This window comes from Hyla sarda, chromosome 9 (assembly GCF_029499605.1).
Source record: "Hyla sarda isolate aHylSar1 chromosome 9, aHylSar1.hap1, whole genome shotgun sequence".
NCBI classification, from domain to species: Eukaryota; Metazoa; Chordata; class Amphibia; order Anura; family Hylidae; genus Hyla; species Hyla sarda.
The window spans coordinates 95,599,953-95,744,131 of NC_079197.1; positions in this window are offsets into that span (position 1 = coordinate 95,599,953).

The following is a 144,179-nucleotide window of genomic DNA, read 5'->3' on the forward strand; positions in this document are numbered from 1 at the left end:
CCCACGAAGGACAGCAGTACACTTGGACTGTCATGTCCCAAGCTGATCAAAACTCACCCAGCCAGTTTGCTAAAGCCATGACTCTCATTCTATCCACGTGGCAAGAACAGAAACCAGCTGTGGTATTTCTTAGCTATGTGGATTATCTTCTTTTATGTGCTGAGGATCTCCCATCTGAAGAAAAACATTCTGAAAGTTTCCTCTGTTACCTAGCTGACCAAGGCTGCAAAGTCTCAAAACAGAAATTTCAGTAGTGTTCCAACTCAGTTGTGTTCCTTGGCTACTGCATCTCACATTGCACAAGGCACCTTACTCAAGACAGAATTCAAGCCATGCAGGAAATCCCTGTACCAGCAAGACCCAAGAACTTACATGCCTTCCTTGGAAAGATCTCCTACTGTCGGTCATGGATCCCAGAAGCCTCTCTATTAAAGGGGTTCTCCGGTGCTTACACATCTTATCCCCTATCCAAAGGATACAGGATAAGATGCCTGATCGCGGGAGTCCCTCAGCTGGGGACGCCCGTGATCATGCACGCGGCACCCCGTTTGTAATCAGTCCCCGGAGCGTGTTCGCTCCGGGTCGGATTACGGGCGACTACAGGGCCGGTGGCGTGTGATGTCACGCCTCCGCCCCCGTGTGACATCACGCTCCGCCCCTCAATGCAAGCCTACGGGAGGGGGCATGATAGCTACCCCTCCCATAGAGGGAGAATTATCAAAACCTGCCCAGAGGAAAAGTTTCTGAGTTGCCCATAGCAACCAATCAGATTGCTTCTTTAATTTTTCAGAGGCCTTTTCAAAAATTAAGTAAGCACTCTGATTGGTTGCTATGGGCAACTGCACAACTCTTCCTCTACACTGGTTTTCCACATATGCGCATATTCGCGAATATTGAATATTTATAGCAACCAATCAGATCAAATTTTTCACAAGGCAGCTGCAAAATGAAGGAAGCGATCTGATTGGTTGCTATGGGCAACTCAGAAACTTTTCCTCTGGACAGGTTTTGATAAATCTCCTTCTATGCGGGAGATTCATCAAAACCAGTGTAGAGGAAGAGTTGTGCAGTTGCTCATAGCAACCAATCAGATTGCTTCTTTCATTTTTGAAAAGGCCTAAGGCCTTTGAAAAATGAAGGAAGCAATCTGGTTGCTATGGGCAACTCAGAAACTTTTCCAGGAAACGCTGCTGAGTTGCCCATAGAAACCAATCAGATCGCTTCTTTCATTTTGCAGAGGCCTTGTGAAAAATTAAAGAAGCGCTCTGATTGGTTGCTATGGGCAACTCAGAAACTTTTCCTCTGGACAGGTTTTGATCAATCTCCTTCTATGGGGGAGATTCATCAAAACCAATGTAGAGGAAGAGTTGTTCAGTTGCCCATAGCAACAAATCAGATTGCTTCTTTCATTTTTGAAAAGGCCTAAGGCCTTTGAAAAATGAAGGAAGCAATCTGGTTGCTATGGGCAACTCGGAAACTTTTCCAGGAAAAGTTTCTGAGTTGCCCATAGCAACCAATCAGATAGCTTGTTTCATTTTGCAGAGGCCTTGTGAAAAATGAAAGAAGCAATCTGATTGGTTGCTATGGGCAACTCAGCAGCTTTTCCAGGAAAGTAAAGTTAAACCACAAGACTGTAACACTCTATCCCACCCTGGAACTTGAACCAGTGGTGGTCTCCCATCCACTGTGTTGCCGAGAGGGACCTGCTTAGCTTACAGTTTTACATGCCATGAGATCCCCATAGACCACAATGGGCCTATTGGTTCTAATGTGCAAAAAATCACAGAGTTAATGCACTAGTCTAAGTCCCCCATACCATTAAATAAGGGAGGACTCAATATTCACGAATATGCGCATACATTTTTGCATTTGCAGAAAAAAAAGAATGTTCGTAATTACGAATATATAGTGTTATATTTGCAATATTCGTGAATTTGTGAATATGGGATATTCATGATTAAAATTTGAATTGCGAATATTCGCGAGCAACACTAATTGAAGATAGTTACATGATTACATACATATAAAACAAGAATTAGATATAAAGCACATATTGACATATACTTATATACAGCATATATTGAATGAATATATTGTAATATTTAAAATAATAAATAGTATGATAAAAACAAACATATGGATATTTTAGTTTCCTAAATGGTATGCCATGTGTTTTTTTTTTTTTTTGCGGTCCTGGCACCATAGGGGCTTCCTAAAGGTGACATGCCCCCCAAAAACCATTTGTCACTCCTTCCCTTCTGAGCCCTCTACTGCGCCCACTGAACAATTAACATAGACATATGAGGTATGTGCTTACTCGAGAGAAATTGTGTTTCAAATACAAGTAAAAATTTTCTCCTTTTTACCCCTTGCAAAAATTCAAAAATTGGGTCTACAAGAACATGCGAGTGTAAAAATTAAGATTTTGAATTTTCTCCTTCACTTTGCTGCTATTCCTGTGAAACACCTAAAGGGTTAATACACTTACTGAATGTAATTTTGAATACTTTGGGGGGTGTAGTTTTTATAATGGGGTCTTTTACGGGGTATTTCTAATATGAAGACCCTTCAAATCCACTTCAAACCTGAACTGGTCCATGAAAAATAGTGAGTTTGAAAATGTGAAAAATTTCAAAATTGCTGCTGAACTTTGAAGCCCACTGGTGTCTTCCAAAAGTAAAAACTCATAAATTTTATGATGCAAACATAAAGTAGACATATTGTATATGTGAACCCAAATTTTTTTTATTTTGAATATCCATTTTCCTTACAAGAAGAGAGCTTCAAAGTTAGAAAAATGCAAAATTTTCATTTTTTCATCAAATTTGGGGATTTTTCACCAAGAAAGGATGCAAGTTACCATAAAATTTTACCACAAAGTTAAAGTAGAATATGTCATGAAAAAACAATCACGGAATCAGAATGATAACTAAAAGCATTTTAAGAGTTATTAATGTTTAAAGTGAAAGTGGTCAGATTTGCAAAAAACGCTCTGGTCCTTAAGGTGTAAAATGGCCTGGTCCTTAAGGGGTTAAATTTCAAACTTCATCTTTTTTTTTTTAGGGATTGTGAAGTCCTGGGATCTCCTCATGCTTCAGCCAACTCATGGCTGTGTCATTCAGGCAAGATATGGTTTACTGATATTGCTGGGCCTGGGAATAAAAATGTTGTTATGGTAGCACTAGCTACCCAAAATCTTTGGTTTAAATTTCAGAATTCATTTTACAATCTTAGGGATTGTGAAGGCCTAGTGTCTACTTATGCTTCTGCCAACTCCTGGCTGTGCCATTCAGCCACTATATGGTCTCCCCATGCTGCCATTACCTCCACTCTGTGTCATTCAGCCACTATATGGTCTCCCCATGCTTCAGCCTCATCCAAGCTGTGCCATTCAGCCACTATATGGTCTCCTCATGCTGCCAGCACCTCCACGCTGTGTCATTCAGCCAGTATATGGTCTCCTCATGCTGGAGATCCACGTAAAGGAATAAAGGCTCTACGTAACCAAAAATACTTTTAAATATTGGATCAAACTAGTGAAACTAACAAGATAGGCGCCATAAAACTTAACCTTTATTGGTTATGATAAAACTACACCAGATATGAATAGAGTGTAAGTGTATAAATTATTGATACTATCACCAGGAATAGAGAAAAGGCAGAAAGATAAAAAAAAACATGTATACTGCCCCCTAATCAATCAGGATAATTTCATATAACATTATCACCTTATAAATGAAAATTAGTTATTAGAAACCCCTTTGCTATTTACCCAACACATTTCTGTTTAGTCAAAGTAACATCCAGACCAAATGTCATCAGGGGTTTGCAAAGCAGAAAGAGTAATTTATGATGAACTTAGCTCAAAAAGAGAGGATAGCAATGTAATATGATGAAATATCAAGCAGTGTATGGCCATGGCAGGAGATTTATAGCATTAACAATAAGGTGCGGTAACCAATAGCAACAGAGTTCTCAGTATCAGGTGTTAACAATTGGTACAACAACCAATAGCAAAAGCAGTTGCAGCTGGTCCTTAAGGGGTTACATTTCAAACTTCATCTTTTTTTCTTAGGGATTGTGAAGCCCTAAGATCTCCTCATGCTTCAGCCAACTCATGGCTGTGTCATTCAGGCAAGATATGGTTTACTGATATTGCTGGGCCTGGGAATAAAAATGTTATTATGGTAGCACTAGCTACCCAAAATCTTTGGTTTAAATTTCAGAATTCATTTTACAATCTTAGGGATTGTGAAGGCCTAGTGTCTACTTATGCTTCTGCCAACTCCTGGCTGTGCCATTCAGCCACTATATGGTCTCCCCATGCTGCCAACACCTCCACTCTGTGTCATTCAGCCACTATATGGTCTCCCCATGCTTCAGCCTCATCCAAGCTGTGCCATTCAGCCACTATATGGTCTCCTCTTGCTGCCAGCACCTCCACGCTGTGTCATTCAGCCAGTATATGGTCTCCTCATGCTGCCAGCACCTCCACGCTGTGTCATTCAGCCACTATATGGTCTCCTCATGCTGGAGATCCACGTAAAGGAATAAAGGCTCTACGTAACCAAAAATACTTTTAACTATTGGATCAAACTAGTGAAACTAACAAGATAGGCGCCATAAAACTTAACCTTTATTGGTTATGATAAAACTACACCAGATATGAATAGAGTGTAAGTGTATAAATTATTGATACTATCACCAGGAATAGAGAAAAGGCAGAAAGATAAAAAAAAAAACATGTATACTGCCCCCTAATCAATCAGGATAATTTCATATAACATTATCACCTTATAAATGAAAATTAGTTATTAGAAACCCCTTTGCTATTTACCCAACACATTTCTGTTTAGTCAAAGTAACATCCAGACCAAATGTCATCAGGGGTTTGCAAAGCAGAAAGAGTAATTTATAATGAACCTAGCTCAAAAAGAGAGGATAGCAAGGTAATATGATGAAATATCAAGCAGCGTATGGCCATGGTAGGAGATTTATAGCATTAACAATAAGGTGCGGTAACCAATAGCAACAGAGTTCTCAGTATCAGGTGTTAACAATTGGTACAACAACCAATAGCAAAAGCAGTTGCAGCAAACAAGCAAAGGTGAAAAAGAGGAACCCTGGCAGGAATGATAACCTGCTGCATAGGTCAGTGCCCAATATGGGGGGTAACTATGTTACTATTAGAGATGTCGCGAATTGTTCGCCGAAGAACAGTTCCCATCGAACTTAGCATGTCCGCGTTCGCATCGCCAGGCAAACATATGTGAAGTTCGATTAGCCCCCTATACTTTAACATTGCGGTAAACTTTGACCCTGTGAGTCAAAGTCAGCAGAACCATTACAGCAAATCAGCAACAGTCCCTCCCTTCCAGATCCTCCTACCTCCGGCACGGATGCCATTTTACCTTCATTCGGCAAGCTGCAGGCTTAGAAAGTGGAGGGACAGAGAAGCTGCTCCTGCTGTAATAGGGAAAGCGATAGCTAGGTTGCTGCTAGGTGATGTATTCAGGGTCCACTTTACTCCTAAAGCACTAGTCTAACATCTGCTTTAAGGACAGCACCCAAAAAAGCCCTTTTTAGGGCTCAAATATCAGTCTGTGTGTCTTGCAACAGCCGGGGGCACGCTGGTTGGGAGGGAACCGCTGGTTAAAAGGGGTCCTCCAGTGTAAAACTTAAGTTCCTTCAAGCAACTAACTACAGCATTAAAAGGGCTATAAGTTCAGTCCGTGTGTCTTGCAACTGCTGGAGGCACCCTGGTTGGGGACCTCTGCTTAAAAGTGGAACTCCGCTGGCAACCTTTTTTGCTCATTGTCACACTAGTGCAAATCACATTTGGTGTGATAGTTGTTCAAATAAAAAAAATACCTTTTTTGGCTGTGAAATAAAACCAGTGCTCCCTAAAGGGGGGGCTCTAACTATGTGCTGCCTAATATGGGGGAATCTATGTGCTGCCTAAAGGGGGGGGGGATCTAAATATGTGCTGCCTAAAGGGGGCTCTATGTGCTGCCTAAAGGGAGGCTCTAACTACGTGCTGCCTAATACAGAGGGAATCTATGTGCTGCCTAAAGGGGGGCTCTATGTGCTGCCTAAAGGTGGGCTCTAACTATGTGATGCCTAACATGGTTGAATCTATGTGCTGCTTAAAGGGGGGATCTAACTATGTGATTCCTAAAGGGGGATCTAACTATGTGCTGCCTAAAGGGGGCTCTATGTGCTGCCTAAAGGGAGGCTCTACCTATGTGCTGCCTAAAGGTGGGCTCTATGTGCTGCCTAATATGGGGGAATCTATGTGCTGCTTAAAGGGGGGATCTAACTATGTGATTCCTAAAGGGGGATCTAACTATGTGCTGCCTAAAGGGGGCTCTATGTGCTGCCTAAAGGGAGGCTCTACCTATGTGCTGCCTAAAGGGGGGCTCTATGTGCTGCCTAATATGGGGGAATCTATGTGCTGCCTAAAGGGGGATCTAACTATGTGATGCCTAAAGGGGGCTCTATGTACTGCCTAAAGGGGGCTAAAGCACGTTATTCCAAAGAATTTAGGAATAATAAGTGATTTATGCCCTTTATGGATTAAAACCAGACTCTGCATCAACTATGTAATTTTCCATGGGAGTTTTTCCATGGATCCCCCTCCAGCAGTCCCCTTGAAACAACTTTTAAATTACTATTGTGGCCAGAAAGAGTCCCTGCGGGTTTTAAAATTCGCCTGCCCATTGAAGTCAATGGCGGTTAGCCGGTTCTCGAACATTTGCGGAAGTTTTATGTTCGCGACATCACTAGTTACTATCTCCTCCTGCATAATCCACTGAAGTCAGATTCCAACCTATAGGGGAAAGAAACAAAATTCACCCCTAGCATTCCCACTGTGAGTATTTCTTTATCGGTCATTCCACTAGGAAAAAAGGGGGTAAGCCAATTTATTTCTATTATTTTTTGTTGGTGTATTTTGTGTTAAACACTGCCAATATAGAGAGGACCAAGGGGCAGATTACTATAATGGAGGTAAAATGACCATTTCCAGACAGAATAAAGAAGCTGTCTGGTATGATAAGCTAGTAAGTAAATTCTTACTGAGGGGTTTAGATGCCAAGCTTGATCCTGCAGTGGCAGGGGAGCCCATCCTGTGTTGGGAAGTGCACGCTTGTTTGTGCGCGCCGGGGTCTTAAATGCACAGGCAGCACTTCCGGGTACCGTCACGTGACGTGGGTGTGTCTCTGAGCCGGAGTTACCCGATTAGTGACGGGGCGCGCTGCCTGTGAAGAGAAGCACTGGTTTATTGGCAAGGATAGAAAAGGGACTAATTAACCATTCTGAATCGAAAGGCTGATAAAAAAAAAAAAAAAGAAGTCAGATCAGACATAGTATATTAATAGTAATAATTATGCAATAGTAATGGAAGACTTAATAAGGGTTAATACTAATAATAATTATGCAATAATAATGGTAGACAAAAATAAAGTAATGAGTAGATAAAAATTATATATATATATAATTATAGAGGTATACATAAAATGGGCTTGCTAACTGAGGAATGGGGAATTGGATTGTGGACATTGATGGTGAGATAAGTATATAGTATAATACTTATTAAAAAATATTAAGATTGTGGAGATATATTAAGAGATATGTTCTGTGAAAATCAGGTGTATTGCCCCTAGAGGGCCACGATGGTATACATTTGGGATAATGTGAGGTAAAAAGATAGATATAATTAATTAAAAAAAAAAATGGCAATAGGATGGCAAATAAATGGCAAAAAATGGCAGTAAAAACTCCCCCCGAGCATCCCTACTAAAAAAAAATGCTGACAACACCTCCACACGGTGTCATTCAGCCACTATATGGCCTCCTCATACTGATGCCACCTCCAGGCTCTGTCTTTGTGCGGCTCTGCGGCAGTGATTCTAAAAGCGTTGCCGGTAATTTGCATGTCACACTGAATAACAGTATTATTTCACTACGCCAGCACACTCCATATGCGTGTTAGAACACAGCAGAGTGTTCTACACCCCTATTGTAGGCCAGAAATAGCCGTTTTAATATAGATTTGCTGCAAAAAAATTTGGATCAAAACTAATTTTTTCAAAAAATTTGGCGATTTGGCCGAATCTAATTTTTCAAAAGTTCGCTCATCTCTAATTGTGAGTCACTGGTAATGAACCCCCCCCCCCCCTCCCCCCCCAAGGGAAAAAAATATATATATGTGTACAAATTACATTTTTTGGGGAAAATTTGCAGCAAAATCTTTTCAGAATTATTTGATTTGCTCATCGCTATTAAAAGAACTGACTCGCCAAATGGGGTCCAGCTTAGTTGACAGAACTATACACAATATAAATGACATAAATTTAACTGTTCTGATTTGTGTTGCCTACTGACACTGTATAGAAGTATTTTATTAGAAGTTTAACATGCCGGGGACTAGTTTGAGAACATGGTATACCTAATACTAAAATGGGAGGAAAAAATTAATAAACAGACATTTCAAAATAAATAGTGTGAGGTAGATGCTTGACATAAACTCTTCTCCTGTAAAGGGTTTTACTTCAAGGCCTTTTGTTCTTTAAATGTACTTGGAAACTTATTTTGATTAGTCTTCTGAACAAGGATCATTGTGTAGAGAATAATGGATGTTAACATCACAATTTACAATTTTACCAGGAGCAATCAGCAAGATACTTTTTGTTTCTTTGTCCTACGGTAGTTATTGTACTCTTTGTGTTTGAATACTAAAGTTGCAACTACCTAAATGGATGCAAATTTCCCCTGTCAAATAAAACAATATTTAATCATACGCTAAAACTTCTGGAATAATACACTCAGTGATTCAGTATTAAGTGAGCTCCATTATCAAACTGTATTTTTAAAGAGGATCTGTCAGATTTCCTCTGATTTATGCTTATGATATTGTAAGAATATTTTTATTTTTTAACCCCTTAAGGACACAGCCAATTTTACATAGTTACATAGTTAGTATGGTTGAAAAGACATACGTCCATTGCCCTTGAGGACACATAAAATTTTTATTTTTGCATTTTTGTCCTCACATTCTAAAAGCCAAAACTCTTTTATTTTTCCATCCCTAGACCCATATGAGGGCTTGTTTTTTGTGCAACCAATTGTTCTCTGTAATGTCGCCTTTCATTTTCCCATAAAATGTCCTCTTTATTCTGTGAGTCAACTCATTATGATTAAAATGATACCCATCTTTCCACACTTTTATATTATTATACTACTATTCTGATCCCCCAAAACTTAAACATTTTTGGTAGACAGGGCTTTATGAGGGCTAATTTTTTTGCACCGTGATCTGCAAATTTTTATTGCACCTTAGTATTTTTTTTTTTTTTACATTTATGCCATTCACCGTAAAGGCAGTGAGTGCAGCGTCCCCGAATCCCGTCCCGTCCCTTACCTCGCTCCACTCCTGCTGCTTCCTCTCAGCCCTGGCGTGCACGTCCCCATCCCTCTGTCACCATGTTATAAGTTTTTACACCTCCCACGCCCCCCTGCCGGATCTTCAGTGCTCATTGCCTAAGAGAAAGTGTTCCCATTGCCAGTTTTGCATACCCATGTTTCCAGACCTTCCTGCTACGTTTTTTGACTCTGAACCTTTGCCGCCTGCCTAGACCTTCTGCTACGTTGACTACGCCTCTGCCTCGTCCTCCGGTACTTCACTTTGCCCAGTTACCTGTGTGGTCGAGCCGTATTGGGGGTAGTGTCCTGGGTGTCGCCTGTCACAGCAAGTCCATCCTGTCTTGCGGCGGGCTCTGGTGAAGACCAGTGGCACCTTAGACTCCGCTCCCTGATATGGTCCGAGTCATCAGCCACACAGGTAGAGGATCCACATCCAGTTTCTTGACAGCCTGCATTCAGGTGCGTGACAGCATAGATCTGACATTTCCGCATGTGACAATGCAAAGTATGTTGATGTATTTTTTTTTTTTTATATTTTTCTGTTAAATTGTTAAAGAGAGGAATTTTATTTTTAATTGGGGAGGGGATTATTCACTTCTATTAACCCCTTAGGGACTCAGCCCATTTTCACCTTAAAGGGGTACTCCGCCCCTAGAAATCTTATCCCCTATCCTTTGGATAAGATGTCAGATCACCGGGGTTCCGCTGCTGCGGCACCCCGCAATCATTACTGCACAGAGCAGACTCGCTCTGTGCGTAATGACCAGCAATATAGGGGCTGGAGCATCATGACATCATGGCTCTGCCCCTTGTGACATCACAGCCCACCCCCTTAATGCAAGTCTATGGGAGGGGGCGTGATGGCCACCCCGCCCCCTCCCATAGACTTGTATTGAGGGGGCGGGCTGTTACATCACAAGGGGGCGGCCCCTGTATTGCCTGTCATTACGCACGGAGCGAGTCTGCTCTGTGCAGTAATGATAGCGGGGTGCTGAAGTGGAGATTCCAGGGGTGCCCAGCAGCGGGACCCCTATGATCTGAAATCTTATCCCCTATCCTTTGAATGGGGATAAGATGTCTAGGGGCGGAGTACCCCTTTAACCCCTTAGCAAGGCCGGACGTAAATGGACGTCCTGGTGAGGAGTATTTAATGCACAATGACATACATTTACATCCTATACATAACCGCGAGCATCGGAGCAATGCTCGGGTCATGCCGGTAATGGCCAACATTCGCAATCGTGCGGGTGTCCGCCGTTAAACCCTCAGATGCCCTGATCAATACAGATCACGGCATCTGCAGAAGTGCGGCACTTAATGTGGTCTTCGTCCATCTTCGTCCATCTCCCGGCGTCTAATGTGGCCAATAACACTGATAAGCGCTGTACCCTATGCACAGCACTGAACAGTATTAGCAATCAAATGATTGCTACACATAGTCCCCTATGGGGACTATTAAAGTTACATAGTTACATAGTTACATAGTTAGTATGGTTGAAAAAAGACATACGTCCATCAAGTCCAACCAGGGAATTGAAGGGAAGGGTGTAAGGGGATAAGGGAAAGTGTAAAAATAAAAGTAGAAAAAGTAAAAAATAAACGCAAAAAAATTTCAAAAATCCCGTCCCCCAATAAATTGTCAGTTTTTCCCCATTTTACCCCCCCCCCCAATTTTTTTTTTTAAATAAACATATTTGGTATTGCCACGTGCGTAAATATCCGAACTATTTAAATATAATGTTAAAGGAAAACTGTCAGATATCTTCTCCCGCACTATCCACAGTACTGGTGGATAGTGCTGGAGACGCTGATTAAATCGAGCGCTACCTTACCCGGATCTGCGTACCTTACCCAGATTGTGGTTTTATTCTATGTGTATATCTTGCTGTAACTGGCACAGGCGGGGCTTCTGCACTGACATCAGCGCTGCTTATGAATATTCATCCCCCCTCCCTTCAGTTAGGAGTGGCGAAGAGAGGGAGAACTGGAGGGAGGGGGGATGAATATTCATAAGTGGCGCTGACGTCACTGCCAGTTAACCTGCAGAAGCCCCGCCCGTGCCAGTTACAGTAAGATATACACATAGAATAAAACCACAATAGCGGGCGAACGACCGGGCGGATCCAGGTAAGGTAGGGATCGTTTTAATCAGTGTCTCCCGCACTATCCACCAGTACTGTGGATAGTGCGGGAGAAAATATCTGACAGTTTTCCTTTAATTATCCCATACGGTGAAGGACGTGAACCTAAAAAAAAAAAAGTCCAAAATTTATGCTTTTTTTTTTTTTATAACATTTTATTCAAAAAAAAAATTATTTATATATAATGAGCCCTCATACTGCCGCTTATATGGAAAAATGAAAAAGTTATAGGTCAGCAAATTAGAGGGATTTTAAACGCACTAATTTGGTTTAAAAGTTTGAGATTTTTTTTTAAAGCAGTATAATAATAGAAAATTATGTAATCATGGGTACCATTTTAATCGTATTGACCCACAGAATAAAGAAAACATGTCTATTTTACTGTAAAGTGTACAGCATGAAAACAAAACCTTCCAAACTTTGCTAAACTGCGGTTTTCTTATCAATTTCCCCACACAAATAGTATTTTTTTGGTTGTGCAATACCTTTTATGGTAAATGTAATTACAAAGGACAACTGGTTGCACAAAAAACAAGCCCTAATACTAGTCTGTGGATGAAAATATAAGAGTTATGATTTTTAGAAGGCAAGGAGGAAAAAACTAAAATGTAAAAATAAAAGGCCCAAATGGGCTGAGTCCTTACTTCTTTTAAAAAATCTTAATCCTTCCAGTAATTATTAGCTGCTGCATAAAACAGAGAAATTTGTGAATTTATTTTCTGTCTGACAACAGTGCTCTCTGCTGACACCCCTATCTGTGTCAGGAACTTTACAAATTAGAATCAAATCCTCATAGAAAACCTCTCCTGCTCTGGACAGTTCCTGACAGGGACAGAGGTGTCAGCAGAGAGCACTGTTGTCAGACAGAACTTCACAAATTTCTCTGTAGTATATCTGTAGTATACAGCAGCTGATAAGTACTAGAAGGGTTAAGATTTTTAAATAGAAGGGAATTAAAAATCTGTTTAACTTTCTTGCATTAGCTGATTTGAAAACATTTCTTTCAACCTGAGTTCCCCTTTAAGGACTCAGCCCTTTTTTTTTTTTTTGCAATTCTGACAACTTTATGCATTAATAACTTGGAGATGCTTTTACTTTTTATTCTGATTTCGAGAATGTTTTTTCATGACATATTCTACTTTTCTCGGTGAAAAATCCCAAACTTTAATGAAAATGTAGAAATTTTAGCATTTTTCTAACTTTGAAACTCTCTGCTTGTAAGGAAAATGGACATTCCAAAGAAATCATATATCGATTCACAAATACAATTTGTCTACTTTATGTTGGCATCATAAAGTTGACATGAAGTTTTTACTTTTTGAAGACATTAGAGGGCTTCAAAGTATAGCACCAATTTTCTGAATTTTCTCGAAAAATCAAAAATCAGAATTTTTCTGGGACCAGTTAAAGGGGTATTCCAGGAAAAAACTTTTTTATATATATATATATATCAACAGGCTTCAGAAAGTTAAACAGATTTTTAAATTACTTCTATTAAAAAATCTTAATCCTTTCAGTACTTATGAGCTTCTGAAGTTAAGGTTGTTCTTTTCTGTCTAAGTAATCTCTGATGACACGTGTCTCGGGAAACACCCAGTTTAGAAGATGTTTGCTATGGGGATTTGCTTCTAAACTGGGCGTTTCCCGATACACGTGTCATCAGAGATCACTTAGACAGAAAAGAACAACCTTAACTTCAGAAGCTCATAAGTACTGAAAGGATTAAGATTTTTTAATAGAAGTAATTTACAAATCTGTTTAACTTTCTGGAGCCAGTTGATATATATAAAAAAGTTTTTTCCTGGATAACCCCTTTAAGTTTAAAGTGAAGCCAAAAACTTGTAAAGGTAGCTGCAACCCGGCAATAGGGACAATAGTATTACTGCCAGACCAGTACTAATGTAAAAAAGGTTGTGTATCCCATTCAACCTGCGAACAATGTATAAAGTGTGGGTACACTTTCCTCAAGTCTGGGCTTGATTATCACCAATAAATGGGGGTATTTAAAATATAAAATATATGTAAAAATGATGTAGATCCAGTGAATTAATTTAAAACAATTTATTATTACAATTATGGTGCTTGTGGTGTCCTTTGTAGGGCCCTTACATCGGACTCACCACGATAAGCAAGGTAGTGATTATATAAAATATTCATACAATAAAATAAAATAGACATATACAGGGTAAAAAAGTGCTGTATCCCAGTGTGGCAAATAGTCTGTAGGGCTTATAGATGTATGCAAGGAGATTGTGCCTTGTATGGTTGATTACAAATAGTCTGAGTAGCAATGTCTCTGTAAAGCTCGTTTCTGGTCAGGATACTGCATGCGGCAGCGTGTTGGTAATGGGTTAAAATGAATGCGCTCTGCGGCACTTGGGTTTCCTTGTGTGCATCCCACTCTACCCTGGCGGCACAGTGAGTGGGATATAGATAGTCTCTTCATTGTAATCCTGTGGATGCATGAGGCTGCGCTCTGAAGTGCTGGAGGCCCCTCAGATGTGGACCACTCTACCCCCGTGGCACAGGGAAAGTTTTGAGTGGATTTGGGGATATGGCACACTGTGCCTCTTACCAGCAATGTCCTAGAGCCTGGTTGCCAGAAAAAGGTTTTCGCTGGGGAGACATTCGCTGGCAGGCGGGATGCGTACAACTCCAGAAGTGTGCTCCGTAAATTTCTTGCGTTCTGGTGAATGATGGTAAAGATCATCGGGTTTGCCAATACTGGAGTACAGGTGATAGAGGCTAAACGCGTTTTTGAGGTACTCATCTACCTCCTTTTGAATAGCAATGGCTGACTGGTTGTGGAGAGGTACTATTTATACCTGCATCAGCCCTGTAATTGGATAGTTCTCATCGTTATATACAAATTGTGTAATGGATCGATGTGCAGGTGATGCTGATTGTCTGGTGTTGTGATGTAAAACCTGGATGTGGAAAATGTGTTGTCAACTTCTTCTTGAGTGTAAAGATTTGATTGCAAAAAAAAATTATGTAAGGATGGCAAAAAAATAATAAATATATATTGTAATCATGCGCATGTAGAAATGTTTGTGATAATAAGATAATAGGTTGATATGATATCTATTGATTCATAATTGAACTGGTGATTTATTATACTGAGTTGGAGTTACATTGTATTGAGACTATAAACTGCAGACACGTATGTTGTGATGTTTGAGCTATGTGTCCTACTGATAATGGGAGTAATCCGGATATCACAATGCATTTATGAGTATATGAGTAGAAAAAACAATATATGTGGTCTCTATCTAGATGAATCCGAAAATTTCCAGTTCGGTGTTTAAGCCTTTAGGGGCCAAAGTTTCCATCTTGTATATGTATCTGGACTCTATAGTTGACATCTTTGAAATAAAATTGCCACCTCTCCAGTCGGGTTGAACCGACTGTAGGATTGCAAAATGTGTGCCTCTAATGTGACAGTTGTGCGTTTCCTTGTAGTGGGCAGAGAAAGTGTGTGTTTCTTGTATCCTCTTTTTATATTATAAAAATGTTCAGCTATCCTCTTTTTAAGTGTACATGATGTGCGACCTATATATTGTTTATTGCAGGGGCATTTGAAAATATAAATGATGTTTTTATTGTTGCAAGTTAGAAGTTCTTTTATTGGATGTGTTTTATGGTTCGTGGTAGATGTTATTATGTCAGTTTTTTGGGGGGAACTCTGTAACTTTGCAATTGTTTCACTGATTGTATCTATTAAATCCTGTTAGTCCAGAAAGGGTCGGTTGTATTGTTTTATGTGATAATGGTTTGGTCTGTTTAGTAGTGGGTGCAATTTTTAATCCTAAATTTGGTGCTTTTGTAAATATGACTAGAGCTTTTGACGGTAGTCATGGGCCAATGGGTGCCAGTGTTTGTTTGCAGTCTTTTTAAACTGTTGATGTGATGTATTGAATGGTATTATTAGTTTAGCTTGGTGTGTAGTGTCTTCTTGTTTTATAGGGGTGTTGTTGAAAATTGTGTTCTGTCTTGTGTTCTAGCTTTGTGTAATGAGTCTTGTAGGAGTGTATTAGGGTATTGTTTTTGTTGGAACTGTTTAGTTAGGGACTGTGCTTCCTCCTCAAATTTATATACCCTATGGACAATATCAACGGATAAGACGAAATTGCACAAACATCAATAAATTTGAGGAGAAAGCACAGACCCTAACTAAACAGTTCCAACAAAAACAATACCCTAATACACTCCTACAAGACTCATTACACAAAGCTAGAACACAAGACAGAACACAATTTTTCAACAACACCCCTATAAATTAAGAAGACACTAGACACCAAGCTAAACTAATAATACTATTCAATACATCACATCAACAGATTAAAAAGATTGTCAACAAACACTGGCACCCATTACAGTTAGACAAAACCATTGGCCCATCACTACCGTCAAAAGCTCCAGTCATATATACAAAAGCACCAAATTTAGGATTAAAAATTGCACCCACCACTAAACAGACCAGACCACTACCACATAAAACAATACAACCGACCATTTCTGGACTAACAGGATTTTACAGATGAAATCAGAGCAACAATTGCAAAGTTACAGAGTTCCCAAAAAACTGACATAATAACATCTACCACGAACCATAAAACACATCCAATAAAATAACTTCCAACTTGCAACACTAAAAACATCATTTAAATGCCCCTGTACTAAACAATATATAGGTCACACATCACATACACTTAAAAAGAGGATAGCTTAACATTTTTATAATATAAAAAGAGGGTACAAGAAACACACTCTCTGTCCACTACAAGGAAAAACACAAATGTCACATTAGAGGCACACAGTTCGCAGCCCTACAGTTGGCTCAACCCAACTAAATAGGTGGCAATTTTATTTCAAAGATGTCAAGGATAGAGTCCACATATATATATATATATATATATATATATATATATATATACGAGATGGAAACTTTGGCCGCTAAAGGATTAAACATTGAACTGGAAATTTGTGGATTCATCTAGATAGAGACCACATATATAGTTTTTTCTACTCATAAATGCATTGTGATATCCGGATTACTCCCATTATCAGTAGGACACATAGCTCAAACATCACAACATACGTGTCTGCAGTTTATAGTCTCAATGCAACGTAACACCAACTCAGTATAATAAATCACCATTCAAATTATGAATCAATATACATGATATCAACCTATTATCTTATTATCACAAACATTTCTACATACACATGATTATAATATATATTTATTATTTTTTTGACATCCTTACATAATTTATTACTAGACAACCAAGAAGAAGAGAGCCGGCACATACAAGATTAAGCGTGAAGCGCAGCACAAGGAAGCACAAATACTGACTCACGAAAGCCTGCAACGGAGGTGCTCAGCCCAGCACAAGCATGCGATTTCAACGGAGCACGGAAAAATAGACAGGCGGCACTCACCAAGCAGGTGTGTTTATTGCAGTCTCTCAAGACAAGGTACAGGTCACAGGTGGGGGAGTGACGGTGGAGGATGGGGCTTGACTGGAACAAGTTGTTTTGTGTGGCTTGCACAATTCCTCTAGCCGGAACGGCGTATGCGTGCGTAACCTCCACTTTTGTAGAGGGTACACACTGCAGTCACCAAGCAACCTGGCTGACGTGGATATCACGTGAGTTGGTCAGCGGTCATGTGACATACAGAAAGGGTTCAAAAACATGAACAATAACAAATAACAAACTAGTTTCAGAATATAAAAGGTGCATAGATATTCATTCCGGTCATTGAGACGAATATTCCCGGTTGCATTTAACCGCACAATCCAGGGGACTTTCTTCTGAAGCAGGACTCTGCCACAATCCCCTCCATTATGAAGGGGTGGGATTCTTTCCAAGCCTAAGAACTTCAGTTCACTGTGACTGCCCTCCTGTGTCTGATTAATGTTGGCAATAAACCTCGGGGCTCCAGTACCAGTCCGGATAGAACGAACATGTTCCCGGAACCAGATCTGGAGTTGCCTGATGGTCTTGCCCACGTAGAATCTGCCACAAGGGCAAATCAAAGCGTATACAACAAAGCAAGATCTGCAAGTTATCAGTTCTGTGATTTGATGGCAAATACGTCCTAACTGCATAGTGCTTCCTGTCTGCATATGCGTGCAGTGTGGGCAAGATCTAGAAGGGTAGTTGTCCTTTAAAGAAAGTTAAGTTAGCCAGTTGGTACCTGCTGACTGATGATCTATCTTATTCCGTAGTTTCTTCAGTTTCTCACCTATGGTCATATTCTTCCAAAATGTAATAAGAGGAGGGTGCCCGGTCAATTAGTGGAGGTCAGGGTCTGCTTCCAACATGTACCAGTGGCGGCGTATTGCATTAACCACGTTCTGGTTCTTGTTGGAATTGGCAGGGGAGAACGTAAACCTTTTGGGGGTGGTCACGCACCTTCTCTTTGGGTTAAGTAATTGCGACCTATCTAACGATTTTGCTCGTAAAAGACTAGACTCGATGATGTTGGTAGGATATTGCCTTGCTTTTAACCTCTTTTTTAGATCTTGGGCTTAGGAACCAAAGATCTGGTCTGTACTATTAATTCTCCGTAAATGGAGAAACTGAAAATACGGTATACTCTGCTTGACATGGTGGGGGTGAGAGCTATGAAAATGGAGTTCTGCATTCCGAGCTGTAGTCTTTCTGAAATCCTCAGTAGTTAGTGTGTTCTCGACCACCATTAGTGTAACATCAAAAAAATCAAGCTCATCGCCCCAAACAGCAGTGAACAGCATATTCTCTTTGTCAGTCTGGTTAAGATAAGTGACAAATTCAAAGTACTCTGTTTCTGATGCATCCCAGACGACCAATATGTCATCAACACACCTTAGAAACAGTTTAATGTTTCTGGAGAAGGGATTCATGTGAGAAAAGACATATCTGCGTTCAAAGATGGCGAGGAATAAATTATCATAAGTGCAGGAGAATGGCGTGCCCATGGCAGTGCCGATCTCCTGCCTATACCAATCCTCGCCATCTCTGGGGTACGGTAAACAAACTCTCGGCACACAGTTTGCGGACCTACAGTCGGTTCAAAGATGTCAAGGATAGATAGATGTCAATGTCCAGATATATATAGGCTTGAGGACGGCCACGTGAGGTGGTTGAAACGTCGCTATTGCATCTTAGTGATAAATAAAAGTCACTATTTTCACTACGCTGGAGTGCTGCTGCGTCTACTTGGTTGCTGTATCTAATTGGGGCTCGAGGACCAGGGCCCATCCACAGCCTGCACCCACTGCACCTATTTCTATTCGAGAGTGCTGCTCCACCTGCTTTTCTATATATATATATATATATATATATATATATATATATACATATATATATATATATATATATATATATATATATATATATATATGTGAGAGGGAAACTTTGGCTTAAACACCGAACTGGAAATTTTCGGATTCATCTAGATAGAGACCACATATATAAATTTTTCTACTCATAAATGCATTGTGATATCTGGATTACTCCCATTATCAGTAGGACACATAGCTCAAACATCACAACATACGTGTCTATAGTTTATAGTCTCAATACAACATAACACCAACTCAGTATACTAAATCACCATTCCGATTATGAATCAATATATATCATATCAACCAATTATCTTATTATCACAAACATTTCTACATACGCATGATTATAACATATATTTATTATATTTTTGCCATCCTTACATCATTTATTACTATCTTGATCACCATATATATATATATATATATATATATATATATATATATATATGTATATATATATATATACAAATAATATTTCAACATATTTCCACATAATAAACATTCATGAACATATCCACGATATGCCATCTCTATAACAATTTTTTTTAATTTTGTTTGCAATCAAATCCTTACACTCAAGAAGAAGTTGACAACAAATTTTCCACATCCAGGTTTTACACCACAACACCAGACAATCAGTATTAACTGCACAACGATCCATTACACAATTTGTATATAACGAAGAGAACTATCCAATTACAGGACTGCTGCAGGTATAAATAGTACCTCTCCACAACCAATCAGCCATTGCTATTAAAAAAGAGGTAGATGAGTACCTCAAAACGTGTCTAGCCTCTATCACCTTTATCCCAGTATTGGCCAACCCGACGATCTTTACCATCATTCACCGGATCGCACGAAATTTACAGAGTACAGTTCGTGGGTTGTACGCATCCCGCCTGCCAACGGACGTCTCCCCGGCAAAAACCTTTTTCTGGCAACCAGGCTCCAGGACATTGCTGGTAAGAGGCACAATGTGCCAAATCCCCTCAAAACTTTCCCTGTGCTGCCGGGGTAGAGTGTTCCACATTTGAGGGTCCTTCAGTGCTGCAGAACGCAGCCTCATGCACCCAAAGGATTAGAATTAAGAGACTATCTATATCCCACTCACCAATCTCTCTCCCTGTGCCGCCAAGGTAGAGTATGATACACACAAGGAAATTCCAGCGCCGCAGAATGCATTGATTTTAACCACTTACCAACACGCTGCCACATGCAGTATCCTGATCAGATACGAGCTATACAGAGACATTGCTACTCAGACTATTTGTAGTCAACCATACAAGGCACAATCTCCGTGCATTCATCTATAAGCCCAACAGACTATTTGCCACACTGGGATACCAGCACTTTTTTACCCTGTATATTATATGTCTATTTTATTTTATTTCATTGTATGAATATTTTATACATTCACTACCTTGCTTATCATGTTGAGTCCGATGTGAGGGCCCTACAAAGGACACCGCAAGCACTATCATTGTAATAATAAATAATTTTAAATTGATTCACTGGATCTAAATAATTTTTTACATATATTTTATATTTTATATACACCCATTTATTGGTGACAATCAAGCCCAGACTTGAGGAAAGTGTACCCCACTTTATAAGTTTTAAGTGGATTTGAGGGGCCTTTCCATTAGAAATACTCCATAAATGACCCTATTATATAAACTGCACCATTCAAAGTATTCAAAATGGCATTCAGGAAGTTTGTTAACACCCCACTGGCGTTTGACAGATCTTTGGAATAGTGGGCTGTGCAAATGAAAAATTACATTTTTCATTTTCACAGACCACTCTTCCAAAGATCTGTCAGACACCTATGGGGGGGCAAATGCTCACTGTATCCCTTATTACATTACGTGAGGGGTGTAGTTTCCAAAATGAGGTCCCATGTGGGGGGGGGGGGGCATTGTTCTGGCACCATGGGGGCTTTGAAAACTCACGTGGCCTTCAATTCCAGACTAATTTTCTTTCCAAAAGCCCAATGGTGCTCCTTCTTTTCTGAGCATTGTAGTGCGCCCACAGAGCATTTTACATCCACATATGGGGTATGTTCATACTCAGAAAAAATGGGGTTACACATTTTTGGAGGATTTTATCCTATTTTCTCTTGTGAAAATGAAAGTTTTTGGGTAACATCAGTATTTCAGTGAAAACATTTTTTTTTTCATTTTACCATCCAACTTTAATAAAAATTTATCAAACACCTGTGGGTTGTTAAAGGAGAAGTCCCATGTAGAAAAAGTATTGTGTTTTAAATGCAGAAGCAAAAGTTATACCACTTTGTAAATCACTGACTTCACCCATCTTGTAAGTAAAACCTGTTTTTCTAGCTTCTTTGTTCAGAGAGGAAGTTCAGCAGCTCCCTGTTCTGATGACTTGCGACCCCCCATTGAGCTGCATTATGCTGGGGGCCGTGATGTCACAATTTCCCATAGTTCTGCAGCTTAGCCAGCTCTGTGCACGGCAAGGGAACCTCCCATGTGCAGCTTCAGCCAATCATAGAAGCCCCAGTTAGCTGAGCTCACTTGTCTTCATCTCCTCGGCAGGGAATTATCTGACAGCCAGCTCAGTGTTTATAAAAGCAAGAACGATGTCCCAATGTCCCGAGAAGAAGCAGAGGGGGAGGGGGAGATCCCTGCTTTCCCCTGCACTGATTACAATCTGACATCAGGTCAGTCTGAAAGAACGATGTCCTGAGAATAGAAGCAGGGGGAGGGGAAACACTGAGCCTGCTGTTAGGAAAGTGATCAGTGTCTAGGTCAGTGTATCCCAACCAGGGTGCCTTCAGCTGTTGCAAAACTAAAACTCCCAGGCATGCTGGGAGTTGTAGTTTCACAACAGCTGGAGGCACCATGGTTAGGAAGCACTGGTCTAGGCTGGGCTACTTCTGTGATGAACTGAAAGGCATTATGGGAGACAGGAAGTCAGGGACCTCCATGGACCAGGAAGTAGCGATCTTTCAGAGGGGATTGCAGGAGAAGGGAGAGGGTGAGATACATGAGGAGCAGATTGTCAGAATGGTGAGCTGATGCACTTTCACATGATATAAAATTTTTTTTTTTTACTTGGTCCATGATACTTCTTCTTTAAGGCTCACTATACCCCTTGTTATGTTCCAAGGGGGGTGTAGTTTCCAAAATTGGCACACATGTTCATGTCAGAACCGCTGTAAAATCAGCCATCCCTGTGCAAATCACAAATTTAGGCCTCAAATGTATACAGTACGCTCTCACTCCTGAGCCCTGTTGTGCGCTGCAGAGCCTTTTACGCCCACAAAATGGATGTTTTCGTACTCAGGATAAATTGTGTTACAAATTTTGGTGGTCTTTTTTTCCTTTTGCTCAGTGTTTCACAACCAGTGTGTCTCCAGCTTTTGCAAAACTACAACTCCCAGCATGTACGGTATATCAGCGCTTGCTGGGAGTTGTAGTTTGCAACAGCTGTAGGCACACTGGTTGCAAAACACTGAGTTAGGTAACTAACTCAGTGTTTTGCAACCAGTGTGCCTCCAGCTGTTGAAAAAGCTACAACTCTCAGCATGCAATGACAGCCAAAGGGCATGCTGGGACTTGCAGTTATGCAACAGTAGGAGGCACACTACTAAAACTACCAGCATGCCCTTTGGCTGCCCGTGCATGCTGGAGGTTGTAGTTATGCAACAGCTGGAGGCACACTTTTTCATAGAAAAAATGGTACTCCAGCTGATGCATAACTACAACCCCCAGCATGCACAGACTACCAAAGAGCATGCTGGGAGTTGTAGTTTTGCCTTCTGCTGTTGCATAACAATAACTCCCAGCATGCCCTTTTGTGTATGCTGGTAGTTTTTGCTAAGCAACAGCAGGAGGTCAGCAATTCTACCTGCTGCTGCGCACGCCAGATTCTCCTGCCTGCCGCCGCCGCTCCCCTTCCTGGGATACATTGTGTCCAGTCAAGGTCTTTAAATGAACCCTGATAAGCTATCGGCGGTAGTAGATTGGCCTCGTCCCACTGGCCTACGAGCTATCCAAAGATTTCTCGGATTTGCAAATTATTATCGTGAATTTATTCCCCACTTCTCCACCATCGTTGCTCCTATTGTAGCACTGACTAAGAAAAATGCTAATCCAAAATCCAAGCCGCCACAGGCAGAGGAAGCCTTTAACCACCTCAAAGCCACCTTCTGCTCTGCTCCAGTCTTGTCCAGACCAGATCCTCTGAAGCCCTTCTTCCTCGAGGTTGACGCCTCCTCAGTTGGAGCCGGAGCTGTTCTCCTACAAAAATCCGCTAAAGGAAAAAATAAAACCTTTTCTCCTCCTGAAAAAAACTATTTCATAGGAGACCGTGAACTATTGGCTATTAAGTTGGCACTTGAGGAGTGGAGACATCTTCTGGAAGGATCCCTTCATCCCATCACCATCTATGCAGATCCCAAAAATTTGTCTTATCTTCAATCCGCCCAGCGGCTAAATCCTCGCCAGGCAAGATGGTCGTTGTTTTTTGCCCGTTTCTACTTTCAAATCCATTTTCGTCCCGCAGACAAGAATTTCAGGGCTGATGCTCTATCACGTACCACCGATGCCTCAGAAGCCGAGACCCTTCCTCAGCACATCATCCCCCCTGAGTGTCTGATCTCTTCTGCTCCTGCTTCTTTGGAGTCTATCCCTCCCGGAAAAACTTATGTTCCTCCATGTCTTCGGCTCCGGATCCTCAAATGGGGCCATTCCTCCCTTCTGGCTGGTCACGTTGGAATAAAAAAATCTATACACTTGATCTAGACACTATTGGTGGTCCTCCCTGGAAAAGGATGTGACCGATTTTGTACGAGCCTGTACAGTGTGTGCACGTGACAAGACCCCAGGCCAGAAGCCTGCAGGTCTTCTCCTTCCTCTGCCGGTGCCTGAACAACCTTGGTCCCACATAGCCATGGACTTCATCACTGACCTTCCTTTATCCCATGGCAACACTGTCATCTGGGTGGTCGTTGATCATTTTTCCAAAATGGCTCATTTTATTCCGCTTCCTGGCCTTCCTTCTGCTCCACAGTTGGCAAAGCAATTTTTTCTGCAGATTTTTCGTCTTCACGGGCTTCCCACGCATATCGTCTAGGATAGAGGCGTTCAATTTGTGTCAAAATTTTGGAGAGCTCTCTGTAATCAATTAAAGATCAAATTAAATGTCTCTTCCTCCTATCACCCCCAATCCAATGGACAAGTGGAAAGAGTGAACCTAACTCTTGGTGACTACTTTGTCTCCTCCCGCCAAGATGATTGGGTCGACCTTCTACCCTGAGCTGAATTCTCATACAATTTAAAAAATTCTGAATCTTCCGCCAAGTCTCAATTTTTTGTGGTGTACGGCCATCACCCTCTGCCCCCCCTCCCCATTCCCACTTCTTCTGGAGTCCCTGCCGGGGATGAATTAACCCGGGACTCTCCTCTATCTGGAAGGAGACTCATAAGTAGCTCTTACTGGCCTCTTCTCGTATGAAGAGACATGCGGATAAAAAGAGAAGAACTCCTCCTGTCTTTGTCCCTGGTGACAAAGTGTGGCTCTCTGCCAAATACATACGGTTTTGTGTCCCTAGCTACAAGTTGGGTCCCCGTTACTTCGGGCCATTTAAAATCAAAAACCAAATCAATTCTGTCTCCTACAAGCTCCACCTTCCTTCTTTTCTTTGTATTCCTAACTCTTTCCATGTATCTCTTCTCAAACCTCTTAAACTTAACCGTTATTCTCCCAAGGCTGACCGGGAGCGCTGCTCTGTTATCACCGGTGGGGATGCGATCCGCGTGGCAGGACGCGCCCACCCGCTGGTCGCATCCCAGTCCTCTCACCTGCCCCGTTCCCCTGCTGTGACGACCCTGCGCGCGCGGCCCTGCTCTCTAGGGCGCGCGCGCGCGCCGGCTCTCTGAAATTTATAGGGCCAGTGCACCACTAATTGGTGCCTGGCCCAATCAGTGCTAATCACTCCCAAACACATAAAAACCCACTTCCTCTTCCTGTCCTTGCCGGATCTTGTTGCCTAGTGCCCTGAGAAAGCGTTCTGTGTGTTCCCAAGTCTGTGTATCCAGACCCTTGCCGTTGCCCCTGACTACGAACCATTGCCCCCTGCCTTGGACTTTTGCTACATCTGACCTTGCCTTCGCCTTGTCCTTGTGTACTACGCCTATCTTAGCTGTTAGTGAGGTTGAGTCGCTATCGGGTGATACAACCTGGGAGTTACCGCCGCAGCAAGTCCATCCCGCCTTGCGGCGGGCTCTGGTAAAAACCAGTAACTTCTTAGAACCGGTCCCCTGGTACGGCCCATGCCATTGCCTCACTAACACAGAGGATCCACTACCCGCTTCCAGTCCGGCTCCTGACACTACCTACCATAACAATATGTTTATTCCCAGACCCAGGCCCAGCAGCAGTATCAGTAAACCATATATTGCCTGAATGACACAGCCTGGAGTTGGCTGAAGCATGAGGAAACCCCAGGGCTTCACAACCCCCAAGAAAAAACTGAAGAATTTTTTGAAATTTAAAATGAAGATTTTGGATAGCTAGTGCTATGTACCATAACATAATTTTTATTCCCAGGCCCAGCAACAGCATCAGTAAACCATACATTGCCTAAATGAAACAGCCTGGAGTTGGCTGAAGAATGAGTACACACCAGGGATTCACAATCCCCCCCAAAAAACACAAGAATTTTTTTAATTTAAAATGAAGATTTTGGATAGCTAGTACAACCTACCATAACAATTTTCTTATTCCCAGTCCCAGGCCCAGCAGCCGCATCAGTAAACCATATCTTGCCTAAATGACACAGCCTGGAGTTGGCTGAAGCATGAGGAGACCCCAGGGCTTCACAATCCCCAACAAAAAAACACAAGAATTTTTGAAATTTAAAATGAAGATTTTGGATAGCTAGTGCTACCTACCATATCAAAATGTTTATTCCCAGACCTAGGCCCAGCAGCAGCATCAGTAAACCATTGATTGCCTGCATGACACAGCTTGGAGTTGGCTGAAGCATGAGGAGACCCCAGGGCGTTACAATCCCCAAGAAAAAATACAAGATTTTTTTGTATTTAAAATGAAGATTTGGGATAGCTTGTGCTACCTACCATACCAACATTTTCAGTCCCAGACCCAGGCCCAGCAGCAGTATCAGTAAATCATATATTGCCTGAATGACACAGCGTGGAGTTGGCTGAAGCATGAGGAGACCATTGAAATGTATGATTTTTTTATTTAAATTTAAGATTTTGAAATTTAAATTAATGATTTTGAAATTGAACTCCCAAGTTTTAGTATCCCAGACCATGGCGTGTGGCTACAAAGGGCCAAATCTAACAAGCCCCCACAGGGCTCATGTGGCCGTGAGATGTAGGCGCAGAATCTCCATTGCCTTGACCAGCCATTGTTCCATACACTTTTTGCCAAGGCAAACCATGTGAAGAACAGCGTGACACTGCTGTGTCCTGCACACTTGGTATGCTGAAGGGCCACTAAGACTTTTCCGGGCAGTGGAGGCTGAGGACACAGTGGAGGATGAGGAGGCGGAGTCGCACACTGTCACAGGACCAACAGGCTGACAGAGTGGAGCAGGAAGCAGCATGAGTACACAAGAGGGGTTCACAACCCCTAAAATTAGAAGGTGAATGTTGAAATCTCTATTGAAGATGCATGTTAGGTAGTGCTGCCATCCAAAAATGTAAGGCCCAAGCCCAGTAAGCCAAGTAGTAAACCCAAGCATCAGTAAGCCAAGTAGTTCCTGAAAGACACAAGAGCAGTCAGGAGCAGGCATCAGCAGGACCCAAGAGGATTTTCATAACCCCTTTACATTGAAAGATCAATGTTGAAATTTCTATTAAGCATGTATTTAGCTTGTGCTAAACATCCAAAAATGTAAGGCCCAAGCCCAGAAGCATCAGTAAGCCAAATAATTCCTGAAAGACACAGGGGCAGTCAAGAGCAGGCATCAGCAGTACACCAGAGGGTTTCATAACCTTTACATTTGAAAGATCAATGTTGAAATTTCTATTAAGCATGTATTTACCTCGTGATAAACATCCAAAAATTTAAGGCCCAAGCCCAGAAGCATCAATAAGCCAATGAGTTCCTGAAACACACAGTCAGGAGCAAGCATCAGCAGTACACCAGAGGGTTTCATAACCCCTTACATTGAAAGATCAATCTTGAAATCTCAATTAAGCATTTATGTTAGCTAGTGCTACCAGAACATATTTGGAGCTAATATCCCAGTCCCAGTAGCATCTGAAAATGATAAAGTGGCTGACTTACACAGCCTGGAGGTGGGGAAAGCATAAGGAGCCCATGTAGTGTCTGAATGGTACAGCCTGAAGGTGGCCGAAGCATGAGGAGACCATTGAAATACAAGAATTTTAAATAGAAATCTAAGATTTTGAAATTGAAATTGAGGATTTTGAAATGGAACTTTTAACTCCCAAGTTTTAGTGGCCCGGGCTCTGGCGTGAGGGTACAAAGGACCTAATCTAACAAGGAGTCCTATGTCACATGTCAGCACAATGACAGAGCCTGAAGGTGGCATCAGTAGGAGGAGACCATCTAGTGTCTGAATGGCACAGCCTGGAGTTAACTGAAGCATGAGGAGACCCAGGGCTTCACAAAAATTGTCAGAATACCACCTGACATCCAAAATAATAAAATGATAGATACGTTCTCTGAAGAAAATGATCCTTCATTAGATGGCAATATGAGTATTGAATGTTCCAGTGACATTAGCTCATTGGAGGAACAGGAAAACATGATACAACTTAATTCTGCAACTGAAGAACCACAACAAAGAATAAACGACTTAACCCCTTAAGGACTGAGCCCTTTTTCACCTTAAGGACTCGGCCATTTTTTGCAAATCTGACCACTGTCACTTTAAACATTAATAACTCTGGAATGCTTTTAGTTATCATTCTGATTCCGAGATTGTTTTTTCGTGACATATTCTACTTTAACATAGTGGTAACATTTTGTGGTAACTTGTATCCTTTCTTGGTGAAAAATCCCAAAATTTGATGACAAATTTGAAAATTTTGCATTTTTCTAACTTTGAAGCTCTCTGCTTGTAAGGAAAATGGATATTCCAAATATTTTTTTTTTATTCACATATACAATATGTCTACTTTATGTTTGCATCATAAAATTGATGAGTTTTTACTTTTGGAAGACACCAGAGGGCTTCAAAGTTCTGCAGCAATTTTCCTATTTTTCACAAAATTTTGAAACTCGCTTTTTTTCAGGCACCAGTTCAGGTTTGAAGTGGATTTGAAGGGTCTTCATATTAGAAATACCCCATAAATGACCCATTATAAAAACTGCACACCCCAAAGTATTCAAAATGGCATTCAGTAAGCGTTTTAACCCTTTAGGGGTTTCACAGGAATAGCAGCAAAGTGAAGGAGAAAATTCACAATCTTCATTTTTTATACTCGCATGTTCTTGTAGACCCAATTTTTTAATTTTTGCAAGGGGTAAAAAGGAGAAAATTTTTACTTGTATTTGAAACCCAATTTCTCTCGAGTAAGCACATACCTCATATGTCTATGTTAATTGTTCGGCGGGCGCAGTAGAGGGCTCAGAAGGGAAGGAGCGTCAAATGGTTTTTGGGGGGCATATCACCTTTAGGAAGCCCCTATGGTGCCAGAACAGCAAAAAAACCCACATGGCATACCATTTTGTAAACTAGACCCCTCGGGGAATGTAACAAGGGGTAATGTGAACCTTAATACCCCACAGGTGATTCATGACTTTTGCATATGTAAAAAAAAAATAATAATTACGTAAAATGCTTGGTTTCCCAAAAGTTTTACATTTTTAAAAAGGGTAATAGCAGAAAATACCCCCCGAAATTTGAAGCCCAATTTCTCCCGATTCAGAAAACACCCCATATGGGGGTGAAAAGTGCTCTGCTGGCGCACTACAGGTCTCAGAAGAGAAGGAGTCACATTTGGCTTTTTTGAAGGAAATTTTGCTCTGGCGGCATGCCACATTTAGGAAGCCCCTATGGTGCCAGGACAGCAAAAAAAAAAACACATGGCATACCATTTTGGAAACTAGACCCCTCGGGGAACGTAACAAGGGGTAAAGTGAACCTTAATACCCCACAGGTGTTTCACGACTTTTGCATATGTAAAAAAAAAAAAAAATTTACCTAAAATGCTTGGTTTCCCAAAAAATTTACATTTTTAGAAAGGGTTAAAGCAGAAAATACCCCCCAAAATTTGAAGCCCAATTTCTCCCAATTCAGAAAACACCCCATATGGGGGTGAAAAGTGCTCTGCTGGCGCACTACAGGTCTCAGAAGAGAAGGCGTCGCATTTGGCTTTTTGAAAACAAATTTTGCTCTGGCGGCATGCCACATTTAGGAAGCCCCTATGGTGCCAGGACAGCAAAAAAAAAACACATGGCATACTATTTTGGAAACTAGAGCCCTCGGGGAATGTAACAAGGGGTTAAGTGAACCTTAATACCCCACAGGCGTTTCACGACTATTGCATATGTAAAAAAAAAAAAAAAAGCAGGGCCAAAGCAGAAAATACCCCCCAAAATTTGTTACACAATTTCTCCCGAGTGCGGCGATACCCCATATGTGACCCTAAACTGTTGCCTTGAAATACGACAGGGCTCCAAAGTGAGAGCGCCATGCGCATTTGAGGCCTAAATTAGGGATTGCATAGGGGTGGACATAGGGGAATTCTACGCCAGTGATTCCCAAACAGGGTGCCTCCAGCTGTTGTAAAACTCCCAGCATGCCTGGACAGTCAGTGGCTGTCTGGCAATACTGGGAGTAGTTGTTTTGCAACAGCTGGAGGCTCCGTTTTGAAAACCGTGGAGTACCAGATGTTTTTCATTTTTATTGGGGAGGGGAGGGAGGCTGTGTAGGGGTATGTGTATATGTAGTGTTTTTTACTTTTTATTTTATTTTTTGTGGTAGTGTAGTATAGTGTTTTTAAGGTACAGTCGCACGGGCGGGGGTTCACAATAGTTTCTTGCTGGAAGTTTGAGCTGTTGCAGAAAATTTGCCGTAGCTCAAACTTGCAGCCCGATACTTACTGTAAGCCTCCGCCCATGTGAGTGTACCCTGTACATTCACATTGGGGGGGGGGGGGGACATCCAGCTGTTGCAAAACTACAACTCCCAGCATGCGCTGACAGACTGTACATGCTGAGAGTTTTAGTTTTGCAACAGCTGTAGGCACACTGGTTATGTATCACTGAGTTTGTGACCTTACTCAGTGTTTCAAAACCAGTGTGCCTCCAGCTGTTGCAAAACTTCAACTCCCAGCATGTACGATGCATGGTGTAAGGTGACTGCTGGGAGTTGTAGTTTGCAACAGCTGGAGGCACACCAGTCGTGAAACACTGAGTTAGGTAAAAACTCTGAGTTTCACAACCAGTGTGCCTTCAGCTGTTGCAAAACTACAACTCTCAGCAATCACCGACAGCCAACGGGCATGCTGGGAGTTGTAGTTATGCAACCAGCAGATGCACCACTACAACTCCCAGCATGCACTATAGCTGTTTGTGCAAGCTGGGAGTTATAGTTATACAACAGCTGAAGGTACACTTTTCCATAGAAAAAATGTGCCTCCAGCTGTTGCAAAACCATAAGTCCCAGCATGCCCATAAGGGAATGCTGGGAGTTGTGGTGGTCTGCCTCCTGCTGTTGCATAACTACAGCTCCCAGCATGCCCTTTTTGCATGCTGGGAGCTGTTGCTAAGCAACAGCAGGAGGCTGTAACTCACCTCCTGCTGCTGCTCCATCGCAGGACAGTCCCTCGCCGCCGCCATCGCTCCTGGGGCCCCGATCCCAACATGGACGCCAGGTCTCTGGGTCCCCAGCACCCGGGGTCGTCTTCCCGCACCCGCTCACGTCCTCTGGAAGAGGGGCGGAGCGGGTGCGGGAGTGACACCCGCAGCAGGTGCCCTGATTGGTCGGCCGATAATCTGGCCGACGAATCAGGGCGATCGTGAGGTGGCACCAGTGCCACCTCACCCCTGCAGGCTCTGGCTGTTCGGGGCCGTCAGAGATCAGCCAGTATCAGCCCCGATCAGCCAGTAATTCCGGGTCACCGGGTCACTGGAGACTCGATTGACCCGGAATCGCCGCAGATCGCTGGACTGAATTATCCAGCGATCTGCGGCCATCGCCGACATGGGGGGGCATAATGACCCCCCTGGGCGATATGCCGGGATGCCTGCTGAACGATTTCAGCAGGCATCCGGCTCCGGTCCCCAACCGGCTAGCAATGGGGACCGGAATTCCCACGGGCGTATGGATACATGTTTCCTACAATACACAGTCAATATATGGAGACCATATAGGGGCTGAATTACACAACCTGGAGGTGGCTGAAGCATGAGGATACCATATAGTGGCTGAATGGCACAGCCTGGAGGTGGCATCAGAAGTCCTGAAAGTGACCCTAATGCAAGAAATTTCAGAAACTGGGGACCAGCACCTTAATTATGTTTTGGAGTATCCATGGCAGCACAATGAGAGAGCCTGGAGGTGGTAGCATCAGCGTGAGGAGACCATAGACCAGCACAATTATAGAGCCTGGAGAAGGCAGCATCAGCATGAGGAGACCATAGAGCGGCACAATTAGAGAGCCTGGAATTGGCAGCATTAGCATGAGGAGACCATATGGAGGCACAATAACAGTGCCTGGAGGTGGTAGCATCAGCATGAGGAGACCATATGGTGGCACAATGACAGAGCCTGGAGGTGGCAGCATTAGCATGAGGAGACCATGGAGCAGCAGAATGAGAGAGCCGCGAGGGGGCAGCATCAGCATGAGGAGACCATATTACGGCACAATGACAGAGCCTAGAGGTGGTAGCAGCAGCATGAGGACCATGCCAACTGAGGGTTGAGTGTGAGGAACCCACCGACTGTTGACTGGGGGTGTGGGATGTCACTTGGGATGAAGTAGATGATCGAGTGAACCGATCAATCATGGCTGCTGGGTTGCTGGTGGCGACATGACTGCTAGCTGACACTGCGAGCTTAGACCTCTCGCTTTGACTCCGGCTGGCACACACCCCTACTCTGCTGTGACCTCTGCCTGCGCCTTATGAATTTAGGCCTCTGCCCCTTCCCTGTGCATGTCCTGGCAATACTCTTCCTGACATACTTATTGCCTATATGAGGGGAGTACAATATGCTTCACTACACTTAAAACAGTATTTGTCTAGAACAGCAGCAGGTGAGTACTATTGGCTGTCCTTTCACAGTATCTAGGCCCTTGACAGATTAACAAGTACAAAATAGTACACTACTTAGATGTACATAAGCCGGATCTACTGATGAGGGCAGAAAAATGTGCTACAATACGCATTAAAAACTCTGTATTTTTTTTAAACACCAGCCGGTGAGTACTATTGCTTGGACTTTCACAGTATGTAGGCCCTTGACAGATTAACAGGTACAATATGGTACACTACGTAGATGTAGGTGTGTGGTATGCACGTATGAGGGCAAAAAATGCGCTACAGTACACTTGGAAAACATTTTTTCATAAAACAGCCAGTGATTATTTTCCCTGGCATTTCACTGTATGTAGGCTTGTGACAGATTAACAGGTGAAAAAAAGTGCACTACTTAGATGTAGGTATGTGGTATGCACGTATGAGGGCAGAAAAAGGCACTACAGTCCGCTGAAAAAAAGCATTATTGCACAGCAGCAGGACACAACAGTGCACCACAAAAAAAAAAAAAATTGCTCTCTGTCACAGAGTATTAAGAATGGTGTGAACTGCTGGTTATTATACTGTCTAGAGACTAGTATAAGGAGCAGATGATTTCTTGTGGAAAAAACACACTGAATTGTGCTGAAAAATTCATTCATGCCTCCTGTGATATGGTTCATGAAGTTAAAGGAGTACTCCGGCACTTAGACATCTTATCCCCCATCCAAAGGATAGGGGATAAGATGCCTGATCGTGGGGGTCCCGCCGCTGGGGACCCCCGTGATCTTGCACGCCTCACCCTGTTAAAATCAGGCTCCAGGTCTGATTACTGTCGATCAAGAGGCTGAAGCATTGTGACGTCACGGCTCCGCCCCTGTGTGCCATCACGCTCCGCCCCCTCAATGCAAGCCTATGGGAGGGGGCGTGACAGTTGTCCCCAGAGGCGGGAACCCCGCAATCAGGCATCTTATCCCCTATCCTTTGGATAGGGGATAAGATGTCTAAGCGCCGGAGTACCCCCGCAAAATGGCTGCCAATTATATAGGGCCGAGACATCACAGGGGTGAACAAATGCTGATAGGCTGCATCCTGCATGTGATTCAGGGTCATCCCACCTACCTCCCTTCTCGTCTTAACTTCCCGCCTTCCCAGCATCCCCTGTCTCATGTACTGACTTGTGGATCCGCCATTGTAGGTGTCCTGGAGCCTGGAACGCTGTAAAATGGAGTTTAATGAAGCAATTTGAGTGATAGAATCGTGACGATTTTCGCCTTCGTCGCAAATCGAAAAAATTTGCTCATCTCCCGTCTTAACTGTGCTAAAAGTTTCACCTTGAACCTAGGGCAGCAGTTAGTTTTGGCCTAACATGCCAATGGGGAAATTGAGAAAGGAGAAAGGATCACCTTGCAAACAATCAAGCAAATCATGAGACAGTATGGGGTAATGTGAGAGCTACTATAAAATCTTATGCAGGTAGCTTCAGCAGCCATTTTTGAGATACAAGGTGTTAGGTGAAGATCTCTGTGAGGGACACTAAGCAGTGTTCAACACAGATAAATGTAGAACCACACATACGGTATGTAATATTTGTAGTAATGCAGCACCTCAGAGAGCCTTCTGCATTTGTTCTGTCAATGCTAAATTAATTTTGTTTAGTCATTTTCATATTGTGGTACACTAATTGTTGCAAAAAAGAAACACACTGAATTGTTTTATTCACAGTTGTGTAGTTTGTTTAAAGTTAAATTTAAATATGACAGTTTTTTTTTTTTTTGTACACTATTTGTTATGCAAAAGCAATGCATAGAGGGTTTTGTGTCACTTTTGCACACCGTTTAATCACAAATTGAAGTCTGTCAGTTACTGCCACCACAATTTCACTAAGTTTTCTGTCAACTGGCACAGCTATTTCTTGTTGCTGCTAATCACAGGCCTAAACAACTACAAATTAACCAGATTATCCCAAAAAATTGTTTTGATGGCTTGTAAAAAGCCATTTCTTCTTTACATTCAAGGCACAAAACCTGTTTCTACTTCAAAAAGGGATATTTGTTTGTCTGTTAGTGTAGAATGTTTTTAAACATGCTTTTAGTTACTACTGGGTACAATCTGTCACCTAGCTTTATTAACCCCTTGCCGCATATGGACGTTTATAAACATCCATAAGCGACTCCCGAGATATGACTCGTGCTCAGCAGGTGAGCACTAGTGTTGAGCGGCATAGGCCATATTCGAATTCGCGAATATTCGCGAATATATGGACGAATATTCGTCATATATTCGCGAATATTCGCATATTCGTAATATTCTCGCTTTATTTTCGCATATGCGAAAATGCGCACATGCGAATATTTTCACATGCGAAAATTAGCATATACGAAAATTCGCACACCAGTCTCATACAGTAGTATTAGAGCCTTCTTTACACCACACAAGCTGGAAGCAGAGTGGGATGATCACTGTGATGTGTACTGTAAAAAAAAAAAAAAAAACGAATATTCGTAATTACGAATATATAGCGCTATATTCGCGAATATGCGATATTCTCGAATAAAATTCGTATTGCGAATATTCGCGAGCAACACTAGTGAGCACGCATCATACCCGGTGGGTCCCGGTTGTTATAAGCAACCAGGACCCACGGCTAATGCCGGACATCCCCGATCGGGCTGATGTCTGGCATTAACTCTGTAGACTAAAGTTGATCGCCGCGTCTAAAGTGAAATTAAAAGCTTCCCGCCAGCTCATTCGGGCTGATCGGGACCATCGCGGTAAAATCGTAATGTCCTGATCAGCTACGCCACATCAGGAGGGTCCCTTACCTGCCTCCTGCACGTTCGATCGGTGAGTGATTACTCCAAGCCTGAAATCCAGGCTTGAGAAATCAACCACCGATAACACTGATCAATGCGATGCAATGGCAGGGATCAGTGTATTGAATCAATGTACTGCATGTTATAGTCCCTTATGTGGGCTATAACATAAAAAAAAAAGTGAAAAAAAAAAAATTAAGTTTAAAAGATGATTTAGCCCCTTCACAAAAGTTTGAATCACCCCCCTTTTCCCATAAAAAAAACTGTGTAAATAAAATAAATATAAATATATGTGGTATCACCACGTGCATAAATGTCTGAACTATAAACATATATTAATTAAACCACACAGTCAATGGCGCAAAATTCCAATGTCCAAAATAGCATGTTTTTGGTCACTTTTTATACCATAAAAAATGAATAAAAAGTGATCAAAAAGTCCAATCAAAACAAAATTTGTACCGATAAAAACTTTAGATCACGGCACAAACAATGGGCGTTCATATTGCCCTGTACATGAAAAAATAATAAATTTGTAGAGGTCAGAAGAGGACAATTTTAAACATCTGAATTTTCCTGCATGCAGTTATAATTTTTTTCAGAAGTATGACAAAATCAAACCTTTATAAGTAGGGTATCATTTTAATCCTATGGACCTACAGAATAAAGATAAGGTGTCATTTTTACCCAAAAATTTATTGCGTAGAAATGGTAGCCCCCAAAAGTTACACAATAGCGTTTTTTCTTCCATTTTGTCGCACAATGGAAGAAATGGATGAAAAGAAACAAAATTGTAAAAACTGAAAAATGCTTGGTCCTTCATGGGTTAAGCTTAAAGGGGTACTCTAATGGGAAAAAAAATTCCCAAAGCAGCTGGTGGCAGAAAGTTATACAGCTTTGTAAATTACTTCTGTTTAAAAAATCTTAATCCGTCCAGTACTTATCAGCTGCTGTATGCCCCACAGGAAGTTTTGTGGTTCTTTCCAGTCTGACCACAGTGCTCTCTGCTGACACCTCTGTCCATGTCAGGAACTGTCCAGAGCAGGACCAAATCCCCAAAGCAAACATATACTGCTCTGGACAGTTCCTGACATGGACAGATGTGTCAGCAGAGAGCACTGTCGTCAGACTGAAAAAAAACTTCAAAAAGAAAAGAACTTCCTGTGGAGCATACAGCAGCAGATAAGTACTGGAAGGATTAAGATTTTTAAATAGAAGTAATTTACAAATCTGTTTAACTTTCTGCAACCAGTTGATACATTTTTTTCCACTGGAGCACCCCTTTAAGGAGAGATACCCAGAATATGTTAAGAGGAATCCTAAGTAGATGGTCAGAAATAGCCGGACAAACATTGTTCATTGTCCAGACCCAGAGATTCTGCCAGCCCATTCAGAGCTCAGGGGTTACCTGGCCTTTCACTTACCTCATTCTCTAGAACAATGTTTGTTCAGCTATTTATGATCATCTACTTAGGATTCTTCTTGATATTTTCTTGATATCCCTTCTTATGTTTAATACAGCCAGGTAGCTATATTCATGTTGTGTTGCCATTTGCTTTGGTAACTATAATGTAGTTTTTATTCCTACCAATGTATTTAGAAACTTTATCACAGGAAACAAGTCCCAAGACTGAAACTAAAGTCCTTGGGAAAGGCATCCAAACAGACAATGGTACAAACTGTCAAGATTTTTCTTTTCATATCCAAAGAGTAGAGAGTGTTACAAAGCGTAAGATTTACCGTCCAAAAATCAACATACAATACTAGTTCTATTAATACATTTACACTACCATCCAACACCTGAGCTGGAAACAGGTTTATTGTACATGAGCTCTGAGAGTGGGCCAGAAATTATTCTACCTGCAAAGAGCAAGATTTTTAAATGTAACAGATGGTTTTAAGCCACACAAAGCAGTAAAAGTTTACTTTCAGTTAAAAATACAAAATCATATGATGCAATACATACGATAAGTTTTAACTAAGCAATGTAGTTCATAACAAAGTTCATCTAATTTCTGAATGTCAGAAGCACAGACTCTAGTAACCAACAGAAAGACTAGGGTCACACAACGGAATTTCAGATCAGAATTATGCTTAGGAATTTCAGTCAGAAATTCTGATGCAGCAGCTGTCAATGGGATTCTGCAGCACAGCGTACATTACGGAATTTCAGTGATGGATGTTCCGCAGCTGAATTCCACCACAAAATGAATGGTCTTGTTAATTCTTTAGGTGGAATCCACTTTGACAAAATAATGGTCTGGCCCCACTTGAAATCTCCATTGTGTAAACCTATCCTTAAAGGGGTACTCCGCCCCTAGACATCTTATCCCCTATCCTGCCACACCACGACCACCCATTCATGTTTATAGATGGGGGCATGATGGCAGCCATGTCCCCTCCCATAGACATAAATGGAGGAAGATTGGCATGATGTTAAGACCACAACCACCCTCACCAAGCGTTCTGAACATAGTGTTCAGAATGCTGAGTGCCGCATGAGGATCACGGGGGTTCCAGAGGCTGGACACTTGCGATCAGACATCTTTCTGTCTCTTAGGTATCTTTCAATTGGGAGAAAATAAAACACACTGAATAAAATATTCTAAAATTTCATGATAAAACACCATACCCTCAGCATGCTGCAATTTTGAAAATAAAAATTTCTGCTTGATCCTTACAGAATTGAACAGTTAAAAAATTGCCATAGGTATCTGGCTGAAATCAGTGGCAAATGTACATCTAGGCCACATACAACTCTATAGCCTATTTTCATTCTATATAACACAGAGTTGAAATACCACTATTTGCATAAGCCCTAATAATCAAAGTCATTACAATTTAAATTAAGGAAACTAACATTATAACAATAACTGAGCTACTTATATAAATATATGTGTAATTGTATGCTAATAAAACGAAGACATTAGTTTGTTATTCTGAAATTCTCTTCTAAGCTCATTACTGTACAGTAAGAATGCACCGCTTGTAATTTGCACTCCTTTAAGGTTTTTTATTTTATTTCTGCCTCTTAGGAGGATTCACAAATAATAGTTTGTAAAGTATTACTGAAGTTTTTCTCATTACTGTACATATTCAGATTACAGCAATCGGAAGCTTAATAACACATCACTTAAATACACGCAGTATTTATTCCATAAGCTGATTATTCACATTTTTTATAACATTTCTCTAATTCAATGCATTAAATGAAAGCAGAATTAGATGATGACATATTATTATAGACGTGCCCATTAGTAAATCCTTGAACCTTGTAATATGGAACCTTAATATTGTCCTATTTTGAATGAATATTGACTAGATAACTTGTTTTGTTCAGCTTCTTCCTGTGTTTATTCACTTTAGAATTTTAATTAATATGTTAAAATAAACCTGGATTCTGCAGTACAGTTCTAAGAAATATTCAATGAGCAGCAATGCTGTGCATAAATTATATAAGGACCCAGGTGCACATTGGCCTCTTGTTTGCACAGAAAAGTGCAGGAAATACAATTGAATATAAGGAAATATGTGTTTGAAGTTTTAACTCTTTTACTTTCACGTACATTCATGAACATTTTACATTTGATGACAATGCTATTTTACTTTAAAACTAAAAGTATGTTTTAATGGAAAACTCCAGTTAATGGCCAATACCATCATATGTCACCAGCAATTCCAAATAGAAGCATAGTTATTGGTTCAGCACAAGGAATGTTCACCAGAGAGGCAGCGGGAGATCAGGGAGGTAAACAAGTGGCTCAGAAGCTGGTGTAGGAAGGGGGGGGGGGGGGGTTTGGGTTCATGGAAAACTGGGCCGAATTCGCTGTCGGATGCCGGCTCTACCGTAGGGACGGGCTGAACCTCAGAGGGGAGGGTGCAGCTATGCTTGGGGAGAAGATTGCTAGAAGGGTGGAGGAGTGTTTAAACTAGGGACTGGGGGGAGGAAACCTACAACATAGAGGAGGAAGATGGTGTAGATAGAGAGGTGGGACTTAATAATGTACCTGGGGTGGAGCGGAGAGGGGGTTAGAATAGTTAATAGGGATAGGCATCATAGGGAAAAAAAAACACACCATTGAATTGCATGCTGACTAATGCCAGAAGTCTGACCAATAAAACTGACAAACTGGAGTTGAAAATTTCTGAGTGGGTATAACAGAGACTTGGTTGGACCATAGCTGTGACTGGGCGGTCAACATATAGGGTTATAGTCTATTCAGGAAGGATTGGACAAAACAGAAAGGAGGAGGAGTTTGTCTTTATGTAAAGTCCAGTCTGAAGGCCGCACTGCGGGAGGATATTTGGGAGGGAAATGATAATGTGGAGTCATTATGGGTAGAAATATATGGAGATAAGAATAAAAAAATTCTTATAGGGGTTTGCTATAAGTCACCAAACATAATGGAAGAGGCAGAAGATCAATTACTGAGACAAATAAACAAGGCAGCACATAAAAATAATGTGATAATAATGGGGGACTTTAACTATCCTGATATAAACTGGGAGACTGACTCCTGTGGGACTCCTATGGGACCTATAACACTGCAAAAAAAAAGTTTTTAAAAAAGTTAATAAATGTGATTTAACCCTTTCCTTAATAAAAGTTCAAATCATCCCCCTTTTCCCATAAAAAAAACATCATGTAAATAAAAAAATATATAAACATATGTGGTATCGCCGCGTGTGCAAATGTCCAAACTATAAAAATATATAATTAATTAAACCGCGCGGTCAGTGGCGTACGCGCAAAAAAATTCCAAAGTCCAAAATAACGTATTTTTGGTCGCTTTTATATCATGAAAAAATGAATAAAAAGCGATCAAAAAGTCTGATTAATACAAAAATGGTACTGATAAAAACTTCAGATCACGGCGCAAAAAATGAGCTCTCATACCGCCCCATATGTGGAAAAAGAAAAAAGTTATAGGCAAAAGTTATGACAATTTTAAACATATACATTTTTCTGCATGTAGTTATGATTTTTTACAGAAGTATGACAAAATCAAACCTATATAAGTAGGGTATCATTTTATCCGTATGGACCTACAGAATAAAGATAAGGTGTCATTTTTACCGAAAAATGTACTGCGTAGAAACGGACGCCCCCAAAAATTACAAAATGGCATTTTTCTTCAATTTCGTCGCACAATGATTTTTTTTTCCGTTTCGTCGTAGATTTTTGGGTAAAATGACTGATGTCACTGCAAAGTAGAATTGGTGGCGCAAAAAATAAGCCATCATATAGATTTTTTGGTGCAAAATTGAAAGGGTTTCGATTTTTAAAAGGTGAGGAGGAAAAAACAAAAGTGCAAAAACTGAAAAACCTGTGGTCCTTAAGGGATTAAGGTTAAAATGGGCTTGGTCCTTAAGGGGTTAAATGGGAGAACACTTGGGACAACTGACATGGAAAAGGACTTGGGAGTCTTAATTAACAGTAAATTTAGCTGTAGTGACCAGTGTCAGGCAGCTGCTGCCAAGGCCAAAAAAAATAAATCATGGGGTGCATCAATAGGCGCATAGATGTCCACAACAAGGAAATAATTCTAAAGCTGTACAAATCACTAGTCAGACCACACATAGAATACTGTGTACAGTACTGAGCACCAGTGTACAAGAAAGATATAGTGGAGCTGGAGAGGGTTCAAAGATAGGCAACCAGGGTAATACAGGGAATGGGAGGACTACAGTATCCAGAAAGATTATCAGAATTGTTCAGTTTAGAAAAATTAAGACTTAGGGGCAACCTAATAACTATGTATAAATATATCAGGGGACCCTACAGAGATCTCTCCCATGATCTATTTACACATTGGACTGTATCTTTAACCGCTTCAGGACCAAGCCCATTTTGGCCTTAAGGACCGGAGCGTTTTTTGCACATCTGACCACTGTCACTTTAAACATTAATAACTCTGGAATGCTTTTAGTTATCATTCTGATTCCGAGATTGTTTTTTCGTGACATATTCTACTTTAACATAGTGGTAATTTTTTGTGGTAACTTGCATCCTTTCTTGGTGAAAAATCCCCAAATTTGATGAAAAAATTGAAAATATTCTATTTTTCTAACTTTGAAGCTTTCTGCTTGTAAGGAAAATGAATATTACAAATATTTTTTTTAATTCACATATACAATATGTCTACTTTATGTTTGCATCATAAAATTGACAAGTTTTTACTTTGGAAGACACCAGAGGGCTTCAAAGTTCATCAGCAATTTTCCAATTTTTCACAAAATTTTCAAACTCGATATTTTTCAGGGACCAGTTCAGTTTTGAAGTGGATTTGAAGGGTCTTCATATTAGAAATACCCCATAAATGACCCCATTATAAAAACTGCACCCCCAAAGTATTAGAAATGATATTCAGTCAGTGTTTTAACCCTTTAGGTGTTTCACAGGAATAGCAGCAAAGTGAAGGAGAAAATTCAAAATCTTCATTTTTTACACTCGCATGTTCTTGGAGAACCAATTTTTGAATTTTTGCAAGGGGTAAAAGGAGAAAATTTTTACTTGTATTTGTAGCCCAATTTCTCTCGAGTAAGCACATACATCATATGTCTATGTAAAGTGTTCGGCGGGCGCAGTAGAGGGCTCAGAAGGGAAGGAGCGACAAGGGGATTTTGGAGAGTACGTTTTTTTCTGAAATGGTTTTTGGGGGGCATGTTGCATTTAGGAAGCCCCTATGGTGCCAGAACAGCAAAACCCCCCCACATGGCATACCATTTTGGAAACTAGACCCCTCGGGGAATGTAGCATGGGATAAAGTGAGCCTTAATACCCCACAGGTGTTTCATGACTTTTGCAAATGTAAAAATATAATAATAATTTTTACCTAAAATGCTTGTTTTCCCAAAAATTGTACATTTTTAAAAAGGGTAATAGCAGAAAATACCCCTCAAAATTTGAAGCCCAATTTCTCCCGATTCAGAAAACACCCCATAGGGGGGTGAAAAGTGCTCTGCTGGCGCACTACAGGTCTCAGAAGAGGAGTAGTCACATTTGGCTTTTTGGAAGCAAATTTTGCTCTGGGGGCATGCCGCATTTAGGAAGCCCCTATGGTGCCAGGACAGCAAAAAAAAAAAAAACACATGGCATACCATTTTGGAAACTAGACCCCTCGGGGAACGTAACAAGGGGTTAAGTGAACCTTTATACCCCACAGGTGTTTCACGACTTTTGCATATGTAAAAAAAACATTTTTTTTTTACCTAAAATGCTTGTTTTCCCAATAATTTAACATTTTTAAAAAGGATAAAAGCAGAAAATACCCCCCAAAATTTGTAACACAATTTCTCCCGAGTACGGTGATACCCCATATGTGACCCTAAACTGTTGCCTTGAAATACGACAGGGCTCCAAAGTGAGAGCGCCATTTGAGGCCTAAATTAGGGACTTGCATAGGGGTGGACATAGGGGAATTCTACTCCAGTGATTCCCAAACAGGGTGCCTCCAGCTGTTGTAAAACTCCCAGCATGCCTGGACAGTCAACGGCTGTCCGACAATACTGGGAGTTGTTGTTTTGCAACAGCTGGAGGCTCCGTTTTGGAAACAGTGGCATACCAGACGTTTTTCATTTTTATTGGGGAGGGGAGGGGGGCTGTGTAGGGGTATGTGTATATGTAGTGTTTTTTTTACTTTTTCTTTTATTTTGCGGTAGTGTAGTGTAGTGTTTTTAGGATACAGTCGCATGGGCAGTAGTTTCTCGCTGGCTAGTTTCTCGCTGGCAGTTTGAGCTGCGGCAGAAAATTTGCCGCAGCTCAAACTTGCAGCCGGATACTTACTGTAAACCTCCGCCCATGTGAGTGTACCCTGTACGTTCACATTGGGGGGGGAGGGGGGGAACATCCAGCTGTTGCAAAACTACAACTCCCAGCATGCGCTGACAGACTGTACATGCTGAGAGTTTTAGTTTTGCAACAGCTGTAGGCACACTGGTTATGTATCACTGAGTTTGTGACCTAACTCAGTGTTTCACAACCAGTGTGCCTCCAGCTGTTGCAAAACTACAACTTCCAGCATGTACGGTGCATGGTGTACGGTGACTGCTGAGAGTTGTGGTTTGCAACAGCTGGAGGCACACCGGTCGTGAAACACTGTGTTAGGTAAAAAAAAACTCTGAGTTTCACAGCCATTGTGCCTTCAGCTGTTGCAAAACTAGTTGTAGTTATGCAACCAGCAGATGCACCACTACAACTCCCAGCATGCACTTTAGCTGTTTGTGCAAGCTGGGAGTTATAGTTATACAACAGCTGAAGGTACACTTTTCCATAGAAAAAATGTGCCTCCAGCTGTTGCAAAACCATAAGTCCCAGCATGCCCATAAGGGAATGCTGGGAGTTGTGGTGGTCTTCCTCTTGTTGTTGCATAACTACAGCTCCCAGCATGCCCTTTTTGCATGCTGGGAGCTGTTGCTAAGCAACAGCAGGAGGCTGTAACTCACCTCCTGCTGCTGCTCCGGGACACAGGTAAGTCCCTAGCCTCCGCTTCTGGGGCCCCGATCCCAACCGCTCACGTGCTCCGGAAGAGGGGTGGAGCGGGTTGCGGGAGTGACACCCGCAGCAGGCGCCCTGATTGGTCGGCAGGTAAACCGGCCGACGAATCAGGGCGATCGTGAGGTGCCACCAGTGCCACCTCACCCCTGCAGGGTTCCGGGCCGTCACTGGAGACCCGATTGACCCGGAATCGCCGCAGATCGCTGGACTGAATTGTCCAGCGATCTGCGGCCATCGCCGACATGGGGGGGCATAATGACCCCCCTGGGCGATATGCCGAGATGCCTGCTGAACGATTTCAGCAGGCATCTGGCTCTGGTCCCCAACCGGCTAGCGGTGGGGACCGGAATTCCCACGGGCGTATGGATACGCCCTCGGTCCTTAAGGACTCGGAATGCAGGGCGTATCCATACGCCCTATGTCCTGAAGAGGTTAAAGGGGTACTCCGGTGCTTACATATCTTATCCCCTATCCAAAGGATAGGGGATAAGATGCCTGATCGTGGGAATCCCGCAGCTGGGGACTCCCGTGATCATGCACGAGGCCCCCCGTTTGTAATCACTCCCCCTCCCGTAGGCTTGCATTGAGGGGCGGAGCGTGACGTCACACGGGGGCGGAGGCGTGACGTCACACGCCGCCGGCCCTGCGGTCGACCGTAATCAGTCCCTACGGGAGGGGGACTGATTTACAAACAGGGTGCCGCGTGCATGATCACGGGCGTCCCCAGCTGCTGGACTCCCGCAATCAGGCATGTTATCCCCTATCCTTTGGATAGGGGATAAGATGTGTAAGCACCGGAGTACCCCTTTAACAAGGGAGCATTCTCTACGTCTAGAGGAAAGAAGGTTTCTACACCAGCACAGATGAGGGTTCTTTACTGTAAGAGCAGTGAGACTGTGGAATTCTCTGCCTGAGGAGGTGGCCATGGTGAACTCTGTATTTTTGGATGTGGTTATCTCTGGTTATGTATACAAGATTTATAGGGACAGAACATTGATCCAGGGATTTATTCTGACTGCCATGTTTGGAGTCGGGAAGGAATTTTTACGTCTAGTATGAGGTTTTTTTGCCTTCCTCTGGATCAACTCAACTCAGTAGAGACCCATTAGGGTTATAGGTTGTACTTGATGGACTCTGGTCTTTTTTTAACTTTATGAACAATGTTACTATACCTTTTGGAGGCCTTAACCCCTTTACAAGACATGACGTAAATGTACGTCTATCAGCAGCCAGGAACCCTCCTGTAATAGCGGACATCTGCAATCGCCCTGATGTCCGCCATTAACCCCTCAGATGCTGTGACCAATACTGATCAAGGTCCCTGGGGTCTTCTTCTCTGGTCTAATATTGATCAGTGCTATACCTGTGCTTAGTAGTGAACAGTATTAGCAATCTAGTGATTGCTAAAAATAGTGCTAAAATTTTAAATGGCTCCTTTTTCCCATTTTACCCTAAAAAGCGTAAAAAAAGAATTAACAAACTTATTTGATATTGGCACGTGTGTAAATGTCTGAACTATTAAAATATAATGTTCATGATCCTGTACAGTGAATGATGTAAACATTTTTTTTTTTAAAGTCCCAAATTGCTGCATTTTTGTCACATCACATTCCCCCAAAAATTTATGAAAAGCGATTAAAAAGTCACATATAAACAAAAGAGATTCCAATAAAAACTAAAGATCACCGCACAAGTAATGAGCCCTTATACAGCTCTGTATACGGAAACATTTTAAAAATATATGTGGTCAAAATTGGGCAATTTTAAACATACTTATTTAGCAAAAAAAGTTTCTTTAAAAGCAGTATGAAGGGACATGCAGATAAAAAGATGGGGAGACTTAAGCGGGGGTACTGTTACGCCGAGCGCTCCGGGTCCCTGCTCCTCCCCGGAGCGCTCGCGGCGTTCTCCTCTCTGCAGCGCCCCGGTCAGACCCGCTGACCGGGAGTGCTGCACTGTCACTGCCGACGGGGATGCGATCCGCGTAGCGGGACGCGCCCACCCGCGGGTCGCATTCCAATCTACTCACCTGTCCCGTTCCTCGGCTGTCACATCCTGGCGCGCGCGGCTCCGCTCTCTAGGGCGATCGCACGCCAGCTCCATAAGATTTAAAGGGCCAGTGCACCACTAATTGGTGCCTGGCCCAATCAGTGTCTATTAGCTTCCTGCTCCATGTGTACATAAACTCACTCCCCCTTCCTGTCCTTGCCGGATCTTGTTGCCTCTGTGCCTAGTGAAATCGTTTTGTGAGTGCCCTTACCAGTGTTACCAGACCTTCTGCCGTTGCCCTTGACTACGAACCTTGCCGCCTGTCCTGACCTTCTGCTATGTCTGACCTCGCCTCTGTCTAGTCCTCCTGTACCACGCCAGTCTCAGCAGTCAGTGAGGTTGAGCCGCTACCGGTGGACACGACCTGGTTGCTACCGCCGCAGCAAGACCATCCCACTTTGCGGCGGACTCTGGTGAAAACCAGTAGCAACTTAGAACTGGTCCACCGGTACGGTCCACGCCAATCCCTCTCTGAAACAGAGGATCCACCACCAGCCTGCCGAATCCTGACAGATGCATCTAGAGTCTATGGCAGCAATTACAACTGTGGGACAACCTGTGGGCATGCAACTATGTACGGATGCAGTCTCGAAGGATGACCATGACGGGGGTAGAGGACAGTGGCGACCCTCACCCCATGGACATGCGGATTGAGAGTCGCCAGTTGGTCCCCCTCCACCCCCGTCACAGACGTGGAGTAGCGGGAAGACCGAATCCGTCCCCCACTTACCAATCACTTGCGGGCCCGATTCTGTATGATGTGGAGACAGGTTCTGTGCCCATGGTTTTTCGGATGGCAGACTCTTATTGTAGTGAGGCAAATACGTGCTGCAGACTTGTGCAAGGGGTTGCAGTGTTGCAGTATGTCGCCTCCTCTGTTTCTTGCGTATATCCGTAATCTAAAAGAATAAAAAACAAGAGTTAAGCTGTTATGTATGATAAACATATCACAGTGTTATTCATATCACATGTTGTCTGATGCCTGAAGGGGTAGGGTATACCTATGAAATTTGGAGTATACCCGGTGTTACTACGAATTCTACATTTAAACCCGTCATTTTGGCCACACTGGCCGTAGCCAGTTTGTACACGTCCATACCGCACAACGATGGGATCCAAGCCGTCAATAACATGATTATACCAGACTTTCCCCCAGCACAGACATTTTTGATCATTGAATTGCTCAGGATTGTCATTGAATGCAATTATTTCGCATTTAATGACAAGTTCAACGCCCAGACAGCAGGGACCGTGATGGGTAAGAACGTCGCGCCCACCTACACGAATATCTTTGTCGCCACATTGGAGGAAACGTCAGTCTATGTATCGCGCCACTTCAGCCTAGTGCTGGGAGGGTGGCGGTACATTGACAACGTTTTCCTCCTGTGGAAAGGCTCCCAGACAGAGCTTGAGGAATTCCATCCATTCCTCAATAGAATCAATCCCCACATACAGTTCACCCTAAATTCCTCCCGCAAATCTATCCAATTTTTGGACACAGTTGTCACCATACAAAATCAACAGATCCACACAGACCTATACACGAAAAAAACAGACGGTAACTCCATCTTTGAGAGTAACCACCCCAAACATGTTCTCAAATCTCTCCCTGCTGGCCAAATGATGAGGGCCCGCAGAATTGTCAGCAGGGAAGAGAATGTGGAGAAAGCTCTGGAAGGCATGGTCCAGAGCTTCATCCAAAGGGGATACCCCCAAGAACTAGTCCAACAGAGCAAAACCAAGGTACTACACATGGATAGAAATACCCTCATGCACACCAACAGACAGAAAAAAAAGAAATGACCCGTGTACCTTTTGTCTCTACATACAACCCCAGTTCCCTAAAAGTGGCCCAATCCATAAAAAAATATTGGCATATACTGCAAGACAGCTATCCGGATATAACTGAGTTCCAAACACCACCCCTGATGTCATATCGTAGACCCCCCAGCCTAAGGAACTCCTTAGTTAGAGCTGACATTTCCACCAAAAGAGGCTCACAACAAACTTTCCTCACAGTCAAGAATAAGGGCTCATATCCTTGTCGGAATTGCGTCAACTGTGCTTACATGATCAAAGGACCCACATTTAAACACCCTGGTACAGGGAAGGAGTACAAAATGTAATCATACCTTACCTGCACCATGGACCATGTCATCTATGTCCTCAGCTGCCCGTGCAACCTCATTTACGTAGGTGAGACTAAACTGGAGTTCAAAAACAGAATTAACCAACACTGGTATTCTATCCGCAAAAAATGTTTGGATCTACCTGTATCCAAACATTTTTCAGACATTGGCCACTGTGAAAAAGACTTACATTTCACATCCCCCAACTTAAATATGGGGGTGACCGTACCAGCATCCTAAAAAAACGTGAACTGAAGTGGGTACATACCTTGAGATCATTACGTCCCCATGGTTTAAATGTAGAATTCGTAGTAACACCGGGTATACTCCAAATTTCATAGGTATACCCTACCACATCAGGTATCGGACAACATGTGATACGAATAACACTGTGATATGTTTATCATACATAACAGCTGTCACGAACCGGCTGGACTGGTAGTGGATCCTCTGGACCAGAGAGGCGATGGCGCGGGTTTTCGCCAGAGCCTGCCGCAAGGCGGGATGGTCTTGCTGCTGCAGTAACCACCATGTCGTATCCTCCAGTAGCAACTCAACCTCTCTGGCAGCTGATATGGTGTGGTACACAGGGAGCAGGCAGGAGCGTAGTCAGACGTAGCAGAGGTCAGGGCAGGCGGCAAGGGTTCACAGGCGAGTAGGCGGTAGCAACGGGTTCGGCAACAGGCAAGGCAATACACACAATAGGAACGCTTTCTCAGAGGCACTAGGGCACAAAGATCCGGCAAGAGCAGGAAGGGGCAGGTGCCTTTTATAGGGAAGGCAGGGGAAGTGGGGAACAAGGGCACCAATTACCGATGCGCTGGCCCTTTAAATTTACTGAAGGCGGCGTGCGCACGCCCTAGAGAGCGGGGCCGCACGCGCCGGGAGGCAGAGAAGGACGGCACAAGGAGCTAGGAGCAGGGTGAGTGGAGCTGGGACACGGCGCGTGAACGGGGGCCAACCGTCACGGCAGCCACGTCCCCGACACAAGGGAACCCGGGAGATGCCAGGATCCCAGGGCAGAAGGCCGAGGGGGTGGACGCTCTGGTCTGGGGACCGGAGAGCACGCTTTAACAGTACCCCCTCCCCCTTAGGTCTCCCCCTCTTTTTGGTGCCCAGAAAAGAGAGAATGAGACTGCGGTCCAAGATATTCTCATCAGACTCCCAAGACCTCTCCTCAGGACCGCAACCCTCCCAATCCACCAGAAAAAATATTTTCCCCCTAGAGATCTTGGTCGCCAAGATCTCCTTAACAGAAAAAATATTGTACCGGCAACAGGGGTGGGAGAAAAAAGCTTGGGAGAGAAATGGCTGAAGACAGCAGGTTTAAGAAGGGAGACATGGAAAGAGTTATGGATTCAGAGGGAGGAAGATGGAGCTGGTAGGAGACCTGATTAATCCGACTCTTGATTTTGTAGGGTCCCAAGTAGAGAGGAACCAACTTGTAGCTAGGAACCTTGAATCGGATGTATTTCGAGGAGAGCCAAACCTTGTCACCTGGGCGGAATTCCGGAGGAGCTCTGCGTCTCTTGTCGGCTTGGGCCTTCATACGAGCAGATGTCCTGAGGAGAGCCGTTTGAGTTTCATGCCAGATGGTGGATAAGTCCAGCACTAGATTGTCAACAGCAGGTACAGAAGAAGGAGTGGAAGACTGCGGCAGAGATGGAAGAGGATGTTGGCCAAAAACTACAAAAAAAGGAGATTTGTTAGTAGCAGAGGATTGTTTGTAATTGTAAGAAAATTCCACCCAGGGAAGGAGATCCACCCAATTGTCATGGCGGGAGGATACAAAGTGGCGCACATAGTCGCCCAAAATTTGATTCACCCGTTCTACTTGGCCGTTGGACTGAGGGTGGTAGGAAGAAGAGAAGTCCAATTTGATCCCAAATTGTCCACAAAGGGCCCTCCAGAACTTGGAGACAAATTGTACCCCACGATCCGAGACAATATGTTCGGGGAGGCCATGGAGACGGAAGATGTGTTGGAAGAATAGTTTGGCTAACATGGGTGCAGAAGGTAGACTGGAGAGAGGTACAACGTTAGCCATTTTGCAGAAGCGATCTACCACAACCCAGATAACAGCCATGCCATGGGAGGAGGGAAGGTCTGTAACAAAGTCCATGGCAATGTGAGACCAGGGCCTTGCAGGAACGGGCAGAGGCAAGAGAAGACCCGCTGGTTTCTGACGGGGCGATTTATCCCGGGCGCAAATCACACAGGGGTGGACAAAGTCCGAGACATCCTTCTCCAGAGATGGCCACCAGTATCTTTGGGAGATCAGCTGAAGGGATTTTTGTATCCCTGGATGCCTGGCAAAAAGAGAAGAGCGGCCCCACTTGACAGGAGGAAGAAGACTCAGGTCCATGGGAGCTATGGCAATCAGCCGTTCAGGTGGGATAATATGTTGAGGTGTTAGCTCATCGCCCACTACATCAGAAGCGTGAGACAGAGCATCTGCTCTAATGTTCTTATATGCAGGACGGAAATGGATTTCAAAATTAAAGCGGGCGAAGAACAAGGACCATCGAGCTTGGCGGGGATTTAGTCGCTGGGCGGACTGGAGAAAAGCCAAGTTCTTGTGATCAGTGAAGATGTTCACAGGGTGTGAGGCGCCCTCGAGTAAATGCCTCCATTAGAGATGAGCGAACTTTTCAAAAATTTGATTTGGCCGATTCACCGAATTTTCCCGAAAAGTTAGTTTCGATCCGAATTTATTCAAGGCGAATCGATGTTAAAAAAGGCTATTTCTAGCCTACATACAGCCTCTACAGGGGTATAGAACACTTTGCTGTGTCGTAAAACGCATATGGAGTGTGCTGGGGTAGTGAAATAATACTGTTATTCAGAATAGCATGCAGATTACCGGCATCGCTCTTAGAATCAATGCCGCACAGCAGCACAATGACAGAGCCTGGTGGTGGCATCAGTGTAAGGAGACCATATAGTGACTGAATGACATAGCGTGGACATAGCGTGGCAAGAGGAGACCATTTAGTGGCTGAATGGCACAGCGTGGAGTTGGCTGATGCACTAGTACACTACACACCAGGGCTTCACAATCCCCCCCCCCCAAAAAAAAACAACACAATATATGAAATTTTTGTCAAAGATTTCTCATTGGTAGCACCTGCTATCCAAAAATTTGAAATTTCCAGAACCAGGCCCCACCTCTGTGGCATCAGTAACCCATATATTGCCTGCATGACACAGCCTGGAGTTGGCTGATGCAAGAGTACACACCAGGGCTTCACAATCCCCCCCAAAAACCAACACAATATATTACATTTTTGTCAAAGATTTCTCATTGGTAGCACCCGATTTCCGGGGCCGCAGGCGCGCTCCACTGAACGGATTAGCGTGTCTCTATCTTTCATCGACCGGTGCTGGTAACCCGCTAATTCCCGGAAAGGTAAGCTGCCGCGAAGCAGGTGGTCTCCCCCGGGCATGTTTGGCTCCAGAATTTCCACTACTGCCACACCACGCTGACTGCCAACCGTGCTACCACCTTGCTGACTCAAGGGCAACCTGCAACTCTTTTCTCCCGATGATGAACCCCCTTCTACTGAGATCGAGCAATAACAGGTGTGTTATGCCCTCAGATGTCCGGGGCCGCAGGCGCGCTCCACTGAACGGATTAGGGTGTGTCCATCTTTTTTTGTAGCACCCGCAATCCAAAAATTTTTAATTCCCAGACCCAGGCCCCACCTCTGCGGCATGAGGAACCCATTTATTGCCTGAAGGACAAAGCCTGGAGTTGGCTGATGCACCAGTACACACAGGGCTTCACAATCCGCCCCAAAATCAACAAAATTGTATATATTTTTTTTTTATTTACAACTTTGTGTAAGCACAAGCGCATATCCAACATTTCAGAAGACTCTGTAAGGCAAGACGGTGGACCACCCAAAGACTTTGTTCTCAAAAATAATGAACCACATAATTGTTGATTTTTTTTTTAATTGAAATTCCTAGACCCAGGCCCCACCTCAGCTGCATCAGTAACCCATAGATTGCCTGAAAGACACAGCCTGAAGTTGGCTGATGCACGAGTGCACACCCGGGCTTCATAATCCACCCAAAAAAAACGCATTTTTTTTTAAAAATTGTCTGACAAAATACCTTTTTGTTAAAACAAGCGCATTTACATTTACAGAAGACTCTATAATGCAGGATGGGGGACCACCGAAAGACATTCTTCTATAATATAAGAAACCGCACAATATGTTCATTTTTTTTAAATAATTGAAATTCCAAGACAAAGGCCCCACCTCTGCTGCATCAGTAACCCATATATTGCCTAACGGACACAGACTGGAGTTGACTGATGCACGTGTACACACTACACACCCGTCACCCGGGCTTCACAATCCACCCAAAAAAAACGCAAAATTTTATCGAAATTGTCGGACAAAATACCTTTTTTTTTTTTTAAGTGCATATACAGCAGTTCAGAAGACTCTATAATGCAGGATGGTGGACAACCCAAAGACATTCTTCTCAAAAGTAATAAACCACACAATGTTTGAAATTTTGTTAAAAAAATTATTACATGTGTGTAAGTGCATCTGTCTCCAAAAAATCAGATGGCAAAAGGATTCTATTCGCCAAAAATGATTAAGCAGAGTTAATCCCTGTCCATCTATTTTTTTTTCATTAAAAAATCACACACAACAAGCGTTCCATTGTGTAACGGTTAGCATTCTGCAAAATTAAATTTTATTGCTGACAAAATTACCAGTAAATTTAACAATAACACTACTCAAGAGTGTTTAATTACCCCATACATTGCACCAGGAGCAGTCAGGAGTAGACCTCAGCAGTACCCAAGAGGCTTTAATAACCCCTTACCTTGCCCGATCAATTGCGAGATCGAGCAATAACAGGTGTGTTATGGCCTCAGATGTCCTGGGTCGCACTAGCGCACCATTGAACAGATTAGCGTATCTCTATCTTTCAAGGACAGGTGCGTGTTGCACGCTGAAACCAGTTCGTGATAGGGATCTGTGATTGCAATTATTTAATCTTAAAATGAGGAATTACCAGTAAGTGAGGGTCATAAACTGGCGTTTATTAAGTCCCTGCCCTTTGTACACACAGCCCGTCGCTATAAGCAATTGGAATAGTTAGTGAGTTGGTTAGTGAGGTCCTCGGATCAGCCCAGGCGGGGTAGGAGAAGGCCCTGGCAGAGCGCCGAGAATTTAACGATCATTGTTGAAATTTGCATTAAGCATGTATTTAGCTACTGCTAAACATCCAAAAATTTAAAGCCCAAGGCCAGAGGCACCAGGGAGGCAAGTAGTTCCTGAAAGACACAGAATGAGCCTGGAGCATGCATTTGCAGCACCCAAGAGGTTTTCATAACCCCTTACATTTAAAGATCAATGTTTACATTTGCATTAAGCATGTATTTAGCTACTGCTTAACTTCAAAAAATTATAGGCCCAAGGCCTGAGGCACCAGGGAGGCAAGTAGTTTGTGAAAGACACAGAATGAGTCTGGAGCAGTCATTCGCAGTACCCAAGAGGGTTTCATAACCCCTTACATTTAAAGATCAATGTTGACATTTGCATTAAGCATGTATTTAGCTACTGCTAAACTTCAAAAAATTATAGGCCCAAAGCCAGAAGCTTCAGTTTTCCCCATATTAGGAGCATAGTTGTCCCCCAGATTAGGAGCATACTTGTCCCTCATCTTAGGCAGCATAGATGTCCCCCAGATTAGGCAGCATAGTTGTCCCCCAATCAGCGCGGGCCGGTCAGAGCCAATCAAAGGGCTGTATGTGTCAAGCGGGCCGTACAATCCCCAGGTCTGCCCAAGAGGGTTTCATAACCAACCACAATAGAGAAAATTTTGTTGTAGGAGCATGGTCAATCTACTCAGACCCATCTGTCATTGGTGGCTGGAAATCCTGTCTGATCCATCCCTGATTAATCTTGTCAAACGTCAGTCTCTCCACATTTTTAGTGGACAGACGAGTTCGCCTTGGGGTGACTATGGCCCCGGCCGCACTAAACACCCGCTCTGATGGCACACTACTGGCCGTGCAGGACAGCTTTTCCAGGGCAAACACCGCTAGTTGCGGCCATAAATCGAGTTTGGCTGCCCAGAAGTCCAGCGGATCTTCAAATGTTGTTGGCAGGGTCATGTTGAGGTAAGCCATCACCTGCTGGTTCAGGTCCTGCTCCATGTCCACCTGCTGCTGATGAGTAGCTTCACTATGCGGCTGAAGGAAGCTATTCATCAGCGACTGTAGACTCAGGCTGCTGCTGATTGAGATGGTACTGCTCCTGCCACCCATCCCCTCCCCAGCAGCCGTGGCAGTGGAAGGTGAGCGCAGAGGGCCCCCCAAGTCAGACCTGCGAGTAGATGGACCATGTGGCCGATAGGCATCGGCCAACCGACTACGTAGAAGCTCCCTGAAGTAGGTCAGTTTGTTCTCCCTCTCATTGGGTGTAAAAAAGGCCCCCATTCTGGGCCGGTAGCGAGTGTCTAATAAGGTGGAGATCCAGAAGTCATCGCGCTGACGAATTTTGACAATTCGGGGGTCACTACGCAAGCAACTCAGCATGCATCGTGCCATTTTTGACAGTGACTCACTGGGACTACCTGCCTCCATCTCCACTTCATACTGCCACGGTGTGTCTGGGTCCTCTGTCCCGCCTCCCTCATAATAACCCTACAGCTCCTCTGGCTTCTCCTGCTCCTCCCCTCCTGTCCAATGACCAGAAACACCGGCCATCTCATCCACCGTAAACTGTGCTCCGCTCTGCCCCTCATCATCCTCCTCCAGTTCATCCCCCACAGGACTCATGTAGCCTTCTGATGTAGGCGCAATATTTCCATTGCCGTTACCAGCCATGTTTTCAATCATTTTTTGGAGTAAATGTAGGAGTGGAAATACGTCATTCATGGCGTAATTCGAGCGACTAACAAAAAATGTGGCTTCCTCAAAGGGCCTCAGCAAACGGCAGGTGTCACGTATGAGCTGCCACTCGTTCAAATTGAAGTTACACAGGGGAGTACTCCTATCTGCTTGTATCATCAAAAAATCTGTGATGGCTTTTCTTTGTTCGTATAGTCTGTCCAACATATGGAGGGTGGAATTCCAACGTGTGGCAACGTCACAAATGAGACTATGTTGTGGGATACCGTTCTGACGCTGCAGCTCAAGCAAAGTGTGCTTGACGGTGTACGAGTGGCTGAAGTGCATGCACAGTTTCCTTGCCATTGTCAGGACGTCTTGCAAATGGGGTGAAGACTTGATGAACTTCTTGACAACCAGATTCAACACGTGTGCCATGCAAGGCGAATGGTTCACACTTCCTTGTCGCATCGCAGCCACAATGTTCTTCCCATTGTCGGTCAACATGGTTCCCATTTCCAGATTTCGTGAAGTAAGCCATACTCGGATTTCTTCCCTAATGAACTTCAGCAGTAACTGCTCTGTGTGACTCCGTTCGCCAAGGCAAACCATGTGAAGGACAGCTTGACACCGCTGTGCCCTACACACATGGTACGATGAAGGGCCACCGAGATTTGGACGTGCAGTGGAGGCCGAGGACACAGGGGAGGAGGTGCACACTGTGAAAGGACCAACTGCCTGGGAGCGAGAGCGTGGAGGAGGAAGCGGTGTGACCTGTCCAAGTTGCTGTTGTGGCTGTGCAGGAACAACATTTACCCAGTGGGCCGTAAAAGACATGTATTGTCCCTGCCCGTAGTTATAGCTCCACACGTTGGCGCTGCCGTGCACTTTTGAACACACCGACAGGCTCAAGGACTGGCCCACCTTCTCTTGTACAAACTTATGCAGGGCTGGTACTGCCTTCTTCGCAAATAAATTACGGCTTGGGACTTTCCACCTTGGCTCGGCACAAGTCATCAATTCCCTGAAAGCTGCAGAGTCCACCAGTTGGAAAGGGAGGGACTGCAACACCAGCAACATGGACAGTGGACAGGAGCACATTCAACTTCTGCACCTTTGGATGAGGGGGCACATACTGTTGTCTCTTGGACATGGCTTCGCCTATCGATTATTTGCGGAATGGCTGACTAAAAGCGGAAGAAGCAGGAGCGCCAGAAGGAGGGTTTGACACAATGCTCTCTTCGGCTGAGGTGGTGGAGCCTTAGCTGGATGACTGAGGGAGCGGATAGCCACTGGGTGATGCGGCAGGCTGGACCACTACATCGGAGCCACGGTTATCCCAGGCCGCTTTATGGTGGCGAAGCATGTGTTGACGCAGGGCCGTGGTGCCGAGATTGGGACCCTGGCCACGCTTCACTTTCTGCCAACAGATTTAGCATGTGGCTACGCTAAGGTCCTCCAGATTCTTTATGAAGAACAACCACACCGCAGAGTAGCTGATTTTCCCACCCGCAGTCCACACTATTTGACTGCTATTGGCGCCGTCTTCAGCAACCCCTGTTCCACTACCTCCCAGAATGGTAGCTTGCCGCGAAGCAGGTGGTCTCCCCCTGGCACGTTTGGCTCCTGAATTTCCACTACTGCCACCACCACGCTGATTGCCAACCGTGCTACCGCCTTGCTGCCTCATAGACAAAGAGCAAATTTCTTCTCCTGATGATGATGAAGCCCCCGCTCCCAATTGCGATCGGCTTCATCATCATCAAAAGATGTGGGCACGTCACTGATGTCCTCCTCGTGTTCCACAACAGTGTCTGCTTCAGGACCCTGAACAATTGCAACACCGCCTCCCACGTCACTCTCCGCATCACTACTTGGCCGCCTTGCGGAGCAAGCGACGCATGTCTCCTCACATTCTATGCTGCCCATTAGCTGCTGACTGTCCTCTATTACATCGTCCTCACTAAATAGTGGAGCTGAAGCCAAAGCATGAGATACTTCTTTGGGAGAGGGAACAGCATAGGACAAAGGCAAGGGGATTAAGGGGACTGCTCCCGGGCCATGCCAACTGAGGGTTGTGTCTGAGGAAACCACTGACTCTTGACTGGGGTTGTCAAATGTTGCTTGTGATGATGGGGATGAGTGTGCAAACCAATTGACGAGGAGAGATGGGTCTACGACACGACCGCTGGGTGTTACCGGGAGCTCAGGCCTATTGCTGCGACTCCTGCTGCCACTCACCCCAAGTCTGCTGCCAACTCTGCCTGACGTATGTAGGCCTCTGCCCCTTCTCTGTGCACGTCCTGGCACTTCCCTGAATGACATACTTAGTGCGTTTATGAGGGTATTACAATACGCCACACTACTCTTTAAACGGTATTTGTCTAGAACAGCAGAAGGCGATTACTTACTGCTGTCCTTTCACAGTATGTAGGCCCTAGACAGAATAACAGTTACTAAATAGTACACTCCTTTGTTGTATGTATGCCCTTTGCAATGATGAGCGCACTGGTTTGCGTATTTCTACGCAGAAAAAAACACTTTTTTTTTGTTTAACCCCTTAAGGACTCAGCCCATTTTGGCCTTAAGGACTCTTAAGGACAATTAAATTTTTACATTTTCATTTTTTCCTCCTCGCCTTCTAAAAATCATAACTCTTTTATATTTTCATTCACAGACTAGTATGAGGGCTTGTTTTCTGCGCGACCAGTTGTCCTTTGTAATGACAAATCTCATTATATCATAAAATGTATGGCGCAAGCAAAAAACACTATTTTTGTGGGGAAATTAAAACGAAAAACGCAATTTTGCTAATTTTGGAAGGTTTCGTTTTCACGCCGTACAATTTGTGGTAAAAATGACGTGTGTTCTTTATTCTGAGGGTCAATACGATTAAAATGATACCCATTATTACATACTTTTATATTATTGTTGCGCTTAAAAAAAATCACAAACTTTTTAACCAAATTAGTACGTTTATAATCCTTTTATTTTGATGACCTCTAACTTTTTTATTTTTCCGTATAAGCGGCGGTATGGGGGCTCATTTTTTGCGCCATGATCTGTAATTTTTTTTGATACCACATTTGCATATAAAAAACTTTTAATACATTTTTTATAATTTTTTTAAATAAAATGTATTAAAAAAGTAGGAATTTTGGACTTTTTTTTTTTTTCGTTCACGCCGTTCACCGTACGGGATCAATAACATTTTATTTTAATAGTTCGGACATTTACGCACGTGGCGATACCAAATATGTCTATAAAAAAAAAATGTTTACTGACGTTTTACTTTTTTATTGGGGAGGGGATTTTCACTTTTTTTTTTACTTTAACTTTTACATTTTTTTACATTTTTTTTTACACTTGAATAGTTCCCATAGGGGACTATTCATAGCAATACTATGATTGCTAACACTGATCTGTTCATACATCTGTTCAGGACATAGAACAGATCAGTGTTATCGGCGATCTTCTGCTCTGGTCTGCTCGATCACAGACCAGGGCAGGAGACGCCGGGAGCCGGACGGAGGAAGGAGAGGGGACCTCCGTGCGGCGTTATGAATGATCGGATCCCTGCAGCAGCACTGCGGGCGTTCCGATCATTCATTCAAATCGCGTACTGCCGCAGATGCCGGGATCTGTTTTGATCCCGGCACCTGAGGGGTTAATGGCGGACGCCCGCGAGATCAGCAGCCGGGATCAGCCGCGCATGACACGGGCATCGCTCCGATGCCCGCGGTTATGCACAGGACGTAAATGTACGTCCTGGTGCGTTAAGTACCACCTCACCAGGACGTACATTTACGTCCTGCGTCCTTAAGGGGTTAATACACCAGCAGGTGTATACTAATGTGTGGAATAGCACTGAATTTAGCACAGAGACAGAAATACAGGTACTAAATAGTACACTACTTGGTTGTATGTATGCCCTTTGCAATGATGAGCGCACTGTTAAGCGTATTTATACGCAGAATTTTTTTTTTTTCTTTAATACACCGGCAGGTGTATACTGTGTGGTATAGCACTGAATTTAGCACAGAGACAGAAAAAAAGGTAGTATATAGTACACTATTTGGTTGTATGTACACCCTTTGCAATGATGAGGGCACTGTTAAGTGCATTTATATGCAGGAAAAACTTTTTTTTTTTCTTTCATACACCGGCAGGTGTATAACGTGTGGTATAACACTGAATTTAGCACAGAGCCAGAAAAAAAGGTAGTATATGATACAATATTTGCTTGTATGTAGGCCCTTTGCAATGATAAGGCCACTGTTAAGCGTATTTCTACACAGGAAAAACTTTTTTTTTTCTTTCATACACCAGCAGGTGTATAACGTGTGGTATAACACTGAATTTAGCACAGAGACAGAGTAACAGGTGAAAAATGGTAAAAAGGCACTAAAGTCCACACTTATATGACTTATTTCTGAACAGCAGCAGGACCCAACTGGGCAGCACCACAGACATTTTTTTTTTTTTTTACAGGGATTAAACCCTAAACTGCACTCTGTCACACAATTGTGAGAATCAGATTTGTGGAGCAACAGAAAAAACTCAATTGGGCTGAAAAAAGAGGAGATTAGATGCTCCATACAGGTAAAACAGCTGTGAGATCTATGACGCAGGTGACTGCTATGCAGCACCTCTATGCCTGCTATATGGAGTAAGGAGAATACGAGGTTTTGCTAGAATCGTTCTCGGTCAGAACAGCAGAAACACTGTGCCCTGTGTCTTTCCCTAATGCTGATGTCACCGCTACTCGTAGCGGTCGGATGCTTTATAACGCCGTTGTATGCGATCAGCACACAGACGTGCAGTCACTTCCTTTCCCTATCTCGTGCATAGAAAAAATGACCAGAGGGAAGATGGCCGCCGATTATATAGGGCTGTGACATCACAGGGGTCAGTGAAAACTGATCGGCTGCATCTGACATGTGATTCAGGGTCAGCCCGCCTACCTTGATTCCCGCGCCAGCTTCCCGCCCTCCCATGGTGCCTTGCCCCATGTACTGACATGTGGAGCCGCCATCTTAGGTCTAAAACAGCCTAGAATGCAGGAAAATGGAGTTTAATAAAGCCATTTGTGCGATTGAATCGCGGCGAAGTTCATTTTCGATCAGAATCAAATTTTTCCTGAAATTCTTAACGAATTCGGGTTCGTCAGATTTGATTCGCTCATCTCTAGTATTCATCTGTGCTCTCTCCTGTCTGATAGTACTCCTCTGTGCTCTCTCCTGACTAATAGTACTCCTCTTTGCTCTCTCCTGTGCTCTCTCCATGATTTTATAAGCCATGATTTCTATAAGTTAAGAAATAAAGACATTTTTGTATGAAGTATATTAGAAAGGCTAATGTTTTGCCAAGATGTACAACATATAAAAAAGGTTTTTGTATTTGACAGTGTCCATTTAAGGATATACTTTATAGTACAATGCTTGTTGGATATTTTCTTGAAATATAACACAATTTTCATCTAAAATCGAGCTTTGCAGTGGAATTATTGATTCCAAATCTTGACATTTACCATCCATGCTGGTCCATGCTCCTGAAACGCATATATCCACTTGATTTTGTATGAGAATGCTGGCTGGGAAGTGGCATTGCTAGTAGTAATCTATTACTATATTTGTAGGAAGGAAATCACAGTTACTTCTCCTGCACATAATTACCCTGATAGGGTTCAGGAATTTAGATTATGCACAACAATCCAGTTATTGTGGTAATTTGAAAGGAAAAATAAAGCAGATGATTAGAATTATGCAGGATACATGGAGAGACATCTCTCAATATGAACTCTCCCTTTGTTGATTGAAATTAAGTGTATTCACAATCACTCACCTTCCTTTGTTCCCCTGTTGTGCCTGTGATGTCCCAGTACGGGATATAGTCCCATACAGTACTTAGGCCCTGTCAGGTTCAGTCCCTCTGTGTCCTAGAGGCTCTCCTGCAGTGTCTCCCCCATAGTAATATATATTATGTATAATGTTATGTGTGTTATGTATAAAGGACCTTTGAGTTAGTCACATGATAATGTGTTCACCTGATCAAGGGCGTAGCCAGAAACCACAGGGCCCCGGTGCGAAAAATTGCCCTGGGCCCCCCTACCTCCTGACGACCCTCTTTCCCAATCCCGGACGACCCCTTACTCAGCTGCACAAAGATATCAGTGACTGCAGCACTGATGGGACACATATAGTTGTGTATTCTCCTGACTGTGTCCCATCAGTGCTGTTGTCACTGATATCTTTGTCCCTTTGGCCCTGCCTGTTAGTCACTTATATAGTTGTGTATTCTCCTGACTAAGTGACTAACAGGCAGGGCCAGACAGACAAAACAGGCATTGAAGAATAATACGCCCATTTTTCTGGTGGGGGTCCAACTGCTGGGACCCCCACCAATCACCAATCAGCTGTTGTAAAGCTATAACTCCCACCATGTCTAGAGAGCCTCAGGCATTATAGGAGTTGTAGTTTTTCAACAGCTGGGGAGCCATAGATTAGGGTACAGTGTCACCCATCATCCCTGCAGTACTTACAAATGACTCCAGCTCTGATGGGACAGTCAGGAGAAACACAATGATATCACTGACCTGAGTGACGTCTTCTCTGTTGTCTTTTCTTTCCTTCTCCATCTGGTCCAGACGTCAGGACATCTTCCATCTCCATCTTCTCTGCAGAGCCTGACACCCGGACATCGTAGGTTCTCACTTTATCAGTAGATCCTCATTCTCTGTATGAAGACAATAATCATTATTATTCTGCTAAATACTGTACCCCCTGAATATAATCCTGCCACACACTGTATCCCCTGAATATAATACTGCCACACACTGTGCCCCTGAATATAATACTGCCACACATTGTACCCACTGAATATAATCCTGCCACACACTGTAACCCTGAATATAATCCTGCCACACTCTTTACCCCTGAATATAATCCTGCCACACACTGCACCCCTGAATATAATCCTGCCAAACACTGTACCCCTGAATATAATACTGCCCCACATCGTGCCCCAGAATATAATACTGCCACACACTGTGCCCCTGAATATAATCCTGCCACACACTGTGCCCCTGAATATAATCCTGCCACATACTGTACCCCTGAATGTAATCCTGCCACACACTGTACCCCTGAATATAATCCTGCCACAGACTGTACCCCTGAATATAATCCTGCCACAGACTGTACCCCTGAATATAATACTGCCACACACTGTACCCCTGAATATAATCCTGCCACACACTGTACCCCTGAATATAATCCTGCCACACACTGTACCCCTGAATATAATACTGCAACACACTGTACCCCTGAATATAATACTGCCACACACTGTGCCCCTGAATATAAACCCTCAAAAATAACCATGCCATACACTGTACCCTCCCACACATCATACATACATACATATATCTTGCTTACACACATCTATCTTTCATACACACACATCATTCATACACACATCATACATACAGTACATAATTGCATCATTCATACACATGCCACCTCCGGACCCCCCCCCCAACAGATGCATAATACATACATACACACATCTTACATACACATACATCATACATATACCCGCCGCCTGCAGATCCCTCTGCATAATTCATCTCCACACATCATACATACATCCTTCTAGCTTACACACTTCTCCACACATCATACATATACATCTTGCTTACACACATCTATCATTTATACACACATCATTCATACATCATACATACAGTACATACACATACATCATTTATACACACGCTGCCTCTGGACCCCCCACACATACATAATACATACACATAAATAAACACATCATACATACACCTGCCGCCTCCAGATCCCCCCAACATAGTACATGTCCACACATCATACATATACATCTTGCTTACACACATCTATCATTTATACACACACATCATACATACGGTACACATACATCATTCATACACACGCAGCCTCTGGACCCCACACACATGCATAATACATACACATCATACATATACATACACCCGCCGCCTCCAGTTCCCCCAACAAAATACATGTCCACACATCATACATATATCCTTCTAGCTTACACACAACATTTATCATTCATACAACATAAATACAGTATATACACACACATCATCCATACACACGCTGCCTCCAGACCCCAAATCCTCCCCCCTCCTCTGTACCCCATATCTCATATCATCCCTCCCCCCTCCTCTGGACCCCATATCTCATATCATCCCTCCCCCCCTCCTCTGGACCCCATATCTCATATCACCCCCCCTTCTCTGGACCCCATATCTCATATCAACCCCCCCCCCTCCTCTGGACCCCATATCTCATGTCATCCCTCCCCCCCTCCTCTGAACCCCATATCTCATATCACCCCCCCCCCCCTCCTCTGGACCCCATATCTCATATCACCCCCCTCCTCTGGGCCCCATATCTCATATCACCCCCCCTCCTCTGGACCCCATATCTCATATCACCCCCCCCTCCTCTGGACCCCATATCTCATATCACCCCCCCTCCTCTGGACCCCATATCTCATATCACCCCCCTCCTCTGGACCCCATATCTCATATCATACCCCCCTCCCTCCTCTGGACCCCATATCTCATATCATACCCCCCTCCTCTGGACCCCATATCTCATATCACCCCCCCTCCCTCCTCTGGACACCATATCTCATATCATCCCTCCCCCCCTCCTCTGGATACCATATCTCATATCACCCCCCCCCCCCCAAGTAGTCAGGTAGTCTCCTCAGATTTTTATATTAGGAAGGACACCCCCCCTCTCCCTCCCTCCCCTCCAGCAGACCATTGTTTCCCAACCATGGTGCCTCCGCCTGTTACAAAACTACAAATCCCAGCATGCCCGGACAGCCAACAGCTGTCCGGGCATGCTGGGAGTTGTAGTTTTGGTACAGCTGGAGGCACCCTGGTTGGGAAACACTACAGTAGACAGTCCCCTTCACTTACCAGGTGGCTGCATCCAGCAGTGCACCACATTAGTGCACCACATTTCATCGACGATGCTGCTTCTGTAGGAGTCGGAGGCAAAAGACACCGCCTCTGGTCATTCATTGCTCCTCGGTGTCCCGGGTCCATTCGCATCAGAGTTGAGATAACTTACGCAGCTCCACCAGATGACGAGCGGTGCGCGGCCATACAGAACCGGCGGCCGCGTAATGACGTAGAGCTTAGTGACGCCCCCTTGCTGTGATTTTGGGAACGTCATTACGCAGCCACCGTGTCTGTACGGCCGCGCACTGCTTGCAAGCTGGGGGAGGAGCCTCTGCGCAGCAGTGAAAGGTATTTCATGCTCTGTCTGATGCAATCAATCTGGGGAAGCCAGGTCGGCACAATGAATGAAAGTCGGAGGCAGAGCGGCTTGCAGCGGTGGGCCCGGGCGACTTGCTGGCAGTGGCGGGCCCGGGACCTGTTGCTGTAGCATAGCAAAGCATAGTATAGTGAAGTGGCAGGGGGGCCGCGCCCCCCCCCCCCCGGGCTACGGGCCCAGTCGCAATTGCGACCCTTCGCCACTGCACCTGATGTGTTTGTTACCCAGAGAGCACCAGCTAACCAGGTGACCTGTAGCTTGACCTATGGGCTTCTGGCTCAGCCCTCCTTTAAAAGAGGGGGACCCATTACAATCTCTCTCTTCCACCACACTCCTGCTGAGGCACATTTCAGTCCAGACATCTCAGAGCCAGTGTCCAGCACAACTGTAACAGCTGGAAGCACCCTGGTTGGGAAACACTGGTATAGAGGAACGTGTATACAATAGACTGTGCCATATGGTATAACAGACAGGGCACAGCGCATAGTACATAGACCAGGGTGCATGACCCGCACAGAACCAATACACTCTCTTAACTTCTTTCCACCCGCGTAGGACGCCGATTAATGTCAGAGTGGTGTACAACATCTTGTGCCCCCGCTCACAGCGCCTCTTCTCTACCCCACTGCCCCTAGTCAGTGTCCGCACCCGCCACGCACAGCCCTCGCTACCCACCATCATACTCTGCCAGAAGGCTCATTTTTACCTGGCTCATCAACGTGATTCATTTACCAGCTTCCATTCGAATCAAGTCGATTCCGATTCCTCAGCGATCCTCTCTCCGCCATCTTGGCTCTTGGTTTTGAAATGATCCCCGCCTGCCCTGCACACCAAGTCTCCACAGTCTGAGAGGTGCTCCTGGCTCCCCCCTCTTTGGGTTTGCGCATGCATGGCAGGTGTGCGCTGACAGCTAGGGCTCATGCTGTTGGATACATATATCTATGCATAACAGCATTTCCCAACCAGGGTCCCTCCAGCTGCAGCAAAACTACAACTCCCAGCATGCCCAGATAGCCAAAGGCTGTTCGGGCATGCTGGGAGTTGTAGTTTTGCAACAGCTGGAGGCACCCTGGTTGGTAAACACTGATGTATAAACTGGTTCCAGCACAGTCTACACTTAGCGCCACTTAGGCGATTCTGTTGATGTTATGGGTGATGGAGAGCGGTGTGAGGACAGCATTGTCTCACTGGCTGTGTTATTGCTGGAGGGTGATGTACTTTCAAGGACACGGCCTGTCACTTGGTGTACATTCAGATCATCCTATGACACTTATTGGCTTCATCGTGAGAGATAACCTGTGTCCCTGAATAGCAAAAAAATAGATGTGTCTGTATCTCCTAAATTTAAAGAGCAATTCCCCAATTTTATGGCTTAAAGGGGTACTCAGGGATAGAAAAATGTATTCCGGATAGGGGATAAGTGTCAGATTGTGGGGGTTTGATGGCTAAGACCCCCTGCGATCTCCCGCCTGGCTATCGGCTTTCCTCCTAAATTGAGCATGTCGACCACCACATGAGGCTGTGCCCAAAATGCCCCTTCTATGCAGCTATATGGGAAAGCAGGAGATACCCGAGTGCAGTGCTCCAGCTCTCCCATAGAGATGCATGGAGGGGGCATGTCAGCCAGTGTGGTGATTGTCACGCCACGTTTAGGAGGAGATCCGGGGCGAGAAATCGTAGTGGGTTCCAGCAGTCGAAGCCCCAGCGATCTGACACTTATCCTCTATCCTTAGGATAAGGGATTCATTTCTATATTCTGGAGTACCCCTTTCAAAGGGGTATTCTGCCCCTATACATCTTATCTGGTGGAAACATCTCCTATTCCATTGTTACTAGTGCCCAGACAAGCGATAACTGTATAAATAAAACATTTCTGAGCTTAAATTTGAGCAGGTGCAGTGACCAAGAAAAAAATAAAAAAATATATATTTTTTTTTTTCATAACATTTTTCAATAATAATTTTTTTTTTTTTTTATGATTGCTTACATAACACCTTCCCCCCCACTTTTACATATATATATATATATATATATATATATATATATATATATATATATATATTTTTTTTTTTTTTTTTTTTTTGAGAATCTCCCCCTCTGCATACTTTATAAAGATTTATGATTTTACTATTGTGCAGAGTTTTGTTCGGCACACACTGCTGCTCCAGGACTTCTAGCTATGTGAGCATTGTACAGCGCAGCTCTGTGAAGTGCACGGTAGAGCGAGGGGGGGTGTTTCTATATTTGCACAAAATGTGCAAAGGAATGCAGAACTTAAGGAGTGCAGAACTTAAGGAGTGCAGAACTTAAATAAATCTTGAGCAAGAGTGTAAATTAGACAAGCAGTGTAAAGGGGTAGATCTGTTTCTACAATAGACACCTAATGATACATGTCCCCCATTGAGATATATATATATATATATATACATATATATATATATATATATATATATATATATATATATAGACAGATGCACTGCTCAAAAAAATAAAGGGAACACTTAAAAAAACAATGTAACTCCAAGTCAATCACACTTCTGTGACATCACACTGTCCACTTATGAAGCAACGCTGATTGACAATCAATTTCACATGCTGTTTTGCAAAGGGAACAGACAACAGGTGGAAATTATAGGCAATTAGCAAGACAACCTCAATAAAGGAGAGGTTCTGCAGGTGGTGACCACAGACCACTTCTCAGTTCCTATTCTTCCTGGCTGATGTTTTGGTCACTTTTGAATGCTAGCGGTGCTTTCACTCTAGTGGTAGCATGAGTCTACAACCCACACAAGTGGCTCAGGTAGTGCAGCTCATCCAGGATGGGACATCAATGTGGACTGTGACAAGAAGGTTTTGCTGTGTCTGTCAGCGTAGTGTCCAGAGCAGGCCAGTACATCAGGAGACGTGGAGGAGGCCATAAGAGGGCAACAACCCTGCAGCAGGACCGCTACCTCCATCTTTGTGCATGGAAGAGCACTGCCAGAGCCCTCCAGCAGGCCACAAATGTGCATGTGTCCACTCAAACAGTCAGAAACAGACTCCATCAGGGTGGTATGAGGGCCAGACGTCCACAGGTGGGGGTTGTACTTACAGCCTAACACTGTGCAGGACGTTTGACATTTGCCAGAGAACACCAAGATTGGCAAGTTCCCCACTGGTGCCCTGTGCTCTTTGTAGATGATAGCAGGTTCACAATGAGCACATGTGACAGATGTTCCAGAGTCTGGAGACGCCATGGAGAACATTCTGCTGCCTTCAACATCCTCCAGCATGACTGGTTTGGTGGTGGGTCAGTAATTGTGTGGGGTGGCCTTTTTTTGGGGGTGGCACATGATGGGAGTAGTAGTACCTGTACTAATAGACATATCGCCCGATGTGATCAGCCATAATATAGCAGAGATGTGAAGCTGCTCTATACAGTGCTCACATCTCTGCACTATACTCCAGCCCTCCAGTGATGTGAATAGAACATTATTCATTCATATTTTCCGCCTGGTTGGATGTTTGCAGCCAATCACCACTCTCACAGGGAAATATGAATGAGTGATGTTCTATTCATATCACTGGCTGGAGTATAGTGCAGAGATGCGGAGCACAGGAGAAAGCCGCTCCGCATCTCTGCAATAGATAGGACGATCACAGAGCACACTCTGCTCCATGCTGGGAGCTGTAGTACCTGCATTAATAGACAAATCACAGCAACTTCTGACACCTGATGCAATCTGTCTATTAATGCAGGTACTACAGCTCCCAGCATTGAGCAGAGTGTGCTCCATGTTGGGAGCTGTAGTACCTGCAGTTAAGGAAAGATCACAGTGAATGTCACTCCTGACACCCGCTGTGATCCTCCTGTATCATGTATAGATGCGGGCGGCCGCTCTTCTATGGTCCCCTGCACTGACGTATATGTATACCTATTCATATTTCCCACAGAGAGTTGTGATTGGCTGGATCCATCTGACCAATCACAGCTCTCTGCAGGAAATATGAATAGGTGTATATATACAGCAGTGCAGGGGACCACAGAAGAGCAGGCCGCATCTATAGATTATACAGAAGGATTGCAACGGACCTGGGGTGATCTGTCAATTAGTACAGGTACTACTTCTCCCATCATGGAACCGTGTGTAGTAGAACTACCTAAAAAACGTAAACAATAAAGAATAAAAAGTAAAAACACACACACGCTACATTTTTATTATTGTCGGCTACATTTTTAGAGCCCTGCCCACACATTTAAATTGATCCCTGTTTAAAAATTATTAAAAATGTTGTTATAAAAAAGATCAATTTCGTTGAATAGCATTTTTTCCATCACTACTGTATATTATTATATATATTTTTTTTTAATGGTACCCTACAAAATGTAATATCTATGAAAGTCAACAGACGGGGCCGTCGCCGCTCCTCCCGCAGCTCTCCTGAGATGCGTTTTCTTCGTTTCCCCCATCTGATGTTTGCACTGTGATGTCCAAATAAAGTCCCTTGACGTTTGCTGTATACAGGGTGAGTACGTCTTTTTTCCATTTCTACTGCATGTTGTACACTACGAAATTTTATAACCGGTTGCCGACGAAGGACGAGCCGGCTCATCCTTAGCCGGCAACCGTTGTATGACGCGGGCTCCTGACTCGAGCCCGCATCATACCTCGCGGCCCCAGCTGATTCCTGTAGCTGGGGGACGGCGTTAATAGCCAACATTCAGCGATTGCCGTGGCTGGCTATTAACCCTTCAGATCGCCGCTGTCAACTTTGTCTAAAGCAGTGCTTATCAATTATTTTTTGTCATGTCCCCCCTAGGAGGAAGAAAACATTTTGCGCCCCCTGCGCGACTGTAAATAGTGTCATTTGTGCATAAAATTGTTATAAGTACACCTCTGCATAACACTGTATCCTTATTAACGTATATGAGGCTCTTTACACCCCAAACAATTGGATTTTGTATTGCATTTAATTCATTTATTTATATTTTTCACTTACTATCAATCCACCTATTTTGTGCATTCCACATTTTTTACTGATCAGTACATATCACTTTTTTCATGCGCATTTTTGTATATATGTATGTGTATAAATGTGTACATATGTGTATACTTATATATATGTATATATATATATATATATATATATATATATATATATATATTTACTTCTTTCACTTTCATAATAAATCAAATTATTTTTGTACATACTTCACGTATGAATATATATGAGGACACATTTTTTTATAAAAATTTTCGTTAATAAGTACATACTTTTTCTTTTCTTTTATTGGGTATCTCACCATTAACTGTATCACATTCACTGTTATTATGTGTATATTTTTATATATTTCTGTCCCTCATCTTAACAACACATTGGTATGAATTTATTTATTCTTCCTATGTGGTTTTATATATTTTTATAACTGTATATTCTATGTACTTTATGCCTATTATATGCACTCCTGCACCTTAATCCTCCTTACAAATTCTGCTGCTATATATATATAAAAATTATATAGTAATTGTATCAGCATATATGTATGGGACGCTCATATTTATGTAGTCCCTTCTTTTGCATGGGAGCAGCCATGTTTCTGTGGTCTATTGTGTAGATACAGGACCTTACAAACTGCACATGCGTGGCGGCCATGTTTGAGGAGCTGTCGAGTAGTTTTTTTTTCTAGGGTTTACAATCGGCCATTTTGCCGTGGCCCTCTCAACACTTTACATAGTATGCCCGGAAGTGGCGTAGTACAGCGGCGGTGGAGGACAGTAATGGTGCCGGAGTGCATACTGGCATACAGGTAACAACCTTAATTTGGCAATTACTGTGATTGGCTGGCTGCTCATATATAATGTACCCCACCCCAGTTGACCACCACTTCTAGACAAAGCCCCGTTGGGTAGCGCATTGATTCATGCCACCATTACTTGTGGTTTCCTTCTTTGTGATCCGGCTAGTGTGCTAACATAGTCATTCTCACCATAATTCACCTTGTACACCTTGGCACTCTATTTATGAGACTTGCATTATAAACATGTACGTTTGACAGGCGCATGCGCGCAGCTCACTGGTGAAGACGTGCTCCATGTGAGCTCCGTGCCACCTGCCGTGATTAAGCCTCATTAAGCGCTGTTAATTCAGCTCCCTATCAGTGAGTACCTCAGACCACCCTCCTAAGATGTCCAAGCAGCAGCAGCCTTCACCTGGGCCCGCGACCCAGTCGCTTTCACAGACCATTCCGGACATGTTCCGTTCTGGGCCGAAGACCAAGATGGCGCTGGCAACTCCTGGCGCGCTTCTCCCGGACACCCAGGAGGAGGAGGACATTACTGACACGGCTCCTACCCCTGTCGTACAGGCTGACCCGCCGGACCAGAGCGACCTATTCCGCAACATCCAGGCCATGTTTAAGGCCGAGCTGGCCTCAGCGATAGCTGAATTTACCAGGCAAGTGGGAGAGTTGGGCCACAGAGTGGCGGACCTGGAGGTCCGAGCGGACGAGATTGCTGACGCGGTGGAGGCTGACCGCACTTCCATTGCCGAACATTCTGAGAGACTGGACCTCCTGGAACTTAAGATTGAGGACCTGGAGAACAGGTCCAGAAGAGCCAATATACGCATCAGAGGCTTACCTGAGTCGTTCACTGATCTACCCGGTCCGGTGACCGCATTGTTTCAGGCTCTCCTACCTCAGGCGGACACATCACTCCTGCGGATGGACAGGATCCACAGAGCTCTGACTAAACCCAAAAACGCAGAGGTACCCAGAGATGTTGTGCTTCGACTCCATTACCCTGAGGCGAGAGATCGCATACTTCAAGCAGCTAGGAACGTATCTCCACTACCGGGCATGCCGCCCTCTGTCCATTTGTATGCGGACTTAGCTCCCTCCACCTTGGAACGCCGCCGCAACATGCGACCTGTCACCCTGGCACTTCAAAAAGCTCAGGTCCGTTACAAATGGGGGTTCCCCTTTAGCCTGCAGTTTGTGCTTAACTCTTCCACTTACACTGTACGCACTCCGCAAGAGGCAATGGAGCTCCTCCGCAAAGAACGGGTCCCTTACGAGGACCCACCGCCGTTACCCAGGAGACAACCCCAGCTTAAAAGAATGTGGAACCGAGTAGATTCGTCACACAAGAGACATCGCACTCAATCCCAGAAACCGGGCTGACTTGATGCTGTGCGAGTATTTGGTTCCTGATTGCTCTGTTCATACCTGGGACATGAGGCCTTGTTTGATTCCCTGACTCCCATTACTCCTGATTACGCAAAGGAACTTTGCTGTTCTTCTCCTGTGGTTCCTGTTCTTCGAGGATTTACATCTACACTCGGAAGCCGGACAAGTTCGGGTCTGCCGGATTTCAGGTTCTTATTGTTGACTCTCTGTTCCTTGACTGTTTGTTTGAATATAGCCTCTTACTCTCGGATCCCAAGAGTTTTAGCCATTATGGCTGATATTCATTTTGTTCTCTCGGGGACTGTTGCTTGGTTTGGGGGGTGGGCAGGGGGTTAATTTACCTGTCTCATTGTTTTACTTAGTGACCATGATGTTCACCCTCATATCACTCTCGCTCCTATCACTATGGCGAGGCTGTTTGGCAGAGTGGATTATCATGTTGCCTCGCTTACCGGTATGTGATCGACCGACGGGGGAGAGCAGTGGAGGTGGTGTACCCCTGTCGGCGACTGCTGGTGCATGTTATATTTATGTTGAATTATTGTTTACCCTTTTTTCTATGTACTTACCTTTGAATTCGCCCTTTTCCCCTTCTCCTATTCCATACCCTTACCTGTTTTGTGACGTCAAGGTAACCATCCGCTCATCAATAACTATTAAGTCACTGGTTATACTATTTGACTGCCCCCTACTTGTAGAGGGTTTATTGCATCGTCTTAGTTCACACTCATCTGATTACACCCCATTCCCCTTCACTTAGTATGTGTAGAGTGCTCTCACATAATATTAGGGGATTCAACTCTCCAATTAAGCGCAAAAAAGCGTTTCTAGACTACCAGAGGCATCACCCGGAAATAATTTGTCTGCAGGAAACACACTTCACCCAGACCTCATTTCCTAAATATATCAACCCCCACTACTCTAGAGTTCATTTGTCCTCTTTTACTTCCAAATCCAGGGGTGTAGCTACTCTCCTACACAATTCCTTCCCCTTTGTTCTCCACACAACACACACGGACCCGGAGGGTAGATTCCTGATACTGGAGGGCTCCTTACAGGAAACTAAACTCTGTATAGTGAATTCGTATGCTCCCAATGAGGACCCTCTGCAATTTCTAGTTCAGATGGTGCGTCGACTGGGCTCCCTCACCTTTGACCACTTGATATGGTGCGGTGATTTTAATTTGGTATACAACGGTGTCTTGGACCGCTCCAGCACTAGTTTATTCAGACGCACAGGCCCTCAGCAGAGGCTCCTCATTGGAACCTTACAATCACTTCACCTAGCTGACACTTGGAGGGAACATAACTTGGGAACGCGTGGATATACATACTACTCACCCGCACACAATCTTTACACTAGAATAGATTGGATCCTGGCTACCTCCGCCACTCTATCCTATTTACTTTACTCGAGACACATCCACTGTGCATGGTCGGACTACGACATAGTCTTTTCACATTTTCAGTTTGCCACCAAATGCCTCACCCCCTTTTCATGGCGACTTAATGAGTCGCTTCTGACTCGTCCTACTGTCCGAGACCAGTTAGAGCAGGAAATCTCGACATACTTTTCTAACAACCTTTCTCCTGATTCCGATGTGGGATGGGTCTGGACTGCCCACAAAGCTGTCATTAGAGGGAAGCTTATTGCTTTAGCATCCAAACTTAAACGCGACAGACTCCAGGCCCAGACCACACTGGAAGCTCGATTGACCCGTTTAACTACGGCCCACCAGCTTAACCCCACTACATACTTATATAGAGCCATCCAAACGACTAGGCTACAGCTTGATGCTATTTTATTGAATGCCACGGAAAAAGCCCTGAGGTGGACTAAAGCTACATACTACAAATGGGCCAACAAACCCGATAAACTACTTGCTTCCATGTTGAAGCAGAAACAAGAGTCTACTAAGGTGCATAGCATCCAAATAAGACCCGGTGTCACCACTTCCCATCCCTCACGGATCTACGACACCTTTCACTCTTTCTACACCTCTCTCTATTCTAAACGCTCTTCTCCTCCCTCTGTTGAGGAGGTGGATGCCTTTCTACACTCTATATCTCTACCTCATCTTTCTTCTAATGCTAGGGACTCTCTGAATGCTGCTATCACACTTGAGGAAGTGTCCGACGTTATCTCCGGCTTGAAACTAGGCAAAGCACCAGGCCCTGATGGTCTCTCTGCTATGTACTATAAAAAATTTAGTCCCCTACTTGCCCCACATATTACCAATTTATGTAATTCTATAATGTCCGGTACCCCTCTACCCCAAGAATTTTTGCAAGCATCAATTGTGGTTATCCCCAAGCCCCGCAGGGACCCCTTACTCCCCTCTAATTATCGTCCCATTTCTTTAATCAATCTAGACGCTAAAATATTTACTTCAATCTTGGCCAGGAGACTCAATAGACTTCTCCCTGACCTAGTGCATAACGATCAAGTAGGATTCATTCCGGGGAGGCAAGCACCTGACAACATCCGCAAGGTTCTCAATATTGTTCAATGGGCATCACAGACGGACACACCGCTAGCGCTCTTAGGGCTGGATATAGAAAAGGCGTTTGATTCTGTCTCTTGGGACTATATGTTTGGAGTCTTGAAAGCTATGAGATTTGCGGGTCCTTTTGTGGAGGCCTTGCGGATGTTGTACTCTTCTCCCCTGGCATACCTTAAACTTCCCTCTACATCCCCATCTCCAATTCCCATACAAAGGGGTACTCGTCAGGGATGTCCATTGTCCCCAGCGTTATTTGCTTTGATCATGGAGCCCCTGGCGAACCTCATACATCACCACCCGGACATTAAGGGGGCGCGGATTGGGAACTCGGAATACAAAGTTAACTTGTTCGCAGATGACTTATTACTTACTATCACGAATCCCATTATTTCCATCCCCAACCTTTTTCCCCTATTAGACAAATTTGCAACTATCTCAGGCCTGGTGGTTAATAGAACCAAGTCGGAGGTTATGCTATGTAACACTCCCTCAGGTATTCGGACACTTCTCTCCTCTAACTTCCCTCTCAAAATTCTTACCTCTCATCTACCATATCTTGGCATCTCTCTCCCTACTTCTCTATCTGCTCTATATAGGCTTAATTACCTACCTTTGTACAGATCGATCAGAGCAGACCTCGCCAGATGGAATCTACCACACATATCGTGGCTGGGCCGCTTACATTCTATAAAAATGGTAGTCCTGCCAAAGCTTCTCTATTTGTTTCGGACTCTCCCGATCCCGATACGTGTGGCTGATCTGAAATTGCTACAGGCTGAGGTCTTCAAATTCCTCTGGAGAGGTCTCCATCCACGCATTTCTAGATCCATTATGTTTTACCACAAACGCCTAGGGGGTCTCTCAGTTCCCAACTTCACCTTATACTACAAGGCAGCACGGCTCTCCCAGCTGTTGCTGTGCAATGCTACCTCCTCCTCCCCTAGGTGGGTACAGTTGGAGAATGAATTACTACATCCATACACTCTCTCATCCCTGATGTGGCAATCGGGTCCGATCATGGCACATGTACCTGTAAAGGCTTCTATTTCTTTATACTCTTTACTATTGTGGAGGGCGGTCAGGTTTAAGCTCTTGCTTCAATCACGAATATCCCCTGTAGTATCCATCCTAGCGAACCCATATTTCCCACCTGGAGTTAATACTCCTGAATTCGCATGGTGGAAAGATAATAATCTTACGCTACTCAACCACTTTTTGGTGGCTAACAAACTCATGTCCTCGGAAATGTTTATATCCCGCTTCCACCCTCCTCCATCAGAACACTTTAGAATGACGCAAGTTTTCTCCTTTTTACGCCTCATATCTCCCCCTCATATGATACATAACCCCACCTCATATGAATTGACAGCGTTGTACTCACCTATGAGAACAGGCTCACTCTCCCTGATCTACTCTTCCTTAAACCGACCACCACCTGACGGTAAACTGCCTTTCATGACACAGTGGGAGGAGGACATTGGGGAATCACTCACTACTCAAGAGTGGCACTCCTGCTGTGAGACTCTCAGTAGGGGGAGTTGGCAAGTCTCTCTGGTGGAAACCTCACTCAAACTATTGCATAGGACTTACTACGTTCCCGCTAGACTGAATGCCATCTACCCGGAAGTCTCCCCATTGTGTTTCAGGGGATGTGGAGAGAGGGGATCCATGTACCATACATGGTGGTCTTGTCCACACGTCGCCCTCATATGGCAACAGGTGGTTGATCTTATTTCAAAAATCACGGATAGGGAATGCCCCCTATGCTTTAATAATCCCACATTTCGCTTGGCACAACTCATACTTCTTGCAACGCAAATCCATATTGCAGCACAGTGGCGCTCTATGACCCTATCTCTTAATATGATCATCACCAGGATCAATAACATACTCCTCTCGGAAAAATTGAACGCTATCAGAGCTGATACTATGGACAGCTTCCTAAAGGTCTGGGACCCTTGGATCTCCTCTTCTCACGCTCCTGACATTTCTTATTATTTAACGATATAATAGTCAGATGCTTACCTGCTGTTCTACTGTCCATATTGTTTGACTCGTGAAGTGTGAACCCTGACTGGCTTACCTGGATAACCCTTGACGTCTCTGTATTCCCACCCCTATCCTACCCTGTTTCCCTTGTACATTTTCATGTTAGCGAATGTCGGCCTTCTCTCTTCCATTCATACTGCTGGATTGAGGAAGGATCGCATTGACTACATTGTATTACATGATGTGTTATAGTTGTTGGCAATCATAGCCCTTTATACGATTGTTGATATTGTATTGTCTTTTTATCCATTGCTACCAATAAATTTCTCATTTTGACACTAAACATGTACGTTTACCAATGAGGCGATGTTGCCCTTGTGTGTGCCCTGTGTGTATATGATCATCTATTTAATTATATTGTGACATATTTGTCTTCTTGTATCATAGACTAGTGCACCTTGGACAATTCTTCATTTTTTCCATTGTCTCTCCCTGCTCCCTGGTTCCCACTTTAAGTTTGTCCACGCTGTGTTTGTTTTTTTTACATATGTTTGGAATTACCAATAAATAAAATTCATTTTATTGTACACATGGTCCGCCTTTAAGTGTTTTTTTTTCTCTTTTTTCGGTTCTATAGTTAGTGTGTATACCACAGGACCTTACATACCTAGTATAGGTAACTTGAGTACATCCCCTTTTTTTTTGGGTGGGTATATGAGGCTCTGTACACTGACAACAAGCAGGGCTCTGTACACTGACAACAAGCAGGGCTCTGTACACTGAGGACAAGCAGGGCTCTGTACACTGACAACAAGCAGGGCTCTGTACACTTACAACAAGCGGGGCTCTGTACACTGACAACAAGCGGGGCTCTGTACACTGACAACAAGCAGGGCTCTGTACACTGACAACAAGCAGGGTTCTGTACACTGACAACAAGCGGGGCTCTGTACACTGACAACAAGCGGGGCTCTGTACACTGACAACAAGTGGGGCTCTGTACACTGACAACAAGCGGGGCTCTGTACACTGACAACAAGTGGGGCTCTGTACACTAACAACAAGCGGGGCTCTGTAAACTGACAACAAGCAGGGCTCTGTACACTGACAACAAGCGGGGCTCTGTACACTGACAACAAGCGGGGCTCTGTACACTGACGACAAACGGGGCTCTGTACACTGACAACAAGCAGGGCTCTGTACACTGACAACATGCAGGGCTCTTTACATGGAGGACAAGCAGGGATCTGTACCTGAGGACAAGCAGGGCCTGTACGAGAGAGAGCAGGGCGGTGGGCGCACTGCTCGGTGGCACAGTGAACTCCGACATGGTGGGCTGCTGCGCTTTGACGTGACCTCACGTCTGAACGTAGCAGCGTGCCACGCCGGAGTTCAAGGCGCCTCTCCCAGGCAGCCACACTGACAACCCAGGGCCGTAAGTAAGATCCAGCCGTAGAGTTGATAGGCAACCGGCGCCGTGTGGGACGTAGGGTGACCACATTTCCTAACTGCCATTCAGAGACACTTACTTTCGCAAGTGCATTTCATCAAACTTATACTTGAGACTGGCATTGGGCATTATATGTGGAGGCACAGGACAGCCCCCCCCCCCTGACATATGTCCCTGACGTATAATGCCCCCTGTCCTCTGCCCCTCACATATAATGCCCTGTGTCATGTGCCCCTCACATATAATGCCCCCTGAGGGGGCAGGACAGGGGGCATTATATGTAAGGGGCACAGGACATGGGGTATTATATATGAGGGGCACATGACAGAGGGGCATTATATATGAGGGGCACAGGACATGGGGCATTATATGAGAGGGGCATTATATGTGAGGGGCACATGTCAGGGGGCATTATATGTGGGGGGCACATGACAGGGGGGCTTTATATGTGAGGGGCACATGACGGGGGCATTATATGTGAGGGGCACATGACACGGGGCATTATATGTGAGGGGCACATGACAGGGGGCATTATATGTGAGGGGCACAGGACAGGGGGTATTACAAGTGATGGGCACATGACTTTGGGTATTATAAGTAAGTGGCAGATGTCAGGGGGGCATTATTTGTGCATTATATAGGCCCATGACAGGGGGGCCCCTGTCATGTGCCCCTCACATATAATGCCCCCGGACATGTGCCCCTCACATATAATGCCCCCCTGACATGTGATCCTGATTTATAATGTCCCCCTGTCATGTGCTCCTCACAAATAATGCCCCATGGCCTGTACCCCTCACATATAATGGCCCCTGACATGTGCCCCTCACATATAATGCCCCCCTGACATGTGACCCTGACTTATAATGCCCCCTGTCCTGTGCCCCTCACATATAATGCCCCATGGCCTGTGCCCCTCACATATGTCCCCCTGACATGTGCCCCTCACATATAATGCCCCCTGAGGGGGCAGGACAGGGGGCATTATATGTGAGGGGCACATGTCAGGGGGGCATTATATGTGAGGGGTACAGGACATGGGGTATTATACATGAGGGGCACATGACAGTGGGGGGGTCCTGTCATGTGCCCCCACATATAATGCCCCCCTGACATGTGCCCCTCACTTATATTTTGCCCCTCTCACTTATAATTTGCTCCCCCCCTCCCCTTTCTCATGCCCCTCACTTTCTCACACACTGCGACTGCTCCATTCCTGCAGTCAGTGAGAGCAGCGGGGACGTGATCTCCGGGCGCCGGCACGATGATGTGATGTCATCGCGCCGGCCTGCCGTGATTGGCTCTCACTGACTGCAGGAATGGAGCAGCCGCGGCTTGTAATAGAAAGGTGACAGGTGTGAGAAAGGGGAAGGGGGAGCATGCTATAGTACACTAAGTACAGGAGGAGGGACAACAATCTCGGGGGGGGGGCAATTGCCCTGTTGCCCCCCCCCCCCCCCCCCCGGAGCCGCCGACCACTGCTGTGCTGTGACTCACAGCACAGCAGCGTTCGGCGGCTCTTGGGCTCAGATCATTCCGGGACACTGCATTGAGGGTGACCGGGACCCGGGACAGACTCTCCAAATGCGGGACTGTCCCGAGCGATCCGGGACACGTGGTCACCTTAGTGGGACGCCGCTTGCGAGTGAGTCGGGCCCCCCTTTACAGAGCCTCCCCACTATTTGAGAAGCACTGGTCTAAAGGGACATTTAAACGCTCCCTGCTGATGCAGTGGGGTGGATCACTGTGTGATCGCGGGGGGGCGATCCACTGTGGAGGTAGCCAGAGGGCTTACCTCTCCTTCTGCAGTGGCTCCTGCGCTCAGAATGATAAACCAGGCTTTATCAATCGAGCGCAGATCACACAGATCAATGATTCTTCCTAAAAGTCCCCTAAGGGGACTAAAAGTGTAAAAAAAAAAACAAAGTTTAAAAACACACACATTAGGGGCGGCATGGCGTGACGCCGATGAAGATGGCCGCATGTTGTTAGTGCTCCGCCACCACGAGGTCCTCTGTCCGCTACATTTGCCCGACCGCTGGGCTATTTATGGAGAAATCCCTGGGGAGGACCCCCAGGAGACCCCCCGCTGCTGCTCACTTACCTCCGACCTCCGGCGGCATCAGGAAGTTCCTGGGCCCGGCACTTCCCCCGAGTTCAGCAGGCCCACGCGCCGGTGAGAGCCCTGCCTACTGCCTCCGCTCCTGGCCTGGTCCTCCGGAGCCTCCTGCATCGCTGGCCGCAACCTCCGCTCCGGGTGGACTTCAAGATCCCGGTGTCCTCCACGTGCCTGCCCTGCGGTCCTGCGCTTCTGAGGAGGAGGAACCCTGCACGCAGCCTGGGAGCGCTGGTGTGGCTGCTGGATCGCCGGTCTCTCCGCGGCCCTCTGCAGTGGGGGAAGGTAGGAACTGAAGAACTGGGTGCACATCTGTGCTCTCCTCCTGTCTGTGCAGCCTCCCCGACACAGTCTCCAGGCTCCTTCGCCTTATCATCTCCACAGTGCCCTCCACATAAAGGGCAGCAATCTGCCCCTCTGTCCTTCTGGGCTGCCATTGTGAAGGGTCCCCTGTCTCACCCCCCCCCCTCCCCCTGCTGCACGACCTGCCTCTCCTACTGCTGGGGCGCCCCTGTCTGCCTTTCCTGGGGCCCTGCAGACCACCCTGGACTGGACTGTTCACCCTCCCCTCCTGGACCTTTTGGGATTCTGCTGATCCCTTTGCCCCTAAACCACCTCGGGCACCCCGCCTGCTCACCTTGCCACAGGGGTTTACCTCCTATACCTCCCTGGCTGCTGCACCATCTCCTGCCCAGATGCTTGGCTCCCACTCCCACCCTGCTGGAGGGGGCTCCCCGACCTGGGATGGCTCACAAAGTGCAGATCTGGAGCCTTCGGGTCGGCCAGCCCTTACGCCACCTCTGGTAGATTTTTCTCAGCTTTTATCACTCATCCCATCTAAGGAGGATTTTCGCTCTATTGTTGCTGAAGTGAGGGAAGCGTGCCGGGCGGAAATAGCCTCTATGCGCAAAGACTTACGGCATGTTTCTGACTGGGTTGATACGCTGGAAGAGACCCACGATTCTACCAGGGACTATGTTGCTCAACTCCAGTCCACAGTGGCGGCTCAATTGGAGTTCCTTAGTGATATGCACAATCATTTGGAAGACCTGGACAACAGGGGCTGTCGCCACAACATCCGTGAACGTGGCCTGCCTGAAGCTACCCGGGATGAGGATCTCCCTGATACGCTGGAAGCTATCTTTAACCTTCTTCTTGGGGAATCCCCCCCTATTCAGATTAAGCTGGACAGGGCCCACCGTGCACTTCGCCCTTGAGCTACCAATGCCCCCCCCCCCCCAGGGATGTCATCTGCTTCTCAATGACTTTCGCCTTAAGGAGGCCATCATGGCTAAGGCACGAGGACTATCTAGTTTGATGGCAGAAGGAAAATATGACCCTTACAGAGGCGCTGCTAGTTCCAGAGTAATGTAGAAGCCAACCAGAGGTATTGGTAAAACACCGGAGTGGTTTACTAGAGCATAAGAAGACAATGAAGTACACAGATCTGTGTTTGTTTTTATCTGTTATTCCTGTCTAGTGGTAACGCACAAGGCGCCTGTGTCGGTCTCTCCGTTGTTCTCTCCCACACTCAGGGATCTAGTTTGATGGGGCTCATATCCAACTGTATCAGGATCTCTCTTGGATCACCCTCCAGAAGAGGCGCATGCTTCAGCCACTGCTGGCTTTCCTCCGGGACCATCAATCCCCTACCGCTGGAGCTTTCCTTTTGCCCCGTAAGGCTCGCAGAGAGGGTCGCACCGCTGTTCTACAAGCCCACTCGGATGTCCTGGCCTTCTGTTCTGCCCTGGATATCCCGGCTCCCCAAGTGATGAACTGGGGACTCTCACCTCCCCCTCCGCTTCTTCCTCCTGTGTGGCAACCGGTCCGCCGCAGACGGTCTGGAGGGAACAAGAAGATTACTACTCCTGGTGGGTCTGGCACCCCCCCTGTTCCTCCTGTGACCTGACCGTGAGAAGCTGGCTGGCGTCCACTTTGAGAGTGTGACCTTTGCTGCCCTCCACTATACGTCTTGGACTGCCCTATTGATTGTTTTTTCCTTTTTTTTTTCTTGAATTATAGGGCGGTAGAGGCTCCCTTACATGCTTACCTTCCTTAGTAAGAGCGGTTATTTTTCTTTAATTTGCCTTTGGCATGACCTCGTGGGGTGGTGCTCTTTGTGTTGGTTATTTCTTCCTCCATGGTGTTTTCTCATCCCCGAACTGAGGCCTTCCCAAATGCTGTGGTGCCCACTGGACACCTGGATGTTCTGATACTGTTTTTGCTTTATGCCTCCTCTATGGCCTTTTGGTGATTGGTTTATTCCTGGTTTTATTGTCACTACTGTCTTATTGAATGTATGCACTATTCGTCTTGTTTTTTGTTGTTAGTCTGGTTTTCTCATCTCCTTTTGTGCCCCCCTTCTCTCCAGCCCTGTCCTTTCTTCTTTTTCAGGTCTCTGGAGATTTCTGTGTTTCTCCCTCACTCCTATCCTGCTTGCGAGAGTTCATGGTGGTGGGACTCCTTTGGAGAGGTGTGGGTGAGTCTACTCTCTTACTTTTGCTCCGGTGCTCTCCTGTCTCCTTGATCATGGTTAAGTGTGTCTCCCTGAATGTTAAGGGCCTCAACTCCCCCCCCTAAAAGGTGCCTCTTGCAACGGGAGTTGTTAATGCAGAGGGACGATTTTGTCTTTCTTCAGGAGACGCACTTCGACCATTGTGGCTCATTTCAGTTCATTCATCATCTCTATCCGCTTGCTCTTTCGGCCTCCTCCGGGAGGAAAACGACCGGGGTAGCAATCCTCATTTCAAGATCCTGTACTCTCCAAGTCTCCTCTTCTTTCCTTGATCCTCATGGGCGATTTGTTGTGGTGGAGGGCTCTTAGGGTGGGAAACTGATTTTCCTATGTAACATCTATGCCCCTAATACGTCCCAGATACCCTTTTTGTGTCGGGTCCTTACGCGACTCCACAAATACCCTCCATCGGCCTGACTCTTAGGGGGTGATTTTAACCTTATTTTTTCCCCTGCCTGGGATCGCCACTCAGCTCTGGGTGCCCGGGTCCCTCCTGCTCAGCTGTGCCTTGCTACCCTGTTTTGGTGGACCATACGTTCCTTGTCCCTATATGACTTGTGGTCGATTAATCACCCTACTGATAAATAATTTTCATTTTACTCCCATCCTCACAAACTGCATACATGTATTTACTACTTTTTTGGTATTCTGCCTAGGATGCGCATGCTCTCCTCTGCTTCCCTAGACCCTATCTCCTGGTCAGACCACGGCCCACTGCTATTGTCGTTTTCTCCTTTCTCTTCTTTCCCTCGGTGCTGTCATTGGCGTCTCAATTACTCTTTCCTCAAGTCTCTGCCCTCCCGGGAATCGATCCAGGCCGCTATCACTGAATACTTTTCCCTCAACCAAGGGTCGGTCTCCTCTCAGGCGGTCCTCTGGGAGGCTCATAAATTGGTCATCCGAGGGTATTGTATCGCCCTGGGTTCCCGTCTAAAGCGTGATGGCCTGGCTCGGTCCCGGGAGTTGCAGACACAAATTCGCACGCTAGAAGCTGACCTCCTTGCTTCTCCTTCTCTTTCGATCCTGAGGCGTCTGGTGGGAGATCGCGCCCAGCTGGGTAACTTGGCCCTTTCGTAAGGTAGAGAGGCAGCTTCTCTATGCTAAGCAACGGTTCTATGAAAAAGGTAACAAAGCCCACACTCTTTTGGCTAGACATTTGAGGGATTGAGCCGCCGCCCAGATGCCCTCGGCTTTGAAGGACTCCTTGGGTACTCTCCACTATCACCCTGATGCTATTTCTCGCCTCTTTACTGACTATTACGCCAAGCTTTACTCTCTCCCTTCTCAGCTCCCCTCTAACCCCGGGGAGCGGGACGCTACCTTGGATTCCTTTCTCTCAGACTGCCATGTCCCCTCTCTTGCATCATCGGATCGGCATACTCTCAATGCCCCTGTTACGTTGGAGGAGGTGACGGAAGTGCTAAAGTCATTGCCCTCGGGACGTTCCCCAGGACCTGATGGGTTTACTTATCTTTACTATAAGACTTTCTCTGCCTTGCTTCTTCCTCATCTTGTTCCTCTCTTCAACTCTTTCATGGGGGGGGGGGGGGGGGGTCCCGCAGTCATTTTTACACTCTTTGCTTACTTTGATTCCCAAGCCAGGGAAGGACCCGTATGATTTATCTAGCTATAGGCCCATTGCTTTGCTCAATACGGATCTTGAGCTTTTTTCTTAAGTATTGGCGGCCTCTTTGCTGATAATGTCCTTCTCACTCTCACTAAACCTCTGCTCTCTTTATCTAACCTCTATAGGGTCTTGTGAACTTATGGTGCTGTTTCGGGCTATAAGTTCAACCTCTCTAAATCTGAAGTCTTGCCATTAAATCTCCCTCCTTCTTTGTCTGCTCAACTAAGGGCTTCCAATTCCTTCCGGTGGTCTCCCTCTGCTATTACCTATCTTGGCGTCCGTCTCACCTCTAATTATTCCTCTCTTTATTCTACTAATTATACTCCCCTATTTCAGCAGTTGCGTGCTTTCATGGACAAATTGCGTACTCAGTATGTTTCTTTTTTCAGTCGGATAGCGGCGGTTAAGATGACTATCTTTCACAAGTTACTCTATTTTTTTGAGACACTTCCGGTTCGGGTCCCATTGGCTGCGCTGATGGCCTTCCAATCTGCCATTTTTTGCTTCATATGGGATGGTAAGAGACATCGACTCCCGATGTCGATTATGCTTGCGAGTAGGGTTGGGGATGTTTGTCGGTGCCTGATGTTACAAAGTATTATTGGGCAGCCCACTTACGTCATTTGGCTGCATGGACTACGTACCATGCCTATAGTCGCTGGATGGAGGTGGAAAAATTGTGGCTGGCCCCGATCCACCCTCAATACGTTTCTCTGTAGTCGCTCTTCCCCACCTTCTCTCTCAGGCCCCTTGCTAGTTCCTATGGCCTTCTATCGCTATGTCTGGGGCTACTGCTCTAGGAAATTTTGGCTCTTTTCTCGTGTTTCCCCCTTGCAGTCTCTCCTTTATAATCCATCTTTCTTACTTCTCCTATGGTTAGAGAATGGGGGGGGGGGGGGGGTAGAGGGCTTTTCTGTTGGGCAGACTTGGTTAGCCCCCTCACTCGTACATTGCTGCCTTTTGAGCACTTAGTCTCCCACTTTGGTCTTCCCTCCTCCGAACGGCTTCATTATCTCCAGCTCAGGCATTTTATGATGTCGGAATTGGGGACTTATGAGGTTTCCCTGCCATCGGCTTTTGAGCAGCTATGCCGGTCAGGGTCACAGATGAAAGGTCTCCTCTCTGATATCTATTCAATTATCATAGCCCCTTCAGACGGTGGTGCCCCAACCCATCGATACATGAGCTGTTGCGAGGAGGCTCTGAATACCGTTATCACCCTCCCTCAGTGGCAAATTATTTGGGAGAGGGCTTCCCGGACATCCATTTGTACTGCTTACAAGGAAACACAGTATAAATTGTTAATGGGATGGTATCACACCCCTTCACTGCTCAATATGTGGAATCCCAGTATCCCGCCCCAATGTTGGCGGTGCGGTGTGGGGTTGGGAACGCTATTCCATATATTTTGGTCCTGCCCCTTGATAGCTTCCTATTGGTTAATGGTGAGGCGCCTAGTGGAGGATGTGGTGGGGACCGGTGTTCCTCTGGACCCTATGGTATATCTGTTGTATCTCTCCTGTAGATATCTCCTTAAGAAACCCTTTAAACTCTTCCTGCACATAGTCCTAGGGGCCAAAACCCTGATTGCTAAACATTGGAAGTCCCCCTTGCCTCCGTCGGAAATGGATCTGATGGCCAGAATTAGGGAGATGCGATCTCTCGAGTCCCTCACTGCTTCTCTCAACAATACCCAGTCTCTCTTCCTCTCTATATGGGAACCCTGGGATAGGTTTGTAGACCGACAGCCTCATTACCTTTCTTTTCTTTTTCTTTCATCTTCCCCTTCTCTCTCTTTCCTCTCCCCCCCCCCCCCCCCCGCCTGCCTTGTGTTCCCTTCCTTATTGGTGTGTTTGTATGTCCTTCTTTGTATAACTGTAATGCTCTTGGTAACATGGATGGAACCGATAGGGGACCTTACAGAGCGTCCCAGGAGTAAACTCACTCTCTTTCTAGAACTAAACTTGTTACTTGAGTTATCTTTTGCTTGATTTGAAATTGTGATGTTCTTATCCACTTATTCTCTGTTACTGGTACTTGTACTTGTAAAATTGTAAAACTTTTATAAAAATTTGAGTTGAAAAACACACACACACACACACATTAAAGGGGTACTCCGGTGAAAAACTTTTTTTTTTTTTTCTATCAACTGGTGCCAGAAAGATAAACAGATTTAGAAATTACTTCTATTAAAAAATGTTAATCCTTTCTGTACTTATTAGCTGCTGAATACTACAGTGGAAATTATTTTCCGTTTGAAACACAGAGCTGTCTGCTGACATCATGAGCACAGTGCTCTCTGCTGACATATCTGTTCATTTTGGGGACATCCCCATAGCAAACATATGCTCCTCTGGACAGTTCCTAACATGGACATAGATGTCAGCAGAGAACACTGTGCTCATGATGTCAGCAGACAGCTCTGTGTTTCAAAAGAAAAGAATTTCCGCAGTAGTATTCAGCAGCTAATAAGTACAGGAAGGATTAAGATTTTTAATAGAAGTAATTTACAAATCTGTTTAACTTTCTGGCACCAGTTGATTAAAAAAAAAAAAAAAGTTTTTCACTGGAGTACCCCTTTACCCCTTTATTAAAAGTTGAAATCACGCCCCTTTTCCCAAATTCCATATAAAAAAATATTTAACCATAATAAAAATAAACATATGTGGTATCGCCGTGTGCGTAAATGTCCGAACTATAAAAATATATTGTTAATCATACTGCACGGTAAATGGCGTACCTGCAAAAAACTTCCAAAATAAAATAGCAGATTTTTGGTCACTTTTTAGATCATGAAAAAATGTATAAAAAGCAATCAAAACGTCCAATCAATACAAAAATGGTACCGCTAAAAACACAAAAAGTGAGCCCTCATACCACCCTGTACACGTAAAAAAGTTATAGGGGTCAGAAAATGACAATTTTAAATGTCATTACAAAGTAGAATTGGTGGAGGAAAAAATAAGCCATCATATGGATTTTAGGTGCAAAATTGAAAGGGTTATGATTTTTAAAAGCAAGGAGGAAAAAATGAAAGTGCAAAAACGGAAAAAGCCTGCATCCTAAAGGGGTTAAAAAAAAGGTATCTCAATCGCTTTTTGTTAAAGAATAAAAACCGCCCACAAAAACGCCAAAGTTAAAACCAACATGGCGTTTTTTTCTTGGTGTTTTTTTTACTCCCATAGACTTCTAGCGGAGAAAAATGCCACAATTTCTGGGAAAAAAACACCATAGCCTTAACATGCTGCTATTTTGCAAAACCGCCAAAGAGCTGAAAATGAGTGAAAAAAGGGCCAAAGGTATAAAGAAAAAATGCCAAACTGAAAAACGTAAAGTGGAAAAATAATTTAGCATTTTTTCCATTGATTTACAGCTAACATCAGCCCATGCGGCAGAATTGGCATTTTTCTTGGCAGAAGGTAGAACATGTGCATATGTCCCCTTGCAGGAAGGGGTTCAGTTCTAGGCTCTATGCTCTGAACTGGTATTTTATTCATAACGGAATGATACTGTAAGTAAACACAATATATCAATTTGGTATCTATAAATGAATGTAGCAGTTGCTTTTACAATCATCAGATAGTGATACTTGAATAGCTGTTTAAGTCACTCAAAAATATAAAAGACTGTATTAACATAGATTTTTTTTATTGTGTAATCAATGCACTAAAGGAATTCTGAAAATAAATCAAATTTAATGGAAAAATGGCTTTAGCCCAATGTGTCAAAACTTTTACTCTGTATTATGTTTACATTTAGTGCACATTAGACAGGTCACTTACTTATGTAACATCCATTGTAGCCCTAGCCTTGCATTTACTAGAAGAATCAGTCAAGAGATGTCTGTACTCTTTATTATTCCAGTGTTAATACTGACCTTCAGAGGTTTAGATGAAGGTTTAGATGAAGGAAATGCTTTCAATCTCCTTTTCCCCACAGATATCAGATTTTTATCAGGCAATCAGATGTATACTTGCAAATGTGTAGCAGAGTTTGGCATTTCATCTTATTTGTCTGTTTCTTGACCTCTACACTTGAACAGGAGAATTTTTCCATTGTCCTCAAGTGTTTAATTTTAAAGCTTGTATCAATCATTTGATTTTTATTTTTTTCTTACTAATAAAATCAAAATTTACATGGCATTTTAAGAATTTGAATTAGTTTTTTTAATGATGCAATTGTCTCTGAAACTTATGGTATTATGGGATCACTCATTTTAAAGTAATTTTAATATTTTTCCAACATTGTTTATACTTGAGATGAATGAGTATACTAAAGAATTCAGTTTTGCTTAGAATTTTGCAAAAAATAATGTCGGCAAACATCAGAACTTTACCAGGTTCGCTTCACGCAAGTCTAGTAACAGTGTTTTTAGAGGGTGGGAGATAAGGAACACATGGTGTTTTGGAGCCTGAATGCATGGGTGTTAGGATTCGGCAGCCTGGATGTGGATCCTCTGTGTTAGCGAGGGATTGGCGTGGACCGTACAGGTGGACCGGTTCTAGGTTGCTACTGGTATTCACCAGAGCCCGCCGCAAAGCGGGATGGTCTTGCTGCGGCTGTAGCAACCAGATTGTATACACCGGCAATGGCTCAACCTCGCTGACTGCTGAGAAGGCGTGGGACAGAAGGACTAGACAGAGGCGAGGTCAGACGTAGCAGAAGGTCGGGGCAGGCGGCAAGGTTCGTAGTCAATGATGATAGCAGTAGGTCGGGAACACTGGTATGGCAAACACAGGAAACGCTTTCTCTAGGCACAAGGGCAACAAGATCCGGCAAAGCAGGGAAGGGGAAGTGAGGTTATATGGACGTGGAGCAGGTGGAAGCTAATTAGACTTATTGGGCCAGGCACCAATCATTGGTGCACTGGCCCTTTAAATCTTAGAGAGCTGGCGCGCGTGCGCCCTAAGGAGCGGAGCCGCACACGCCAGGACGTGACAGCCGGGGACCGGGACAAGTAAGTGGATTGGGATGCGATCCGCGAGGGGTCGCGTCCCGCTATGCGAATAGCATCCCCGTCGGCAGTGTCAGTGCAGCGCTCCCGGTCAGCGGGTCTGACCGGGGCTCTGCAGAGAGGGAAACGCCGGGAGCGCTCCGGGGAGGAGTAACAATGGGATGAGTAAATAGGAACATATATGACATCAGGGTAACTCAGAATACTTTTTAGCTATCATCAAGATCATATGATCGCAGGTTAGTCAATCATTGCAAACAGAAAGTAAGGCATAGCCAGGGTCTGAGTTTAGGAACTACGGTCTTATGCAAGTACATGGAGCAACATCACAAGACCTGGACCCTGGGCCCTTACCTTTATCCACACAACTCGGGTATTTATATCTCCATTGTCTTCAACTTTTGTATTCAACCATATCCATATGCCTTATGTACACTATCTAGTCCCTTCTTCTATACTGCAACAGATATACTGACTGTAGGACACTAAGAGTATAGATACTTTTCTTCAGACACCTGGTCTCTAGTAATCCACAATCACCACATTTGCATATTAGGTTTCACCATCACAATTATACTCACAAGCAAAATATATATCCCATTTCACACTACACCAATATTTTAAATATTTGCATTATCATCAATATTTAGACTTTCACATAGTACTCATACTTTTATACAATTGTACACAGATACTATGATTTTATACTTATGGTCAACAATTGGCACACAATGAATTTACTTTATATATCTCAAACATTCCATTCACACAAAAAGACATCACTTTGTAATTCACTCACGTATATTATTGAATACAGGTCTTTTTATTTTATTTTCAATGCATTACACAGCAGACTATATGTAATTCAAGACAGTCCTATTCATTTAGTACTGAGCTCTACTACTTTCATTCATAAATCTAACACCACTATTTTGTTTTGTTTACTTTGTTTACTCTGGATCTGATGTCACTAATTGATAGAGGAGGAGTTAAAGGTATAAAATACGACACAGTGACCCCCATTACACTTATTCTTTGCTGCTGAAGAAAGGACTGAGACAGTCCTGAAACGCGTCCAGCGTCCCCTCAATACCTATTGAGACCACCAGTATATTTGCCCTGCTTAAGTCAATAGCAGTCCGATACCGGACAATAAACTGTCAATCACCCGACACCCGGTGAAGGAGACATCCGCGCCTCGCTGGCACGAGGACGCCACCGGCACATGTACGTGCGCATCCGCAGAACCGCTGCGACAACACCACCCGCAACCCACCATCTACCAACATCACCACTGTGGGAGACGGCCGAGTCTCCGGTGATGCTGCCGCTTACCAAGACAGCTACTCAGTGCTAATACACTGCAGGATTACACAGCGCATCAGGAGGAGATCGCAGCATCCCCGTGAAGTTCAGCGCATCAGTGTTCGGGAGCGGTGAGATACAAAGTATCATACAAATATGCATGCATATTAACAGTGACTGCACACTAGCTGTTCATGTTGAATATTGTCTACAAATATCAAGTTTATCTTCTACTTAAACGTTGAAGTGCTTAAATAACCGGACTCATCAGAACGGTTGCTACGGGTTACTAACCTTATGGTTGCCATTGGTTACCACAATACCAGAATCGGTCTATATGAGCAGGACTTTTTTATGAGAGGAGATTATTTACCATAGAGGATGGTCTAAGACTCTCCTACCCAGATCCCTCTCTATATATATGTTTATGGTGCTCTCTATATTCTTATTTTATATCTTTTATAATTTTTTACAAGTATATTTTTATATTTTATATACTGTACTATACATATGCTATAGTTCTTAATAGTTGGTGCTGCGCCTACACAAGGGCCCTGTGAGACGCAGTTGCTGCTATTTACATTTTATCTAATATTCAATTGTCACATTATATACAATCAATAAATTGAAATATTACTTTAAACACAACCTGTCCAGTTGTCTCAAACCCTGAGCCCTAATATATATATTTCTACAGACAAACTACAATCTGACACCTTGGGTATAAGTGTCTAATTAGGTAGCCCGGGTTTATTTGGTGGGTAGTCAGACAAGAGCCTCTCCAACTCTTCTATATTATTACCTTGAATATACCCAGGAGGTTAGAGCTCTGCCTTCCTACTACCATGGACATCTGGACACATTTAGCTAAAAAACAATCAAATGTTGAAACTTTCCAATTCTCCGACTCTACAGACAATGTACAAAATTCTAGTGATGCTACACAACCACAGAAAATAGTATCAGACACATTCAGGGAACTAGAATATTATCTAATTAAAAATTTAAAACAAAAATGGGAAACAAAAACATTAACCCATATGATTAATACAGAAAATATTCCCAAAGGCCTAACAGTTTTTAAAACACCAGCGGGAGACCTCCATAGTGACACATTTGATGTCAAATGGAATACATTTTTCAAACAGGTCTCCATAGAGACAACTAAATTAGTGGTGGAAAGACGGGAACAAATTCTCTCGGATATTGACACTAAAATTGCCACATTACGTACAACAATTGACTCATTTGACGCTTTGTGGCGCTTTGTGGCGGGCCGAGTCATCTGCTACTGAAGTCCAGCGGATCCACATACACTGGAGTTCCTGTATTCAGAAACGTGAGTGTTACAGTTACCATGTGTTATCGAACGTCGCCATAACTTTTAGAACATTTAGTTAGCCTTGAAATCACTTTAAAACTACTTGAAAACATTCCTAGGTGACCTAGCAGTGTTATACAGGGCTTTATTGTTCTTAGGTAGTGTTTTACGCAAGTTTCAAAGGTTATTGCTTTGCGGGTTCATTTAGAACTTATTGTCCATGAATCAAACTATTCTAAAAAGTTCTGCAAAGTCAGTGTATCAAACTTTTAAAAAGTTTGCTCAACTCTTTAGATTTCAACTAAATGTACAGTAAGGTCTTTATTGTTTTGATACCATGTTATTTCAGTCTTTTTTTATTGTGTCTTAGCTCTACATGCTGTTTTGCATTATTTTTTTATTTTTTTTATGTCTTTGCCCAATGGATATGTGATATATCCCAGAATGCACTGGTAGATTGAGACTTATGAAACTCAATATCCTATAAAGATGCCGGTCTTGTCCATTTGAACAAATATAGAAAAGGAACCCTAGAAGCTTATTGCTGTTTTTTTTTCATTGCATCTCCGAGGGCTATTCTACAAACACAGAAGTTCACCAAGCTATGGTGATAGCATTTTTAGAGACTGGCTATCATAATTGATTGTCACAAAAAGAAAAGGAAAAGGAGTATGCAACAGAGGAGCTGTAGCTCACTGAGATATGAAAAAGCAATGCATGTTGGTCAAAAACACACAAAAAAAACATTAAAATATAAATTTTAGGTCACTGATCCTCAATAATGCAAAGTAACTCCACACCCAGTTCCAGAAATGGCATGTAGGCAGAGACATTATTATTAGATATTATGTATCAATCCAGCTACATAGTCCATACACTGCAAAAATTGAAGAATAACACAGACAATAATGCATTGAAGTATCTAAAAGATGGAGTGATAAGAGAAATGCTCTAATGCTCTAAAGTATACTGATTAGAGAAGGTGTGGGACAGACACCACAGTAGTCATGTATAAATCGAGTTACCTGACAAAATAACCCAGTGTAATTGATTTAGTGCGGGTGAACTGGCTGTCAGTTTTCATTTGAATTCAAAGTTAAGTTAAACCCAGGTAGGAATACTATATGTTTGCTTCAACCCAGAGAATACAAATCACTTAGCTTTAAATGGCTATTTCAGGTTCACTCTCAATGCTATTAAATGAGTCATTATGTTAAACCTAGGTAGCAATACTGCTTGTTCGACTTAAACCCAGAAAATATGCGTAACTTGTCTTTAGATGGCTATGCCGTGTTCACTCTCAATGCTTTTTATGTTATGTTAAACCCCAGCAGAAATACTATATGCTCAATTAAACCCAGAACTTATCCATAGACTTGTCCTTTTATGGCAATTCCGCACTCATTCTCAATGCTTTAAAATGTGTAATTATGCTAAACCCAGGTTGGAATACTATATGTTCGATAAAATCCGTGAAATACACTGGTCTAAAATGCAAATTCAGTTTTCACAATTATTTTAATGTGTATTTATGTTAAAATACAGGTCAGCCCACTGCTTTGCCCAGCTTGCTAGATAATGTAATGTAACTTTTATAGGCACATTCACTGATGTCTGTGATTTGTAGTGCTCAACTGGACACAACACTGCAGGTGACGGGAGGTCACTGTGTCAGGTCAGCCCACTAATAATGCTTTGCTTAGCTTGCTTTCAAATTCTGTTGCATTTGTGAAGGCTTTCTGGGATCAGTAGTTCTTACTGGACACAACACTGCAGGTTACGGGAGGTCACTGTTAGCCCCAAGACAAGCGCAGATCCTTCCTAAGCCTGTCCATTACTGCCTGCCAGGTACGAACTAAAATCACCTTATGGTGGATAACCCGTTTAAGTTGGTGTAATCACGTTTCTTACCAAATCCAGGTATGGCTCTTCCAGTAACCACAGGTGCGGAACAAGTTTCTCTCTCAGCTTTCTTACTCCAAAATGATGGCTTCAGTGCAGTGCATAGGGCCTGGGAGCTAAATTGCACATAATGCAGAGAAATAATTTGATAACCTGAGGTCATGTGATCTTGCTGATAGATGCAAGGTATTCTGGGCTACCCTTATGTCCTCTCAGTGTTTTCATTGTCTTTTTCTTTCATTCAGGTGCCAAAATGTCATGTGTTATTCAACTTATCCCTTCTGCATTATTACCGACGTTGTATGGATTGTGCGAGCTTAGCCTGGCAATGTTTGAAAGTTTGGTGAGTCACTGTCACCCTAAAGTTCTGAGCAAGACAGGGTTCCCCAGTTTCGCCCATCCCTATTTAGGAACATGAGTGATGGCACAAAAACACCAATCATGGGAAACTGTGACCAGTAGTGATGAGCGACATTGGCCATATTCGAATTTGCGATATTTAGTGAATATACAGACGAATATTTGTCCTATATTTGTGAATTATGCGTATTTGTTATATTCGCATATGCGAATATTCGCATATTCGCATATGTGAATATTTGCATATTCGCATATTCGAGGGGGAAAATAGTGATGGGGTGGGCAACTTTACTATTGGTTGCTAGGGATGTTGTTGATAACCTCTGACAAGTGTATTTGCATCATTCAAGTGAAAAGAAGGAATATGTGAATATTCACATATGTGACTATGCGGATATGCGGGATAAACAAATATTTGCAATTTCAAATATATAGCAAATATATTTGCAATATTCGCAAATTTGCGAATTTGCGATATTCGCAAATTTGCTATATTCACAATAAAAATTTGAAATGTGAATATTTGCACCCAACACCAGTGACCAGCAGCCGGCCCAAAAAATCTGATGCAATTAGACAGCAATGGAAAGACAGAGATGCTGCTGGAATGTGGCCAGGTAAGTTACTAACAGTTTTGTTAAAAAAAATATTGATCCAGTTATTTGGTGAAAAGTGTTTTCTATCTTAATTACTTTATACTTTAACAAAATTGTATTACAAATTTAAATAACAAGTTTTACAAATCTCTTCTAAAGCTTTAATAAACCACATCAATTATTAATTAGTATACACCAAGAAAAATTGCTCAAACAACACTTGATATTATAAAAAATCATAACATCTTTATTGAAGACATATTTTAAAATTACATGTATATGTAGATGCAAAACGGAGTAGTAATGTGAAAGTGATCAATACAAAAATATGGGGCTCACAGGAAACTGCTACATATGTAAACTCATCTTCTACTGAAACTGAAATGATCATGGGGGTACAGGCTGAATAAATTTGTGTGTTAATTACTTTGTACTTGTTACTGCCATCTATTTCCCTGATTTATATCAGTACTAGCTTAATACCCGGCATTGCCCGGTTTTTCCTTCCTAATCCTTGTTGGGGAGGAAAATAAACAAAGAAGGAAGCTTTTGACTTCATATCCCGTCCTCATATATTGTTGTCATATCCCAACCCCATATCCCGTCCTCATAACCCGACCTCCTATCCTGACCCCCTATCCCATCATCATATCTCAACCTCATATCCCGACCTCCTATCCCGTCCTCATATCCCGTCCTCCTATCTCGACCTCCTATCTCGACATCCTATCCTGATCTCCTATCCCGTCCTCCTATCCCGTCCTCCTATCCCGACCTCCTATCCCATCCTCCTATCTCGACCTCCTATCACGACCTATCCTGTCCTCCTATCTCGACCTCCTATCCCGTCCTCCTATCTCGACCTCCTATCTTGACCTCCTATCCCGACCTTCTATCCCGACCTCCCATCCCCTCCGTTTATCCCAACCTCCTATCTCGATAAAAGCAGAAAATCTCCAAACAACAGGGCAAGATGGATAGGAGCGCTGAGACAAGGTAAGAGTTTAAAAGATTCATTCCCACAATGAAACGCGTTTCACAGTTACCTGCTTCCTCAGGCCTGAGGAAGCGGGTAACAGTGAAACGCGTTGCATTGTGGGAATAAATCTTTAAAAGCTCTTACCTGGTCTCAGCGCTCCTATCCATCCTGCCCTGTTGTTTGGAGATTTTCTGCTTTTATCGTGATTCTATTCCGGCGGGAAGAAGCTGCAGAGACCCTTTGATGACATGCTCTGATCCATTGTACTTGGTTGCAGTACAACTCCATTTGGTAAGCGCAGTTTACACATAGCGTTACCAATTGCACCCTGGTGTTACACTACGGAGCGCATCCGTTTGTGCTTTTTATTTCAACCTCCTATCCCGACCTCCTATCCCGACCTCCTATCCTGTCCTCCTATCCCGTCCTCATATCCCATCCTCATATCCCGTCCTCATATCCCGTCCTCCTATCCCGTCCTCCTATCCCGTCCTCCTATCCTCTTCTCCTATCCCATCCTCATATCCCGTCCTCATATTCCGTCCTCCTATCCCAACCTCCTATCCCGACCTCCTATCCCGACCTCCTATCACGTCCTTCTATCCCGGTTCTCCTATCCTGTCCTCCTATCCCGGCCCTCCTATCCTGACCTCCTATCCCGACCCATAATATGTGTACCAGGTATTGAAATATCTCCAGCCGTACAGAAGTTATGTGGGAACATACATTTCCCATTGATTTGCATGGGACTATAAACAAAAACCCTGACCCTCACAAATAGGAGTAGTTAAGGGTTAAATTAACTATCCTATATTTTAAATGGACATATAAGTAACATGTGACCAAGTATTATCGAAATATCTCCAGCCGTTAGGAAGTTATGCAGTAACATATATTTCCCATTGACTTGCATGGGACTTTAAACATTAACCCCGCCCATGGCAAGTGGGGGCGAGTAAGGGTTAAATCACCTATCCTATGTTTGTTGTTGACTTATAAGTAACATGTGTGCCAAGTTTCATTAATTTCTTTAGCCGTTTGGAAGTTTTTGTGGAACATACGTACATACATATACACACACACACACGTTGAGTTTTATATATATAGATATGCATACTACCACTCACTGTAGTTTGAGATAGTATTGACGGTGTTATATACCAGTAGGGAACTGTGCATTCTTATTTAGGAATACTGATTATTTGTGCAATACCTATCAGTGTGTGAGTACTGTAGTCACGGCACTTTAACCAAAAGTTCCTGTGAGCCCCATCTTTTTGTATTGATCACTTTCACATTACTAATTCATTTTTCGTCTACATATACATGTCATTTTAAACATGTCTTCAATAAAGATTTTATGATTTTTTTTTTTTTATATCAGGTGTTGTTTGAACTCTTTTTTTCTTGGTGTATACTCTGGATTGTTGGAGTTCCCCTGTTGCTATAGAGGAGTTTTGCATCCCCTCAGGTGTGTCATGAGGACACAAGGGAGATTTTGGTGCATATTACTAGAACTTGTATATTCAACGATGATTAATTTACCTGAGTATTTTATCAAATAAATCCTCTAATAAGCAGACTATTCACAAAATGAGTTGATGGAGTAACATTTTCGATTTCCATCATACATACTGAAAGCTTGCTTTTTCTGTAATGTTCCAGAAAATAATCTTTTATAATATGATTACATTTTACAACAATGACACAAGGTTATCTGCTTTTTAAAAAAGAGTGACCTTCATGTTCAACAAAGGTTAATAATTGTGTGTTTACTGGCCATCCTTAAAATCTAATATTTAACATCTTTACAAAATATTAACCACTTAAGGACCTAGGGCATATGGATACGCCTTGACGTCCTGGTACTTAAGGACCCAGGGCGTATCCATATGCCCGTGGGAATTTCGGTCCCCGCCGCGCGCCGGGCGGGGACAGGGCCGGGGTGACTGCTGATATCAATCAGCAGGCACCCCGTGCAAATGCGCAGGGGGGGTCATCAGACCCCCCCCCACCCCCGTTGGCGATCGGCGCAAATCGCAAGTGAATTCACACTTGCGATTTGCGCCGATTCCGGGTCATACAGGTCTATTGTGACCCGGTGATCCGGAATAGAAGGGGGATCGCGGTTGTCTAAGACACCCACGATCCCCCTGTAGGCATAGGAGTGAGGTGGCAGGGTTGCCACCCCTCCTATCCCTGCTATTGGTCTGCTATTGATCGTCAGAGGCGACGACCAATAGCAGACCGGGGGCGGGGGGGTTAACTTTCGTTTTCCCACCCACAATAGGCGGGGCAGAACGGGGAACCGAAGGGGACCGGGCGCCGACGTCCACTTACCCGTCCGGAGGCTGCGGCGACGTTGATCGGCGGGCGGCATCACGTGCGTCTGAAGAGGACGGCTGCCGGGATCCTACGGAAGCCGGTAAGTAGATCTGGAGGGCTACAGTCTGAGACCGTGGTCTCTAACTGTAGCCCTCCAGATGTTGCAAAACTACAACTCCCAGCATGCCCAGACAGCTGTTTGGGCATGCTGGAATATGTAGTTTTGCAACAGCTGGAGGGCTGCAGTTTGAGACCACTATACAGTGGTCTCTAAACTATATCCCTCCAGATGTTGCAAAACTACAACTCCTAGCATGCCCACATAGCTGTTTGTTGTCTGGGCATGCTGGGAGTTGTAGTTTTGCAACATCTGGAGGTCCACAGTTTGGAGATCACTGTGCAGTGGTCTAAAAACTGTAGCTCTCCAGATGTTGCAAAACTGCAATTCCCAGCATGCCCAGAAAGCAAACAGCTGTCTCGGCATGCTGGGAGTTGTAGTTGGGTACCTCCAGCTGTTGCATAACTACATCTCCCAGCATGCCCTTCGGTGATTAGTACATGCTGGGAGTTGTAGTTTTGCAACAGCTGGAGGCACACTGGTTGGAAAATATTGAGTTAGTTAATAGAACCTAACTGAAGGTTTTCAAATCAGTGTGCCTCCAGCTGTTGCAAAACTACAACTCCCAGCATGCACGGTCTGTCAGTACATGCTGGGAGTTGTAGTTTTGAAACAGCTGGAGGTTTGCCCCCCCCCCCCCCCATGTGAACGTATAGGGTACATTCACATAGGCGGGTTTACAGTAAATTTCCTGCTTCAAGTTTGGGCTGCGGCAAATTTTTCGCCGCAGTGCAAACTCCTAGCGGGAAATTCACCGTAACCCGCCAGTGTGAATGTACCCTAAAAACACCCTTACACTGCCCCCCCCCCCCCCATAAACAATTTAAAACGTCTTGTACGGCAGGGTTTCCAAAACGGAGCCTCCAGCTTTTGCAAAACAACAACTCCCAGCATTTCTGGACAGCCGCTGACTGTCCAGGCATGCTGGGAGTTTAGCAACAGCTGGAGGCACCCTGTTTGGGAATCACTGGTGTAGAATACCCCTATGTCCACCCCTATGCAATCCCTAATTTAGTCCTCAAATGCGCATGGTGCTCTCTTACTTCGGAGCCCTGTTGTATTTCAAGGAAACAGTTTAGGGCCACATATGGGGTATCTCCGTACTCGGGAGAAATTACACTACAAATTTTGGGGGGCTTTTTTTCTTTTTACCGCTTGTGAAAAGGAAAAGTTGGGGGCTACACCAGCCTGTTAGTGTAAAAAAATAAAACATTTTACACTAACATGCTGGTGTTGCCCCATACTTTTTATTTCCACAAGCGGTAAAAGGAAAAAAAGACCCCCAAAATTTGTAACGCAATTTCTCCTGAGTACAGAAATACCCCAGATGTGGGCGTAAAATGCTCTGCGGGCACACAACTAGGCTCAGGAGTGAGGGCGCACCATGTACATTTGAGGCCTAAATTGGTGATTTGCACAGGGGTGGCTGATTTTACAGCGGTTCTGACAAACGCAAAAAAAAAAAAAAAAATACCCACATGTGACCCCATTTTGGAAACTACACCCCTCACCGAACGTGACAAGGGGTATAGTGAGCCTGAACACCCCACAGGTGTTTGACGAATTTTCATTAAAGTTGGATGGGAAAATGAAAAAAATTATATTTTTTCACTAAAATGCTGGTGTTACCCTAATTTTTTCATTTTCACATCGGGAAATAGGAAAAAAGCCGCCCAAATTTGTAACCCCATCTCTTCTGAGTAAGAACATACCCCATATGTGAATTTAAAGTGCTCTGCGGGCGAACTACAATGCTCAGAAGAGAAGGAGCGCCATTGGGATTTGGTAGAGAAAATTTGTCCGGAATTGAAGGCCACATGTGTTTACAAAGCCCCCATAGTTCCAGAACAATGGACCCCCGACACATGTGACCCCATTTTGGAAACTACACCCCTCACGTAATGTAATAAGGGGTACATTGAGAATTTACGCCCCACAGGTGTCTGACAGATTTTTGGAACAGTGGTCCATAAAAATGAAAAATAAAATTTTTCATTTGCACAACCCACTGTTCCAAAGATCTGTGGGGTGTAAATACTCACTGCACCCCTTATTAAATTCTGTGAGGGGTGTAGTTTCCAAAATGGGGTCACATGTGGGGGGTTCCACTGTTCTGGCACCACGGGGGGCTTTGTAAACGCACATGGCCCCTGACTACCATTCCAAACTAGTTCTCTTTCCAAAAGCTCAATGGCGCTCCTCCTCTTCTGAGCATTGTAGTTCGCCAGCAGAGCATTTTACGTCCTAACATGGGGTATTTCCATACTCAGAAGAAATGGGGTTACACATTTTGGGGGTCATTTTCTCCTATTACCCCTTGTAAAAATGTAAAATTTAGGGGAAAAACAGCATTTTAGTAAAAAAATTTTTTTTTTCATTTACACATCCAACTTTAACAAAAAGTCGTCAAACACCTTTGGGGTGTTAAGGCTCAGCGGACCCCTTGTTACGTTCCTTGAGGGGTGTAGTTTCCAAAATAGTATGCCATGTGGGTATTTTTTGCTGTTCTGGCACCACAGGGGCTTCCTAAATGCGACATGCCCCCAAAAAACCATTTCAGCAAAAGTTGCTTTCAAAAAGCCAAATGTGACTCCTTCTCTTCTGAGCATTGTAGTTCGCCCGCAAAGCATTTTATGTCCTAACATGTGGTATTTCCTTACTCAGAAGAGATGGGGTTACAATTTTGGGGGGCATTTTCTCCCATTACCCTTTGTAAAAATTGTAAATTTGGGGGAAAAAACTGCACTTTAGTGAAATTTTTTTTTTTTTCATTTACACATCTGACTTTAACGAAAAGTCGTCAAACACCTGTGGGGTGTTAAGGCTCACTGGACCCCTTGTTACGTGCCTTGAGGGGTCCAGTGAGCTTCCTAAATGTGACATGCCCCCCCAAAACCATTTCAGCAAAATTCCCTCTCCAAAATCCTATTGTCGCTCCTTCCCTTCTGAGCCCTCTAGTGCACCCGCCGAACACTTGACATACACATATGAGGTATTTCCTTACTCGAGAGAAATTGGGTTACAAATTTTGGGGGGATTTTTCATCTATTACCCCTTGTAAAAATTCAAAAACTGGGTCTACAAGAACATGCGAGTGTAAAAAATGAAGATTTTGAATTTTCTCCTCTATTCCTGTGAAACACCTAAAGGGTTAACACACTTACTGAATGTCATTTTGAATACTTTGAGGGGTGCAGTTTTTATAATGGGGTAATTTGTGGGGTATTTCTAATATGAAGGCCCTTCACATCCACTTCAAAACTGAACTGGTCCCTGAAAAATTACGATTTTGAAAATTTTGTGAAAAATTGGAAAATTGCTGCTGAACTTTGAAGCCCTCTGATGTCTTCCAAAAGTAAAAACACGTCAATTTTATGATGCAAACATAAAGTAGACATATTGTATATGTGAATAAATGTATAATTTATTTGGAATATCCATTTTCCTTACAAGCAGTGAGCTTCAAAGTTAAAAAAAAATGCTAAATTTTCAATTTTTTCATCAAATTTTGGAATTTTTCACCAAGAAATGATGCAAGTATCGACAAAATTTTACCACCAACATAAAGTAGAATATGTCACGAAAAAACTATCTCGGAATCAGAATGAAAGCTAAAAGCATCCCAGAGTTATTAATGCTTGAAGTGACAGTGGTCAGATGTTCAAAAAATGGCCGGGTCCTTAAGGTATATTTGGGCTGGGTCTTTAAGGGGTTAAGGAATATTAAGGAAATCCCCCAACTCACCCAACTTTAGGAAAAGAACTATGAATACATTTTATTTTATTGACTTAAAGGGGTATTCCGGTGGAATTTTTGTTTTTAAATCAACTGGTGCCAGAAAGTCAAACAGATTTGTAACTTACTTCTGTTTAAAAATCTTAATTCTTGCAGTACTCATCAGCTGCTGTATGCTCCAGAAGAAGTTCTTTTCTTTTTTAATTTATTTTCTGTCTGACCACAGTGCTCTCTGCCGACACCTCTGTCCATTTCAGGACCTGTCCAGAGCAGTATAGGTTTGCTATGGGGATTGTTCCTGCTCTGATCAGTTCCTGACATGGAAAGATGTTTCAGCAGAGAGCACTGTGGTCAGACAGAAAAGAACAACTCAACTTCTTCTGTAGCATACAGCCAAAAAAAAGAATTAAAAAAGAAAAGATCTTCCTGTAGAACATACAGCAGCTGATAAGTACTGGAAGGATTAAGATTTTTAAATAGAAGTAATTACAAATCTGTTTAACTTTCTGGCTCCAGTTGATTAAAAAAAAATTCCACCGGAGTACCCCTTTAAGATTTGAACCATTAGAATCATACAGAAGGAAGAATTAAAATGTACACTAGTGCTAATATTTGGCAAATTTAACTTCTGGTGCTGAAGATTCAGAACCAAAATAATGTATCAGTAGCACAAAGACAGAGATGAAACATTATTTGTGTTCATTTGGTAGTGTATGAATCCCTGCTGCTCCTTTTATATTTGGCATCTTGTAGCAAACCCGAATCAGTATTTTATTATTGATTTATCACTGTATTTCTTCCCATAGAGACTCTATTTGTCCATTTCCCTCACGTATATCTTTCCCTAGTGTAGACTTAGGACAGGATTTTACACAAAGACAAACCCTTCTCCTTTTTAAGATATATTTTTTATGAATAAACTGGAACCCTGTAAATTAACCACCCAATCATAGCTATTATCCAGCCATGTTTTTCCCACTACGTCGTATACATTTATTAAGCTCAGTTCATGAATTATTGCCATGTAACTTACCATACTAAAAGCTAAATTAAGTATATAAATATTTAAGAAACACATTGTTATTATTATTCTTTTGTGCATAACAAAGCCTGTATATAAAATTATCTAATCATAAACCACAAAAGCAAATATAAGCAATTAGTCCCCTAACAAATACAATGAAATAGAATCCTGTAGCTGCAAAGTAGATTAGAACTTTAGTCTTAAAGTTACATGGATCTATCCTGTGTGGAGACAGGCATGTGTGTGTGTGTGTTTGTGTGTGTGTGTGTGTGTGTGGTGGGGGGCGGTGGATACGCCAACACTCCTTTTCCAGGTGAATGAAAAGCACAAGTCCAGTCAAGTCCCAAAAAGGAGAACATATTATTTTATTTGGAGTGCCGAAATCGTGTCAATGGACAGTCAGATTATTGGAGTAAATGTGTGCCAGTAAAAATCAGAATAGGTGATAATTCATCACATAGACATTGCATGAGGAATTTATAATCAGGTATTTTCAATTATTGGCCTCTCCAATGAGGAGGAGGGGTAGATAGTGACTGTGCAAGAGAATTGCTGTGCAAGTATTACCAGCAAAGTAAAACCATTATACAAACTCTTTAGATGTCACATATTCTTTCTTAGTCCTGTTTATATAATATGTTCCTCCTACCAGATACACCCTGAATGAGAACAATTTGTGCAGTATAAAGGGACAGATAGAACATTATGTTACCATTCTGTATGTTAAGCTTCCTTTACTCAGATTGTGGTATTTTAGGAAGCCAGTTGGCTTCCTGTACTACACCCTGTAGAATGAATTTTTAACACCCTAACGGGTGTGAACTCGATGTGCCACTTACTGGTTTGTCTTTGGGCCAAACTTGGAAGTGGAGTCTAAATACTCCCCTGGTTTTAGCCCTTTATCCCACTCCAGGATGTAGAAACTGGACCTTTTTTGCAGGGAAGATACCAGGTCACTTTCTGGAGACTGGTCTCAGGTGGTTGCTGGCCAGGCAGGCCAGAACACATTGACAGGTGAGGCTCATGCTGTAGATGGAGACTGCATGGAAAAGCCAAATTGAAATGATAGCAGATCTCAGTTGGTAGAGTAGCAACAGTTATGGTCATACACAGGAGAATCAATAAGGTACAGCAGGATCAGACAGGATGAGGTAACATACACGGATACAGAAGATCAGAACAAAACACCTTTACTTAGTTGAAACTTCAAAGGAAACTATTCACAAGTGCTGCGTGACAGGGATTGAATGAGGGCAAGAATAAGGGACATGCACACACCCCTTAAGAAATAGCACATGTGTGGCCCCTACAGGGTGTGCTAAAAACTGTTGACACCTGTGACAGTACAGACTAAGATGTTGGGAGCCTGCAGCGGAGTGGGAGAGCCGAGTGTGAGGCTCAGCGAAGGTAGGCATGGAGTTAAATTTGCAGTATAAGTGTTTCTTGTAATGTTACTTTTTACCTGCAGTAGGTGCTGAAAATATAAACTGCTGACAATATTTCTTTGCAGAATAAGTGGTTTGCTACAGGTTTGACATGAAGTAACCCCTTTCCTTCTATGAGGAGTCAAACCCTTTAATAAAGAAAATGTCATAATTTGTGTATGAACATTTTGATCTAAAGCAGTGTAAATTAATAATTGAACCAAATGAATACCCCCTAAAACAAACCCATCTGAAAGAATGAATTATATTTATTTTAAGCACTGCTGTACATACCAACATATTTAGGCTTTGTATTTTTTCATGCCTCTTTTTCCTGCAAATCTCAGATCAATCAAGTAGAATAATTCTTCAATTTTTCCAGGGTTTCTACACTGTAATAATTTACTATATAATCTCCAGATAAATCAATTTAATAGCTCTGTACATTCACTTTGCAAAATCCTCTGATGCTATGAGTATAGTGCGAAAGCAAAATATCTCTAACAATTAATTCATTGTATATCAATGAAGTTTCTGCAGACTACAGAGTACATAGCGGTCTTAAGAAATTCCAATCCTTGGTAGAGTTGGAAGAGTTATTTTTAAAAAGATAACCAAATTGCATATGTTGATTGACACTTAAGAAACAAACAATACTGAAAAATATTTTGATAAAACATTAAATAAAGTACATTTGGAACTAGCAGCTAAAGTTACATTAACCTCTTGGGGACTCAGGGCGTGCCTGTACGTCTTGGTCCCGCTCCCGCGTCTAACAGTAGCTGGGACCCAGGGCTAATAGCGCGTGTCACAGATCGCGGTGACATGTGCTATTAACCCTTTAGACACGGAAATCAAAGTTTATTGCCGCATCTAAAATGTAAAATAAGCATTCCCGGCAGCTCAGTCAGGCTGATCGGGACCACTGCAGTGAAACCACGGTGTCCTGATCAGCTAGGATGCCAGCAGAGGGTCCGTTACCTGCCTCCGGTGAATCCGATCGGCAATTGATTGCTCCAAGCCTGAGATCCAGGCTTGAGCAATCGATCGCCGATAACAATGATCAATGCAATGCTATGACTTTGCATTGAACAGTGCTAGCAATCAATGTACTGCATGTCATAGCCCCCTTTGGGGCTTAAAAAAAAAAAAAAGAGCTAATAAATGTTATTTAACCCCTTCCCTAATAAAAGTTCAAATCCCCCCTCTTTCCCCATAAAAAAAACATGTAAATAAAAATAAACATATCTGGTATCACCACATGCGTAAATGTCAAAACTATAAAAATATATTGTTAATTAAACCACACCGTCAATGGCGTACGCACAAAGAAATTCCAAAGTCCAAAATAGAGTATTTTTGGTGACTTTTTATACCTTAAAAAAATGAATAAAAACCGATCAAAAAGTGTGACCATAAGAAAAATGGTACCAATAAAAACTTCAGATCATGGCGCAACAAATGAGCCCTTATACCACCCCGTACGAAGAAAAAGAAAAAAGTTATAGGGGTGAGAAGATGGCAATTTTAAAAATATTTCCTGCATGTAGTTATGATCTTTTCAGAAGTAATACAAAATTAAACCTATATAAATAGGGTATCATTTTAACCGTATGGACCTATAAAGGTAATGTGTCATTTTTACCCCAAAATTTACCGCGTAGAAACGGAAGCCCCCAAAAGTTACAAAGGGGCATTTTTTCTTGAATCTTGTCACACAATGATTTTTTTTTATATTTTTTTATTTCACCTTAGATTTTTGTCATTACAAAATAGAATTGGTGGCACAAAATAATTAGCCATCATTTAGGTCTATAGAAGCAAAATTGAAAGAGTTATGATTTTTAAAAGGTGAGGAGGAAAAACAAAAGGGCCAAAAATGGAAAAAAAACTGAGTCTCCAAGGGGTTAATACATCTTAATAAATATACAGATAAAATTAATTATGAAAAATAAAAAAGAATGTTAACTCAACTTAAAAAATATAAATACAATTTAGGTGTGGAATGGTGATTTGAGTATCTTGCCAATAAAATAACTCAGCTCTCTGTGGATGTGTGTAATATGTTGACAACCGGACAAAAGTTTATAACATATAGCTCCTTATAAGACTACTGGTACAAATCTCAGTGTGTATATGTTATCAATCAGAGAAAGAGCACGAATGTTGGGGTGAGGGCACCCTGTGAGTCTTCTGAGCCACTGGTCACTTGGTCACTGTGGATTTGATCTGGATGCTAAGATTGCTATTACAGGGGCTATCCAGTTAGGAAAATGTATCCCCTATCAGAATGACCGACCACTTGGACCCCCCGTGGGGACGGCATGCACCCTCAATGCATCTCTATGGTAGAGCCGAAGAGCTTTACTTGTGTGTATCTCATAGAGATGCATGCAGGAGGCATGATGACCACCGCTTTGTGCTGTAGGCGACACAATTCTGTGCATGAGTAGAGCCAGGCAGGATATCGCAGAGGGTCACAGCTCTAAGACCCTCTGCGAACTGACACTTTTCCCCCTATCCCTTGAGTAGGGGATACATTTTCCTAAACTGAACTACTCTTTTAAGGTCCCTCTAATTTTTGTTTGTAAAAATCAGTAATAAAGTTACCTTTATTATTGTTATGTGTTTGGATGGGAGCTTAAAAGTCATTGAGCATTGGTGTTATACAGCAGAGCCATGCATTGGAATTGGGGACCCACAAGACCCAATGAAAAACCTGTGGGCGCAGGCGGTCATGAGGCTGCTGCGGGCAGGTGGGGGCAGTTAGACGCTATGCCTGCAGGTCCCGCAAATCCAGCAAAATCCCGCAGCAGCTCAGTCACACAGCCGCAGCCCCTCCCAACTGTGTCCTCCGCCGCCGCCACATAGTGCCGCCATTCCATCCCCTGCTCAGCCTGCCCTGGACTCTGAAGGATACGCAATTGCCGCCTCCACCACTTTTGCCGCTGCTGCCACTGAGCCCCTTATGATAGGTAAAGTCAATGTGTGCTGTGCTTTTTCCTAGGGCTTTTGTCTGCGTTTGAAGTCTGATCCGCACTGCAGCACTGCTATACGCATGGGGGGGGGGGGGGGGTATGTGCAGAGTAGACTGCAGAGAGAGCTTTGCACTCTAGTGTATTTTACAGGCCTTAAGGTGCAATGCTCTGCAGACTACACATACAGTGCATAGTGAAAGTATTCGGCCCCCTTGAACTTTTCGACATTTTGCCACATTTCAGGCTTCAAACATAAAGATATAAAACTGCATTTTTTTGTGAAGAATCAACAACAAGTGGGACACAATCATGAAGTGGAATGAAATTTATTGGATATTTCACACTTTTTTAACAAATAAAAAACTGAAAAATTGGGCATGCAAAGGTATTCAGCCCCTTTACTTTCAGTGCAGCAAACTCTCTCCAGAAGTTCAGTGAGGATCTCTGAATGATCCAATGTTGACCTAAATGACTAATGATGATAAATAGAATCTACCTGTGTGTAATCAAGTCTCTGTATAAATGCACCTGCACTGTGATAGTCTCAGAGGTCCGTTTAAAGCGCAGAGAGCATCATGAAGAACAAGGAACACACCGGCATGTCCGAGATACTGTTGTGGAGAAGTGTAAAGCCCGATTTGGATACAAAAAGATTTCCCAAGCTTTAAACATCCCAAGGAGCACTGTGCTAGCGATAATATTGAAATGGAAGGAATATCAGACCACTGCAAATCTATGAAGACCTGGCCGTCCATCTAAACTTTCAGCTCATACAAGGAGACGACTGATCAGAGATGCAGCCAAGAGGACCATGATCACTCTGGATGAACTGCAGAGATCTACAGCTGAGGTGGGAGACTCTGTCCATAGGACAACAATCAGTCGTATACTGCACAAATCTGGCCTTTATGGAAGAGAGGCAAGAAGAAAGCCATTTCTTAAAGATATCCTTAAAAAGTGTTGTTTAAAGTTTGCCAAAAGCCACCTGGGAGACACCCAAACACGTGGAAGAAGGTGCTCTGGTAAGATGAAACCTAAATCGAACTTTTTGGCAACAATGCAAAATGTTATGTTTGGCGTAAAAGCAACACAGCTCATCACCCTGAACACATCATCCCCACTGTCAAACATGGTGGTGGCAGCATCATGGTTGAGGTCTGCTTTTCTTCAGCAGGGACCGGGAAGATGGTTAAAATTGATGGGAAGATGGATGGAGCCAAATACAGGACCATTCTGGAAGAAAACCTGATGGAGTCTGCAAAAGACCTGAGACTGGGACGGAGATTTGTCTTCCAACAAGACAATGATCCAAAACATAAAGCAAAATCTACAATGGAATGGTTCACAAATAAACATATCCAGGTGTTAGAATGGCCAAGTCAAAGTCCAGACCTAAATCCAATCGAGAATCTGTGGAAAGAACTGAAAACTGCTATTCACAAATGCTCTCCATCCAACCTCACTGAGCTGCATCTATTTTGCAAGGAGGAATGGGCAAACATTTCAGCCCCTCTATGTGCAAAACTGTTAGAGACATACCCCAAGCGACTTTCAGCTGAAATCGCAGCAAAAGCTGGCGCTACAAAGTATTAACTTAACCCCTTAAGGACGCAGGGTTTTTCAGTTTTTGCACTTTCGTTTTTTCCTCCTTACCTTTTAAAAATCATAACCCTTTCAATTTTCCACCTAAAAATCCATATTATGGCTTATTTTTTGCGTCACCAATTCTACTTTGCAGTGACAGTCATTTTACCCAAAAATACACGGCAAAACAGAAAAAAAATCATTGTGCGACAAAATCGAAGAAAAAATGCCATTTTGGGCTTCCCTTTCTACGCAGTGCATATTTCGGTAAAAATTACACCTTATCATTATTCTGTAGGTCCATACGGTTAAAATAATACCCTACTTATTTTGTCGTACTTCTGGAAAAAAATCATAACTACAGGCAGGAAAATGTATACGTTTAAAAATGTCCTCTTCTGACCACGATAACTTTTTTACTTTTCCATGTACAGGGCGGTTTGAGGACTAATTTTTAGCGCCGTGATCTGAAGTTTTTGTCGGTACCATTTTTGTTTTGATCTGACTTTTTGATCACTTTTTATTCATTTTTTAATGGTATAAAAAGTGACCAAAAATACGCTTTTTTGGACTTTGGAATTTTTTTACGTGTACGCCATTGACCGTGCGCTTTAATTAACGATATATTTCTATAGTTTGGACATTTACGCACGCGGCGATACCACATATGTTTATTTTTATTTACACTGTTTTATTTTTTTTTATGGGAAAAGGGGGTGATTCAAACTTTTATTAGGGAAGCGGTTAAATGACCTTTATAGAAAAACAAGTAATGTCCGGAACAGCTAAGATCGATAAGTGGAGGACTACTGATAGGGGAACTATATGGAGGATGTATATCTGAACTGTTGTGGTGCTCTGACTCGTAAAAGCAGTGGATATCTTCAGGCAAGTAGATAAAGAAAGAGTTGGCAGACTCACCAGTCTTCGTTCTAGAGTTCTCCTTTAATGCAAAATACTCACAATACAAGCATCACAGTGGGGGGAGAGGGATCGGTGCGGGGGGTATCATTGCTTGGCGACAGAACTGTTTCCCACGATATACGTGCTTCTTCTGGCCCTAGCAACTTAGAATACTATGCTGCTTCTTTTACAGGTGAATGGCTGGAGCTGACTAATCAGGTCCGCCTTTCTTGACTGACGTAACTGGTCTGGGCGTTAGCCGTTCAACTGGGTCTTAGTGCCCTGTTCGCGTTATGTCAGAAGAAGACAGTATTCACATTTAACATACAAATAACAAAAAGTGCATTTTAACCCCTTAAGGACACATGACGTACTGGAACGTCATGTGTCCACTCCCGATCTGTAACGCGGGGCCACGGCGTGGCCCCGCGTCATAGCGGTTCGGGCCCGGCCTCTAACAACGTCCGGGACCCGTGGCTAATAGCGCGCGGCATTGATCGCTGTGCCGCGCGCTATTAACCCTTTAGACGCGGCGTTCAAAGTTGAACGCCGCGTCTAAAGTGAAACCGAAAGCATGCCGGCTAGCTCAGTGGGCTGTTCGGGATAGCCGCGGTGAAATCGCGGCATCCCGAACAGCTGACAGGACAGCGGGAGGGCCCCTACCTGCCTCCTCGCTGTCCGATCGCCGAATGACAGCTCAGTGCCTGAGATCCAGGCATGAGCAGTCATGCGGCAGAATCATCGATCACTGGTTTCTTATGAGAAACCAGTGATCAATGTAAAAGATCAGTGTGTGCAGTGTGATAGGTCCCTATGGGACCTATAACACTGCAAAAAAAAAGTGCAAAAAAAAAGTGAATAAACATCATTTAACCCCTTCCCTATTAAAAGTTTGAATCACCCCCCTTTTCCCATAAAAGAAAAAACACAGTGTAAATAAAAATAAAAATAAACATAAATGGTATCGCCGCGTGCGGAAATGTCCGAATTATAAAAATATATCGTTAATTAAACCGCACGGTCAATGACGTGCGCGCAAAAAAATTCCAAAGTCCAAAATAGTGCATTTTTGGTCACTTTTTATATCATGAAAAAATGAATAAAAAGCGATCAATAAGTCCTATCAATGCAAAAATGGTACCGTTAAAAACTTCAGATCACGGCGCAAAAAATGAGCCCTCATACCGCCCCATACACGGAAAAATAAAAAGTTATAGGGGTCAGAAGATGACAATTTTTAACGTATAAATTTTTCTGCATGAAGTTATGATTTTTTCCAGAAGTGTGACAAATTCAAACCTGTATAAGTAGGGTATCATTTTAATCATATGGACCTACAGAATAAAGGTAAGGTGTCATTTTTACCGAAAAATGTACTACGTAGAAACGGAAGCCCCCAAAAGTTACAAAATGGCGTTTTTTTTTTTCAATTTTGTCTCACAATGATTTTTTTTCCCGTTTCACCATAGATTTTTGGGCACAATGACTGACGTCATTACAAAGTAGAATTGGTGGTGCAAAAAATAAGCCATCATATGGATTTTTAGGTGATAAATTGAAAGAGTTATGATTTTTTAAAGGCAAGGAGCAAAAAACGAAAATGCAAAAACGAAAAACCCCGGTCCTTAAGGGGTTAAAAACATGTGCATAATCAATCTTGTCGTTCAAGCCTAAGGGACCTGTGGCTGATGTTCGGATTATCCAGAACGAGTGAAACCCAAGGAAGGACAGAATATTGAAAGGTACCTTTTACAACGTGAAACTTACTGGATAATCCGAACGTCAGCCACAGGTCCCTTAGGCTTGAATGACAAGATTGATTATGCACCATGTTTTCAAAATGCACTTTTTGTTATTTGTATTTTAAATGTGACTACTGTCTTCTTCTGACATAACAGGGCACTAAGACCCAGTTGAACGGCTAACGCCCAGACCAGTTACGTCTGTCAAGAAAAGCGGACCTGATTAGTCAGCTCCAGCCATTCACCTGTATAAGAAGCAGTATAGTATTCTAAGTTGCTAGGGCCAGAGGAAGCACGTATATTGTGGGAAACAGTTCTGTCACCAAGCAATGATACCCCCCCGCACCGATCCCTCTCCCCCCACTGTGATGTTTGTATTGTGAGTATTTTGCATTAAAGGAGAACTCTAGAACGAAGACTGGTGAGTCTGCCGACTCTTTCTTTATCTACTTGGTTAAATTACCTTTATTAACACTTTTCTTTTTACTTTTTTTTTGCAGTGTTATAGCTCCCATAGGGACCTATAACACTGCACACACTAATCTCTCATGCTGATAACTGGCATGTATTAACACGCCTGTGATCAGTATTATCGGCGCTTGACTGCTCCTACCTGGATCTCAGGCACGGAGCAGTCGTTCGTCGATCGGACACCGAGGAGGCAGGTAAGGGCCCTCCCGGTGTCCTGTAAGCTGTTAGGGACGCGATTTCACCGCGGCGGTCCCGAACAGCCCGACTGAGCAGCCGGGTTACTTTCACTTTCACTTCTGACGCGGCGGTCAGCTTTGATCACCGCGTCTGAAGGGTTAATACAGGGCATCACCGCGATCGGTGAGGTCCTGTATTAGCCTGCAGGTCCCGGCCGTTGATAGACGCCGGGACCGACCCGATATGACGTGGGGACACCGCGTGACCCAGCATCATATCGCGGGAGCTGCCGAAGGACTTAAATATGCATCCTTCTTTGTTAAGGGGGCTGAATAATTTTGCACGCCCAATTTTTCAGTTTTTTATTTGTTAAAAAAGTTTGAAATATCATATAAATTTTGTTCCACTTCATTATTGTGTCCCACTTGTTGTTGATTCTTCACAAAAAATTACTGTTATGTATAGCCTGAAATGTGGCAAAAGGTCAAAAAGTTCAAGGGGGCCGAATACTTTCACTATGCACTGTACCCTCCCATGTGTATGGCATTGTGTGTGTAAATTTCTATATAGGTGGGGGTATGTGCAGAGCATTGCATGTTGTGTAAAATTTACTTAATGTAAATGGTTGATTGACTTAAAATGGAAGACTGAACCCATACTTTACTTACTAGAAATGATCATTTGAAACTCAAAAGACATCATCTACTAATTCCAGTTTTAAAAAGACATCTAGAAAACAAGAATGCATAAAATTGTCAAAGCTTCAAGGGCACTTGGAGTTGAAAAGTATCACAATAACTTCTTATAAAGGCATATTATGTGTAAAAACAATATTCTGTCTAACTTGTAATTTATGTATTTTTGTTCCCTTTTACATCATATCTACCAATCTTATTTTCATTATTCATGCCTGCACAATGAGTGTGATGCCAAAGAAAGGCTTCAACAAGCAAACCATCCCTCCCGTGATCCTCTTCTTTGTTCTAACAAGAGTTTCACAGACACGCCACTTCCTATTGCCTGTCTGGTATTTCATACTAGATAATTTAATTATTTTCAATTACCGTATTTATCGGGGTATACCACGCACCGGCCTATAACACGCACCCTCATTTTACCAAGGATATTTGGGTAAAAAAAGTTTTTTACCCAAATATCCATGGTAAAATGAGGGTGCGTGTGTGCGCGTGTATACCCCGATATACCCCCAGGAAAGGCAGGGGGAGAGAGGCCGTCGCTGCCCGCTTCTCTCCCCCTGCCTTTCCTGGGGTCTAGAGCTCTGCTGCCGGCCCTTCTCTCCCCCTGGCTATCTGCGCCGCTGCCCGTTCTGTCCCCCTGACTATCGGTGCCGGCGCCGATAGCCAGGGGGAGAGAAGCGGCGCCGACAGCCAGGGGAGAGAAGGGGCAGCGGCACCCATTGCCGGCGCCGCTGCCCCATTGCCTCCCCCCATCCCCGGTGTCATAATTACCTGGGTCGGGTCCGCGTTGCTGCAGACCTCCGGCGCGCGTCCCCTGCGTTGTTGCTATGCACGGCGCGGCGCACTGACGTCATGCGCCGCGCCGTGCAGCGCATAGCAACGACGCCGGGGAAGCACGCCGGAGGCCTGCAGCAGCGCGGACCCGACCCAGGTAATTATGCCACCGGGGATGGGGGGAGGCAACGGGGGCAGCGGCGCCGGCAATGGGTGCCACTGCCCTTTCTTTCCCCCTGGCTGTCGGCGCCGCTTCTCTCCCCCTGGCTATCGGCGCCGGCAATGGGGCGCCGGCATCGATAGTCAGGGGGACAGAACGGGCAGCGGCGCCTATAGCCAGGGGGAGAGAAGGGCCGGCAGCAGCGCTCTAGACCCCAGGAAAGGCAGGGGGAGAGAAGCGGGCAGCGACGGCCTCTCTCCCCCTGCTTTTCCTGGGGCTGTATCGGCGTATAACACGCACATGGACTTTAGGCTAAAAATGTTAGCCTAAAAAGTGCGGGTTATACGCCGATAAATACGGTAACAATTGACAGATAAATATTCCGAAGGCAAGACATAAAAAAGAGTATCTGCAGCATGCACAACCTGAATAATTTCCCTTAAAGGGGTACTCAGACCCTAGACATCTTATTCCCAATCCAAATGATAGGGTATTAGATGTCTGTACTTCAGACAAGGATGCAATGCACTGCACATACCCCCACCTGTATAGGAATGTATACACACACACACACACACACTGCTAAACACATGGGGGGTACGTGCACACTGCAGAGCATTGCACCCTTAGGTCTTCTACAGACCCTAGGGCACAATGCTCTGCAGTCTGCACATACCCTATGGCAGCTATAACAGAAAAAGAAAGTGTAAAAAAAATTAACCCCTTCTCTAATTATAGCTTGAATACCCCCCTTTCCCATTTTTAAAATAAAATTATGTAAAAATAAACCTAAAAGTATGTGGTATCACTGCATGCATAAATGTCTGAACTATTGAACAATGTTAATTAAATTGCACAGTCAATGGCATACACATAAAAAAATACTTAAGTTCGAAATTGTGTATTTTTGGTCACTTCATATGCCATAAAAAAATAATAAAAAGCGATAAAGCACCTTTAAAACAAAAATGGTACCAATAAAAACGACAGACCTTGGTGCAAAAAATGAGCCCTCATACATCCCTGTAGGCCAGGTATGTGCAGAGCATTGTATTGTCAGTGACCCAGGGCCTCTGAGTCTGCAGAGTCACTGCTATTCACATCTGTGCAATGCTCTGCACATTCCCCCCATGTATAGCAGCGTATGTACTACACACAGTTCTATACATAGGGAGTATGTGCAGAGCATTGGACCCTAGTGTCTGTACATTCCTATGTTAGCCTGAACGGGCAGGATTGGACAAAATTTTAGCAGGAACGGGCAGCATTGGTCAAAAAAAATCATCAGGAGCGGGCGGGAGCGTGATTGAAAAACTAGTCCCGCACAGGGCTCTAGTATACTGTTTTACTTTGCACATAAGATGTTCATGTACTATATATTAAAAGCGCTGTGGGGGCCAAGATATTTAGCGCTGCAGGAGGGGGCAGACATATAGCCTATATATCTAGCCCCCCAATGCATTTATAATATGCCCCCCACAGCGCATTAATAAAGATATGACCCCCGCCAGCACATATACCCCCGCAGCGCATTAATAAAAACATGACCTCCACAGCGCATTTATACAGTACATATGGCCCCCTCTGCCACTCACAATGTTCATTTTAAAAACCCAGTGGAGAGCCCTGAATGGCTCCTTGGGCCCAGCCATTCAGGGCTCCCCACGAGGGATTTAAAAATTAAAGTTATAATACACAATACATCACAGGGTTGCGGAGCATGCCGCCCGCTCCCCTGCTTAATAACTTCTGATCACATCGGGTCTCAGAAGTGAGACCCGGTGCGATCAATCCCTCAGCCCCTGTACTACAATCCCCATCATGGAGCAGACTCTGTACAGACACTAATGTAGCCTCCCCAGCTGTCTGCAGACTCCCACAGTCAGGGAATTACTACTCCCATCATGGAAACAAGTCTGTTCCATGATGGGAGTAGTAGTAGTCCTGGCTGTGGGAGTCTCTAGGCAGAGGTGTTGAAGCGGCCATACATGACGGATGTTATAACGGGTTTTAACGGATGAATAAGTCTGTTATTTTGACAGACGTTATTCAGTCGTTAGCACCTGTTATTTTATCCGTTATTATACATCCGTTTTTACACTGAAAACGGATGTTTAATAACAGATGAATGTTCATAGTGGGAAAGGAGTCTTAGCCATAAAAGATAATCCTAAAATATAAATATTTAGGAAACACAAACACAATGTCAAATAAATAGCTTGGATTAAAGACAGATGGCAAGGAAGGTTTTGTTTTCTTTATACTAAAGCTAATGAAAATGACCAGAAGTGACCCCAAAATATCAAAAGCTGATTACATAAAAATGCCGAACACTTAGAATAACAAAACCATGTAGGATTGAGTGGTTCATCAGGCTGACACTGGGATTTTTTTTTTCTTCTTGTCTGTAGGTCATGGTTCAGGTTTAGCACAAGACATGAACTGACAGGAAATCTTTGCTGAATGACAGTATCTCCATGACCTACGTGAAATTACTTGGTGTTTCTTGTTGAATTTTGTAGTTGTTTGTTAGGAAAGATTTTTTACATGTGTTAAGGTTAGTCTTTATTAAGTTGTCAAGTATCTGCATGGATTACTTAAAATGTGTCTTTTATAATGTATACTAGTTTACTTCATACCATAAAAAGGAATTTGTAATCTAAATAAAATTCACATTTAATGTATAGTGTTTCTCCCAAGCTCTCTATTAGTGTCTATGTTATCCTGCATATGCAGTGTTGACTCATAGAAGAACACTGTGACATTTTGCTAATGTCAACCCGACTGTACAAGAAAAAGCAAACAGCAGCTTCAAGAAGTCTTCAGAAATAATGTCAAAATATTGTCTCCAGGCATAAAAACACACACATTCTTTCATTATCCAAAACCTGTGCACCTAGAGAAGAGATTACATTAGTGAAGTCAAGCGCAGCATACGCTGTGTAAAATGTACTTTATGTAAATAGTTGATTGAGTTAAAATGGAAGACTGAACCCATACTTTACCCACTGGAAATTATCATTTGAAACTCAGAAGACATCATCTACTAATTCCAGATTTAAAAAGACATCTAGAAAACAAGAATGCATAAAATTGTCAATGCTTCAATTGCACTTGGAGTAAAAAAAAGTATCACAATAACTTCTTCTGCAGCTGAAAATGTATATTATGTGTAATGCCAAAAATATTCTGTCTAACTTGTAATTTGTGTCTTTTTGTTCCCTTTTGCATCATATCTACCAATCTTATTTTCATTATTCATGCCTGCACAATGAGTGTGATGCCAGAGAAAGACTTAAACAAGCTAACAACGCCTCCCGTGATCCTCTTCTTTGTTATAACAAGAGTTTCACAGACACGCCACTTCCTATTGCCTGTCTGGTATTTGATACTAGATAATTGAATTATTTTCAATAAACAATTGACAGATAAATATTCCCATGGCAAGACATTAAAAAAGAGTATCTGCAGCATCCACAACCTGAATAATTTCCCTTAAAGGGGTACTCTGACCCCAGACATCTTATTCCTGATCCAAATGATAGGGGATTAGATGTTTGATCATGGGGGGTTTCTGCCGCTGGGACCCCTGCGATCTCAGTTGTCAGGTGCACAAAGCGATTGTCAGGATCCGGGCTGGTATGCAGGAAGGGCACTGGAGTGGATCCTCTGTGTCAGTGAGGCGATGGCGTGGGCAGTGCCAGGGGAACGGAATCTAAGAGGTTACTGGTTTTCACCAGAGCCCGCCGCAAAGCGGGATGGACTTGCTGCGGAAGGTAACCCCCAGGTCGTTCCACCCAATAGCGACTCAACCTCACTGACAGCTGAGACAGGCGCGGTACACAAGGACAAGGCAAGGTGAGGTCAGACATAGCAGAAGGTCAAGGCAGGCGGCAAGGTTCGTAGTCAGGGGCAACGGCAAGGGGTCTGGATACACAGGCTAGGGCACACACAGAAACGCTTTCTCAGGGCATAAGGCAACAAGATCCGGTGAGGACAAGAAGGGGAAGTGGGATTATATAGTGTAGGGAGTGATTGGAACTGATTGGGCCAGGCACCAAGGCCCTTTAAATCTGAGAGACCCGGCGCACGCGCGCCCTAGAGAGCGGGGCCGCGTGCACCGGGACTGAGCAGGAGGATGGGGCAGGTGAGTGAAACGGGATGCGACCCGCGGGCAGGCACGTCCCGCCGTGCGGATCGCATCCCCGCCGGGGGACACAGAGCAGCGCTCCCGGTCAGCGAGTCTGACCGGGGCACTGCAAGCAAGATCAGAACGCCGCGAGCGCTCCGGGGGAGGAGCGGGACCCGGAGCGCTCTGCGTTACAGTATCCCCCCCTTAGGTCTCCCCCTCTTTTTGGAACCAAGAAATTTGTGGTTCCTTGTCCAGAATATTGGACTCAGGTTCCCAGGACTTTTCCTCAGGACCACAATTCTCCCAGTCAACCAAAAAATGTTTTTTACCTCGAACAACCTTGGAGGCGAGGATCTCCTTGACAGAGAAGACATCAGAGGAGCCAGAGAACGGAGCAGGAACAGTGACCTTGGGAGAATAATGATTAAGTACGAGAGGTTTGAGAAGAGAAACATGGAAAGAGTTGGGAATACGAAGAGAAGAAGGAAGATGGAGCTTGTGGGAGACAGAATTGATATGATTTTTTATTTTAAAATGCCCAAGGTTCCTAGGACCAAGCTTGTAGCTAGGGATACGGAAACAGATGTATTTGGCAGAGAGCACCGGGGGCAAAGACAGGAGGAATTCTTCTCTTTTTATCAGCATGTCTCTTCATGCGGGATGAGGCCAGTAAGAGCGACTTTTGAGTCTCCTTCCAGATAGAGGAGAAGTCTTGTGTCAATTCATCTACGGCAGGAACTCCAGAAGAAGTGGTAATGGGGAGGGGGGGAAGCGGGTGATGGCCGTACACCACAAAAAATGGAGATTTGAAGGAGGATTCAGAATTTTTTAAATTGGACGAGAATTCAGCTGAGTGCAGAAGGTCGACCCAATCATCTTGACGGGAGGAGACAAAATGTCGCAGGTAGTCCCCAAGAATCTGATTTACTCTTTCCACTCGTCCATTGGATTGGGGATGATAAGCAGAAGAAAAATTTAATTTGATTTTTAATTGACTGCAGAGTGCTCTCCAAAATTTTGAAACAAATTGGACGCCTCTATCAGAGACGATATGCGTGGGAAGCTCATGGAGACGAAAAATTTGCTGAAATTGTTTTTCGCCAATTGTGGCGCAGAAGGAAGACCTGGAAGCGGGACAAAATGAGCCATTTTGGAAAAACGATCAACGACCACCCAAATGACAGTGTTACCATGAGATGAAGGTAGGTCGGTGCTGAAGTCCATAGCTATATGGGACCATGGCTGTTCAGGCACAGGCAGAGGAAGGAGAAGACCTGCAGGCTTCTGGCGTGGAGTTTTGTCACGTGCACATTCTGTACAGGCCCGTACGAAATCGGTCACATCATTCTCCAGGGAAGGCCACCAATAGTGTCTGGCAATTAACTGTATGGACTTTTCGATTCCAGCATGACCAGATGGGAGGAATGACCCCATTTGAGAGTCTGGAGGCGAAGACGAGGAGGAACATAGGTTTTTCCCAGAGGAATAGGCACCAGAGAAGCAGGGGCAGAGGAGATCAGACACTCTGGGGGTATAATGTACTGAGGAAGAGCTTCGGATTCAGAGGCATCGGTGGAACGTGATAGAGCATCAGCCCTGACATTCTTGTCCGCAGGACGAAAATGAATTTGAAAATTGAAACGGGCAAAAAACAACAACCATCTAGCCTGGCGAGGATTTAACCGCTGGGTGAATTGAAGATAAGACAATTTTTTATGGTCTGTGTAGATGGTGATGGGATGAAGGGATCCTTCCAGAAGATATCTCCACTCCTCAAGCGCCAACTTAATGGCCAATAGTTCATGGTCTCCTATAGAATAGTTTTTTTCAGGAGGAGAAAAGGTTTTGGAGAAAAATCTGCAAGTGGCATTTTTTCCCTTAGCGGTTTTTTGAAGAAGAACAGCTCCGGCTCCAACTGAGGAGGCGTCAACCTCAAGGAAAAAAGGCTTCAGAGGATCTGGCCTGGACAAAACTGGTGCAGAAGCGAAGGTGGCCTTAAGGCCAATAAAAGCTTCATCCGCTTGGGGGTTCCAGGACCTCGGATTTGCGTCTTTCTTAGTCAGTGCCACAATAGGAGCAACGATGGTGAAGTGGGGAATGAACTGATGATAGTAGTTGGCGAATCCGAGGAAGCGCTGGATGACACGAAGTCCAAAGGGGCGAGGCCAATCCAACACCACGGAGAGCTTGTGAGGATCCATTTGAAGACCTTGACCGGAGACTAGGTATCCCAGCAAAGGAAGACAGCTGCGTTCAAAAAGACATTTTTCAAACTTGGCGTACAGAAGATTAACACAAAGTCGCTGGAGCACTTGACGGACATGGAGACGATGTTCTTCCAGGTTGGAAGAATAAATTAGGATGTCATCCAAGTAGACTACCACGCAGGTATACAGCAAATCCCGAAAGATTTCATTAACAAAATCTTGAAAAACAGCAGGGGCATTGCACAGCCCAAAGGGCATGACGAGATATTCAAAGTGTCCATCTCTAGTGTTGAATGCGGTTTTCCACTCATCGCCCTCACAAATTCGAATGAGGTTATATGCGCCCCTTAGATCTAGTTTGGTGAAAACTTTTGCTCCGCGCAACCGGTCAAAGAGTTCTGAGATGAGTGGGAGAGGATAGTGGTTTTTCACAGTGATTTTATTAAGACCGCGGTAGTCAATGCATGGGCGCAGAGATCCGTCATTTTTGGCAACAAAGAAGAATCCTGCTCTAGCGGGGGAAGAAGACTTCCGGATAAATCCTCTTTTAAGGTTTTCTTGAATGTACTCGGTCATGGCTTGAGTCTCTGGAACAGAGAGTGGGTGGATCCTGCCATGGGGCGGTGAGGTACCTGGAAGCAAGTCAATAGGGCAGTTGTAGGGTCTGTGACGAGGTAAGACCTCTGCTTGCTTTTTACAAAACACATCAGAAAAGTCCTGATAGGCCTTAGGAAGACCTGGCAGTGGTGTAGCGGTGGACACTTGGCAGGTGGGAGCTGACTTGAGACAATGCTTGCGGCAGGAAGATCCCCAACTTTTAATGTCCTCAGTGGTCCAGTCAAGAGTAGGAGTGTGACGCTTGAGCCAGGGCAAGCCAAGAAGGATTTCAGAGGTACAGTTAGGCAGAACAAAAAATTCTATCTGTTCCTGATGTAAAGCTTCGACGCTCATTAGCAGGGGTTCAGTGCGGTAGCGCACGGTGCTGACCAGTCTCCGTTCACAGAAGAGATGAAGAGTGGTTTGACGAGACGGGTAACTAGAATACTGAATCTGTTGATGAGTGAGGCTTCAATGAAATTTCCTGCTGAACCTGAGTCCAGAAAGGCAACAGAGGAGAAGGAAGAATTTGTGGGTGTAGAAATCCGCACTGGAATAGTTAAGCGTGGAGAGGAAAAATTCACACCAAGTAACGCCTCTCCCACGTTAGCTAGGTGCGTGCGTTTCCCTGACGCGGAGGACGAATAGGACAGTCCTTGAGGAAGTGTTCAGTACTAGCACAGTACAGGCACAAATTCTCGTTCCTGCGGCGAGTCCTCTCTTGTTGAGTCAGACGAGACCGGTCCACTTGCATAGCCTCCTTGGCCGAAGGCACAGGAACGGGTTGCCAAGGACACTGAAAGAGAGGTGCCAAACAAGGAGACCGCCTGGTGTGAACAAAATCCTTTTCCTGGCGTCTTTCAGAGAAACGAATGTCTATGCGGGTGGCCAAATGGATGAGCTCAGACAGGGTAGCAGGAATCTCTAGTGTGGCCAGAACATCTTTGATGTGGCTGGATAAACCTTTCTTGAAGGTCACGCAGAGGGCCTCATTGTTCCAGGCAAGCTCCAAGGCGAGAGTGTGGAACTGTATGGCGTATTTGCCCACTGAAGAGCTCCCTTGGACCAGATTCAATAGAGCCGTCTCGGCAGAGGAAACCCGGGCTGGCTCCTCAAAGACACTGCGTACTTCAGAAAAGAAGGTTTGGATGGAAGTCGTGACTGGATCGTTGCGGTCCCAAAGCGGTGTGGTCTAGGACAAGGCCTTCCCAGACAGTAGGTTGACCACAAACGCCACCTTAGACCGTTCAGTGGGAAACTGGTCCGACATCATCTCCAGGTGTAGAGAACACTGAGACAGGAACCCACGGCACAGCTTAGAGTCCCCATCAAACTTATCGGGAAGGGACAAGCAAAGTCTTGATGTGGTAACTCGCTGTGGAGGAGAAGCTGGAGCTGGCGGAGGAGATGGTTGCTGCTGTGGGGGCAGAAGTTGCTGTAGCATGGCCGTCAACTGAGTCAGTTGTTGTCTTTGTTGAGCGATCAGCTGGGATTGCTGGGCGACCACAGTGGTGAGGTCAGCAATACTGGGCAGCAGCACCTCAGCGGGATCCATGGCCGGATCTACTGTCAGGATCCGGGCTGGTATGCAGGAAGGGCACTGGAGTGGATCCTCTGTGTCATTGAGGCGATGGCGTGGGCCGTACCAGGGGAACGGAATCTAAGAGGTTACTGGTTTTCACCAGAGCACGCCGCAAAGCGGGATGGACTTGCTGCGGCAGGTAACCCCCAGGTCGTTCCACCCGATAGCGACTTAACCTCACTGACAGCTGAGACAGGCACGGTACACAAGGACAAGGCAAGGCGAGGTCAGACGTAGCAGAAGGTCAAGGCAGGCGGCAAGGTTCGTAGTCAGGGGCAACGGCAAGGAGTCTGGATACACAGGCTAGGGAACACACGGAAACGCTTTCTCAGGGCACAAGGCAACAAGATCCGGCGAGGACAGGAAGGGGAAGTGGGATTACATAGTGTAGGGAGTGATTGGAACTGATTGGGCCAGGCACCAATTAATGGTGCACTGGCCCTTTAAATCTGAGAGACCCTAGAGAGCGGGGCCGCGCGTGCAGGGACTGAGCAGGAGGAAGGGGCAGGTGAGTGAAATGGGATGCGACCCGCGGGCAGGCACGTCCCGCCGTGTGGATCGCCGTGTGGGGGACACAGAGCAGCGCTCCCGGTCAGCGAGTCTGACCGGGGTGCTGCAAGCAAGATCAGAACGCCGCGAGTGCTCCGGGGGAGGAGTGGGACCCGGAGCGCTCAGCGTTACAGCGATCTTTGCTCCGTGCCTGATGACTAGTGATGCAGCACCATTGGCTTGTGATGTTATGGCCATGCCTCCTCATGACGTCATTCCCTCCCTCATAATGCAAGTCTATGGGAGGCGTGAAGGCCACCACGCCCTCTCCCATAGACTTGCATTGCGAGGTTGTGCCGTGAAGTCACAAGTCTCTGGTGCTGTAAATGAATGCTGGGTGCTGCAGGGAGATCGAGGGGAGTCCCAGCAGCGAGACCCTGTGATCAGACATCTTATCCCCTATCCTTTGATAAGGGACAAGATGTCTAGGGGTGGAGTACCCCTTTAATCTGATCATTTGTGCATAAAGAACATGCAACACTCCTACCCTTTTTTTTATTTGTCAAACCTTTGTCAAGACCTAACAATATCAAAATGTTGTCATGTTCTGTATCCACTAATAACAACTTTTTACCACGGAATGGGTTAGGGTCAATTTCACGTAAATACCTTTGACTTTTTCCCTCCTGAAGACGTTGCTGTAGCAACGAAAGATGTAGAGGGGGCATTATCAGCTTTTATTCAACCTCCTTAGTGTGTGTTCTGTAATCAGTGGAACTGCAGTCCACTGGTTGTGACTAATATACTAGGATAGCAGTCAGCTTCCAGTTACCAATTATATAGTTATAACACACAAGGAGGCTAGTGTTTTAATCACGGTTTTGATCACATTCATTCATTATTTATTCGATAACAATAAAAGTTAAAGAGGTACTCCGGGGAACTAAATCCATAGCCCATTCTTTCCCTCAGCATTTGTCTAAATATCATTCATTAGCTATATACAACAGTTTTCCTCTTTCAGCTGTCACTTACATGCAGGAAGTGAGAGAAAAATTCATTTTTTAGATCCACGTTGTCTCCTCAGTGAGAGCAGCCCCTCCCATCGAGACAACATCACCTGATTTCTGTCTGATTTCTGATTGGGCTAGAGCTCTGGCTGTACAGACACACGTCCCCTCCCTGTGTGAGGAGCTTGTGAGAGAAAAAGCAGTGAAGATTCTTAGTCACAACTGAGCACATAGCTGCTGTTTTTCTTTTGAATATGCTGCCATTCAGAACACAGAAAAATTCATAGCAGGAGGCGGCATAAAAGAAAAGACTTGTACAGTGGCCCAGATTTATCAAACTGTGTGAGAGAAAAAGTGGAGAGATTTCCCCATATGCAGCCAATCACAGCTCGGCTTTCACTTTACCTCAGCTTGTTAGCTGGTTGCTGTGGGAAAGTCCCTCCACTTTTTCTCTCACACAGTTTGATAAATCTCCCCCAGTGTGTGTGTGTGTGTGTGTGTGTGTGTGTGTGAGAGAGAGAGCTGCAGTGGAAGCCTGCACACAGATAGTGAAAGCAGTTGGCTGGCAGCCATTACACAGAGCTGAATTCTGGGAGTTGTAGTCTATGCTGCATATAAGGAAAAAAAAGTATTTAGGAGACATCAGGGGCCAAAGGAACTGCCAAAATCACATGAATAACTACAGGGGACACATAACAGGTATTGTGATGGCTTTGGGGCATTTTTATTTTTCTTAACTTCCCCGGAGTACCCCCTTTAAGTTTTAGGGATCTAATAAGGGTATTAGTGACCCAAGGCCTGTCCCTGGGTCAAAGGTGTTTATGTATCCACTAATAGGCACAATAAAGATTATTTAATTTTTGGAGAATGCAACTTTTCTTTTTGCCTTTTTTTGATCATTTGGTCTTCATTTCAATCGCACTATTCCAGGAAAAATAGCAGATGACCAGCACAACACAAAAAAAGATATTTCCATGTCAAAGAAAATACAAGTATTCATTAAATTATATGTCAGGGGATGATTCCAGGTACTCTAAGGCCTAGTTCCCATCCTGTTCTATATTCACAACTATAGGAGGTGCATGTCATGTCATGTCTCTATGGGATACTTGCAAAGCCTTCATGCTGTGTTCACATATTGAACCATATAGCCTTGAGGGTACTTTGATTTGATCTATTTAAGCAAGTGATAATTTGTTTTAAAAGATTGAGAAATACACAGGTTAAATTAACACTGGAAGTTCTTTACCTGCCGGATAACTCTATGCACTTTACATTTTTGACAGTAGTAGAACAAATGAACAAAATTCTCTACACTCAAAAGTATTTTGGTTATTTTTTTGTTCCTCTGAGGGACATATTAATAAAATGAATATGAAGAATGTGAGACTGTCAATGCTAGTGATTTGTTCTTGTACATTTCTAACACATTTATTTAAAAATATTGTAAAACATAATGCAATTTATAATGCAGTCCTAAAAGGCATTTGTCAGAATATTGAAGAAAAGCTTCACCAGTATATGCCTCATCTTTTTATTTTATTTTATAACAAAATTACACAAGTGTGACCAATTATGAATAAACATATTACAAAAAAATACAATTAAACCTCCCACCCACCGCAAGGAATCAGAAGAAGGGGAAAAAAATAAAAAAAAGATGTAAAATTCCCTTTTTACCATTTAGCCCAGATTTTATGAAACTCAATATTTTTCTTTTCGGAATCTTTCTCTAATAACTTTTCATAATTACATACTTTATTTAGCAAAGCCAACCAATGTTGTACTTGTGGGGGATTGTTATCAAACCACTTTCTGGCTATCAACAACTTTGCATATACCAATAACCTAATAAGGCTCTTTTAATAAACAGTATCCCCAACATCCCCAGGGATAATTTTTTCAGCAACCCCTTTAATTTGAATACCATACTTATTCTTAATGACTCCAATAATTTCCTTCAAAAGGTCTGAATGTAAGGGCAGCTCCAAATAAGGTAGAAAAAATTTGCCTCCTCTATTTGGGATTTTGGACAGCTTGCATCCTGTCTAATTCCCATTCTCTTCAATCCCGATGGAATGTAGTACAGTCTATACAGTATTTTAGTTTGCACCATAGTATGAGCCTTATTATATAATGTAAATTTCAAGTTAGCAATTGCTCTATCCCAAGTGTTCACTTGAACGACCCCAAGTCCTTTTCCCATCTTCCCTCAATTAACTCTTGAAAGTTTCTTGAGATTTCCTGACCCAACCTTTTGTAAATTTTTGACATAGGTTTGGAAATCGACGGACGTCTCATTAGTTCCACAAGAGGATGTGTCTTAATGCTTCTAAAATTTCCCTTTATTTATAATCAACATGAATCACAGCTTCTGGGTGTCAACCTGTGTATTTCCTTTTCAAACGGGATTAGTCACCCTTGAAAGTATAGTTGATTTACATATATCAGCCCCCTTTTCTCACATAAATGTGAATTTGTTATTTTAAGAAATTCTTTAAGTGTAGTGTTTGACCATAAATGAGTAAAGTCAAAGCTCCATGTGATTTCGCAACATTTTTTGAATTAAATCCATACTTTATTATTTTATATTATATATTATAAATTACTTTATATTATATAAGTGTGCATACTTGTTATTCCCAAAAGTGGTTGTAGAAAGTATCCCAACTTCCAGAATCTCACAAACATCCTTATAGGGACCGTTAAAGAAAAAAAAATGTGATAGAACAGTGCTCATCCTCAACCTCATAACGTTTAGCAATTTTAGTGCCAAAAAATACCGGAAAAAATCAGCAAGTGCCCATCCCCTGTCAGATTCAGGAAGTGTCAGTGAAACATATTTCATTCTAGTGCATTTCCGACCCCATAGCAGTGAGTTTATTAGAGAAATAAGGGCTTGGAACCATTTTTCTAAAACCCAAACAGAGGATGCATTAAGAACAAAAAGGATCTGTGGAAGAATTATCATCTTAATGATTGAGGCCCTATCTGCCATTGCAATGGGGAGTTTGAGCCATACATCGATTTTATTTTTTATTTTGTTTAACAAGGGATATAGATTGTAGTCAGGAAAAAGAGCCAGATCGATTCTGACTGTTATTCCCAGGTATTCAATGGTATTGTCAGGCTCTAAAACCTTCAGCCCTTCCCTTACTCCACTACTAACCTTCTATAAGGGCAGTAGGCTCGACTTAGACCAATTTCTCTTTAACCCCTTAACGACCAAGGATGTAAATTTATGTCCTGGTGCTGCGGTACTTAGCACACCAGGACGCATATTTACGTCCTGTACATGATTGTGAGTATCGGAGCAATGCTCAGATCATGCGCTGTTGGTCCCGGCTACTGATCAGAGCTAGGGACTCGCCATTAATGGCTGACATCTGCTATCAAACAGATGTCTGCCGTTAACCCCTCAGATGCCATGATCAATACATATCACAACATCTGCGGCAGTGCGGTCGGAAATATAGATGAATGTAGATTGCCCGCAGCGCAGCTGTGGTGATTCGATCATCAAGATCGGCGCACGGAGGTCCCCTCACCTGCCTCCGCTGCCTTCCACGGGTCTTCTGCTCTGGTCTGAGATTGAGCAGACCAGGGAAGAAGATGACCGATAACACTGATCAGTGCTATGCCCTATGCATAGTACTGAACAGTATTAGCAATCAAAGGATTGCTATAAATAGTCCCCTATGGGGACTATTAAAGTGTAAAAATAAAAGTAAAAAAAAGGGAAAAATCCCCTCCACAATAAAAATGTAAAATGTCCTTTTTTTCCCCATTTTACCCCCATAAAGTGTAAAAAAAAATTTATAAACATATTTGGAATTGGGTAAATGTCCGAACTATTAAAATATAATGTTATTGATCCCATATGGTGAACGGTGTGAATGTAAAAAAATAAATAAAAAAGGCACAAAATTGTCACATTTTATTTTTATAAAATTATAAAAAAATTTATAAAAGTTTTATATACACAAATGTTGTATCAATAAAAAGAACAGATCATGGCACAAAAAATGAGAAATTATACCGCCGCTTATACGGAAAAATGAAAAAGTTATAGGTTGTCAAATAGAAGGATTTAAACTTGCTAATTTGGTTAAAAAGTAACATAGTAATATACAGTAGTAACATAGTTCATAGTTCATAAGGTTGAAACAAGACCAGAGTCCATCAACTTCAACCTATAGCCCTAACGAGTCCTTACTGAGTTGATCCAGAGGAAGGCAAAAAACCCTCATACTAGAGGTAAAAATTCCTTCCCGACTCCAAATATGGCATCAGAATAAATCCCTGGATCAACGCTCTGTCCCTATATATCTAGTATACATAATCAGCAATGTTATTATTCTCCAAAAATGCATCCAGGCCCTTTTTTGAACTCTTTTACAGAGTTCACCATGACCACCTCCTCAGGCAGAGAATTCCACAGTCTCACTACTCTTACAGTATAGAACCCCCGACTGTGCTGGTATAGCAACCTTCTTTCCTCTAAAAGTAGAGGATGCCCCCTCGTTATAGATACAGTCCTGGATATAAATTGATCAAGGGAGAGATCTCTGTATGGCCTCCTGATATATTTATATATAGTTATTAGGGCTTCCCTAAGCTTTCTTTTTTTCTAAACTAAATAACCCCAATTCTGATAATCTTTCTGGGTACTGTAGTCCTTCCATTCCCCGTATTACCCTGGTTGCCCGTCTTTGAACCCTCTCCAGCTCCACTATATTTTTCTTGTACACTGGTGCCCAGTACTGTACACAGTATTCTATGTGTGGTCTGACTAGTGATTTGTACAGCGGTAGAATTATTTCCTTGTCTTGGGCATCTATGCCCCTAATCATGCACCCCATGATATTATTTTCCTTGGCAGCAGCTGCCCGACACTGGTCACTACAGCAAAATTTACTGTTAACTAAGACTCCCAAGTCCTTTTCCATGTCAGTCGTCCCAAGTGTTCTCCCATTTAATACATAATCCCAGCCCGGATTTTTCTTCCTCATGTGCATAACCTTACATTTATCAGCGTTGAACCTCATCTGCCACTTCCCAGCCCAAACCTCCAACCTATCCAGATCCATTTGTAACAGTTCACTGTCCTCTATTGTGTTTACCGCTTTACAGAGTTTAGCATCATCTGCAAAGATTGCTACTTTACTATTCAACCATTCTTCAAGATCATTAATTAATAAATTAAATGGGACAGGACCCAAGACGGACCCCTGTGGTACCCCACTAGTAACAGTCACCCAATCAGAATAAGTACCATTAATATCCACCCTTTGTTTCCTATCACTGAGCCAGTCACTTACCCACTTACACACATTCTCCCCCAGCCCAATCCTTCTCATTTTATGCACCAACCTTTTATGTGGAACCGTTTCAAATGCCTTGGAAAAATCCAGATATACAACATCCAGTGATTCCCCCTGGTCCAGTTTGGAGCTCACCTCCTCATAAAAGCTGATCAGGTTAGTTTGACAGGTCCGATCCCTGATAAAGCCATGCTGATATGGAGTCATACATTTATTTTTAGCTACTCCAAATACGCTTCTCTTAGAAAACCCTCAAACAATTTACATACAACAGAGGTTAAACTAACAGGTCCATAATTCCTGGGGTCACCTTTTGAACCTTTTTTAAATATTGGCACCACATTTGCCAAGATTCAGTCCTGGGGAACAATCCCTGTCACTATAGAGTCCCTGAATGTTAAAAATAGGGATCTGTCTATTACATTACTTAATTCCTTTAGAACATGGGGGTGAATGCCATCCGGACCTAGTGATTTTTCTATTTAGATTTTTTGTAGGTGACACTGTACTCCTTCCTGGGTTAGACAGGTGACCTGTACTGGAGAGTTTACCTTATCTCGCTGTATTTCACCTGGCAAAATTTGTTTAATATATTTGCTTTTTCCTGATCCCCGTTTATAATTTCTTCCTCATCATTTTTTAAAGGGCTTACACTTTCATGTTTCACCTTTTTGCTATTTATATAGTTAAAGAACATTTTGGGGTTAGTTTTACTCTCTTTGGCAATGTGTCTTTCTGTCTCTATTTTTGTGGCTTTTACCTGTTTTTTTTTACATATTTTAATTTTTTTTCTATAGCTTTTTAATGCTTCTTCACTGCCGTCCTGTTTTAGTAGATTAAATGCTTTATTTTTGTCATTTATTGCCCCCATAACGTTCTTATTCATCCATATTGGTTTTCTTTCTGACTCTTTTATTCCCATAAGGTATATACATCTTACAGTGAGAATTCAAGATATTTTTAAGTCTCCCATTTAGTGTCAGTATTCTTGTTTTTGAGGACATTATCCCATTTTATATTGTTAAGGGCTTCTCTGAGTTGATCAAACTTTGCCTTCCTAAATTTCATTGGTTTTGTGGCCCCTCGAGAGATTCACTTATTGAAGAACAAGTTATAATGTATTATATTATGGTCACTATTTCCTAGGTATCCTTCTACTTGCACATTAGTTACTCTGTCAGGTCTGTTGTTTAATATTAAGTCTAGTATGGAGCCCCCTCTGGTCGGGCCCTGCATAATTTGGGACGGATAATTGTCTTTAGCTAAAGTCAGGTACCTGTTTCCATTATGAGATTCACAGGACTCAGTCTCCAAGTTTATATCAGGATAGTTAAAGCCCCCCATTATTATCACATCATTTTGATTTGCTGCATTGTTTTTTTTGACTCAGTAATATTCTGGCTCTTCCATTATGTTTGGTGGCTTATAGCAAACCCCTATCGGAATTATTTTATTTTTATCTCCATATATTTCTACCCGTAATGACTCCACATTATCATTTCGCTTCCAATAGCCTCCCGCAGTGCGGCCTTCAGACTGGACTTTACATAAAGACAAACTCCTCCCCCTATCAGGTTTTGTCCGATCCTTGCTGAATAGACTATAACCCTGTGTGACGGATCCTAGAGTCACCCTACCTACCTGGATGGACTTTAGGACATCAAGCTCAGAGTTAAAATACTTTTATTTACTGTTTTCATACACTTTCTGCACACGGTCCACTTTCTGTGCACAATACACCTTTTTGCACATGGCCGACCTTTTGCACACTTTCTACCTCCTTTACACAATACACCTTTTGCACATGGTTCACATTTTGCTCACGGTCCACTTTTGCACACGGTTCACCTTTTGTACAATACACTAATTTTACACATGCTTCTCCTTTTTGCACACAGTCCATCTTCTGCACACCTTCACCTTTTGCACTCAAGGCACTGTATAGGGAGAGCTAATCACCTTTATTGGATTATCTGCCAGACTCACTGTCACCTGTATTGTCTTTACTGACCCTTCCCCCTGTGATGTCCTTCCTATAAAAGAAGACACTTGTTCCACAATAAAGAGTTCTGATTTTATACCTGAAGACTGGTGTTGCCTGGTTCTTTGGGTACAAGGATGCAATAATCTCTAGTTCTGCCTGGGGATATTGCCTGTGATATGCTGGGGCTTGTCATCCGGAAGGAGAAGTCACTGTCCGTCACACCCTGTATGTTGACCGTCCAGTCACAGCTATCGTCCAACCAAGTCTCTGTTATACCCACTGTGTCATAATCCTCCTCAGACATTTTCAACTCCAGTCGTCAGTTTTATTGGTCAGACTTCTGGCATTAGTCAACATGCAATTCAATGTTTTTTTTTTTTTATGTCTATCCCTTTTAACTATTTTAACCCCTTCCTCTGCTCCACCCCCAGGTACATTAATAAGTCCACCCTCTCTATCTACACTATCTTCCCCCTCTATGTTGTAGGTTCCCTCCCCCCGTCCCTACTTTAGACACTCCTCCACCCTTCTAGCCATCTTCTCCCCAAGCACAGCTGCACCCTCCCCATTGAGGTGCAGCCCTTCCCTACGGTAGAGCCGGTATCCGACAGCGAAGTCAGCCCAGTTCTCCATGAACCCAAACCCCTCCTTCCTACACCAGCTTCTGAGCCACTTGTTTACCTCCCTAATCTCCCGCTGCCTCTCTGGTGTGGCTCGTGGTACAGGTATTATTTCAGAAAATATTACCTTGAAGATCCTTGCCTTAAGCTTGCGGCCTAAATCTCTGAAATCATTTTTAAGGACACTCCACCTACCTCTTACTTAGTCATTGGTGCCAATGTGTACCATGACTGCTGGGTCCTCTCCAGCCCCACCCAGCAACCTGTCAACCCGATCCATGATGTGCCGAACTCGAGCACCAGGAAGACACTGTTCCCCTAATAATTGAGTTTGCAATTTTTTTTAAGCGCAACAATAGTAGAAAAGTATGTAATCATGGATATCATTTAAATTATATTGACCCACAGAATAAAGAACACATGTCATTTTTACCATAAATTGTACGGCATGAAAACAAAACCTTCCAAAATTAGCAAAATTTTTTTTTTTTTTTTATTTCCCCACACAAATAGTATATATATTTTTTTTTTTGTTGCGTTATACATTTTATGGTAAAATGAGTGATGTCATTACGCAGGACAACTGGTCACACAAAAAAAAAAAGCCCCCATACTGGTCTGTGGATGAAAATATAAAAGAGTAACGATTTTTAGAAAATGAGAATGAGAAAATGAAAAAATGAAGATGCAAAAATAAAATTGGTTCTTAAGGTCAAAATGGCCTTGGTCCTTAAGGCGTTAAGCCAGAGCAGTTCCCAAAAGATTCAATTAGCTGCATAGCTTTAGGAATTGATTTGTCCGAGTTTTGCAACATTAAAAGTAGATTGTCTGCATAAAGCAGAAGTTTACTAGCTTTCCAGTGAATGCCCAAACCCTCTATCTCCTTTGTCTGCCTAATAGCTATTGCGAGGGGTTCAATGTATAAATGAAACAAAAGAGGGGACAGTGAGCACCCCTGCCACGTCCCTTTCTCCAAACTAAATATTTCTGTTTGTTCCCTTTTGACTAAGACTCGTGCTGTTGGGTGATCATAGAGAACCCTGATCCATTCCAAGAACCTCCCGCCTAGGCTGACCCTCTCCATCACTCTCCAGAGGTAGCGTCATTCCACTCTGTCGAAGGCCTTCATGGCATCTATCGGCAGATTGGAATGGAGCCACTCCTTGTAATGTTATTACCCAGAGCAATGCCAGTTTGGTCTGTCCAAATTTTGTTGCAAACCCTGGCCAGTCTCATCGCTAAGACCTTGGCAATGATTTTAATATCTGTATTTAACAGGGAAATGGGTCTATATGAGTCTATTTTAAGCAGGTCCTTATCCTTTTTTAGCTGCAAAATTATGTTCGCTTCTCACATTGTCAATGGCAGAGACCCACAGATATAGGATTCATTAAACGTGTTTAAAAGAGCCGGCAAAAGGATCTCCCCAAATTCTTTGTATGCCCCAAATGGAAGGCCATCAGACCCAGGGGCTGAGGCATGGTTGCTTCTGGATTTTCTTATTAGTAATTGGACTTTCTATGGTTTTAATGTCTTCTGGGTCCAAACATGGTAGATCCTATTTTAGGAGGAATTCATCAATTTAAATCTGATTCCCCGGATTCTCAGAGGTATATAATTCCTTCCAATATTTTGTAATAATTAGTTGGATCTTATCCTGGTTGTTAACAACCTCACCTCTTTCAGTGGGAAGGGCCCCAATGTAGGCCTTCTATTGTTGAGCCTTGATAACATTGGCTAGCAACTTACTCGGACGGCCCCCCTCACAGAACCATCTCTGCTCCTGGAAAAATAACTTATGTTGAGCCTTTAAAGGGGTACTCCCGGGGAAAACTTTTTTTTTTTTTTTAAATCAACTGGTGCCAGAAAGTTAAACAGATTTGTAAATCACTTCTATAAAAAAAAAAAAAAAAAATCTTAATCCTTCCAGTACTTTTTAAGGGCTGTATACTAAAGAGAAATCAAAAAAAGAAATGCATTTCCTCTGATGTCATGACAACAGTGCTCTCTGCTGACCTCTGCTGTCCATTTTAGGAACTGTTAAGAGCAGCATATGTTTGCTATGGGGATTTTCTCCTGCTCTGGACAGTTCCTAAAATGGACAGCAGAGGTCAGAAGAGAACACTGTGGTCATGACATCAGAGGAAATGCATTTTGTTAGGAATAGGACTCCCCCCCCCCCCTTGATATAGACCTTTAATTAGAGTATAACCATACATAAACATAAATGATACATTTCTCCCCAGGCTAACCTGTATTCCAGATATATTCCTCTCTTCTTCCACTATCTGTCCTCCACAGTGTATACGTAAACAAAAAGTTCACTTACAGTTCAACTTGAAAAAGCCGGGCTGCAACTGGGCTGCAACCTGTAAATCAATTGGACCAGTATTATGGCTGTGGAGAGAGAGGAATAATTCAAACAGAAGTTTTTTTATTAGACGGTTCCATCTCCAGTGTTATCTCCCAAAAATACAGGATGTATTATAGCAAAGATTTACTGTTATCAAGGGAGACAGAATGTTACATCACTTAGCCCTGCTTAGGCGCAGACACTTTATTTCTAACAGCATGGTTCTCATAGGGCTTGCTCCTTTTCCGCCGTCTCCATATACCCAGCCTGCTTAGTAGCTGGGACCCCCTTCCCTCCTTTTACAGTCCTCCAGTTTAAACCAACTGTTCAGTTCATACTTTAACAGTTCCTAGTTATCTTTGTCCCAGTTACTGAGTCCCATAAGGGCTCTATTTCAAGGTGGAATTCCTCAAAAGAAAACAGGAGTTTCCCATTGCATAGGTAGAATTTGTCTACACTTGCTTGGGGCATAATCTCCTGTGTTAAAAAAAAAGCTTCTCAATGACCGTTCTGCCTCCTCAAACGATGACTGAGGCTGTTGTAGCTGCAGCCAGTCTTATACAAAGTGTGGGACGGGGGAAGTCATCTCACTCATTCCGGCCGGCACCTGTGTTCATGGGGCAGTCCCAAAATCCATCCCGGCTTCCATCGCCTGGACGCGGGGCAGCAAGGGTCCAAGCCTACACCAACAGACAGGGACCTCCCCCCCCCACCATAATCCTCACTTCCATCGACGGCTCCGGTCCTTGGCAGTGCTGTAGTACCCCGTCTTTGGCCGCCTGCATCACTTCCTGCGCTGGGCCCAGCCAGGCAGAGGTACAGAGAGGGATAGGAGGTGGCATGTGGGGGAGTGAGGACACACCAGGCATCTTATGACGTCCAACCTCTGAGTCAAAAATGCCTCATCTTTAATTAAAATAAAATATTTTTATTTCTAACCACTAACTTTTTTAAATAGATGCAGACTTCAATTTATCATTGCAAAGCAACTCTTTTAAGTTGATCCACCTAACTACTTGTGGAATGCAAGAGTGGCCAGAAGCTTCTCCTTAGTAAAAGACATATAAAAGTCAAACTGGACTTTTCAAAAAGGCATTTAAAGGACTCGCAAACTGTGAGAAACAAAAATATTTGCCCTAATTTAACTAATTTTGGCTACAATTCTAAAGGTTATGTCTGAAGGAACCCAGGCAATGCTCATCACCTGGCCAATACCATCCATACACTGAAGCATGGGGGTGGCACCATCATGAGGTGGGGTTGTCTTTCAGTGACTGGTACAGGGAGATTGTTCAGGGTTGAGGGAAAGCTGAATTGAAAAAAAAATAAAAGATATTCTAATTGAAAACCTGATCCAGCATACAGCCAAGAGTTTACCTTCCAATAAGATAATAACCCCAAGCTCACAGCCAGTACAACACAAGAGTGACTTAGGAACAAGTCTGTGGATATCCTTGAGTGGTTCAGGGAGAGCCCTAACTTTAACCCAATCTCTAGTGGGATCTGAAAATGGCTTTCACCGATAGTCCCCATCACACTGACAAGGCATGAGACATCTGTAAAGAAGAATGGCAGAAAATCCCAAAATCCAGGTGTGTACAAATTGTGGCATCATAACCAAGAAGACTTGAAGCTGTAAATGCTCCAAAAGGGGCTTAAACTAAGTCCGATTAAATGGTCTGAATACTACTGTCAATGTAATATTTTAGCTTTTCCTAGTCATTCTGTCATTTTGCGATATTGAGAGCGAAATGATGGAGGAAAACCTAACAAATAGTAGACAAAATGAAAGGACACCCCTCCAGAGGCTTGCATTGAGGGGGCGGAGCGTGAAGTCACACAGGGGCAGAGCCGTGACGTCACTATGCTCCGTCCCCATCATCGCCAGTAATCAGACCCGGAGCAAGCACGCTCCGGGGGCTGATTCTAACGGGGTGCGGCGTGGAAGATCATGGGGGTTCCCAGTGGCGGGACCCCCGCGATCAGGCATCTTATCCAAAGGATAGGGGATAAGATGTCTTAGCTCCGGAGTACCCCTTTAACGTCTAATGTATATATTTACACAGAATTTACCACAATTGCAAATGATCTGATATTAAACAATAAAATAAACCTCCAAGATTTTACCCCATTTTACTCCATTGAACTATACTTATGTCATTTATAAAGAAGTGTAGCAAACAGTTTGGTGCTTTCTAGAAATTAATGCACAGCAGAAGATGAAAAGTGCATGTGCTGTATATCAGAGTCCTATATTGCCATGGTTCCTAGCTGTGCCTCTTACTAGCTTTAAAAGCTTAGATCACCAGCATTGCAGCTGAAAATCATGGCAGACCACAGGCACTGGCAGTAAAGAGAAGTTGCCTGGGAAATGGAGGATTCAAACTGAACGTTTGCACCATGAGCATTAAACTGCACCTCTGCCTGCCAGCCATAAAGACATTGTACAATATTATAGTCTTCCACTACCAGCTGGGAAGTGTGAAATGTAAAAGTAGCTTAAGAAATTAGAAAATGCCTGTAACATATTACCCGACATGTTTTTTCGGGTTGTGCTCTAGATTCTGGCACACTGCACCAGAAATTCTGTCTGCACCAGAATTTGTGCCAGAATTGAAAAAAACCTGACTAACTCTCCATTTTACTGAGAAAACACAAAAAATGGGCATGGTCTTCTGGAAAAGCAGGCATGACTGCTGAAAAGGGGGCATGTCCCCGTCATTTTCACAAAAACGCATCATTTTCCACAAAAAAAGTGTTGGATTTGAGCTGAGGAAAACCAGACAGATCAGAACATGTGTAAAAAAAACAAAGTGTAGAGAAAAGTGCAAAATGTAGGGAAATACCGTGGAAAAAAATTTGGTGGAATTAAAACCCACAAAGTAAGCTACACTCAACTCTTATTAAATCAGGGCCATTGTGTATTAAAGGGGTATTCCAGGCAAAAACCTTTTTATATATATATCAACTGGCTCCGGAAAGTTAAACAGATTTGTAAATTGCTTCTATTAAAAAATCTTAATCCTTCCAATAGTTATTAGCTTCTGAAGTTTTCTGTCTAACTGCTCAATGATGATGTCACGTCATGTGAGTCATCAGAGAGCAGATAGACAGAAAACAACAACTCAACTTCAGAAGCTAATAACCATTGGAAGGATTAAGATTTTTTTTATAGAAGTAAATTTACAAATCTGTTTAACTTTCCGGAGCCAGTTGATATATATAAAAAAAAGTTTTGGCCTGGAATACCCCTTTAATGCAATCTAGCCATGCAAAAAGATGAGGTGGACTAATTGTACATATATCAGGAAATAATTACTATATCTATGAGAATAGTGAAATTAACCCTGAAAAGGGTTTTGGAGGCTATCTTAAAAACTTGGTTGACATTTTCAAGAAGGCAAAAAAAAAAAAACTTTGTTTTGGTCTATGTTTAAGACAACTGTTAAAATGTGTCAGACCATTGTTTGTGTTTGTCTCGGCTATGTGAACATGTTTTTTTTATCTGACTGGCTAAAGCAAGAAATTTTGCTTAGTTAAACTCCATTTAGTGCGGTCCAGGCTCCAGGGCATCTAAAATGGTGGATCCCCATGTGAGGATATTGGGCAAGGAATCCTGGGAAGGCGGGAACAAAGGTAGGCGGAATGACCCTGAATCACATGCAGCATGCAACCTATCAACAGCCAGTAACCCCTGTGATGTCACAGCCCTATATAATCGGCAGCCATATTGAGGCCAGTAACTTCAGCCTTTCATTGCAGAGAGATAGATAGGGGCAGACAGTGTTGTGGTTTCACAGAAAAGCTTTTTTTCCAGCAGCGATTCACATCCTAGACAAATCAGCATTCTGTTGTACAGAGAGAGGGACAGAGAGCAGTGTGTGTTGCACAGGAGATCACTCTTACTGCATCGATTCACCTGCCAGTCAGTGTCTACAGCATTCTATTACAGAGAAGGACAGAGAGCAGTGAACTGCACCGTGTGTTGCACAGAAAAGCAGCGATTCAGCTCAAGCACAAATCCTGCCTAGAAGCACTGATAGGGAAGGGACTCAGATTGAGAGAGAAAGTGCAATTTCGGGTATAGTACACAGCAACTGTGTGCTGCAGCACTGGTGTGTACTGCTGGTGTTGTGCACAAATACTATTTTAAGTGTAGTGTAGTCCATTGTCCTCCCCCATAAGTGCCACATACGTACATCTAAGTTGTGTACTATTTTGTTTCTGTTAAAGTCTCAAGGGCCTGGATACTGTGAAAGGCCAGGCAAAAGTACTCATCGGCTGGTAATGTACACAAATACTTTTTTAAGCGTAGTGGAGCGCATTGTACTCCCCTCATATACGCACTAAGTATGTCAGGCAGAGAAGTGCCAGGACATGCACAGAGGAGTGGCAGAGGCCTAAATTCATCAGGCAGAGGTCACAGCAGACTAGGGGCGAGTGGAAGCAGGAGTTTCAGTGAGAGGCCTGAGCTCCAGATATCAGCTAGCGGTCATGTCTACCTCATCAACCGTTATGCCTTCATCGATTGGTTAACACAGTCATCCACTTCATCCAAAGTGACATCTAACAACCCCAGTCAACAGTCGGTGGGTTCCACAGACACAACCCTCAATTGACATGGCCCATGAACAGTATCTGTCATCCCATTGCTTCTGTTCTATGCTGTTCCCTCCTCCAGAGAAGTATCTTATGCTGTGGGTTCAACTCCACTATTTAGTTAGGACGATCTAGAGGACAGTCAGCAGCTACTGCCCATTCAAGAATTGGAGGAGACATTCATCACTTTCTACGCTAGGCGGGCAGGTAGTTATGAGGAGAGTGGCGTGGGAGGTGGTGTTGCAAGCATTCAGGCTCCTGAGCAGACACTGTTGAGGAACCTGAGGAGGACATCAGTGACGTGCAGACACAACTCAATGATGATGTTGAGGCCGATCACACTTGGGAACCGGGTGCAGAAAGAGCCTTATGATCAACAGGAGAAGAGGGTTGCAGATTTCCCGTGAGGCAGCAGCTGAGCCAGCAAGGTGGTAGCATGGTTGGCAGTCAGCATGGTGGAAGAAGTGAAAAATCTGGAGCCAAACGTTCCCGGGGTAGACCACCTGCTTCGTGGCAGCTTATCTTCCCGGGAGGAAGCGAAACAGGGGTTCTTGGAGTTGGCAATAGTAGCAGCCAATCAGTGGGGACTTTTGATGGGAAATTCAGCTTCTCGGAGGTGTGGCAGTTTTTCATCAAGCATCCGGAGAAGGTTAACCTGGCCACATGCAAGATGTGTCGGCAGAAAGTGAAGCGTGGCCAGAGTCCCAATGTTGGCACCACGGCCCTGAGTCAACATATGCAGCATCATCATAAAGCGGCCTGGGAAAACCGTGGCTCCGATGTGGTGGTCCAACATGCTGCGTCATCCAGTGGTACGCTGCTTCATGTTTCAGCCAGCCAAGGCTCCACCACCTCAGACGAAGGGAGCTGTGTGTCATACCCATCTTCTGTCGCTCCAGATGCTCCTGCTCCTCCTACTTCTAGTCAGTCATTCCACCAGCAATCCATCGGCAAAGCCTGGTCCAAGAGACAACAGTATGCATCCACTCATCCAATGGTGCAGAAGCTGAATGTGCTCCTGTCCAAGTTACTTGTGCTGCAGTCCCTCCTTTTTCAAGTGGTGAACTCTGCACCTTTTAGAGAACTGATGGCTTGTGCCGAGCCGAGGTGGAGGGTCCCAAGCAGTAATTTCTTTGCGAAGAAGGCAGAACCAGCCCTGCACGATTTTGTGGAACAGAAGGTGAGCCAGTCCTTGAGCCTGTCGGTGTGCACCAAAGTGCACAGCAGTGCTGATATGTGGAGCTGTAACTACGGTCAGGGACAATATATATGCTTTACAGCCCACTGGGTGAATGTGGTTCCTGCACAGCCATAACAACAGAAACTTGGACAGGTCACGCCGCTTCTGCCTCCACCCTCTCAGGCCATTGGTCCTTTGACAGTGTGTGACTCCGCATCCTCATCTTCCACTTTGTCCTCAGCTTCCACTGCATGGACAAGACTCAGTGTACCGGGCACAGCCGTGTCACGCTGTTTTTCACATGGTTTGCCTTGGCGAACGGAGTCACACAGGCGAGGAACTGCTAAAAGTCATTCATCAAGAAATCAAATCATGGCTTACTCCAACTGGAAATGGAAACATGATGACCAACAACGGGAAGAACATCTTGTCTGTGCTGCAACAAGGAAGCTTGAAACATGCGCCCTGCATGGCACATGTGTTCAATCTGGTTGTCAAGTGGTTCCTGAAGTGTTCCCCCAATGCAAGACATCATAACAATGGGAAGGACATTTTGCATGAACTACAGACACTCGTACACCGCAAAGCACACCCTCCTTGAGCTGCGGCGTCAGAACGGCATCCCCAACATAGTCTGATTTGCAACATTGCCACAAGTTGGAATTTCACCCTCCATATGTTGGACTGACTATACGAACAGAGAAAAGCCATCACCGATTTCTTGATGATACAAGCGGATAGGGGGACTCCCCAGTGTAACTTCAATGTCAACCAGTGGCAGCTCATTGTTACGCCTAGCGCTCCGGGTCCCCGCTCCTCCCCGGAGCGCTCACGGCGTCTCTCTCCCTGCAGCGCCCCGGTCACTCCCGCTGACCGGGAGCGCTGCACTGTCATGGCCGTCGGGGATGCGATTCGCACAGCGGGACGCGCCCGCTCGCGAATCGCATCCCAGGTCACTTACCCGTCCCGGTCCCCTGCTGTCATGTGCTGGCGCGCGCGGCTCCGCTCTCTAGGGCGCGCGCGCGCCAGCTCTCTGAGACTTAAAGGGCCAGTGCACCAATGATTGGTGCCTGGCCCAATTAGCTTAATTGGCTTCCACCTGTTCCCTGGCTATATCTGATCTCCTCCCTTGCACTCCCTTGCCGGATCTTGTTGCCTTGTGCCAGTGAAAGCGTTTAGTGTGTCCAAAGCCAGTGTACCTGAACTTCTGCTATCCATCCTGACTACGAACCTTGCCGCCTGCCCCCGACCTTCTGCTACGTCTGACCTTGCCTCTGCCTAGTCCTTCTGTCCCACGCCTTCTCAGCAGTCAGCGAGGTTGAGCCGTTGCTAGTGGATACGACCTGGTTGCTACTGCCGCAGCAAGACCATCCCGCTTTGCGGCGGGCTCTGGTGAAAACCAGTAGCCTCTTAGAACCGGTCCACTAGCACGGTCCACGCCAATCCCTCGCTGACACAGCGGATCCACAACCCGTAGCCGAATCGTGACAGTAGATCCGGCCATGGATCCCGCTGAGGTGCCGCTGCCAAGTCTCGCTGACCTTACCACGGTGGTCGCTCAGCAATCGCAGCAAATTGCCCAACAAGGACAGCAGCTGTCGCAGTTGACCGCCACGTTACAGCAACTTCTGCCTCTGCTACAGCAGCAACCATCTCCTCCGCCAGCTCCTGCACCTCCTCCGCAGCGAGTGGCCGCTCCTAGCCTCCGCTTGTCCCTGCCGGACAAATTTGATGGGGACTCTAAACTCTGCCGTGGATTTTTGTCTCAGTGTTCCCTGCATATGGAGATGTTGTCGGACTTGTTTCCTACAGAACGGTCTAAGGTGGCGTTCGTAGTAAGCCTTCTTTCAGGAAAGGCCTTGTCTTGGGCCACACCGCTCTGGGACCGCAATGATCCTGCCACAGCCACAGTCCAGGCTTTCTTCGCTGAAGTCCGAAGTGTCTTTGAGGAACCTGCCCGAGCCTCTTCTGCTGAGACTGCCCTGCTGAACCTGGTCCAGGGTAATTCTTCAGTGGGCGAGTACGCCATCCAATTTCGTACTCTTGCTTCCGAGTTATCATGGAATAACGAGGCTCTCTGCGCGACCTTTAAAAAAGGCCTATCCAGTCGCATCAAGGATGTGCTGGCCGCACGAGAGATTCCTGCCAACCTCCAAGAACTCATCCATTTGGCTACCCGCATTGACATGCGTTTTTCTGAGCGACACCAAGAGCTCCGCCAGGAAAAAGACTTAGATCTCTGGGCACCTCTCCCACAGCATCCTTTGCAGTCTACGCCTGGGCCTCCCGCCGAGGAGGCCATGCAAGTGGATCGGTCTCGCCTGACCCAGGAAGAGAGGAATCGCCGTAGGGAAGAAAATCTCTGTCTGTACTGTGCCAGTACCGAGCATTTCTTGGTGGATTGCCCTATCCGTCCTCCACGTCTGGGAAACGCACGCACGCACCCAGCTCACGTGGGTGTGGCGTCTCTTGGTTCTAAGTCTGCTTCTCCACGTCTCACGGTGCCCGTGCGGATTTCTCCTTCAGCCAACTCCTCCCTCTCAGCCGTGGCCTGCTTGGACTCTGGTGCCTCTGGGAATTTTATTTTGGAGTCCTTCGTGAATAAATTCCGCATCCCGGTGACCCGTCTCGTCAAGCCGCTCTACATTTCCGCGGTCAATGGAGTCAGACTGGATTGCACCGTGCGTTACCGCACAGAACCCCTCCTGATGTGTATTGGACCCCACCACGAAAGGATTGAGCTCTTCGTTCTCCCCAACTGTACCTCTGAGGTCCTCCTCGGTCTGCCATGGCTCCGGCTTCATTCTCCCACCCTTGATTGGACCACCGGGGAGATCAAGAACTGGGACTCTGCCTGCCTTAGGAAGTGCCTCTCCCCCCCTCCCAGTCCCGTCAGGCAAGCCTCTGTGCCTCCTCATGGCTCCCGTCCTTGTGTCACCCTGCCCCGTGCCAATCTTCACCCTCTGCCCTCCCTCCCCATTCCAACTCCTGCTGTACTGCCTGCCGTTGAGGAAACCCTCCATTCTTTCCCGGTGTCCTCATCCCAGGGGAGGCAGTTACCGGACAAAAAAAAGGGGAGACCTAAGGGGGGGGGTACTGTTACGCCTAGCGCTCCGGGTCCCCGCTCCTCCCCGGAGCGCTCACGGCGTCTCTCTCCCTGCAGCGCCCCGGTCACTCCCGCTGACCGGGAGCGCTGCACTGTCATGGCTGTCGGGGATGCGATTCGCACAGCGGGACGCGCCCGCTCGCGAATCGCATCCCAAGTCACTTACCCGTCCCGGTCCCCTGCTGTCATGTGCTGGCGCGCGCGGCTCCGCTCTCTAGGGCGCGCGCGCGCCAGCTCTCTGAGACTTAAAGGGCCAGTGCACCAATGATTGGTGCCTGGCCCAATTAGCTTAATTGGCTTCCACCTGTTCCCTGGCTATATCTGATCTCCTCCCTTGCACTCCCTTGCCGGATCTTGTTGCCTTGTGCCAGTGAAAGCGTTTAGTGTGTCCAAAGCCAGTGTACCTGAACTTCTGCTATCCATCCTGACTACGAACCTTGCCGCCTGCCCCCGACCTTCTGCTACGTCTGACCTTGCCTCTGCCTAGTCCTTCTGTCCCACGCCTTCTCAGCAGTCAGCGAGGTTGAGCCGTTGCTAGTGGATACGACCTGGTTGCTACTGCCGCAGCAAGACCATCCCGCTTTGCGGCGGGCTCTGGTGAAAACCAGTAGCCTCTTAGAACCGGTCCACTAGCACGGTCCACGCCAATCCCTCGCTGACACAGCGGATCCACAACCCGTAGCCGAATCGTGACACTCATACGTGACACCTGCCGTTTGCTCAGGCCCTGTGAGGAAGCCAATTTATTAGTCAGTCGCCAGGATTACAGGATGAACAACGTCATTCGATTGCTTCATCTACTACAACATGTTTTGAAAACAAAGGCTGGTCAGGACACTCGAGACGGGATGCCTGCATCTCATGGCCACATTAGCCCTGTGGGGGCTGAACTGGAGGAGGAGGAGGAGGGGGAGCGGCACAGGGGAGTACAGTTTAGGTTTCACGAGATGGGCTGTTTTTTTAGTCATCTGACAGGAGAGGAGGAGCAGGAGGAGCCAGAGTGTCAAGAATAGCCTTGCTATGCCTGTTTAGTTTGGACTGGTTTTCCCTTAAGTTTTCCCTCAGTCAAGATGGTGGATTGTGTCTCAGCTGGGTGCCATCTTACTTCATGTTTGATATATAAATCCCTCAGGCCTGTTGCTCAGTGCTTGAGTATTGTGTCTGTTTTCCTGCTTGTACAGCCCTCTAGCCTGGAACTTGCTCTCGGGTCTGTTCCTCCACTTGCAGTTTACCCTGCTAACCTTGTGTACCTGCTGACGGATTATCAAGTCTCCTCCTGATACCTCGCCTGGATCTCTGCTATCTTCCTGCTACTCCTGTGCAAGTCTCCTACATTTTGGCCTAGTCTCTGCCATTGGTCTCCAGCAGTATCCACCATTATCGTGACACAGAGGAGCTAAAGGGTTATGAAGAAGGTGAGACAGTGGACCCAGACACACCGTGGCAGTATGCAGAGGAAATGGAGGCAGGGAGTCCCTCCGAGTCACTTGCACAAATGGCATGATGCATGCTCACTTGCTTGCATAGCGACTGCCGAATTGTCACCATTTGGCAGCGGGATGACTTCTGGCTCTCCACTTTATTGGACCCCCGCTACCAGCACAAAATGGGGGCCTTTTTTACACCCACTGAGAGGGAGGACAAACTGATCTACTGCAGAGACATCCTATGTAGTCAATTGACCAATGCCTATCTGCGCCATTGTCCATCCTCTCGCAGGTCTGACTCGGGTGGCCCTCTGCGCTCACCTTCCACTGTCATGGCTGCTGGGGAAGGGTGGTGTGGCAGGAGCAGTACCAGCTCCATCAGCAGCAGCCTGAGTCCACAGTCACTGATTAGTAGCTTTCTTCTTCGGCATAGTGAGGCAACTCATCAGCAGCAGGTAGACCTGGAGCAGGACCTAAACCAGCAGGTGGTGGTATACCTTGACATGCCCATGCCAACACACCTTGAAGATCTGCTGGACTTCTGGGCAGCCAAACTTGATTTGTGGTCACATCTAGCAGAGTTTGCCCTGGAAAAGCACTCCTGCCCGGCCAGTAGTGTGCCATCAGAGCGGGTGTTTAGTGTGGCAGGGGCCATAGTAACCCAAAGGAGAAATTGTCTGTCCATTAAAAATGTGGAGAGACTTGATCTTTGTGAACATGAATCAGGCATGGATCAGCCAGGATTTCCACCCACCAATGCCTGATGCATCAGGGTAGATTGACCATGGTGCCACATCAACACTTCACAAATATGGATAGTGCCAAACATGTTTAAGGTGCTGCTCCCCAGTTACAGA